This window comes from Alligator mississippiensis, chromosome 1, assembly GCF_030867095.1.
Source record: "Alligator mississippiensis isolate rAllMis1 chromosome 1, rAllMis1, whole genome shotgun sequence".
In the NCBI taxonomy this organism is placed as follows: Eukaryota; Metazoa; Chordata; order Crocodylia; family Alligatoridae; genus Alligator; species Alligator mississippiensis.
In genome coordinates this window covers 301,069,603-301,207,777 of record NC_081824.1, presented here as the reverse complement: position 1 = coordinate 301,207,777, position 138,175 = coordinate 301,069,603, and the positions used below count along the sequence as shown (strand labels likewise).

General features: G+C 43.5%; 2 protein-coding genes and 1 long non-coding RNA gene across 4 annotated transcripts; all 3 read right to left on the bottom strand.

The window, feature by feature from the left end:
- Window positions 1–10,248: 10,248 nt before the first annotated feature.
- LOC132250155 (uncharacterized) lies at window positions 10,249–11,843 on the bottom strand. Its single transcript, XR_009461759.1, has 2 exons — window positions 10,729–11,843; window positions 10,249–10,551 (listed from the first exon to the last, which is right to left on the bottom strand). It is a non-coding gene; the product is annotated as an uncharacterized LOC132250155 (long non-coding RNA).
- Window positions 11,844–20,045: 8,202 nt separating this feature from the next.
- On the bottom strand, window positions 20,046–51,231 carry PWP2 (PWP2 small subunit processome component). Its single transcript, XM_006258403.4, has 21 exons — window positions 51,128–51,231; window positions 48,843–48,955; window positions 46,073–46,167; window positions 45,611–45,710; window positions 43,602–43,745; window positions 42,901–43,036; window positions 41,795–42,021; window positions 40,483–40,626; window positions 39,081–39,151; window positions 37,186–37,322; window positions 34,632–34,780; window positions 31,077–31,224; window positions 30,158–30,308; window positions 29,514–29,694; window positions 26,382–26,529; window positions 25,025–25,133; window positions 24,641–24,706; window positions 23,811–24,029; window positions 22,037–22,187; window positions 20,923–20,997; window positions 20,046–20,732 (listed from the first exon to the last, which is right to left on the bottom strand). Exons 1-21 carry the CDS (start codon window positions 51,143–51,145, stop codon window positions 20,582–20,584), a joined length of 2,733 nt encoding a protein of 910 aa, XP_006258465.3. The 5' UTR covers window positions 51,146–51,231; the 3' UTR covers window positions 20,046–20,581.
- Window positions 51,232–53,048: 1,817 nt separating this feature from the next.
- Window positions 53,049–137,439, bottom strand: TRAPPC10 (trafficking protein particle complex subunit 10). 2 transcript variants are annotated; one of them, XM_014611183.3, is made up of 23 exons: window positions 137,251–137,439; window positions 106,037–106,118; window positions 105,542–105,677; window positions 101,923–102,119; window positions 99,500–99,695; window positions 96,326–96,437; window positions 94,725–94,972; window positions 90,934–91,080; window positions 82,743–82,857; window positions 80,926–81,002; window positions 79,747–79,838; window positions 77,323–77,463; window positions 74,725–74,837; window positions 72,698–73,212; window positions 67,148–67,289; window positions 65,684–65,842; window positions 63,655–63,884; window positions 62,002–62,102; window positions 61,337–61,463; window positions 60,246–60,416; window positions 58,447–58,624; window positions 57,513–57,707; window positions 53,049–56,320 (listed from the first exon to the last, which is right to left on the bottom strand). In XM_014611183.3, exons 1-23 carry the CDS (start codon window positions 137,342–137,344, stop codon window positions 56,082–56,084), a joined length of 3,807 nt encoding a protein of 1,268 aa, XP_014466669.2. In that variant the 5' UTR covers window positions 137,345–137,439; the 3' UTR covers window positions 53,049–56,081. The 2 variants fall into 2 exon arrangements, with proteins under 2 accessions (XP_014466669.2, XP_059576761.1); XM_059720778.1 differs by lacking the exons at window positions 90,934–91,080; window positions 94,725–94,972; window positions 96,326–96,437; ... (3 more) ...; window positions 106,037–106,118; window positions 137,251–137,439 and adding an exon at window positions 86,972–87,833.
- Window positions 137,440–138,175: the final 736 nt, after the last annotated feature.

Below are 138,175 nucleotides of genomic sequence, written 5' to 3'. Positions count from 1 at the left end.
CCCAGGTTAACACTTCCTGCCTGCTGGCTGGGGACAGACAGCATGGGAAGCCACAAATAAGATTGGGGGGGAGGGGGGCAGTGAGGAGGGATCTGGGGTGCTCAGGGCAGCAGGGGGGGGAGGGGGGATATACTAAGGTGTAGCCTAAAATGGCTACTACCCCTTAGCATAATGCAGGATGGGTAACACAGATCAGAGATAATCCTGCCCTTGTGTGGCATAACTTTAAACCACTTAATGAGTGCTTAAAACTAGTTTTAAGTGCTAATGTGAAAACAACTCAGGTGTTAAGGACAAGCCGCCCAAAATTATCAAGTAACGAGGCCTTCAGAAGAGGACTGAGGTCAAATGAAAAAAGACACTGAAACTAAAGCAAATATGTTTATTCACTAACCTGCAGGGGTCTAACTACATTACTGAATAACTCATAGTAAAATAGACCTTTTGTTAAACTAGGTGTAATTTTGTTTACAAAGAAGGCCAGATCCTGCAAAATGCATGCAAGGAGGTAATCTTTAATTACGCTGCCCACAGCCATAAAATTGAGCATGGATTGTTACAGATTAGGAGCCTTACATCTGGGCTGCCTACATTCAAAACTTCAGGGCCCTATTAGACATATATCACACAATTAACTGATGAATCACACAGTACATTTCAACCACAGATGGGCCATAGGTGCAAAGTACTTACCATACAATTAACTGGCCAACTGTACAATTAATTTAGATTAGTCACTAGGGCTGTGCGAGTGTTTGGATCCCACGCCAGATCCAGAGCCGCTTCAGATGCTTTAGCATCTCAAGCAGCATGCCCAGATAGAAGCGGAGTCTCAGCACTTACATCTGAAGCGGATTGGAGCATCCAAAGCACTTCAGATCTGCTTCAGACCCACTTGGGCCATCTTGAGTCACAATTAGAAGAGGGAGGGGGAGCAGGGGAAGGACAAAGAGTGGGAGTGGGAGAGGGAGCTGGAGGGAAGACTGACGTCTGTAGGTAGCCAGGGAGAAGGATTTCTCCCTGTCTACCTTTCCAATGGCAGCATCTGTGGGGGTGGGACTAGAAACAGCATAAAAGCCTCTCTGTTTCCAGCCCTTCTGTCCTTTTGCTGCTTTTTCCCTGTCCGTAAGTGAAAGGAATGCTCGGGCTGAGACCTGCCTGCTCCTTTTTCTTGTTACGAAGGAGTGGGTAGGATTTAGCTTCGCTTAGCTTGTCTTAGCTTAGCTGTTCTATTTAATTATTATTAGTATTACAATTCAGTTTATTGCTTTGAATTTATATTTGCTATTTCGGGGGGGAAACTGCAAAAAGAAAGGTGTGTTTTCCCAGCCACTGTTATCTATCACTGTGCAGGGAGGCATAGGTTGCTTGTGCGCACGCACACACACACACACACACACACACACACCCACCCCCTACAATATAGGGAAAAAATCACAGCAGAAGATGACATGCAGATATTCACAGCAGAAAAAGACAGACAGACAGCACACAATTTTTACATAACCCTTAACACAGAAGCAAACATTCAAAGAGGACAGTGCGCACACCCAACAGAGGGAATAAAACGTACAATACAAAAGGATTCACACAGACAGACCTTTAGCAGCATAGGAAAGATCAATATGAAGTGTGCTGGAAAGGCAGGTGCCAGGTCTTCTGGCAGGGGAGGGAGAGGGGGTAGGGGAATAACTAGAGCTGGAAGCCCTCCCCCTGACAACACAGATGTACTCTATTCCCGAGCAGCCATGACATCAGTGCTGCCAGTGGAAGCCAGGCGGTGGGAGCAGTATCTGCCCCTGACATCCCTATACCTGCACCACCTCCGCTTAGTCAAGAAGTGGGCACCAGCAGTGGAATCACTGTCTCCTCCACCCCAATTTCAGCTCTCAGCATGAGCCTCCCACTGCCAGGGGAGGAAGTGGAGCTGGAGCCAGGGATGCTGAGCGTGCTGGCCCAAGCAATTCTGGGACTGAAAATTTGGAGCATACCAATCAGGCTGAATAGCTGCGATCATCCCCCCCTTTGCTCACATGGGCCACTCTGTGGTACACGCAAGCAAAGTAGGGAAGTAAGACCTTGGGCGCAACCAAGCGGCCGTCCGGGGAGCACCAAAGGTGGTCAGGGTGTAATATGCACCCATGCAGTCTTCAGGTGTTTTTTTTTAGAATCTGTGGCCTGATCTTGAAGGAGTGCAACATCATGAAGAGTTGCAATAGGAGACTGTTCACAGGTATGAGAAAAGAACAATTGCTCAGCCTGAGGGGGTGAAAGGGCCACAGCTCTGGTTGCAGAGTCAGACAGAGTATTTCCATGTATAACTTCATCCTGGGAAGATTGGTGAGCAGCACATTTAATAATAGCAATAGCAACAGGTAAGTGAAGGGCATCTAATAAGGCGGTTACATAAGAACTGTTACGAATGGGTGTGCCATTTGAGGTAAGAAACCCACGTTGTTTCCATAATTGCCCATAATCATGGACAACACCAAAGGCATAACGCGAATCTGTATATATATTAACAGTTTTACCTTTAGCAAGGGTACAGGCACGAGCGAGGGCAACAGGTTCAGCAATTTGGGCAGAATAGACAGAAGGTAAAAAATTACTTTCGAGTGCCTCATGCTGGGAACATACAGCGTAACCTGCAACAAGAGAGCCTTTAGAGTTTCTTAGGCAGAACCCATCTACATACAAGACTAGATCAGCATTTGGAATGGGAATGTCCTTAAGATCAACCTGGGGTAAAGTTAAATGAGCAGTAACAGCGAGGCAGTCATGAGGCTCGCCATCAGAAGGTACAGGTAACAAGAAAGCAGGATTAAGTACAGGGCACCGAACTAAAGTAATGTGGGCCACAGAATATAGCAGAAATTCATATTTAGTTAAACAAGCATTTGAAAGGTGCTGGGTTTTGGTTTTTAAAAGAAGTGCTGTCACTGAGTGGGGTACGGCAACAGTTAAGGGCTAAGCTAGAACAATATTTTCAGATAATTCTACAAGAATGGCAGCAGCAGCAACTGCCCGAAGGCATGGTGGAAACCCGGTTGCTACAGGATCTAAGGCGATATAGTAGGCTATAGGACGATATTTATCTCCACGGGATTGAGTAAGTACCCCCAGAGCAAAGCCATCTTTTTCATGACAAAAGAGTGTAAAAGGCTTTGAATAATCAGGAAGTCCCAGTGCGGGTGCCTATGAAAGGGCAACTTTAATGACAGAAAAGGCGTTTTCGGCTTCTGGAGACCACTGCAAGGTTTCAGGGGTGTCCTTTAAGATAAGATTTTGCAAGTGTTTTACAATTGAGGCACAGCCCAAAATCCATTGGTGGCAATATCCAGCCATGCCTAAGAAGGCATGCATTTGAGAGACAGTTGTGGGCCGAGGGATTTAAAGAATTGTTTCAACTCGCGCAGTTGAAAGGCAATGTTCTCTGGTGGAAATATCATGGCCTAAATAATGAACCTTTGGTAAGCAGAGCTGAAGTTGTTCTTTAGAAGCTTTATGGCCTTTTAGAGCAAGACAGGTCAAAAGGTGCAGAGAATCGATTTTACAGGCTTCAAAGGAAGGTGAGGCAAGCAAAAGATAATCGAAATACTGGATAAGGACAGAATGTTTTTGTTTTGTTTTTAACTGAATGTCATCTAAATCTTTCTTCAAAATTTGTGAAAAGATAGAAGGAGACACTGTATACCCTTGTGGGAGTCTAGTCCAAGTATATTGTAAGCCTTTATAAGTAAATGCAAACAAAAACTGACTATCTGGATGAATAGGAATTGAAAAAAAAGCAGAGCACAAGTCTACAACAGTAAAGAAACAAGCTTTCAGTGAAATGCAAGAAAGAATGGTAGCTGGGTTAGGTACTACAGGAAAAAATAGGATCTCAGGTCTTGCACAAAGCGATAGGTAGTTTTGCCTGGTTTCTTAACTGGCAGAATTGGAGTATTACAAGGACTAGAAGTGGGGACCAAGATACCTTGTTGAAGGAGGGAAGAAATGACTGACGCGATTCCTTGCTCAGCTTCCTTGCTGAGAGGATATTGGGAAATGCGCGGAAGCTGCTTTTGTGGATCAAGACGAATTTTAACAGGTTCAGCAGTGTGTATCTGTCCAACTTCATTAGCATGCTGCAACTATAGGGCAGGGGGTACCTGTTTAAGGATTTCTTCTTTGAAATCAGGGTTTGTTGTAGAAATAGGTAGGAGTGCTGGTTCAAACACAGCAGCAAGAACTGCGTATTCGTTTTCTGCTGGTACTTCAAGGAAAACTCCATCCGCTGTACAATAAATAGTACAACCGAGTTTACAAAGTAGGTCGCGACCTAAAAGATTAATGGGGGTAAAAGGGCTTAAAAGTAAGGCATGGTGGTCAGAGATAGGACCAAGAGTAACGGACAAGGGTTGAGTTACAGGATGAGAAATTACTTGGTTAGAAATGCCGGCAGCATTAACAACAGCATTGGAAAAAGGTGGATCAGTTTATCAAGATCAAAAGTTCCTTCTGAAGCAAATTGTTTTGGAGGGTTATCCCTGGTATACCAATTCCATTTATCTAAAAACTTACACGATTTTTTTTTTACCATAATGCACATGCATATAACCTGCTGGGGTTCCTTTTGGTGGGGTTGGGACATCCTTTGACCCAGAGCCCCCCTATTCCTAAATTCACACAGGGCACTCACACAGGGAAGAGGGTAAGGGACTTGATGTGCCGATCCTGAACCGAGGACAGTGCACGAAGCGGCGTCCTAACAGTTATTTCGTCACATCAACCACCGGTTACCTGGACAGTTTCCGTGGATGGGGAAAGGATAAACCTGTCTGCTGGGTCACAAGGTTCCAGTTGGGCCCCCTTGCTTTCAAGTCTGCCTTTCTAGACAGCCTTGGGGTGGCTAGACCCAACCTTAGTCTCAGACCTGGTCAGCGGCTTATATTCTTTCACACAAGGGAACTTCTGCACTGAGGTTCGGGGTTCAAGAATATTTCTTTAGTCCCAGCCTTGGTCAGCGACACCGTGGAAAACACTCACGCTATTCCCCAGGTTTCTATATTCCTTAGTCTAGACTTTTCCTTTTACTCTTTTAATGGTAAACTGGTTTCATACAAACCCTTTAGAGTGCCTGACAAGTTCATATTTCAGAAGTTCGGATGGCGTAAGCTCGAACTGGTTTCCTGACCCGCACGGGCAGTCCTCCAATGATAACCCCTTTAGAGATTTCTCTTACCTTGATTTGGCGCCTGGGGTTTCAGAGGGGAACGGTTCGCAAGCCCGTTGGTACTCTCAGCTGTGCGTTGCCATCTGAGTCACGGCACCAAGAATTGCGGAAGAAATAAGCTTTACTTTATTGTTTGGTTTTGAAGTTGTCAGAGACTCTTTATTATACAGGCAGCTGCAGGGGAGGACACTGAGCCCCCCCACAGACAGTTAAAGCAAGCTTTTTATGTTTCAATTCAGGTCACATGACGCAAGATATAACAACTCAAACAGAAAACTGGTTTGAACCAGAAAGCTACAAGAGGGCATAGACTGTGGTTTGAACTATTGACCTCATAGACCTACTCAACATTATGGAAAATGTTACAATGCACTTCTTAAGCAGAAATTAAGGCCTGGGATTCTCTTCTTCCACAACCGCATGGTGCAGGGGTGGCTCGTTGGGCATGCCGAGCTCACCCACAGGTTCCTGGTCACTGACAAGGGGGCCAATATGGTGAAGACTGTCTGTGATGCCAACTTTGTTGGCATCTGCTGTGTGGCACACAGGCTGCACCTAATAGTGAGGGATGCCTTTAAGGGGGACAGGGCTGCCAGTGACAGCGCCACAACCAGTACTGCTACAAGCCAGCTGATTTCGAAATGCAGGAAGGTGGTGGGCTACTTCCACCGCAGCATCAAGCAGAACAAGATGCTGCAGGAGAAACAGGCAGAGCTGAGCATCCTGCAGCACAAAATCATGCAGGATGTGGAAACTCCGTGGAACTCCACATACTTGATGCTCAAGAGGGTGGTGGAGCAACAGAAGGCCATCCATGAGATGGCCTTGCTTGGGGAGATTGGGATCAGTGCCCCCCTGAACAGAGCTGAGTGGGGTACCATCTCCCAGATGTTGGTGGTCGAGACCCTTAGCTCTGGTGATACCCTCCTCAACCAGGTGACCCCCTAGTGAGGGAACTGGAGAACCAAATGGAGAAGTTCCAGGGGATCAATGTTCCTGGCTAGGGCAGGCCGCTATCACCAGACGTGTAGGCACTGGTGAGGTGGCTGAAGGGGGGCATCAGGAGACGGCTGGATCCCTTGCGATCCAGTACAATCCACATGATTGTGGGCATGTGCGTCTTGAGGGCAAAGGGGAGCATGTGCACTGGCAGCCCCAAAACCCTTGATCACTGAACGCAGGTGTTGGTGAACGAAGTCAGAGAGGCCAAAGTGCAGAGGCAAGGGGATGTGGAAGAGGGGGATCTACTTTCCCGTGCCAGCACTCCCAGCACCTGTGCCAGCCAGTCTCCTCCATGCCAGCCACTGCCAATGTGGGCCATGGGCATGGCTTCAATGCTGGGGTCCAAATGCACCAGACCCCAGCCTCGGGCAGGTAGTGCCGAGGCTTCGGTGGCTACCTATCTCGCTGAGGATGTGGAGCCACTGGACTGTGACCCCTTGGCCTACTGGGCAAGCCGCAGCCAGATGTGGCAGGATCTGGCCATGGTTGCCCAGCAACACCTGTCCTGTCCACCAACCAGTGTTCCAAGCAAGAGGGTGTTCAGCATTGCTGGGGATGTTGTGACACCCCACCGCACCTGCTTGGATCCTACGTTGGTAGAGCAGCTGGTGTTCCTAAAAGTGTAGTTCCCATTGCTGGGGTTCCCCAAGCTCCACCTGCAGATGGACTGAGTGCCACCCTCCTCACTCCGTCTGCACCAATTTCCTTTTCTGAGGTTTTGAAAAGCCGAGTAATGCCCCGCTCTCAGCCGGAGGGGGCACTAACTGCATTACCAGCCAACAGGGGAAGAACATGTCGCTACTGAGCTCATTGCCCTGCCAGGACGAACTTGGAGGTATGGGATTGGGGCTATGAGGAAGGAGGAGGCCCCAGGTCCTGGGCATGACCACTATAACTGCATCCTGCCAGGGTAGGGAGGCCTGGTGGGACTGCTGGTGGCGCAGCAGCCCCATAAATGCCAGGACCAACGTAAAGAGAAGGAACTGGGTAACGTGGGGCCTCTGCAAGACAAGCTAGGAAATCTGGTCGTCACACCAGACAACAAAGCTAACCTATTTAACAATTTCTTTGCTTCCATTTTCCTGAGCAGGGACCAGGTCACCCCTACCACCGGGACCTCCATAGGCCCCAGGGGAGGTGCACCCAGACCTAGGGTCAGAGAGGACCTAGTCAGGGAACTTCTGGAGGGACTGGACATGTTCAAATCAGCTGGTCCTGATGATCTCCATCCCAGAGTGCTGAGGGAATTAGCAGAAGTCATTGCAGGACCCCTGGCATGGCTTTACGAGCACTCGTGGTGCTCTGGCAAGGTGCCAGAGGACTGGAAAAGGGCCAGTGAGGTTCCCATTTTCAAAAAAGGGAGGAAGGAGGACCCAGGTAACCATAGGCCTGTTAGTCTTACCTCAATCCTGGGTAAGCTTTTTGAGAGCGTTATCTTAGCGCATGTCCATGAGGGGCCAGCAGGAGAGATTATGCTTAGGGGCAACCAACATGGGTTCAATAGAGGCAGGTCCTGTCATACCAACCTGGTGGCCGTGTATGACCAGGTCACAAAATCCTTAGACACAGGTGTCGCAGTGGACATAGTCTTTCTGGACTTCAGGAAGGCCTTCAACACTGTCTCTCACCCCATTCTCATTAAAAAACTAGGGGACTGTGGCGTCAACACCTACACAGTCAAATGGGTTGCTAACTGGCTGGAGGGCTGCACCCAGAGAGTGGTAGTGGATGGGTCTTATTCAGCCTGGAGGGATGTGGGCAGTGGGGTCCCCCAGGGCTCGGTCCTTGGACCCGCGCTGTTCAACATCTTCGTCAGCGACTTGGATGAGGGGGTAAAAAGCACCCTGTTCAAATTTGCTGACGACACTAAGATGTGGGGGAATGTGGGCACGCTAGAAGGGAGGAATAGGCCGCAATCGGACCTAGACAGGTTACAGGGGTGGGCGGATGAGAACGGGATGGGTTTCAACACTGTCAAGTACAAGGTATTGCACCAGGGGAGGAAGAACCAGCAGCATACCTACAGGCTGGGGAACTCCCTTCTTGTCAGCACAGAGGCAGAAAGGGATCTTGGAGTCATTACTGATGCCAAAATGAATATGGGCCGACAGTGTAGGGAAGTGGTCAGGAAAGCCAACCACACCTTGTCATGCATCTACAGATGTGACTCAAGCAGGTCCAAGGAGGTGATTCTCCCCCTCTGTGTGACACTGGTCAGGCCACAATTGGAGTACTCTGTCCAGTTCTGGGCGCCGCACTTCAGGAGGGATGTGGACAACATGGAGAGGGTCCAGAGGAGGGCCACCCGCATGATCAGGGGCCAGCAGGGCAGGCCCTATGAGGAGAGGATGAGGGACCTGAACCTGTTCAGCCTCCACAAGAGAAGGCTGAGGGGGGATCTAGTGGCCATTTACAAACTAGTCAGAGGGGACCAGAAGGCATTGGGGGAATCCCTGTTCCCCCGAGCACTACCAGGAGTGACTAGAAATAACGGTCACAAGCTGGCAGAGGATAGATTCAGACTAGACATCAGGAGGCGCTACTTCACAGTCAGGGCGGCTAGGATCTGGAACCAACTTCCAAGAGAAGTCGTGCTGGCTTCTACCCTGGGGGTCTTTAAGAGGAGGCTGGATGAACACCTTGCCAGGATCGTTTAAGCCCAGTACTCTTTCCTGCCATGGCAGGGGGTTGGACTTGATGATCTGCTCCGGTCCCTTCCGACCCTACCAACTATGAAACTATGAATTCAGTCAGTGAAAATGGAAATGGAGGCGTCAGGGAGTGAGGGACAGGCTGGGGTGGGGGGTAGGGGGGGAAAGCGGGATGTAGCAGTGCAGGTAGAAGTGCAGAGGTGCCTGGGGTGTCAGAAGTCCGGCAGGTGGCATTGTGCCAGTATGCCACTGTCAGTGTCTATATTGAGCCCATGAGTTTCTGTACCTACTACCTAGGCGGCTGATGAAGTGCAGTTCATAGCAGTTTCTCAGCACTCAGGCCTGCACTGGGACACACACAGCTGGCAGGCTTCATGGCCTGGCAGGGCCCAGCACTCAGGCCTGCACTAGATTTAATCCCCCTGTGCCCCAAGACAGACACAGCAGTCACCCAAGCAGCCACCCACATGACGAATTTTTCCTGTCAGCAGCTTGAGGTGCAGTTCCCCACAAACCCCTGCACCGATCTTCTTGAAACTTGGCAGGCTTTGTGGCCTCACCAAAGGATAGCAACCCTGCAGTTTTCAGCCCACTGTGGTGTAACACAGATGTAACAGGAGTTTTGCTTTCAGGAATAGGGTGTGCACATCCTCCCAAACCCCTGCACTGACCTTCTTGAAACTTGGCAGGCTTCGTGCTCTCAGCAGAGGCAACCAACCCTGCATGTTTCACCTAAATCATACCTAAATTAACAAAGTTATAGATATTTCATTCATCCTCCATTATAACCTATAACCATACCTCTGAGGCGGCTCCGAAGGTTCAGAGCCACTTCGGCCGGATCGAAGCAGCAAACCGATCTGGAGGTCCGCGTCGGATTGCAGCCATCCGAAGTGGCCAGATCCAAAGCCAGATCAGATCACTGTCGATTCGCACAGGCCTAATCCCTAGCTTCTCAGCCTTGTTATCAGCAGCGATGCCGTTGGCATTTTTGGCCCCAGGACGCCATAAATAAGGCAATAACAAGGATGTGGGATGCTCAGGTATCTAGCTCTTCAGCATCCTCTGGCAGAGAAATAGCTCTTCCCCCATCCAGTGCGTTGTGTTGCTCATGAGGTGTGCCTGCTCACTGTGAGCGAAGTGAGTGACCTGCACGTCTTACCCCATGGCTGTGGTTAGGTGACACACAAATGCAGTTACCTTCCTGCAGTTAAAGTAAGCACACCAGTTCCCACTCCTCCACCAGTGCATACCAATGTAGACACATAGGGAAACGACTGATCTCCCGACCCTCAGAACGTGCACACACTGGGGGTGTCCGGATAACGGTCAAAGGTTGCCACACAGACCCATTGGCATGGTTACACAGATAACCAAGTGTTTATGCATGACTTCATTTTTTATTTTCTATTTTGTTCCTCCATTCGTAGCAACCTGGGGTGCAGTGTTATAATGACATATGGTGGGGGGCAGACACTTCAGCACTCGATGGTTCAGCATGGAATAGGCGTGCGGCTGTCCTCTCTGGGAAAGGATGTCTTCCAAGGGAAGTCCTGATGCTGGTAGTGGAGGTGCCCCAGGCCAGGGAGCAGAGAGCCCAGCAAAAGTTTCACTGTGTAACCATGGTGTGGCTAGGTTACGTCCATGGTCCCCTGTAGGCTATGCAGGCTTTCATGACAAGCTCTAGGATAAATCAGGTGAAAGTTAACCATCACACTGCGAGAGCAGTGATGTCCCCTGGGCATAGAGAGTCTGAGCCCTTTGGGCCCTTGAGCCCTGACAGAGAGGGCCCCACCTGGCCCTCCCAGCCCCTAGACATGGCCCACTATAGCCCAGAGGTGGGGCCAGCTGGGGACCTACCTTTCCGCAGATGAACATATTTGGGGTCACTTTTGGGCCTGGCATATCAGGGATGAGACCCTGTTAGGGGCAAGGACATGGGAGTCAGAACAGGGGACACTGCCCCACATGCATGCACACACACAGCAGCCACAAGCATGTGTTCACAGGCACATGTACCCACGTACATGTACTGCTCTTTCCCACACACACACACACACAACACGCGCTGCCCCAGTACACCCTTTGGTGCCCAGGGGCCACCAAAAGGGTGTCATGGACTGGGGCAGCAAGTATTACATTGGGCGCAAGGGGCTACAGGCCAGAACGTGGCCAGTTCTTTGGTTTTCCCAGGCCCTGCTGGCGTGGGCAGGGTGCTGGGTCTTGCTGGCCCGCTGATTTCTTTCCTTTACCCTCCTGATAGCTCTGGGGGCTTCCACTGAGGCCCTAGGATAGAAGGAGAGGGGACAGTCACCATGCCAGCAGTGCCCTCCCATGGGCACCAAGGATCCCAGCCCCTCATGCCCCACAGCCCCGTAGGGCAAGTAGCCTGGTACAGACCCAACCTGGCAGCCCCAGCTTGCCCCGTAGGCAAGGAGCCTGGTACAGACCCAACCTGGCAGCCTGGCCCCAGGCACGGCCAGTGTAGGGACCTACCACTCCCAGCACAGGCAGCCTGGGCAGCTCATCCCGGTGCCTCAGTGGCTCAGGATGGATCTGTGTGGGAGGGAAGGAAAGTGGGGTCAAAATGAGGGGCAGCAAATGATGGTTGGGGACACAACCCCACACCTGTGCATGCACATGAAAGCCCCCAGCACAGGCTCACAGGCACACGTACACATGTATACACACTGCTGTCCCACACACGTACACACATGGCACATGCACTGGCCCAGTACATAGGCACACAGGCCACCAGAAGAATGTCAGAGGCTGGGGCGACAAGTATTACATGGAGCGCAAGGTGCTGCTGGTCAGGGCACAGCCAGTCCTTTGATCTTTTCAGGCTGCGCTGTTGTGGGCAGGGCGCTGGGTCCCTTTGGCCCACAGATCTGTTTTCTGCCACCTCAGTCTGGCCCCTGGTCTGGGGGCGTCTGCTGAGGCCCTGGGATGGAAAAAGAGTGGAGAGTCACCATGCCAGCAGTGCCCTGCCCTGGAAACCACGGGCCAAACTTCTCAAGCCCCTGGGTCCCATAGGGCAGGGAGCCGGGCAGGGGCCACACCTGGCAGCCCCGGCCCGTGGCCATGACCCACCCCTGCTGTGGGGGCATGGGTGGCCAGGGGACCTACCACTCCCTGCACACACATGCGTGGCAGCTCCTGCCTGTGCCTCAGCTATGTGGGCTGTAGCGGCTGTGAGACAGTGAGAGGAAAAGATGGGGAGTCGGTGTGGGGAGCAGGGATTGCCTGCTGGGCCAGGGAGCAGGCAGGGGCAGGGAGGGCTCCAGCAGCCCCTCGTCATCCTTGGCAAGCAGCTCATCCCTGCTATGTCCCAGGCACCAGGCTCGGCTCTGCCAATGCCTCACAGCCACTCACCTGGGTCTTGTCCCTGGGCATGTCACCTCTTCCCACATCTCCGTTTTCTGGGCGGCAAGGTGGGTGTAAACGGAGCGGGGCCCGCACCCAGACAGGTCTCTGGGGTGGCCCAGGGTGGCCGGGAGGAGACTGGAGAGCCGGCAGCACCCAAGGCCACTTCTGTGTGTGCAGCTGGGGGAACTGGAGAAGACATGAGGAGAACGAACTGAGCAGAAAGCCCCCTGGGACTCCTGCAGGCCACCCCATGCACCCACAGGGAAACCGTGGGCCCTTCTAACCCTGTGCTGACTCTGCGCCCAGCTCTTGGCGCGCTCAGCCCCGACCCAGAGGTAGGCGCTGGGGAAAGGGCCGCTGCGTCCGAGTGTTCCCCAGACAGCAGAGCTGAGAGCGCAGGGAGTGGGGAAAAACCATCCCCATCCCGTAGTGCTAGCATACGTCCCCTCATGCCACCAGAGCACCCTCTGCTACTCCTATGCCAGCCTTTCACCTCATTGCAAAACCCCAAGGTGTTGCTGGGTCCTTACCCACACCGGGCAGTGTCTTGGCCGTTCCTCCCTGCTGTCCAGGGAGAAGCTGGTCTGAAATGGAGAGAGAGAGGTGGAGTGAGCAGCCAGGCACTGGGACTGCAAGGCTCTGAGGACCCAAGCTCCAGTGTGAGCAACAGCATGCGTCATCTCCGCCACCAGGATGACGCTCCTTTTGGGGCTGGAGCTGGGACTCGTCCCTCCGATCACTCACCCTGCTGCTCAGCTGGGGCCACTGCCCTCGGTCCTCCTTACTTATCATTTGCTATAACCTATCACCTATTCTATCTTCTCGACTCTAAAAACCTATCTATACTATATTTACTCCTAGCTGCTCTATCTACTATCTACTCTATTATCTCTAATCTATCACCCCTTCTATGTCTAACTCTAGCCAAACAACTAATCCTCTGTATATGTTGGTTGAGTCTCAGGTTGCGCTGAGACTGGCCAGAGAGCACGGGTGGCTAGAATTTATTCCCTGCCCAACCCCAGTCTCTCTGGCGAACGAGTGACATGGGGCCTACATCACAAAGCAGCCTATTGGGCAGGGAGCATGGGCCAGACCCTGCTGTCCCACCCACAGGCCTCTGACTGGGCCCAAGGTGTGCAAGCACAAGCAGAGTCTGTCCCACAGTGTTAACGCCATGGGGGAGCCACGGGCATGGGGCTTCAGGGTGTGCAGCAGGCTGGGGCGGGACCCCCTGGATCTCAGAGTCCTGGCAGGGCCCTCAGGAGGGTTCATTTGGTCCAGACCTTGTTCGGGGCAGGATCAGCCCTGCCTGAACCCTCCAGACAAGGCCAGGGAGGGGCTGGTTAAAACATGCCCTGGAGCTCCGAGGCGAGAGAAGACCGAGCTTCCACAGCAAAGGAGGCCACCCACACCCCTCGCCGCAGCCTGTGCTAATCTGAGTGGGGGCCAAACCCCTTCCCTACCCCCAGTGCATCACTGGGCAGACCTGAGCAGAGTCCCAGCACAGCTGAGCATGTTCCTGAAGAGTTCAGTGATCTGTCAGGCTGACATGTCCTGCTTAACCGCAAAAGAGTAGCACCAAAAGCCAGCGGCTTCTGAAAGGTGCTCTCAAGATCTGTGACCTGCACTTCTTACCCCATGGCTGTGGTTAGGTGACACTCAAACGCACTTACCTTCCTTCAGTTAAAGTAAACACACCAGTTCCCACTCCTCCACCAGTGCATACCAATGTGGATATGTAGGGAAACGACTGATCTCCCGACCCGCGGAACGTGCACACACCGGGGGTGTCCGGATAAGGGTCACAAAGGTTGTCACACAGACCCATTGGCATGGTTACATAAATAACCAAGTGTTTATGTATGACTTCATTCTTTATTTTCTATTCTGTTCCTCCATTCGTAGCAGCCTGGGGTGCAGTGTTATAATGACATATGGGGGGGGGCAGACACTTCGGCACTTGATGGTTCAGCATGGAGTAGACGTGCAGCTGTCCTCTGTGGTAAAGGATGTCTGAAAACTGCAGGGATGGCAGTCACTGGTAAGGCCACAAAGCCTGCCAAGTTTCAAGAAGATTGGTGCAGGGGCTTGGGGGGAACTGCACCCCAACTGCTGACAGACAAAACTCTTCATGTGGGTGGGTGACATTGTGTGTTAAGGTGCGCCCTTCCTGGTGCTGGGGCCTCTGCACAACACGGCAGTGTGCCCCACTGAGGCCTTCTCCCCCCTTACAGCCTCACACCCAGTCCTCCGCTTTACGTGACAACAGGTACAATAACTTACCTGGCTCAACACCAGTAGCATCAGCATCTTCATCAAGGGTACCCACACAGAACTGTCACAGAGCCTGTCGTTTTATAAAGGAATTGACAGCAAGAAGTAAAGATGTTGTGTTGTGTTGGACATATGATGTTATTCACAGTGTGTGATGGCTTATCTTGTGTTTTTATGTCTATATGTATATTATGAAAAAAAAAAAGGAGTACTTAAAAAAAATGTATCTTTGGAAGCTTTAGGGTTGAAAACCCCTTTGTCAGGCTGAGGAAATACCTGCAGGTGGTCCTGGATGGAAGGAATAGTAAAGAAGCCAGAGGCTGGCCTGGCCCACAGTGCAGGCAAGAAGGCCAGTCAGTGAAAATGGAAATGGAGGCATCAGGGAATGAGGGACAGGCTGGGGTGGGGGGTAGGGGGGGAAAGGGGGATGTAGCAGTGCAGGTAGAAGTGCAGAGGTGCCTGGGGTGTCAGATGTCCAACAGGTGGCATTGTGCCAGTATACCACTGTCAGTGTCTATATTGAGTCCATGAGTTTCTGTACCTGCTACCTAGGAGGCTGATGAAGTGCAGTGCATATGCCCAGCTCTGAAAAGTGGTTTGTACACTCAAACAAGCACCTAACCTCATCACCAGAACTGAAGCCAACTTCCTACAACTCAAAACACAAAACCTGCCAACTATCTCCAGTACCCCCACAAACTGCACACCAGAATCTCTCAAAGACAACAAACCCCAACTACCTGTGGGGGCAGATTCCTCACCAAAAAAACACTCTGCCTCTAGTCTCCCAGGTTTGATCCTGAGAGGGAACAAATTAAAATGCAAACCAAAATGCAAGGGTCTCGGTGGCCTTGAGGAAGGGCTTGAGGACCACCAACATCTGGGAGATGGTACCCCACTCAGCTCTGTTAAGGGGGGGCGCCGATCCCAATCTCCCCAAGCAAGGCCATCTCATGGGTGGCCTTCTGTTGCTCCACCAGTTTCTTGAGCATCAGGTATGTGGAGTTCCACGGAGTTTCCACATCCTCCATGATTTTGTGCTGCAGGATGCTCAGCTCTGCCTGTTTCTCCTGCAGCATCTTGTTCCGCTTGATGCTGTGGTGGAAGTAGCCCGCCACCTTCCTGCATTTTAAAATCAGCTGGTTTGTAGCAGTACTGATGGCAGTGCCGTCACCAGCAGCCCTGTCCCCTTCCAAGGCATCCCTCACTATTAGGTGCAGCCTGTGTGCCACACAGCGGATGCCAACAAAGTTGGCATTACAGACAGTCTTCACCATATTGGCTCCCTTGTCGGTGACCATGAACCCTCAGCCTGCCCGATGAGCCACCCCTGCACCATGTGGTTCATGGCCCCCATGATCTCCCTTGCTGTGTGGGACTCACCCAGTACCTCGGCTTGCAGTAGAGCCCACCGACAGCCTGACTGAGTGCACCAATGCCCCATGAGGGAGAGGTAGGCATGAACGTTACCCCAGCTGCTCCAGATGTCAGAGGTGAAGTGCAAGGCTACCTGCTGCCCTGCCTTGCGTAGCTCCTCCCTCAAGTATTCCCTGCATGCCTCGTGCAGGGTGGGCACCACCGTTTTGCTAAAGGTGGTGTGTGAGGGCACTTCGTAAAACGGGGTTGGAAGTGCTACGAACTGCCTGAACCCTGGCCGCTCAACTAGGGAGAAGGGCTGGCTCTCCAGGGCAAGCATCTCCCCAATGCTCTGGGTGATCTCGTTCGCCTTGGGAACACACACCCCTTTCTGTCCTCCTTTCCCCCACTGGTCCAGGGTGGCCTGCCTCTGCTCTGTGGCTAAGGGGGCTTTGGAGCAAGCGGGGGACTTCCCTTTGGGCACGCTCACACTGGTGCCAGGCTGAGCAGGAAGAATGGCTAGGGGGTGGTGCCTCCTCAGATGCAGCAGCATGGCCCTGGTGAAATTTCTCATGTCCTTGCCACAGCTCATGTGCCTTCAGCAGTGCTGGCAGATGGCAAACCTGGGATCATCTGCCACCTCAAAATGATGCCACACTACAGTACTCCCCTGCTTCTGGGTTGAAGGCAAGGATCCTGCCTTTTCCCCCTTCTCAGCAGGCTGAGGCTGAACAGCAGGAGCTGCCTCAGCTGAACCACTTGCCTCCACAACCTCAGCCTCCTCCGAGGTGCTGCTTTCCGGAAGAGACCTCAGTCTAGGGGAAACTTGTGGAGCACAAACTCCAATTCCCCCCGTCCCCAGAATTGCTTGAGCCATCGCGCTCAGCAACCCTGGTTCCAGCTCCGGTTCCTCCTCTGGCAGTGGGAGGCTCATGCTGAGAGCTGAAATTGGGGTGGAAGAGACTGCAATTCCACTGCTGGTGCCCACTTCTTGACTAAGCCGAGGTGGTGCAGGTATAGGGACATCAGAGGCAGACACTGCTCCCACTGCCTGGCTTCCACTGGCAGCACTGATGTCATGGCTGCTTGGGAATAGAGTGCGTCTGTGTTTGGGATGGGGAGGGCTTCCAGCTCTAGCTCTCCCCCTACCTCCTTTCCCTCCCCTGCCAGAAGACCTGGCACCTGCCTTTCCAGCACGCTTCATATTGATCTTTCCTGTGCTGCAAAAGGTCTGTGTGTATGACTCCTTTTGTATATCTGTCTTGCTCTCCTGTGAATATCTGAGTCTTGTTCTGCTGTGAATAATATTGTGCGTCTTCACGTGTCTCAATATTTTATTTGTGTCTTGGTCTTCTGTAAATATGTCTTCTTGTGCTATCAATATATTATCTGTGTGTCTTGTTCTGTCTGTCTTCTTCCAATGTGTTTTTTTTCTATATTGTGTGTGTGCGCACACATGTGTGCATGCAAGCAATCTGTCCCTCCCTGTACAGTGATAGGTAACACTGGCTGGGAAAACATAACTTTCTTTTTGCAAAGTTTCCAAAAAAAGAGCAAATATAAATTAAAAGAAATAAATTGAACTGTAATACTAATAATAATTGAATAGAATAGCTAAGCTAAACTAAAATAAGCTAAGCGAAGCTAAATCCTAGCCACTCCTTCCTAACAAGAAAAAGGAGCAGGCAGGTCTCAGTCTCAGCATTCCTTTCTCACACAGTTGCTGACAGGAAACGAGCTGCAAAAGGCAAGAAGGGCTGGAAACAGAGGCTTTTATGCTTTTTTTAGTCCCACCTCAGATGCTGCCATTGGAAAGGTAGCCAAGGAGAAGTCCTTCTCACTGGCTGCCTTCAGATGTCAGTCTCCCCCCTCCCCCCCCGGCTCCCTCTCCGTCCCTCCCCCTCTCTCTTCTAATAGCCTCAAAATGGCCGAAGTGGGTCCGAATCACTTCAGATGCCCCCAACCTGCTCCAGATACCATTGCTGGGACCCTGCCTCGATCCAGAAGTGCCACTTCAGATTCCGAAGCGGGATCCGAAGACTCACACAGCCCTAATGCTCAGTGCCCAGCCTAGAACAGGGAAGAAGTCTCCCAGAGCCGCGGCTCGGGAGAAGGTGGAGGTAGAAGCAGCAGGCACAAGCAGGGGTTAAGCTGTTTGACCTCCTCACACCACCTGCCCCCACTGCCTGCCCTCCTGCAGCGGTGAGAGGGATAAATTCAAGATGACCCTACAATTATACATGGAAAATTATAACTATTACAAATTTTCCATGGATAGAACCTAGTTGTTGGGTGTGGTCTTAAATTCAGGGATGTCTTTAGATTTGACTAAATTCCAACATTATAAAAACCTAAGTCTCTGTCTGTCCGTAATGCTTTATTCGCACTCTGATTGGCTGATGGAAACAGCCAACCAGAATGCTCCAAGCGTGGGGGAACACCGCCGTTATTCTGAAGCTGCACCAAGGACCGGACAGAGGGCGAGGGAGCAGAGGCCAGCAGCTCTGGCCTCAGCTCCCACACTCCACTCCCTGCAAGTGGTGCTGAGGACCAGACAGGGGGTGGGGGAGTCAAGGCCAGCCCACTCCGCTTCCTGCAAGCTGCGCTGAGGACCGGACAGGGGGTGGAGGAGCCAAGGCCAGCAGCACTTGTCTCAGCTTCCCCCACCCATCCCTGCCAGAGGCAGAAGAGCGGCAGCACGGGGCATTAGGTGGTGACACTCCATCCCAGCCCCCTCACTTCCCCCCCCCATCATTCTTGACAGGCAATTGGCTAGTACAGTAAATAAAAGCAGGAGTGATGAAAAGGTTTTCAAATGTTGTACCATAACTAACTTAACCACACCATCAGGATCACCAAAGCATTCTGACAGTCAGTATATGACCAGAATCTCACTGTCTCAGATAAATAATGGAAGGGAACAGTAGTTTGTAAGTACAGAAAAGTGTTATACTCCTATATATTTTATTTACATTGACCACTAGGGTGTTTAATACATGTTCATTTTACACTTTTAGTCTGGGGTGTCAAACATATGGCCCACGAAGCCTCGCCACATGGCCGCATTGCTGCCCCTGGGTCTGATCAGACTCTCAAAAAGCAAAACACACACCCACAGCACATGGCTGGCCCCCAGGCTGGATTCGGTCTGGCCCCCTGCCCCTTCTCTAGCATACCTGATCTGGCAGCTGCTCCAGCCTGTCTAGGGCTCTCACTGCATGCAGCACAGACTCCAGAGTGACCAGAGCAGTATGGTCTGGTCAGAGCAGCAGATGCTGCAAGCAGTGACCATTCTGGCCAGACTATGGCACATGGCCCCTGCTCTAGCCAGTCCAGGACCCAAACACACAAACTGGCACCCTAAGGAACTATTAAAAAAAACAACCAAAAAACCAAACGCTAATATGTGTTGTTCTCTTACACAGTTACCTGTAATACAAGTTCTATTATTTAATAGGTGAACAATGTTAAAAAACATGTATAATGAACCCATGTTCATTAACCAGTTCAATTCTCTGCAGAAGCTGTATTCCACAGCTTTTACTCACACATTCTATTTATATAGAACCACAGGGGTTGTCAGCTGGAGGTACGTGTACCCCTGGGGATACTTGGTCTGGTCCTAGGGGGTACGTGCGAGCGGGTGGGTGGGGACAGAGTGCCACCGCCTCCCAGGAGCAGGGCTGGGTCAAGGCAAGGGCAGCGGCTCTCCTCTGTGGGGTGGGGTGGGGAACCTCACACGCAGTGGTGGCTGCTGCCGCACACCAGCCTGGTGAGCTTCCCTGCCCAGCAGAGAGGCACCAGTGCTCTCACCCTAGCCCCGTGAACTTCCCCGCTCTGCCTCTGCTCCTGGGAGGCAGTGGTGCTCCATCCCCACCCGCCCATATACTGTCCCCGCCTCCATGCTCTGTGTCCAGCTGCACACTACCCACACCCCGCTCCCACTAGCCAGCCCCCCCCCCCGGCATCCAGCTGCCAGGAGTACTTAGACTAAAAAAAGTTGAAAACCCCTGTAGTACAACATTTATCCTAATAATTGTCCTTAACTTTTAGTATTCAACTTAAGTTGGATAATTTTAGAATTGAGCAAAGTTTCTGTTTTTAAAACTACATTCCAATACTTGTTGCATTAAATTAGGTAACATAACGTTTCAAAATAAGGTGAAGTCAATACAGAACCTTTCAAATATTTATTTAAAAACGGGATATATAAATGAATAAAAAAGGAGTTTAATCCAGAGATGCAAACATTTTGGAAACAGGAGAGGCTAAAGAAGGGTGACTTACAATATCCAGTTTTCCTGTATATTAATATACATTTCTAAATATACATCTCCTATATATTTATATACATTTTATAAAAAAATGCAGAGAACTATTTTCCACCCATGGTTCTATCTTTATTGACAGATGAACACAAATGTCTTGTTTTGATTCAAAAGCAATAAAACCAAGCTGATCAGCTTGGGTCCCGTGACTTCAAGGAGACGACACACGAGGCTATATTTTAGGTAGGGTATGAACAGTACTTTTGCTGTCTTAAGTTTATATATTTTCTGTACCTTTGCAGGTATCTCACCCTAACTCACAACAAATAAAGCCACTATGAGGGCCACTCAGTCTCAGTGAATACCACTGCATTACTGATTCTTTCTGTAGGTCCCCTCCTGCACAAAATGAAATTATCAAATCAAGGTACAGTAAGTTGTCTTCATGAATCCACAGCTGAATGTTCCATTAGATAATCACTGTCAGACTCTTCCATTTCTTCCTCACCCACTGATGTTTCTGCTGAACGTTTCATGCCACGTTGTTGTGAAATAGCCAGAGCATATTTAATGTTATAGCGATTCCACTCACAGCTGTAACAAAACAAAAAGTAACAGAAGGACAATATTAAAAGCTAGGCTCCACGTTTTAAATATCATCAAGTATTCTATAAAGACTCCCTCAGCATTCAAAAGCTCGAGTTTTTGTAGGATTATGGTTTACATTTAAAAAAACAAACGCACAAAACAAGACAAAAAGCCCCTGAGAGACAACAATACATACAGCTTGGAAACATCCTCAAAGTGACGCTGGAGGCTCTTCTGAAGGTACTGAATCATGGGCAGCAGTTTCCCTGACCTTAAAAGGAGAAAATGTGCAATTTATTGTGCAACTTATAAGCTACACATGAAATTCTAGAACGCCTTTCCTGCATGATTCTTCAAATTTTAAAATATAACTATACTATTAACCCATTTTACATATATGAACTTTCTTAATGTTACTGAATAAAAGCAACTGACTTTGCAACTTTGTACCATATCCACAAATAATTGTGTATGCTTTTAAGTCAATACATCATATGCACACAGTTTATCACTCCTGTTCCTTCATCATGGCTAATCAATTGCTATTCCATCCCCATCACAAATGTAAATGTCAACCATAGAAGACACTCCATTGTAAAGTTAAATTCCAGCTTTATGAGCTGATTCTTCTTACTATAATTACAAAGACGACTCCAGATATAAGTACCTCTCTTTGGAAGCAGAGATAAGAACCTGACTTCACCTATGATCTGTCTCTATTTTAGCAGTTAGCTGAACAGAAAAATAAATGATTCTGACATTTGAGATTCATTCACACATACTATCACGCAATAAGGCGTTATTCTTCAAGCCACAGCAGGAAGGAAATGAACATATAATGGATTCTTCCTCTAATTTAAATGATTCAAATAGCAACTGGGAGTAGCTATCCCATTTCTAATTTGCCAAGTGTTCTAATTCCCTTAGATAAGCAGGACTGAATGCATCTTTTACATCTTATCTAACTGCTGTGTACTGAAATCACTGCAATGCATTCCAAACACACCAGCATTTAGCGCACTTCAGCAGGAAGCATTTTCAAGTCTTTTTTACAGCTTTTATTTACATATTACCTATAAGCTAACTGTTCACACAAAATTCTAGCTACAAATCTGGGAAAGACTCATCTGCAACTTAACTGCAAGAATCAGTCATGTCTCCCAAACCTCTGCATATATTAAGTCACTGAAAAGTCATAATTGAATAATTTTAAGTGTCCTGTAAGTTTCAATTCAGAATCCCAAGCCACTAAACTGTCATAGTGTTCTGAAATACCTAGTGTTCTGTCCTTAATGTTCAAGTTCACTCACCTTGTTTTTAATTTCTGTCCATATAGCATGAGCAACCTCCGAGTCCAAATAAGATAGAATTCTAAGTGACGAGATTTTTCAAAGGCAGAGGCTAGAAATTCCAGCACCTTTTCCACATACACCTCTGGCAGTGATGAGCAGACTACATCAACTGTGGGTTTGTTGGAGTTTTAAAAAAAAAAGGTAAAATTATCAACTGGAATAACGTGAAGTTGAAAGAGACGGGTACCCTTTCAAGGGCTCTCCCAGCAATAATTCTCTGCAACACCTGATAGAAAGCACCTATCGGTCACCATTGTGGCCACTACTTTCCAGCCTTCCAGGAAGTCTCTACTCTTGAGAACCTGAAAATGTTTACTACCTTTATAAGCAAGACCATCACATGTACCTCCAAAAAACAGGGTTTGCCATAATATTCTCTCTCTCAATAAACCCTTTCCCCCTTCCCATTTTCCCCATCACTTTCATTACACTTTTTTTTTCTGCATAGACTGGCAAAATCTTGCTGTTCCTTGCTTTAGAGAAAGTGGCATACTAGATCAGATTAGTCTTCTCCATCTGCCATATTGTACAGAACTCCGCTTCTCCTTCCCTGTATCATTTCCTCTCCTTCTTGACTTTGTACCTGATCCATACACTCAGCATGTTATCACTCCCCTTGTGAACCAACCTTCCTCTCCCCTACCCCAGTCAAATCTGCATTTCTGACCACTGTATTCTTTCTTGTCTTGCTTTCCTAACTAAAAATATCTGAATTTAAGATTCACTTTCTAGATAATGTTTTTATTCAAATACTCTTCCCAACTCTTTCATCTATCCCCATGTTCCTGTGTTTATCTAGATTTTAAACTCTCTGGGACAGGGAAATCATCTTTCTAAATAACTGTTTAGTAATACTAAAGCAGTACACACTTTGTTGTTTTTTTAGGCCAAGCTCATAGCACAGACTAGGGGCTACTTGCACTCTTCCCCAAGTCCCCAGTATGCCTCCCAACCATCCTCCCATTTCAGACATTCCCAGCAATTCATAAAATCATAGGCATATTTCAGGAGTATTTTACTGTTGCCTTTTATGCCTCATGTTAGTTGCAACTAATTTTGTCTTTTTTATTTTACCTCAGCATGCTTGTGCTCTTCCTTTCTAGTCCTCTTAAATTATATGACCTCCCTCACATTTTTTGTACGATTCCTTTGTGATGTTCAAGTCCTTAAAGAGCTCCTGTTGCCACCATGTTAACCTCTTACTTTGTTTCCTAGCTTTCTTCCAAATCAGCATGACCCAGCCCCAGCCCAACTCCCTCCCATACCACAGGGACCCCAATCTCCACCCCCCCATGCCCCTTCCATTCCCCCACAACAGACTTATCAGCCAGTCACTGGTCTTCAAGCTGCTGGGCTGCGTATTGCAAATCAGATTGGTATCAGCTGATAATGCTTCCTTAAATCTGGCTAACAGTACCAGTCCAAAAAAATCTCTATCAGCGCACCCCTACTGATATGGTATCTTTCAGTAACTGCCAGCTCTCCAGAACTCTTTTATCCTTTGGAATAGCTTCCTAAGATACGCTGCTACTCCCACTCTGTTCCTCCCTTAGAACAGTGAATGCCACTCACCAGATCCCTTTCACTCAAATTAGAATTTCCCTACCTCTCTCCTGTACAAGGGGTTTTATGCACTTGCCCTTCTCCATCCTGAATGAACACAGATTTCAACACGTAATAGTTTTGCTGTACTGCGAAACATTTGGTAAAACTTTAGGGAAGCTCTGCTTACCTTCATTATATGGCACGGTCTCCATAACCTCCTGAATTAATTTTTTCTCATTCAATCGGAAGGCCATAATGATGGCCTTGGCATACTCCTTCTGATGCAGCACTTTACGTATGCTGCTGGGTGTGATGTCAATGTCCAACTCGAAAGGATCAAAGACCAGTCCAGAATCTAGAGAGTAGATGAGAAGGCCTTCTGTGGTGGTTGCTGCCCAGCTCCGTCCTAAAAGAAAAGCAGAAGTTGCTATTTAAACACAACCCTTGGTACATCAGGGAAGGAGTCAGGGGGAAGAGGTGTTGTTAATTAACAGGAAGATTCCTTGTCACTATTGCTTGGCATGATTTGGGAAAGGTGAAAGCCCTCTTCTCTCTCTTCCCCTGCTCCCTCTCCATCCCTGGCCCTGCCAGAGCCCATGCTCCTGACTGTGGCAAGGCACAGGCAGAGCTCCCCCTCTTTGGAGCCCCAGGCAGCTGACTGTAATGCAGTGCAGTGTGAGCCCCTCACTGCTGAATGCTGCCAAAGCACGGGTACACAGGCTGTATTCAAAGGCTCCACAAACCAGATACAGCCTTCAGGCCACACGCTGCAACCCCCCTGCTCTATATGATTTTTTTTTAATTGGCTACTATGTCTGAGAGATTCCAGCTGGATACCAGAATATACACATAACATGGGAAACAAATCCACTAACACACCAGTATAACCATTTCTGCAGAGGTCAACTCTAGGGGGTAGTTGCATCTCCTCCACTGCTCAGTCTTTCCACATGTTGCATGTGGAAAGCCCCCCCCCCCCCCCGTTACTGATAAACAACATTCCCTGTCAATACCCACCAGTAGGAGAAAAGCGGACACTTGTCACTCTTATCTCTGGTTTAAAATGCCGAGAACTCATGTCACCTGAAACAAAAGTTTAAAAGTGATTCACGAATACATCCAACTAAATAGGCACACCATAGATTCCCAATCCTGACCCTGGAGTTACTGTTATCAAATCAGTGCCAAAAAAAATTGACAAAGAGAACATCAAACCATCAAATGACAGAATTCAACATGTTTTACTTTTTGAGTAAATAAATTTGAAAATTATCCTGGTATTCCCATCAATGGGAATCCTTTTTCAATGCATACAGACTCAGAGCAGAAATCTTCTATCCCACAAAGCCAGTTTAAAAAGCAATGACAAATTACTGACACTGGTTTTAAGAGCTGAATTACCTCTCTTTACCCCAGGAAGAGCAATGGCAACACCATCTTCATCCCCAGCTCCTTCATCAATCAGTGCCATGCTGCCAAACTCAGTCATTTTTCTACGATCCAGGTACTCCTGAAAAATATTGGTATTTGATTTGCTTCAGATCCAAAAATGGAGGTTGTGTTTGAGAGAAACAAATGAAGAACAGGATTACTCAATAATTCCTCAAACATTTAAGTGGACTAGTCCAGTTACTTAAGGAATTACTGCTTTGTAATTTCATCCAATAGGTGTCACTGAAACTTGCAATACTGTGGGATAATGCTCAGTCAGTGGTGACAGTGCGTGTGCCACACAATCTTACAGTACCTGCTAGTCCGTGGTGGCCAATCTGTGGTACACATGCCACAGGCAGCCTTTGTCTGTGACTCACAGCAGATTAGAGAAGGGGCAAGCAGCACAGTGGTAGATCAGGCAGGGAAGAGGGAGCAGAACAGGAAAGGGAAGGGGACCAGAACAGCATGTTGGGAGGGCACAGGGCTCAATCTGGCAGGTGTGCCTGCCAAAGGCTGGCCCCACTACAGTAGTCACTTTGTGGGCGATTACTATCAGGTTTCAAAGAAAGTCTCAACCAGGGGGCTGTGGCATCCTAGAGTGCCACAAGACCCTTTGAAAAGTGCTGCAAAGTGTGAGGAGATAACTAGTTAAGTGGAGGCTCATGCTTGTCCCTGCCTGGCCAATTCCCCACCCTCACTTCCTGGATCTTCTGCAAGGAGATAAACACCATAATATATAAATTAGTTTTTAAAATGAAGTGCCACTCAGTTCACAAAAGTTATGGAGGGGTGCCTTGAGTCCAAAAGGTTGAGAACCACGAGTCTAAGTTAACATTCTTGAAAACAGTCACTTCAATGCAACAGAAAAGAAAAGAGATTAAGAGTTTCTAGTGAGTTAGTACGAATTATAGAAGGTATTGTAAGAATGCCATTGTTCAAATCAACTCAACTTTTATAAATCTGACTTTTAATAAAAGACCCCTTAAAACTGCATCCCTTCTCAGACACAAACCAGTGAAGCACAAAGAAAACAGCTCAACACAAACTGTCAGCAGTTTTAAAGTTTCACATTCTTGCAATAATTAAACTTAATTGTAAATTATCTGAATTACTGGGGACTTTCAACACCAAAACATTTACAACCTGGCAGACTGGGTCTGATTTAAGAGACCCAGAGTAGAAGCGTTTTTTTCTTTTTTGGTGGTTTCACCTGGAATTGACTCCAACCAAATGAGCCCCCATGTAGGTAGGCTCACGAACATTTTATTAACTGACGCTGCAAAGAAGTCTTCAGTGAACAAAATCTACTGCAAGAGTCACTTGCCTCCATTGCATCCAAGGAAAGATTGCATGAGATTTCAAATTTTTTAATCAGAATTTGTTCCTCGATGTGGTAAATACAGACAAACTTTGACAATCCACCTGCCAAAACAGACTGGCCATCTGCTGAGTAACACAGAGTGGTAAAAGATCTGGGGGGAAAAAACAAAACAAATCAAAACAAAACCACATATTGTTAATTTTAACCTGGTGTCTCAATTTTAGAAGTGGACATAAACCCCAATGCAATGCAGAATGTAAACACAGTAAACTAATGCACTGTTAAAAGGTGGAAACAGCTTCTGGTTTAATATTCCAAAGGAGCTTTGTTTAATATATGGTTAACATACAAATTACTTTATTTCTGAACCCTTCAAGTATTTTACTATGAATCACAAATAGCTTAAGACAAATTACTTGGAGTAATTTACTACTTGACAGGATGGAGAGAGTTTATGTAAATCTATACAAGATTTTGAAGATGTAATGCTCTCGTTACATTTTTACTTACAAAACAGTCTTTTCAACTCAAAGGCAAAACAATAGGGGTGCACCGATAGAGATTTTGGGGGCCGATAGTGACAGCCGATTTTTAAGGAGGCATATCAGCTGATACTGATCTTATTTACGATACCAGCCTGGCAGCTTGAAGAGCAATGTCTAGCTGGTTGGTAAGTCTGTTGTGGTGGAAGGGGAGGGGGAAAGGAAGGGGCATGGGGGCAGGGGGGTCAGACCGTGCGGTGAGGGAGGGAGTGGGGCTGGAGCAGGTGCTGCCCAGCCGGGGAGTGGCAGAGTGCAGGACAGAGCCATAAGCGGCTCATCCAGGGGGCATGGAGAGGGAGGGGGGAGAAGTTCTCAGCACTGCACATGCCCCAGGAGGCCATAGGGAGGCATGTGTCCCTGTGGGCAGGGGCTAGGGCTGCACTGGGCTCTTCCTAATGGGCTGGGCCAGGCTGCACTTGGGGCAGGCAGCAGCGGCACGGGGGGGAAGAAGGGAAGGCTGCAGCCACCCCAGAATTTGCCATAGCCCCCAACCCATTTTAATGCCAAAATGAACATGGGCTGACAGTGTGGGGAAGTGGTCAGGAAGGCCAACTGCACCTTGTCATGCATCCACAGATGCATCTCAAGCAGGTCCAAGGAGGTGATCCTCCCCCTCTATGTGACACTGGTCAGGCCGCAGTTGGAGAACTGCATCCAGTTCTGGGTGCCGCACTCCAGGAGGAATGTGGACAGCATGGAGCGGGTCCAGAGGAGGGCCACCCACATGATCAGGGGTCAGAAGGGCAGGCCCTATGAGAAGAGGCTACAGGACCTGAACCTGCGAAGGCTGAGGGGGGATCTGGTGGCCATTTACAAACTAGTCGGGGGGACCAGCAGGTATTGGGGGAATCCCTGTTCCCCCAAGCATTACCAGGACTGACAAGAAATAACAGTCACAAGCTGGCAGACAGTAGATTCAGGCAAGACATCAGGAGGCGCTACTTCACAGTCAGGGTGGCTAGGATCTGGAACCAACTTCCAAGAGAAGTGGTGCTGGCTCCTACCCTGGGGGTCTCTAAGAGGAGGCTGGATGAACACCTTGCCGGGGTTGTTTGAGCCCAGTACTCTTTCCTGCCATGGCAGGTGGTCAGACTTGATGATCTGCTCCGGTCCCTTCTGACCCTACCAACTATGAAACCCACTGCCGCCACTGCCTGCCCTGAGCACAGCACAGCCCAGTCCCCACTGGGAAGAGCCCTGGGCAGCCCCAGCTGCAGCCTGCCCTACCCCATGCAGATCCAGCCCCAGCCTGCCCCGCCACTGCTTCCACCTGGACAAGCAGTCAAAGCAGTGACAGAAGCCACCGGATGAGTGAACGAGCAGTTTCCAGACAGGCAGCATACAGTGGCGGGAGCCGCCCCGCGCTGGACGAGCCATGGCTCCATCCTGCGCCTGCCCTGCCCTGGCTGGGCAGCAGTTGCCCTAACCCCTGCCCCAGCCCCACTCCCTCCCTCACTGTGAGGGCCTTGATCTGCCCCCCACCCCCTGCCACACCTCTTTCCTTCCCCCTTTCTCCTCCCACTGCATCAGACTTCCAAGCTGCCAGGCTGTGCTCCTCGCCACCTCGTTATGCGCATGCATGGGCCATTTATCAACCATATCAGGCCAATTTCCGATACAGACAATTTTCTTTATATCAGTGCCAATCCAACATCAGACCGATGTATCAGTGCACCTCTACAAAACAGTTCTCCCAGGCTTTCCTGAAGGTATAGCCTGCCTTCATTTCAGACAGGTAATTTCACAAGCCCTCCAGGCTTATACTTCCTTTAGGAAAAACCCCCACCTCTGCTTAACTTCCTATTGGTACCAGGGACTCCCACAAACAGACTCGCTGGATGGGTATGTATTAACATCTGTAAGCAACAAGACAAGAGGAGACTAATATCTACTGTAAAAGTTTCTTTCCTTCAGACTTGTCCTGTCTGAAATTCAGCCCGGCTCAGAATAGCCAGAAAAGAATGATTAAATGAAGAGTGAACAGCTAATTGGAGGTCACCACAGAAAGAGTGTTTTCAAAAATGCCTCTACCTTTTTTCTTGGGGGGAAGACGACGACGGACACGCGCGGCGGGGGAAGAGGGGAGAAGAAAAAGGATATGTGAAAACGGATTCTCAGCTCAGGTTTTCCAATAACCAGGTATGCTCACTGCCTTTTAAAAAACTGATTACCTCACAGATTATATATTCTAAAATAACAATTTTCTATTTATCAGTTGCTTACAGGACCATAACTGTAAAAAGGTGTTACTGTTGACCATGAAATGATGTACAGAATAGCATAAAAGCTTCAGTGTGATATAAATGAATCAAGGTTATCACCAATGAGAAAATATAGACACTCAGGATTTGTGTGTGAAAGTGAACTACTGTGAAGGTGCCAGGGAAAGAGAAAGGTTTGGAACTAAAGTACCACTTGCCAAGTCAGAAAATACCAAATTTCGTAATCAAAATATTTAAGTGACAGTTAAATTCTGAAACTATCATAAAAAACTCAAGTCAGGAAAACATCGTACAAAAGGAAAAAATGAGTATAATAAAAACAAGTGAGTATAGTCAATCTCTTGTCATTGTCACAAGACTATTTTACATACTTTCCCTTAGCAGCTTGCTTGGCTGTTATTTTATCCAACTCTTTTCTTCCCATTTGAAGGTCATGTCTTCCCTCAATTGAGCCAGTCTGCACTGCATTTTCAGGATCCCAGAAAGTTATTTGTCCATCCAGGGCTGCAACCGCAAGCTCCTTGCCATCAGGTCGGAAAGCAACAGCAAGCACTGTACAAAGTTTAGTCAATGAATAAAAAAGTAGCCACACCTTACTTTAAAACCACATTGTGTAATACTTTTGTCTAGATTCTCAGAAACAAGGTTTAAAAGGATGAGGTAAATACAATTTTTTTGGACAAAATGTAATGTTAAACCGACTATAACATTATATTTTGGGTAGTTAGTACCAAAAACTTATTGTGCTGCTGAACGTTTCCAGATTGTATGAAAGAGCAAGAATGAAAACTGCAGCTTGTAATAAGTAAATAAAATTCTGACTGACCAATGGCATCAAATACAAACATTTACAGAACATCTTTGAAGGAGCAGAACCAATTCTGCCTAGTGCAGGGGGAGGCTGGACCCAATGATCTTGCAAGGTCCCTTTCCAGCCCTTACAATCTATGAATCTATGAAATTCGTATCTGGCTGCCTCCAAATGATAAGTTACATAACATGAAATTAAGTTTACCATCTGAGTTCAGTGTTAGGGTCTCTTTGGTTCTCCAGCTGTCACACATATCCCATAATCTAACTGTTTTATCCCAAGAAGCACTAGCTAGGATACTCTTCATCGGGTTAAAACAAAGACTGCTGATGGGGCCTTCATGACCACAGATGACCTAATGGATGTAGAAAAGATAATAAGGAAATAATTATGTGAAACTGAGTTCAACATACAATTCTGTAGCAAAACTGTAAGTATGTCCACTGGCCCCATCCCTACTACATTTAGTTCTTCTCAACAGATGGAATGTAGATGTGCACCAAGATATCAGTTGCGTATTGGATTGGCACCAATTAAAGGAAAATTAACATCATCAGCTTTTTTTGGCCAGTGTAGCTGATAATGTTCACTGATAAATTATATGCTTTCTGACTCAGGCCCCTGAATGCTGTGTGCATGTGCGCAGCTGCATGCACACACGTAGCAAGGAATGCAGTTGAGCATCGTGGAGAGCAGCGCCCTGCAGGTAAGTCTATGGAGGGAAAGGGGTGCGGAGGATGGAGGGGGTGCGGATTGAGAGAGTGGAGCAGGGGGCGCTGCCCAGCCAGGGCAGTGAATGGGACCTGGGGCCAGGGCAGGATGGAGCCATGTGTGACTTGTCCAAGTGGTACAGGGAGGAGGTAGGGGTAGCTCCCCAACACTGCCTGAACCCCCCAGGGGAGGCATGTGCTACATCCCCAGATTTGTGTGTAGGGCAGATGCAGGCTGCTTGCCATAGGCTCAGGGCTCTCTGCACTGCTGCCTTTCTCTTAGGAGCCCCATGTCAGCTGTGTGCCCCCTGCTCACCCACCTTCAGGCACACACAATTTAACCTAGAAGATACTTAACAAGACATACTGTATGTTAACTGCAAAGATTCAGAAACCAAATCTCAGTCCCTTACATCTAAGAGTCTGCCACTCTGCATTGACCAGATGAAGATTTCAAAAGAGTCCTGGGAACCAGCTGAAACAATCTCACCGCTGGAGTCCACAGCTAAACAAGAGAACTGGGTCAGTCGTGGAGAAGTGAAGGTGCGGAAATTCCGGTATCTATCATAAACAATATTAAGAACAATTTTAGAAATGCGTAAGTAATTAAGTCTTCAAGAAAGTATTACAAAAATGAATGCGTTTCACATTTTAATAGTTCATTTAAAAAAATGATTTTAACCAAATGCAAGAATTTAAATCTAAAGTACATTTTGAATTGCTACAATATACAAATTAGCAATTAAAAACAGGTATGTAATTATATTTTTTTTTGTTCAGCCAGTAGAGTGTGCTGGTCATGACTTTGATACATGAGTCCTGGACTGACTCAGAGACATACACCCATGTTGCAGAAGCAAGAAATTTTTTGAGGATGCAACTTTCAACCAATAAAAAAAATTCCCATTAATGTTTGAGGATGTTTGTTCCATTACATGTACTATGTCACTATATGGATAATGGAGTAACTCCTGGGTGTGTGCATACAACTAATTGCCTTCTATGATGAGGTGACTGGCTCTGTGGATGCAGGCAAAGCAGTGGATATGCTATATCTTGACTTTAGCAAGGCTTTTGATATGGTCTCCCACACCATTCTCACAAGCAAGTTAAGGAAGTATGGACTGGATCAACAGATTGTAAGGTGGATAGAAAACGGGCTGGATTAATGGGCTCAGAGGATAGCAATCTATGGCCTGATGTCTAGTTGGTAGCCAGTATAAAGTGAAGTGCCCCAGGGGTTGGTTCTGAGGCCGGGCTTGTTCAATACCTTCATCAATGACCTGGAAGATGGGATGGAGTGAACCCTCAGCAAGTTTGCAGATGACATCAAGCTGGGGGGAGTAGTAGATACACTGAGGGAGTAGGGCTACATTCAGAAAGATGTAGACAAATTGGAGGATCGGACCAAAAGAAATCTCACGAGGCTCAACAAGGACAAGTGCAAAGTCCTGCACTTAGGACGGAACAGTCCCATGCACCAGCACAGGCTGGGGACTGACTGGCTGGGCAGCGGCTCTGCAAAAAAGGACCTGGGGGTTACAGTGGACAATAAGCTGAATATGAGGTAACAATATGTCCTTGTTGCCAAGACGGCTAACGGCATACTGGGCTGCATTGATAGAAGTGTTGCCAGCAGACCAAGGGAAGTGATTCTCCTCCTTTATTTGGCAGTGATGAGGCCACACCTGGGGCACTGTTCAGTTTTTGTGCCCCCTACAACAGAAAGGATGCAAGACAAAATGGAGAAAGTCCAGCGGAGGGCATCAAAAATGGTTAGGGGATTGGGCACATGACTTCTGAGGAAAGGCTAAGGGAACTGGGTTTCTTCAGTTTGGAGAGAAGACTGAGGGGGGATTTAATAGCAGTCTTCAACTACCTGAAGTGGGGTTCCAAAGAGGATGGAGCTAGACTGTTCTCAGTGGTGGCAGATAACAGAACAAGGAACAATGGTCTCCAGTTGCAGCAAGGGAAGTTTAGGTTAGATATCAGAAAATTCCCTCTCCAATAGGGTAGTAAAGCGCTGGAATGGGTTACCTAGAGAGGTTGTGGTCAGCCTTGGAGGTTTTTAAGACCTGGTTACACAAAGCCTTGGTTGGAATGATCTAGTTGGGGATGGTCCTGCTTTGAGCAGCGGGTTGGATTAGATGTCTCCCGAGGTCTCTTCCAAACCTAATTTTCTATGATTCTATGATCTTCTGCCTAATGGTCTGCACCAGAAATTTTCTTGTTTTGTTAGTTTCCTTTACTGAGCGAGTTAGAGCATATGCTCCTCTACCTAGATATCTTAAATCTCGCAAGCCTGTTTCTCTTACTGAATTTCTGGCCTACAGCAACAGGTATAGTGCACAATTCACTGCATACAGAAACCATTTCAGAAGGGGTCTGTGCATATAAAGTAATTTGAGGGACAAGGATGGAGAAAAGCAATCCATAATGGGTATTGGAAATTCTGTAAGAGGGTCTATTATGCATTATATGAATATGGAACCCTTATAAGGCACATATTCTTATTGCATTGGTCCCTTACATTTAGTGCCCACGCCATTCATTCCTTGATCCTGGAAACAATGCAAGGGATAGTTTGGTAACAACTAGGTAACTAGAAAATCCTTTTCTTTATATTCAGGTTTATGGAAATACAAACTATAGATCATCTAAGCATTAAAAAAACCCTAAGAATTATTTGATTCCAGATGCAGAACACAGATCTAAAAATACATAATGTTCTATATGAAGAAAAAAAAAGACCAAGGAGGAATTTGATAAGTGCTGAAATATCTGAAGGGTAGCCATACAGATGATGGTGACAGAATGTTTCTCTATGGCAGAAGGAGCAGGACAAGAAGTAACTGCCTTAAATTACAACAAGGAAAACTGACATTGGACATTAGGAAGAACGTTCTAACTATAAGGGTAGTTAAGAATTGGAACAGGTTATCTAGAGAGGTTGTGGAATTGCCATCTTTGGAAGTTTATACAGGGGCAGGTTTAGACAAGGATGGTCTTGGAAGAGGGTTGGATAGATGATTCTTGAGGACTCCTCAAGGACCTTGCATGCTGGCTGGGTGGCCTGTTCATATTCTCTAAGCCACAGGTGTTCAACCTCTGGCCTGTGGATGAAATGCAGCCCACAGAGCCATAGGGTATCTGGCCTGTAGGGTTCCCCAGAGACAAGGAAATTTGGCAGCAGGGGTGAGGTGGCAATAAATACAGCCACCCTCTACCACTGCCAAATTCTCAAAACCTAAGCCCTGTGCAACAAGTTGGAGCCAGGTCATACCCCATCCCCCCAGCACCATGGCTGGATGAAGCCAGGCCATGTCCTTTCCCCCATGGGGCCAGGCTGGGGCCAGCTAAAACTCTCAACCCACCCCACCCCTGCATGCAGGGCCAGGCCAGATCCCCTCCCCGTCCCTCCGCAGGGCCAAGCCATGCCCCCTACCACCACAATTGACTGGCCCATACCCCCTTCATCCCCCTAGGAGCTGGGTTGGGGTTGGGTCATGCCCCCTTCCCCCTGTGGGACTTAGCCACAATGCCTCCCTCCTCCCAATGAGGCTAGATTGGAGCTGGGATGCCTCCTGTCGCAATTGCCCCATGTCAGATCAGGATCACCAGCCGGATCTGACTTGTGGATGGCTTGGGCACTCCCCATCTGAACCCCCAGCCAAAAAAGCTGAGCACTATCCTAGATCACTGCTTCAGCAGTTTTGTCACTTAGTCATAAACTGATAAATTCACCATCAATCAGTAAAGCAGTGCTCAGACTTGAACAACTTGGTCTTATGATCTCTGAGCACTGCAGCAGGCAGCTGTTTAGAGTGTTGGGATGAAAACACAAGATATAAAAAAATGGAGCGTGGGGACAGACTGCTTGACATTTTGATAACTGTACCATGGCTGAAACCAATGTAATAACCTGCTAGACAAAAAAGGCAGTACAGAGAGTCTTAAAGGGGACATACCTATGAAGGTCAAAAGCTCGCACTGTTCCATCCAGCGAAGCGCTCAAAATAACATAACCAGTAGACGTAAAAGTTACAACAGAGACACTGCTGGTGTGTTCAGTAAATGTGACAAAACAGAAGCCACTACTGGTGTTCCATACTTTTACCTGCACAAGAAATGGGAAGAACTACTAAAAACCTCTGCGTCATATATCGGGGGAGAGAGAGAGAAGAGGGAGAGAGCATGTTGAAACCTTTCTTGTTCACAACAGATTTGTCAGGGTGGATAAAAATCAATGATTAAAAAAATTAAAATAAAATAAAATAAATTGATTTTTTATTTAAATCAGATTTTTTTTATTTAACTGTATTTTAAGCTTTTTAAAAAAATACACATATAAACATAATTTTAATTTAAGATATCTTAAAGCTCAAATATATCATCATGGAATGGGGATTATAACTTCTAATGATATACTATTTGAAACAATATATTCATGTAACATTTTTAGAAGTTATAAATACATCAGAGGCCATGGACTATATTAGGGGCCCAATCTTATGGGGTTTCCAGAGGCTCCTCTATAGATTAGCAAAGATTAAAGAAAACCACACTACCCAATGGGACTCAGTGCTCAGTGTAGAAGATCCCATTAAGCATCTCTGTGATGCTTAATTTCAGTTGTCAAACTCTGGATTTGTGTCTCCAGAGATCATAGGCAGACAAAGTTCTTTGGGTAGATGTGGTATCTTTTATTAGACCAAGTAAATAGTTAGAAAAAATGTTCTTTGCAAACTTTTGGGCACAAACACTGTTCTTCAGGCATAGGGAGAGTCTGCCGTCTCCAGAGATAACATCCTTGTTAACAGCAGTATATGAGATGAGAGATAACAGACCGGACTACCCACCCATCAGCCCTACTGTCTCTCTGCAAGTTTGTGTACACACAGTCAAGCCCTTACCTTTCTCTAGAAGTGCAAAGTTTCAAGAAGTTAAATGAATAAAGGACATCAAAAAACAAGAATGCATTTCTTGCAGAAAACAATGATTAAATCAAAGCTTTCTGTCTAGTGATTTAAATCAAACCAACCCTGAGATCTGTCATTTCTTTCAACCAAAAGCCTAGTTTTGCATGCCTTAATCTCAGCCAGAACTCCTAATTCTGTCAGTCAGCATTCCATTAACTGAGGAGTGCAAGACTGGGCCTTTCATTTCCAAAGTGAAAAATAAGTGGAGCTGGTCAAGAATTTTTTGCTCACATACCTTACCTTGCTAAGGAGCCAGAAGAGTTCTAGGTTCCCCAGAAAATCATTTTAGCAAAAAATTCCTGACCAGCTCTACTCTGCTTCAAATTTCTCATGGCAGGGGGTGCAGAAGAAAAATATTTAATTTTATTATATATATAAATTTCTGGACCATAACTGAAGAAAAAATAGGGTCCATGAAAATCCAGAAAGTGGTTGTACTCTATAGTTCTAATGTAGAAATCACCCATGACAGACACTTGTTTTTCTTTTAAAAAAGCAATGGTACAGTAAAGAAAATGTTGTTTGGAAATTAAATACTTTTGTAAAGTTGAGCTTGCAGAAAAGGACAATTTTCTTGACATTTTCCAGTTGGTCTAATAAAAGGTATCATTTTAGAACCAAGAGTTCCAGTTTTTTGTATGTCTTTTTGTCTCAGGCCAACACGGCTACCAAGTACACCCCTGAAACATGGAAGATGCCGAATTTCAGCCGATTTTGGATTTTAAACTTCACTGCAGAACTACAAGGAAGTTTTTTTACCTTCCTGCCCGCCATCTGACACCTCCAGGGAAGGAATTCTATCTGATCAACACATCAAAGAGCTACTCAACACAGCTCACAAAGACATTCTCATGGACCCAGAGGGACAGACTTCCATCTTCACCTCTCTCTGTGCAAAAATGAAGTTTATTTCCTACCTATGGGGACTTTTTACCATCTTGTACCATCTACACTTTTCCCAGAGCCTGACAAAGGGACTTTGATCCTGCAGAAAAGGACAATTTTCTTGCCATTTTCCAGTTGGTCTAATAAAAGGTATCATTTTGGAACCAAGAGTTCTAGTTTTTTGTATGTCTTTTTGTAAAGTTGATGTATTTTATTCTGAGGTAGGTACTTCCCAACTACTGCAAAGGCTTGGCACATCTTGCTAAGTTTGGGGTAATAATTGTACATCATTAGGCTCCCATAAACACTTATGCATTAATGTAGACAGATGTTAGGGGCATTAATACAACCCCCTCCAACATTTTTTATCCTGTACCTGCAGTTGTTCCAAATGCAAATTCCTAGCTGCTAAAACAGGTAGATTAAGGGAAACAATGGAGCCCTCAAAAACATCCCTACGATAACCACTCGAATGATGTACAATTTTGTAGAGAAAAATCACTTCCAAGGCATATTCAAGGGCTCTGAAGATAAAAAGAACTTGCGTAATTATACAAAATGTCATTTAGAGTAATGGAGCTTTCTACAATGCATTCAGACTTATACTGCTTACTGTGCTCTTGAGATTCATAAAATGAGATTTTAATGGCCCACTTACTTTCCCATCATCCCCTCCAGTAACTAAGTATTGTCCATCTGGAGAATATGCCAGCGAGACCATACTGTTGAAATGGCCCTGCTGCTTCAGTACATAAGACTCACTTTGCCATTCCCACACCAGCAGCTGACCCAGACCTGTAAATGCAATGGAGAAAGACTGATACAGAATTCTAATTAAGTGACAGGTTGCATCACATAAAACATACTAAATTCATATTTGAGTGCAACATCCTTCCCATTTACAAAAAATATAAGCATGCTCATACAGATGAGCTGTATTACATATATGTGCATCCTGATAAAACACATAGTGGCTTTTTCAAAAATCAAAGCAACAGAGACTTTCTGCAAATACTAGCAATCATTACTTGGCCTAGCATTCTTGCTTCTATCTCAGAACAGTATTGACTGGTCTTATTAGAAGAGTGAGAGGTGTTGATGGGCAGCTAAAAGCAGACAGAGGGGAAAAGTAAAACTAAAATACACTCAGCTTCAATTGTGCATTTTTATGTGAACAGATGGTTCTTTAAATCTCACCATTTTTGAATGAAGCAAGGTTATGCCTAAACAATAATGAAACAGAACTAATGTTTATCTATCTTATTTTTAAGTAACCAAAGCAGCCACTTCGCTTCTGGAATACCTAGGGGCATCCCGTGGTGTTCACCCATGAATCCAAAGATGTATTCTAAAGATATTATTATTTTTGAGGGAGGCAGGGTCCAGCTTACATGGCAACGAGTTATGAATCAGCCCTGCCAAACAGATTTGGAAGAGGGTTGTTGGTATATCCATTCACCTGCAACTTGTTTGAAAAATTGTACTACGTGGCAGAGAGAAACATTTTATCATCATGGAGAGGAAAGGAGAGACTGTCCAGAAAGAAACTAGAACACTAAGACTATTGCCACTGCAATACAAGCTTTTTTGCCAAACAGAACTGAGTCACAAGGATGGTTTTACAAGTAACAGGACTGGACTAAGACTGAAGCCTACATCTACATTGCACAATGCAGCACTATGTAGAGATACCAATGTCAGGTCCAAATAACCTGGTGGTATGAGATGAAAAGTAATGCAGTGCAGTCCAATATACTGGCTTGGATCCTGGAACCAATTAGACCAAGAAGAGCGCTGAGGCGACAGTTATACTGCTTCCAGCTCCAAACTTAACTCACCTCTCTCCAACATGGCTCTGCATTATGCTGTGTACACATACACTGAAAAATCTAGCTTCCGTTCCACGTTCTGCCACAGCCTTCACTTCTGACTTGAATCTAACGACTGTATTACTCTATATCAGGGGTGGCCAATCTGAGGCTCTGGAGGCACACGCAACTCTTCAGAAGTTAATATGCATCTCCTTGGATCTTTGCACAAGCACACGGTGACTAGCTTGCATTTGAAATCAACCCACATTTCTTGGAGTAGCAGGAATTAAAGTCACCATCACTGAAGCTGCAAGGTAGCATACATATTCCTTATGCCTGTAACTTAAAATTACTATTTTTTTTTTTTAGGAGATTTCATACCAACATAAAAAAAAAAAACATTCCTGATTTAGCCTATGGCAGATGAAGAGTGATATTTGGAAGCTGGTCACTGTGTGCTTGTACAAAGATCCAAAGTGACACACACTAACTTCTGAAGAGCCGCATGTGGCTCTGGAGCCGCAGGTTGGCCAACCCTTCTCTATATCATAAGACTTTTATACAAGCAAATTTGTTAATAGGCTCAAAAAGCTGAGAGACTATGATAAGTCAACAACAACAAAACTTAAGTACCAGGGCTAGCTGGGAAAAAAGGAGAACACACACCTGCATACATGCAACTTGTTTGTCTGAAAACAGTTCTAAGTCCTATCACTCACGTACTTCAACTCAGTTCACGCACCTGAACATCCAAAGGCAATCCAGTCACCAGTGCAGTTGATAGAAATAGATGCAATCCTCTGGTCTGAAATACTAAGAAGAAAATGTCAAGAAATATACAAAAGTGTTGAGAGAGGGCAGAATTAAGGAATAATTTAACATTCAAAAATTGTTTTAATTGCCTCTATTCAAATATATCCTTTAATCTGTATGCTTTCTAGAGTCCTTTAAAATCAAGGTTATGAACACATTTTGTTCTTTCATGACAATAAGGACATAAAAATGACCCTACCAGGAAAACAGTGATTTGCTTTGTTGTAAATGGAAATTCTGCATTTACTCTTTGTATATCACCTCTTACAGTTACAATACAATATGTAATGCAATTACCACAAAATTAGGCACAACTATCTATAATACCAATAAAGTATATATCATTTTTGAGGTTGTTGGTGTAAGGACATAGGACATAGGTCTAAAGACACAGGCAGACAAGGTTCTTTGGGTCAATGTGATATCTTTTATTAGACCAACTAAACAGTTGGAAAAATTGTTCTTTGCAAGCTTTTGGGTACAACCACCCTTCTTCAGGCACAGGGAGAGTTAGTTGTTGCTGTTTGTGCTCTCCTCAGTGGAATGTAAGCCATTATGCAAAATCCAGGTCTGTTAAAATGCAAATGCATAGCTGTGAGGATCAAAGGCCCTATGAGACAATAGGTGAGAGACATGTGAGGGGGGTGTTGAAGTGGTGATAGAATGTGGCTGGTAAAATGGAGACAGGTTACCTGGGCTTATCAGATGGCAGGCGAGGTACAGGTTTCACAGACATTAGGGCTAGAAGAGACCTTGGGAGATCATCAGGTCCAGCCCCCTGCCCAAGGGGCAGGAAGTCAGGCTGGGTCAGATCACCCCAGCAAGATAAGCATCCAAGTGTTTCTTAAAAGGTATCAAAGTCTGCAAAGAACAATTTTTCCAACTATTTAGTTGGTCTAATAAAAGGTATCACACTTACCCAAAGAACCTTGTCTGCCATTTTTGAAGCACTTTACAAATACTATTTATTCCTACTGTTTTGAGGTAAACACTTTTGTAACCTCATTTTACACAGAGAAACTAAAACAGGAGGTGAGCGACATGCTCAAAGCCATCAAGGGAGTTTGTCACAGCTGGGATCAGAAGTTGGGAGTTCCTTGCTAAGATCATGCCCCTCTTTAATAAGAACAATGTAATGGAGTTAAACAATATTATTAATTGGTCAGAGATCAAAGCTCCTCTTGAATCAGAATGCTTCTGCAACCCCAGCTCATGCCAAAAATGCACTTACAATATCCAGTAGATGCTCATGCTGAAGACTTTCATGCCTTGACATTCCTTCCTCAGCATTACACACAAGAACAGACTGAGGCTTACTCAATTAAACTAACCTTAAGGAGTGGATCAAGTTGAACTCTGGAAGGTCGTGGAGATGAAAAACTCCAGAAGCAAAACCAGTGACAAGGAGGTGTATTTTCTTGTGATAAGCCGCAGATGTTAATTTATTAAAATCTCCCTCTTTGTTGAAAAAATACCTATGTATCAAAGAAAACACAGAGAAGTTGAGAAGAGACACAACTGTGTTACTGAAGTGACAGTTTTGTCAGGCAAGTGTTTCAGAGGTAACAACGTAATAATTCAAGCTAAAACAGTGATTCTGCAGCCTATTTAACATTTGCATTTCTCCTTATTCCATTAGCTGAACTGCTAAGCCTTTTCTTCCTCCTGACACATATGCAGCTTCTAATAAATTAGGTTACCATGGCAGTTGTAAATTATGAGAGCACGCAGTAAAAGGCACTTACGGTTATCCTCAGAGGAATTATATTGTGGATTTCCCTCTGGTCACCTAATGCTAACAATTGTGGTTTCTATAAATTAAGTGGTTACCCTTGCATTTAGAATTGCCTTCCAGAATGAATAATTGAATCATTAAAGTTATATATACACCATGCTTCTGGAGTTGAGATTTCTCTTTGCAGCTATGGTGTTAATATATTTGACTCCATTCTCAGGATCTGTTAGATAAGCATTTGAACAATATCCAACAAATGCATATTTGAAGCAAAGTTCCCTTACATAAAAGGACTCTGCATTCCAGACTGCAGTACACACTACAAAAGGTCTCCTTTGAAAACAGAGAAATAAGAAAGGAGCTCCTTCAGGGAAAAAAAAATAAAAATCACCCAATATTCTGATGTCATCTTAAAGGATGCACATTTTCAACATACACTGTTATCACTTTTAAAGCCAAAATGTAATATTTTGAAATCAACCCACACTTCTTGGAGTAGCAGGAACTAAATAGCCACCATCAGTGAAGCTGCAAGGCGGCATACATATTTCTTATGCCTGTAACTGAAAATTACTATTTTTTAGGCGATTTTGTACCAACATAAAAAAATAGCATCCCTGATTTAATTCATGTCAGATGAAGAGTGGTGATTTAATACTTAGAATATCAGTCTCATCATTCTCAAGATGAAGTCATGACCAAAGGTGCTCTATTAAGGACAGTCAGAAGAGGGGTTTAATGGCTGGCATCCAGAACACCTGAAACGTGGGTAGGGTTGTACATTAGCTTCAGATAAGACTGGGTAAAATGTGAAAAATGAAGAATAAGGTGAAATAAACAAAGAACACTTTATAGTGAATGCCTGTTATACCCTTTTTACCTTTGGAAAAAAACCCAACAATACTCACTTAGCAACACGTGAATATTTCACTTTCTCTCTGTTCTCTTGTTTATTTGTACTGGCTTTTCCATGGATCTCCTCTCCCTTACACTGCTCAGCAAAATCATCACCCAAGTCTATTGTTGATTTGTTCTTGTCCTTGGCTGTATCTTTAGGAGGCCTAGACTTCAGACCATCCAGACCTGTATCACACTGCCACACGCAGAGAGCCCCATCTTGACTAACTGTGTATATCTGGAGTAAAAATACATGTGCACCTGTTATGAACATCATATTATACAAGTGATTCATAACCTGCTGAATTAAACGATATTGAACTGTTATAGAACTGTATTCACAAGTGCTACTGCATACTCCTTCATTAAGACTGCAGCTAGCTTCTACTACAAAAGCATGATTCGTATCTCTAACTTCCTCTTGGAAAACTCTTTTGGCTTGAAAATTACAAGCTTTACTTGGAAGAAAGAAAATTACTGCAAACCTTGAAATTTCGACATGAAATTTCCTTGGGTCCTTCTAGCTCAAAAACAGCTTGCTTTCTTATAAATATAGTTTCAAACGACATCCAGTGAAAACACATTATAATTAGGCAAAAATAGTAGTACCCTAAACCAGCCTCTGTGCCCACCACACAGTAGACTGGGCAAGTGACAGGCAACACAATGCAGAGAGGGTAGGGAGCAGAAAGCAAAGCATCAAATAAGGCAGGGAGCACAGGGCAGGGGGCAAAAAGAAGAGCAGCAGCTTGGTCAGGGAGCACAGGGCAGAGAGCAGAAAGCTAAAGAGCACCTTATTTATGGGAAAAGGATCCAAGTAGCTCTAGGGGAAGGTGAAAGACTAATTTGTGGGACACCTGCCAAAACAGTTGGACCCCCACTGTCCTGACCACTGTAACTTGTACTTTGCTTAAGCCATCTGATACTTTACAAAGCAACAGGAAATAAATGTGCATTAGCAACTAAACAGACAAGCAGGTTTTTCCACCTCTAATTTCCATGAACATATTATTTCAAATCCAGGATAAAAAAAAAAAGTCAGAGTGGTTATTTTGGAAAAAAAATGCTACTTCAATTTTAATAAGTATAATAAAAAGTTGTATTATGATTTACATACATTTAGACTATTCTCTTCAAAAAAACAGCCTACAATTGCATCCTTGTGCCCTCCCAGTGAGTAATAGATCAGGTTAGCCCATCGCTCAGCTCCAAACACCCATGTTGACATGTCTTTACTACCTACTGCAAAACACCTACAAAAGAAAGGAAAAGTGGTTCAGATTAAAACACAGGTTCTCAATATTTTCATTGCATAGACCACATTTTAACACCAATGGAGACAACTCAACATGTAATTCATACTAGACAGATGCCCACACTACAAATGGTAGGCTTGACAGAGATATGAAGGATCAAATAGGTATGAAGCAGCTCTGTCTGTACTCCTAGATGTTCTCTTCAGGGGCCAATGCACATATTTTAAGGAAGGTTTTAGTGTTTGCTGCCCAAGATGTATGTTACATAGATATATATTTGGGCAACTTAAAAAACAAAACAAAACATGTAATTTTGCTTAAAGAAGAAAAAAAAAAAGAAAAAAAAAGGAGAAATCAAAGAAGCTTTTCAAAGAACATAAAAGTGCTGAAGCCTAGAAACTGGACTAGAGCATGAATAGAAACAAATGAATTTTTTACTGGAACAAAAATCTCATGTTCCAGCATATACCCTTGATCACACCAAACACAAAATGAACCTTATAAAATGCACTGGGTATGACAGATAGGAACTCAAGTGTCATCAACCTCTATAACAGCTTACTTGGAATCATCGGTCCAGTCAATGCATGTTGTTTCATCATATGGACCATAGTACGTTTTGTCCAAAACAAAGGCATTAAATTCTCGCTTTCTCCCAGGAGCATGGTACATAAGAGCAACATTGTCTTTTGTGATGACAAATTTCCTATTATACAAAAAACAGAGTAAAATTACAAACAAAACTGCAGAATCAGCCAGTCCTTCACTGCCAGGAATAAGACAACGAAAAAAGAAATAAGTGTTTCTTGTGGTAAGATGACATTAACGTGTTAATGTTGCAATGGTAAAAAAAAAAAGTCCTGAATTTAAAATCACTTGCAAATATAGTGTCCTACGCTCCTACAAATACAAATAGTTTATGGCAGGGGTGTCAAACTTACGGCCCACAGAGCTGTGTCATATGGTCCACAAAGCTAGTAGAGGGGGCAGGAATTCAGGGGCAGAGCCTGCTGTCAAAATCAGGACAGCTTACCCAGATCTGGCCTGTGAGAAGCCCCACTGTCCAGATCCAGCCCAAGCAGTGGGTTCAGTTTGACATCCTTGGGTTACTGTATTACTCCCAGGAAGAAAAAATCTTTACTATAATCAATTATGGTTGCTCAAGGGAAACATCCATGCACCCACATGCTAAAAGGAAAGATAACTGATCTGGAAGATCAGATGGAGTGCAGCCTCAGCAAGTTTGTGGATAACACCAGCCTGGGTGGGAGTAGTAGATATGCTGGGCGGTAGGGCTAGGATACACAGAGAGACCTAGACAAATTGCAGGACTGGACAAAAAGAAATTTCATGAAGTTCAATAAGAACAAGTGCAAAGTCCTGCACTTAGGATGGAACAATCCCATACACCAACCAGTACAGGCATCCATAATTGGAGACATACAATCTAGGAACTGATTGGATAAGCAGGAGCTCTGCAGAAAAGGACCTGGGGGTTACCGTGGACAATAAGCTGAATATGATAAGCCAACAGTGCCCCCTGGTTGTGAAGAAGGCTAACAGCATACTGGGCTTCGGTAGTATGAGTGTTGCCAGCGGACTGAAGGAAGCGATTCTCCCCTTCTGTTCAGCACTAGTGAGGCCACATCTGGAGTACTGTGTCTAGTTTCGGGACCCCTGCTACAGAAGGATGTGGACAAATTGAAGAGAGTCCAGTATAGAGCAACAAAAATGGTAAGGGGGCTGGGGCAACTGGGTTTATTCAGTATGGAGTAGAGAAGACTGAGGGGGGATTTGATAGCAGCCTTCAACTACCTGAAGGCTGGTTACAAAGAAGATGGAGCTAGACTGTTTTTAGTGGTGGCAGATGACAGGAGAAACAATGGTTTCAAGTTGCAGCAAAGGAAGTTTAGGTTGGATATTTGGAAAAAAACTCTCACTAGGAGGGTAATAAAGCACTGAAACAGACTACCCAGAGAGACTGCATAATCTCCATCCTTAGAGGTTTTTAAGACTTGAATAGACAAAGGCTTGTCTGGGATGATCTAGTTGACGACGGTCTTGCTTTGAGCAGGGGGCTGGACTAGATGACCTGTTGAGGGTCCCTTCCAACCCTAATTTTTTTTATGATTCTATGATTTGAATTGTTAAGATACTCTTTTTCAAAGTACTTTTCAAAGGCTCCATCTGTCTAGCCATCATTCCACATACCTCCATCATCCATCCCAATCCTAGAATACTATACAATCATGACTCTTAATTTCTAAAGTAACAGTGTGTGCATGTCTGTTAGGCACCTGTGCATTATGGAATGGCATGAAACATGATAGGAAGTCAGGGTTAAGTTTCTAACACATAGCCGCACCAGACAAGTGTACTGGGAAAGAGAATGGTAAGAAACTGCAAAATGCTGCCTCATACACACTCAGGTCTACAGAAACTGGTCCTGATCCAGCTCATGCATTCACTGGGTACCCTTCACACAACAGATTGTCATCAATTCCTTTTGGGTCTGTTTACATTAATTAGAGCCCATTTCAGATTTTTCTTTTTAAACGTGGTCCTACTTACTTGCCATCAGGGGAGAAGCAGACGCTATGCACTGGCTTCTGAAAGTGGAACTGATGTATTACTGACCTCGTGATTAAGCTGACAAGCAGAGCAGCTCCCTCTGTAAGGAAGAAAGGAAGGGCTGAAAAATGACTTGCAGCAGAAGCCACAGACAACAGACAATTTTTTTTTTTTCCAAACCAAGGGCTTTGGTAATCCTTTTTGTAAAACAGCTGAAACTGCAACATCCCAACATGAAGATGAACAAGATGCAAGCAGCTATGGCCTGCTTCAGAAGCTCTGAAAAAGACCTTGGTGCTTGCAGAACTGAAATTTCATCCCACTGCCACTTGTTTGCATTGGGCCAAGCTTTTGTCTACCTAATAGTGCAGGTGTTCCCTACAGACTGTGTTGCCATTATACTCCTGAAGGAACAACACCCCTCCCCCCATACAATCCATCACCCCCCTACCCTGCAAATACCTTCGTCAACAAGTATGGCAAGGCTTCCATCTGGAGACAGCCCCACGCACATCACGTTGAGCCGTGTTGCCACAGGGAACGTTTCCGACTTGTTGCTGGAGGAAGGAGAAGGCGGACCAAACCATGTCAGGCACCTGATAGAACTGGGGGCACCATGATTTTGCCACACTCAGGCTGCTGACTTCCCATAGCCCAGGGGGGAGGATGAGGGGAAAAGGAGAAGGGCCGCAATCCCCTCACAGGGCCACAGCTAGGCACTTGGTTACTGAGGCAGAGGACAAGCTCGAGGCCAGATTCCAAAGCAGCCAGCCCACCTGCCTAGGGCAGTCTTCCCTATCCGGCCTGCCAAAACCTGGTTGCTAACTTGATTTATTAAGTGGGAGGCTGCCCATTCCTTGTCCCAACACCAGGGGCTCTACTGGTGGCTCCGAAACTTCCTTACACAGCAGCCCATGCCTTGCATAGTTTCATAGTTGTAGGGTCAGAAGGGACCTGAGCAGATCATCAAGTCCGACCTCCTGCCATGGGCAGGAAAGAATGCTGGGGTCAAATGACCCTGGCTAGGTGATTATCTAGCCTCCTTTTGAAGACCCCCAGGGTAGGAGCAAGCACCACTTCCTTTGGAAGTTAGTTCCAGATCCTAGCTGCCCTGACCGTGAAGTAGCGCCTCCTGATATCTAGCCTGAATCTAGTCTCAGTCAACTTATGGCCGTTGTTCCTTGTTACTCCCAGTAGTGCTCGGGGAAACAGGGTCTCTCCCATTGCCTGCTGGTCCCCCTTGGCCAGTTTATAGACAGCCACCAGATCCCCTCTGCCTTCTCTTGTGAAGGCTGAACAGGTTCAGGTCCTGTAGCCTGCCCTTGTAGGGCCTGCCTTGCTGCCCCCTGACCATGCAAGTGGCCCTTCTCTGGACCCTCTCAATGCTGACCACATCCCTCCTGAAGTGCGGCGCCCAGAACTGGACACAGTACTCCAACTGCGGCCTGACCAATGTTGCATGGGGGAGAGGGGGGAGGGATCACCTCATTCGACCTACTCGAGATGCATCTGTGGATGTATGACAAGGTGCGGTTAGCCTTCCTGACTGTGTCCTCACATTGGTGGCCCATGTTCATCTTGGAGTCTATAATGACTCCAAGATCCTTTTCTGCCTCTGTGCTGATGAGAAGAGAGTTCCCCAGCCTGTAGGTATGCTGCTGGTTCTTCCTCCCCAGGTGCAATACCTTGCACTTGTCAGTGTTGAAACCCATCCTGTTCTCATCCGCCCACCCCTGTAACCTGTCCAGATCTAGTTGCAGCCTGTCCCACTCCTCCAGCATGCCCACTTCTCCCCACATCTTAGTGCCATCCGTGAACTTGAACGAGGTACTTTTCACACCCTCGTCCAAGTCACTGATGAAGATGTTGAACAGTGCGGGCCCGAGGACCAAGCCCTGGGGAACTCCACTGCCCATATCCCTCCAAGTCGAAAATGACCTGTCTACCACCACTCTCTCCAGATAGCATGCAGATGATGATTACTTCCTCCCAGCCTGAGGCTGGGCAAATTCAGTCCATAATTGGGCTCCATTCACTCTCACACTCACTCCACACCCCCTCTCACAAGAGGCCTCTTGCATACCACCCATCCTGGGCCACACTCCACTGCCCTAGTTCCTCTTGAGCAACTTTGTGGGCTTTTGGGCTTAGCTACACTCTCACTGGTACCACCATGCAGCAACTTCAGTTCCCACAAGTTCCCCTACTCTATGCAGTGTAGCCTTAAACCAATGGTGGGCTGCATCTGCCCCAAGCCCCTCAGCAGGCAACTAATTTCACCAACATGCACTTGGGGTTGGCCCATGTACCACCCCTGAAGCCACTCTAGCAGCCCTATTCGGTACACCCCAAAATGACACCCTTCAGGCCACCCTCAGCAGCCCTACTCTGCACCCCTACACACTCAGTCCTTCAAGTGCGCCTTATTGCACCCTATTCTGAGCAGGCCCTCAATATAATTTTTCCCAATAACACTACCAACTCCTGCGCCTCCGGGACCTTTTGTCCCTGCTGAGCTCAGGTGCCTACTAATGGGTGCACCTGGCCCTGCTACTCCCACAGTTCTCACAATTACCCACCAGAAGGGCCAGGGTTAAGATGCCCCTATCTGCCTTTCACCAGGAAGGTTATCAGTCCTGGCATTTAGTTGAGACTGCCGAGCCAAAGGCAGTCCCACCAGGCTTCCCTACCCTGGTAGGGTGAAGTTTTAGGTCATGCCCAGGACCAGGAGCCTCCATGCCATCCACATAGCTCCTGCCCTTACCTCCAGGATGTTCCTGAGCCATAGCTCAGCCGGTTGATGTTTCTTTCACGGCCACTGGTAGCAAACTGCTGCCTCCCCCTATATAAGCTGGGTCCTAAAATGGCCACTCTAAATCAGGCACCTGCCAGCTGCCTGCCTCAGCCTTTAAAGTGGCAAGCACCCAAAGGTGCGCTGCCACAGTTACCCAGTCACAGCAGCACCCCCATCACTGATTTTAAGGTGCACAGGCGCCTGGGGGGGCACAGGCCTTTGCCTGGGTTTCACTGCTCAGACCCAGGGAGCACTCCAGAGGTGGCATGGAGGTGCTCTCCCTTCCCCAACACACAGTCCCTCTCCCCTTCCCCTCCCCCCTTAAGTAGGGATCCAATGCAAGCCTGCCTGGGCCAGGGGCCGTGCGGGGGCTGGTGGAGGGGACTTAAACCCCCACTGCCATCCCTGCAGCAGCCTGGGGGACAGGGCCACACTCACGCCTTGAGGTGGAAGAGGGTGATACGGTTGCCAACAGGGCTGAGAACAGCATCGCCATCGGGGGTGAAGCTCAGGTTCCCGCGGCGATAGACAGCACCTAGCAGGTTGGAGAACTGGGGGAAGGGGAGGAGAAAGAGAGCCATTAGCAAGCAGCACTTTTTAAAAATTAAAAGTACTCAAGATAAATATACATAAAACAAGAAAAACAAAACTACTACTCCATATATCATTACAACTGAATGTAACATCCCAAAATCCTAATCTCTTCACCTAATCCTAATCCCCTCTCCTAATCCTAATATAGTAAAAAAATACATATCACCTTACTTAAGAGATCACTTATAAAATACACAAAAATACCCTCATCTAACAAAAAGGACCATCATTACCAATCTTAAACAAGCAAAACATATCCCTCTTAACCCACAGATTTTTTCCTTTATCTCCCCCTACAGTCCATAAATAAAGCATCCAATTTCCAACCCGCCCCCCCGCGAAACCCTCACATTCACATTACCATTTCACATTCACATGGCTTTGTTCCGCCAATCTCCCTCTTGTATATATATATATGAAATAACCAAGTCTCAATGTACAAACAAACCCAAAGAACACCCAAATGCAAGATAAAGCCAAACAAAAGGGAAAACAACTCTTCTTTAATCAATACTGCACATTACCCCACCTTTCCTTCTCTCATCTTTTTAACCATCACCCACCTTCCCGCTTATATTAACAACTGTTTCCCATCTGCTTTTATATAAACAAAACCTGCCAGTCCACTTTCCCCCACAGCATTTCCATGTTCCTTCCTCCCTCCTCCTCCTCCTCTATCTTCACATAATGCTTCACTTCTCAATACTAGCTGTTGGCAGTCTTTAACAGGAAACACTTGCCCCTTCATCACCAGCAGGCTCTGCACTTTCCAGGTGGCAGATTTAACACATCACCCAAACCCTAATACTCAACTCTGGGATTCCCCCCATACACGACCATTTCATATGTTACCCCCGACACATCCCTGTGGTTTGAAAGAATCCCTGCACTTTTGCCCACACCTCGCTCGTAGAGAGGCACTCCTAGAGTGCAGGTACTCCTGTCTCTTCCCCATTAGTTTCCTCTCTGACACTCTGTAGTCCTCAGTAACACCCCCATATTGAACAGCTCTCACCAGTAGTACCCTTCTCACCACTTTCCATACCATCTCCCTATGTTCCCCCTTCAGTCATCTACCCAAAGTCCCTTTCCAAACCTTCCTCAACTGCTCAGTGCTCAAATCTCCCACCTCCGTTAGGTTGTCACTTTCATCACCCCAGGGCTGCATTTGTGCCTTGAGGAGGAGAGTGCGACACAGCTGCCCACAGGGCTGAAGATGGCATTGCCACTGGGGGGCGAAGCTCCCTTTCATCACCCATCACTTTGTCATTATCACTGTTTCTTTCCTTGAAGCCCATTAAACCCACCCCTTGCTTTCATCACTGCCATTTCCTTGAACCGCTCTAAACGCAACCCAACTGGTGTGCCCACAGAAACTCTCCCAATCACCTGTAACACAAGGATATTTCCCACGCCCACCCTTTTTTCCACCCATACAGAGCATCACAGAACTGCATGACAGGAGGGCTGAGAGGTCACATCTAGTTCAGCCTCCTGCTCAAAGCAGGACCAGCCCCAACAGTGTTGCCAACTCTCGCACTTTTTGATGTTCTTAAAGCCTGCGCTTCGCGAATGTGAAAAACGTAGCTCTTTATGTATAAACAGGAACATAGAGAAAAGAAAGAGCAAAGTTCTGATGCCTGGCTTAATTAATGGAACATGAAGAGGATGAAAGAACAGTGAGTTAACATCAGTGAAGGGCAACTAGGAAGATGATACCGAGCTGGGAATGCCAAAAATCACGAGAGTTGACAATACTACAAAACGACAACATCCCACCTGCCCAAAACCGACAACTCTCCTCCCACACTTCCTCCTCTAAGACCTCCCTTATCCTCCCCCTCATCCACTGCATAAATAAACCTTCCTTCTCCTGAGAGCGCCCTCACGCCACTGCCTCATGCAGCTCCTTCCTCGCTACTTGCTTCCCTCTTGCTCTTCCAAAACAAATAAACAAACCAAACCCGTGCGCGCTTGTCGTGGCACCTTCCTTGCCTGAACCGCGCCGCGCCCCCGCCACAACAAGACCTATTGGAGACCCCGAAAAGCGCCCCCCAGCATGTTCGCCACTCGGTTCCCCCAGGCCTCCCCCTTTAACTAGCAAGCGGCCGTTACGGCCCCTCCCTCACCCGGTAGGCGAACTTCATGCCGGCGGCAGGTCAGGTCCCGGCGCACGTGGAACGACAGCAATACACACCCCCTGCTCACACCAGCATCCACTTCCGGGTCACTTCCCGGAGGCGGCGGAAGTAAGCGGAGGTAGGGGAACCGTCGCTATCTCCCCCTAGGGTCTGGGAGGAGCAGAGGCAGCGGGGACTAGGGCTACGCATGCGCCCTGTCGCTGCCGGAGCAGAGCTGGCTCCTTCTGCTCCCCACGCAGGCGCGTGTGGGGGATGAAGGGGAGGGGGCACGCGGAGAAAGCAGCCCGTGCGAACATAAGGACCCCTTCATACATAATATATACACATTTTGCAGCTCCGCAAGCCGTCTTTAGTTTTAGCTTAAACACTACTCGGGTGTGGCAATTTTAACTCTCATGTACACTGACTCAGGTGTGCAAGTGACCTAGAACAAAGTGTTGGATGCACCGTCAAGGTGCTCCAGAACGCCGGATTGTGTATTAGGAATCAAGTAACTTGATTATGACTACATGACTCACAAGAACAGTATCTTGTAACTATTTTTGCTTAGCTTGTAGTGGCTTTTTAAATCTTAAAATATACTCTAGCACAGTGGTGCCCAACCTCTTTGCCCAATGGTCACTGCCAGTTCATCTACAGGCTGGATCCAACTGCTGATCCCAATCCAGCACCCAGGGCAGGAGGATCCCATCCAGCCATGCAGAGAGGAATGGGGTCCAGCCTGGCCCCAATTCAGCCATGCAAGGGAACAGGGTTTGGTCCAGTCCCTACCTGACTGAGCTGGGGGGAAGAGAAGAGAGGGTATGTGGTGGGAGAAACCTTCCTAAGGTCCGTTGTCTAGCTGTAATTTGATTGACAGACAACGCAGGTAAAGAAAGACAGCTGTTTATGTGCTCGAGCAAAGACCATAAAGCCAGCAAAAGGCAAAATGGCCCCCCCTCAAGGGTGAGGCAATCTTTTATACTTCTTACAACAAAGCAAGACTATACGGTTAACAAAAAGCAATACTTGGGGCGGTGCTCTACAAATCTTTGTAACAGCATATTTCTATTAAGCTGAACTAGCACTTTTTTAAAAGCTAAAAGTTAAGTAACAGTAACATTATGTTAGCAAAACCTTACACAGTAGAAGATACTTCTCAAGGACACAACCAGTAAGCTCAAACAATGGTTTCTCTGTCTTATCTTACTTCTAGCTGTAGCTGATTTTTTTTAGCACACAGACACAGATTCACTTTTTAACTCAGAAAATGCTTGTTGCAGTTAAAATGATTACTTGACACAAGCAAAAGCCTAGCTATCATTCTGCCTTGTGGTCAGCTGCATTACTAGGCCACAGGTCATGCCTTGTATTCAGCTGTAAAGCTAATATTTCTTAAAAATCCAAATTATTGTAAACCTAACAGTATGCTTTCAGAAAACTATTCTATTTCAGGGCAATGACAAACCTGCAGACTACAGGTACATGGCTCTTTTCCAACCCACCACAGGGGGTTTAGGAATTTGGAAGCAGGGGAGGGCAGCAGTATTGCCACTGTTCCCCCACCACCAAAATTTCCCCAACTTACAGGGAATTCTGCAGGTCAGATGTCATAGGCCCATAGGCTACACCCAACCTGCGAGCTGAAGGCTGAGCGCCTCTGCTTTAGCAAATTAGTGCACATTTGAATAAAGCTATACTCAGGACAAAGCTTTGCATTGATCTGAAACTGCATAATATAGTTCTGGGCACCTAGCATATTAATAAGTTTTTAATTTCTCCAAGTGGAGAAAAGTGTGCATTGTTCTAATGCACCACACTACCTGCAACCCCATTTTCAAAAGCCTAGATCTACTCTTGAACACATTAAACAATTTTGTTACCTAAACTGTAAAGGATGGGTGAGAAATCATAGCAACACAGAAACCGGTTTTCTTTTTAAAACATGTATATTTAGAATTATAATGCTTACATTTTCATTAAACAATCTTAATACAATTTGTGTTTAGTCTAACAATATATTACAGAACAATGTGAAAAATGATCTTTAATAATAAACCATGAAAATGGAATTAATCATAATACCCGCAGTGTCAAAGTCACTAACTTGTCACCTTTTCCAGTCAAAGAATCCTAGCAGCCATCCATACTAAATGATGCTTTGGGTTTTATCCAGAATAAAATGAATTTCACAGAGAAAGGGCATTCCTTCACAGAAAGAAGCAGCAATAAAGATACGGTTTTGTACTAGCAGATCTACTTATATTTTAGCAACCTTGACCTAAGTCAAATAGTTAGTGTGATACACCATCTTAATTCATTCTTCAATTTCTTTTCCATTCTCATTCAGAGAGAATGGTTCTCTCTTTGCTTACACTCTCAGAACCTGAATTTAAAAAAAAAAAAAAAAAAAAAAAAAAAGAGAAACTTTCTGGAAATCCTTTCCTCATTATTTCTCTTTTATATCTTCAATGACAAATATTTAATAATGGGACAGTTTTCCTCTGTGGAGCATCTTGACAATAGGACATTATAGAACTGCAGGTAAAAAAGTCAATCTTATGTTAAGTGAACAATTTCCATATCAGAAGCAGGAAATAACCAAGGAGAGTTATAATTTTTCCAGTCGCAGGTAAACCCATGACATTCACAAAAATTACACCTTGGATTTTTCTTTACATTTGCTATATTTACATGTTTGACAAATATCTATAAATATTTTAATTCTTTAAGTTACACATTTTAAATTTTGCTTCACAATTATTCTACATCCGCAAACTTTCCTAAACATAAAACCAACCTGTTTCCTCCATCTTATATGCAGAAGTCTTGCCTCTAAATAGTAATATCTAGACTGTCATAGCGATGAGGAGTTGATTGTTTAAATGGAAGAGGAAAAATGCAAACAAATCACTCAAATGCTAATAAAAAAAATCTCTCTCAACTGGGAACTCAAAAAAACAAGTAGCTTACATTAATGTTCCAGGCCTTTGCTTCAGTAGACATCAGAGCGAGAGGCTGATCCACAAATAAACCTTGTTTAGTAGTTTAGGTGATATGACAACCTAAGCTTTTCCCCCTCAGTAAGAAAAAGAAACAAACACAAACTTCATTTGGATGATTTATTCTCACATGTTGGTTGTGGTGACCCTTCTTCCACCAGTGTTAAATAAATGATAGACTGTAGTTACCAGAAGGCTGCAAGCAGAAGTTTTGTGATGCTAAAGCAACTGCTACCTTCCGGTTTTAAAAGAAATTGAACGCATTTATTAAAATTTATATTAAATGCAGTGTAGATCAATCACTTCTGGCAGATGTGGAAAAACCAATACTTACTTACTTCCTTCCTCTAAAGATAAAAAAATAACAACATACTGATGATTGCATTCTCCAAATCTGAGTGAATTCTAAAGCATAAAGAAAGAAGTGATGAACACACAAACTTACTGAAAGTTTGTACACAGAGAGACAAAAATACTTCAAGTGTCTGGAAATTCTGTTCTGTGCTCCCCCTTATTAAGATGCATTAAGAACCTATGGAAACAACTGCAGAGGATTTCTGTTATTCCTTTAAGGCTCACATTGTAGAGGTTTCTTTCATTAAGAGGCCACATCTGCTGGAATTATGCATCAGTTCACACTGACTTTTTTTCTCCCCACCCAAAGACTTCACCAGTGAATTTCAGAGAAATACATTATATATATATATACAAAAATACATAGCTTTTGAGAGCTGGAAAAGGTTTAAAACACTACACTTATTTACAAGCTGTGACTTTCACACCAATAAAAACACACATTTATTTTGTCCTTGATTTTTGGTGCAATTTATACACAGACATTACATCAGTTAGTTTGGACTTTTTAAATAATCAACCATATGTACAATAAAATTTACAACTGAAAAATAATCAGTTGGTATGGTTATGACTGCAGTTTGCTGGACCAGAAGAGGTTCAATACTAGGACTTTAATCCTTCCCCATATGTAGACTGGAAATAGTCAAGTAATCTTTATTTTAAATTACATTATTTTTTCAGAAAACTCTAGAATCAAGGTGCAAAAGCATATGGCTCTGTAAATACACAAAGTAAGCACTAATTAGGGCGAGGGAGAAATCAACTCTATTTAGAGAGTCAAGCAAGTTAGTGTTTAGTAATACATTACATATCCGATCCAACACTATTTCTCATTTTCTTAAATACCTGTTTGGAGGAAAAACCATGGTTGCATGAACGCTTATTCCTAGCTTAACCACTTATGTGCCATGCCTCTGGTCATATCAAGGGTCATGTTTTGTTTTGTTTTTTAAAAAGAGTATGAGAAATTAATGGGCTGCTATGTGGTATCCTTCTCAAAGGTCTATTTATGGGTAAATGTAATTCGTATGTCCCAAGGCACAAAAGAGATTAAGCAAGTCTTCAAGAGAAAAAAAATATATAAAATCTTCTAGTTGCTGTGGGATTCAGAATCACGCGCGCTGATCGACAGACGTTGAAAGCTATCCTGGTCCAGAAAACCAAACAGTCGTGTGACTGGAAAGGCACACACTTGAGTCATTAACAGCCACATTGCAAGGCTTACTGTATATGTCAACCTGAAAAAATTTTGAGAACAGAAATCTAACTACTTTAAAAAACAGCAAATCTGAAGGCTGCTCAAGTTACATAAATAAAGGACCAATTGCAGCAAGCATCTTTATCAGCAGGATGTGATCAAACGGGGAAAAAAAGAAAATCTTTGTACACAAACATACTGAAGTAGCAATATAAACTAGTGGACACAAGCTTCACTGTACATTTAAATTGTCTGAGGCTTCCATGGCCAGTAAGTGCTGAGATGCCATAGGTCTGGTTAGGGTTAGAATGTTACAATGAAGAGTAAGCAGGTCACAATCCTTTAAAGTGCATTCACAGCCAGTCTTCAATGGTCTTTGTTTTTGTAATTTGTTTACACTGAGCTGTCATGTGACGCTGACTTCCAGAACATGGTCATCCTTGCTGGGAATGACAAGTATTTGCATGCCAGTGCTGGAGTTGAAAACCTGACCAGATGAAAAGGATTGTAGACGGGGCATTGGCAGACCTTTGTGTTCCCCACTAGTTGTTGAATGTATGCTGCCTCTGCTCCTTATGCTGCTGCTGTCAGCTTGATCATCCACATTCTTGTCCACAGATAAGTTATCATTTTCAATCCAGCTATCTGTGGGTGGATAAAAAAAAAGATTTATTCTATATGAACAACATAATTTAGTTAAAGCATTACACCTATTTATCTCTATAGCTACTTGTAGTTATGATGATTTCCCCGCCAAATTACTGCTATTTATCACCCTCCTTGGTTATCCAATTGTGTGATTTTTTTTTTTTTAATATAATTTTCCAATGCTGCATTTTGGTACCACTCTCATCATTTTTCCCCCCTCCAATGTACGCCACCAGCACATTTTCATTTCAGTAGTGGTGGCATTCACTGGTAAAAAATATTGCAAGCACACAAGACTCCATGCGGCTGTGATTTTACATGTACACCTGATCAGAGCTTGTGTAAATGCCAATCTGCCAAGACCTTGTCTACTTTAGTGTTCCCACCATTGGGAAATGTTTATAAAAAAAAGGCTGAAGCAGACAAGAAAGTCAGTAGTTTGTTTGCAATCTAACAGCATAGGATTGTATCTTTTGAGGACCATAACTAATTTGCAAGCAAAGCTCATTTAATTCCATTATAACCGAAACCTAAAACAATCAATTAAAATAATTCTGCTCAACTTGACCCACCTCACAGGTTAAGCTAGTTTCAATTTAATATTTCAAAGCAAAATACAAATTTTTGTTAAAAGCAGCATCTTGATTTGTTAAGTTGCAAAAAGCTATAATTCAAAATTAAAACTAAAACTAACAAAAAGAGTATATTTAGAATAGAATTACAGTATTTTCTCATATGCAACCCACACTTTCCCCCAAAAAGTCAGCCTCCTAAAACTGGGCTGTGCCTTTTAAGCAGGAAAGATGTTTTCTTCACTGGAAAAGCAGCAAGCCTAGAGACTGTGCCTGCCATGCAGCTGCTAAGATGACAGCCTCCCATGATAACTAACCCTCTCACGGCCACAGCTGTTGGCTAAGCACTGTACTCTAAGCCAAGTCAGCTGTTGGTAGTATCTTGATGAGGATTGTGATGTAGACACAACACTTTAATTTACAAGAACTTTTATACAGAGAACTACTTACAGTAAAGAACTTGGTCTTACTACTACTGCCTTTGCATTGGTCTGCAGCCTAACCAACTACTACTGCTTTCCGGTGTAAACCCCCACGCAACAGGAAAGTGAGTAACACAGAATGCAATATCTATAAGTCACCAGGTTCTGTCTGCCACGCAGTTAAGACAACTTTACCAGCATCAAGTTGCATGGAGTGAGCAGAATGATGGGGGAGGTATTTATATAGTCGGACATCAGGAAATGGTAGGTATCCAGCAAAAAGTGGCATCACTTCCATGTGTACTTTGTGAGTTGCTCGAGCTGCTACAGGCATAGATATTACCCCAGAACTTTTCCCACAGACTGCCCAGTTACTGCTGTTGTCAACAACTGCAAAGGAGAGAGAAATCTGTCTTTGAAAAGAACACAGCTGTTTCTTTGTAAATATATGCATACACATTTTATACCACAATAGTGCCTAGGAGTACAGGGCCTTTTTGTGTCCTGAGCAATGCAGAGTAAGAGACAGCTTCTCTGAAGTAACTGCAACTATAACAGACAAGACAAAGGATGGGAGAAGAGATGGTCACAGACTGATAACATACCAGTGTCAATTTAAATTCCATTTTTCCCTTGTTTGGCATCTCTCCTCTCCAAAATAGGGTAGATTTTGCTTTGCTTTTATTTACTAAAGGGTAGAGCAGGAGAAAAGCTAGAGATAGTAGTAGTAAAGCTGTAAGGTAGGAGATACAGCCCATTTCCAGAATATTCAGATCAAACACCTGGGGAACATACTTGTGGCATTCATGTCCAAAGATACACTAAGGATATCTTCTACATCTCCTGTTGATGGACATCTTTAAAAAACAGGGCTCAAGAAAATATCTACTTATTTTGAAAACTGAAAGCAACTTGTGCTCAATTCTAAAACAAAGATCAATGTAAAAATGATGAGACATTTGCAAACAACCAAGTCAGAAAATGTTTGAATATTCACTCATGTATACAATTCACAATTAAGATTACAGGAAAAATTGGCAGATATCAATACATTCTAAGATGGAAACGAAAGTTATGAGAATTGCATCATCATTCTGAAAAATTATAGAAGAAAGTTGAACATCCCTACCTTCATACATAAGTTTTGTTGTGCAGTATCCATCTGATTCTGTTAATGCTTCATCTTTATCTACCTCTAAAAGGTCAGAAAGTCGGGTGATTGACACCTCCAAAGAGCAGAGTGAGCCTGTTTTACAATACTCTGCCCCCAACGGGGGGAAAATCTCAGCTTTCACATTATACAATGTCTGGCAGGAGGGAAAAAAAGTAATGATCTGTAAATACTATATGTTTTTTGTTTTTACACAAATTAAAGCTAACCAGTGGATTCAATGCAAGTCACACATTCATATTTAATGGCCATACCCTACTACAATCAAACAGGTGGAAATTTGTTACAATGAATGTAAAAAGTGTGCTGAAATTTCATTCTGTAGAAATCTTTTAAAAAACATGGTTTATTATCACAACAATGATGCTGAATCCTTCAGCCATGTTTGCTTTTTCTCCATCTGGAATCTCTTCTTTGCACTACTTCCTTTTCTTGCTACTCTAACTCTATTCCCCCTGGCCGCAACAAATTATTACTGCATTTTTTTAAATTTGTGTTTGCAAATATTTGATGTTAGATATTCTTTACTCATTGTAAGAAGACACTATTACAGGCACAAGAACCAAAAAAGCTTTTATCATACTAAATTTTTCATAGTAACAAATTCTCTTTGGTAGGAATCCATTTAGCAATGTGACTGTGGGCCATCAGCCAAAGCCTGGAAATATCCTCTTTGCGCTAACTTTTGTTGTGATGAGACTCCACCTGCATTACGAGACTAACGTAAGTAATGATCACTTTTTATAGTACTACTTTTAAACTCCAAACAGTACATGAAAAGAAAAAGGGTATTTCACTGTTTTTGCCATCAAGATCCTTTAACAAATGTGACCATATTTTGAGAGTTAATTCTAAAGTTACTTACTACAAAATGTAGGGGCTCCAGAAAGTTTTCTAAAAATGTACTATTGTGTTCATTATTCATTTTAGCTAAGAAGAGTAGGCTAAGTCAAGACATCAGTGAAGACTAGTTACATTTGAATGTGGGTAGACTACATAATGCACCTAAAACTACATTCCAAGCCGGTTTACCCAAGTAGGTAAAGAACACAACATAATATTCTGAGAGCAGACTATGCCTACTTCACCATTTAAATCCAGGAAAAGTTCATATATATATTAAAGTTATATATATTATATATATATAACTTGCCAGTTTATCTTCAATGAAAAGAGAGGCCCACATGTCTCAACATTTAGAATAAAGGTTAAAGAACTTATGCCTTGTAATTTAAATTACATCTGGCTAGTAAACTTGCTAAGTGATCAAGTGAACAATGAATTTAAAAATGAACAATGATTTTTTTCCCTGGAAGGGAAAAAGGAAGTATTTAAAATGAGAGCCAAAGAAAAAACTTAAACAGTTCATAAAAAGAACTAACAACCTCAGTCACTACAAGGGAAAGATTTTCAAACGCCCAATTTTTAAATAGCAAGCCAGAAAAAGAATTTAAAATTGGCATTTTAGTCAAGGCGGTGTCAAGCCAGTAGCTCAGTACCCTTCTTCAGTCCAAGAATAATAGTGGGGGTCAGTGTATAGGGCAGGAAGGAAAATGTGGACAATTAATTTTGTTATTAATGATAATTATATGATCTCTTCTTTGTTTTTATGGTTTTTACCACCTTGACAGTCTTCTAGTGCTGTGACATGAATACAGTATTTGCTAGTGGTTTATCACCAGAGGTATAGTTAACAGAAACCTCAGCTTCTCATTCATCCTAATGTGTACTATATATAGATTAAAAAATGTACTTACAAAAAAATTTTCCACTTGGAATTCATAAATGAATGGCTTCAGGGAGAAAGACTGCTCTTCGGAGGTAACCGGACAAAAGCTAAACAAGAACTGGCACTGCAAAGATGGCGGAAGCTCTTTCATCCACTTCAATTCCCATACAAAGAATACTGACTGCTTGCTGTATATGAGCTGAAAGAAAATTATTCATCCATACCATAAGAACAAGTCTTCCTACTGGAGGCCTTTTATACTGCTGACCTACTGAAGGCAAATTTTTACTGAACTCTTATTATACACTACTTTCAGAGTTTATGCTTGTTTAGAGTTTATAAAATGCATTATATACACAATATAAAATAAATCAATTCATGGAACTAAATCCACCATCTAAGTTTTAATTTCCTCTAAATCCCTCAGATAAGTATGCTATGGCTTAATCATGTTAGTATTAAAAAGGAAGATAATTTCACGGTCAACATTAGCATTTCAGAAATGGTACCTTTTTTAAGGAAAACTAAACATAAGTAACCTGTTTATCAACCGTTAGGATTAAACATGTTTTTCAAGTGCAAGTTTGTGCATCATTTTCCTGGATACCAGACAGAACTGTGTTCAAACCAAACAAAGGGAAGCTGAAACAAATTTCAGGCCTCTGCTTGGTCAATGTACCTTAATTTGTTTTCTACACCTCAGCTATTCTGGTTTTTAGCTATTCCTGAAAAGACTCCTGTAAAACTCTGCTAAACTACATAGCGGCTTTGAAAGTGGTGCAAGAAGGGATTAGAAAAAAACCTCAAACAAACCAAGCAAATCGGCTGTAATTCTCGTTAAGACAATTTTGGACCTGCAAAGGTAAGTTTATTATAGTAAGCAACCTAGCTTCTAAGGTACCCTTAATAGGTGACAGTTGTTCTGACACACTGTACAATAAATTACAAAATTCTGACTTTGTGGATCTGGGTGTGTCAGTCTCCAATTATCTCTTACACAATCCATATTCCTGGGTGATAACACTTTTAGCAATGCAAGCACCAAATTTGAAAGAGTCCAATTGTACTGTGGAGTGCTCATCTTATTCCTCAGACTTAAGAATTAATAAACCACTTTACCTGTTGAGATTCAGAATTCAGAGGTACCAGCTGCAGATCTGTGTAATTACCAGAATTTTTTAGATTGTTCTCTGAAAGCTCGAAGCAAAGCTCTGACATATTCTGTACACACACTTGTACATATTTCCTAAAAATAAGCAAATTAAAAATAAGATGAAAATTGTATACCAACTTTGGCTTTGACATGAATTCCAATATTTAAACCATTTAATCAACACTACCAAGTTTTTTTCCCTAACTGCATACCTCAAGCAAGATTAGAAACAATAGCCAGTATATATTGCATTTCTTTCCTTGTCTACTCAGTAGTTGTAATCTACAAGTTTGCAAAAGCAGGGCTACAGTACACTTAATTTTCTACACGGATTTGTTTTTACTGTGTCTCAATTGAAATAAGAGCAAAAGGTGGACCAGGTTAGCCTATGTCTGCATGACTACACTATACTGCCGACCTGCATTTGTTCTTTTGCTGATGGTGTGGGAGGGGAAAAGGCACAAATCTTTAGGTGGGTATTTTATAAAAGATGGCAACAAAAAAAAAAATCACCATCTTACAAAAACAACCCCACACACACCTTGATGATTACACACAGAATATCAGTGGAATGTTAACTTCTACAGTTTGCAGGAGGAAAGAGACCATAAATATTTTACAAGCACATTACCGTTTGCCAGCTGACAGTAAGGAATGTTTGGCATTAAAAGGTATACTGAATGTTAATGCAATAATGGTGGAGTAGATTGACCAAGGACAATCGATGGTTACCTGAAGAAACAGAAACAAAAGATCTCATTTGTGCTGTTCAATTGCAGATTTAAGTTTGCAATTTTCCAAACATCCAAAGACTTATTGGAAAACTTTGGTCTTGATCAGTGAAACTGAATGCATCCAAAAAAAAGAAAAAAAAACCCTTTTATTTCAAACAAAAATCCAAAGAGAACTGGAGGTCTGAGGTGTATTGTTGCTGTTTTGGCATGAAAAGCAGACATACAGCTTTGTTTCTCTCCAGTTCCAACTCTTAAGCTAATGTATCTGGGGAACCTATGACTTCACACGAGTTTGAAGGCTGGAAAATATCAACAGCATCTTACTGCAGTAATTGGAAACTTTTTTCCAATATCATAATAAATTATAATGGTAACATAACCAATAACCATAAGCATGCTGTAACAGGTGACAGACTTGTACTTTAAATAAGCACAGAGGTCCAAGACAAGTGCTTTTCCCGAACTGACTGCCGATTTTGCCTGAACGTATAAACAAACCGTATGCCAATTAAGTGAAATAATATTCTTTATATAAGCAGGAAAGTCCATTCTTCGTCACACCTACTGTTTATGAAATCCAAAACAACCCCTGCCTTCCACCACCCTGCTCTCCAAACACTACAATTTGTGAAGAAGCTCACCAATCCACAATTTATTTAACAGACTGTCATCCTTCACATGGCCATCATAGCCTACTGTGCTGATTTTTAGTTACAAAAATAGAGTGAAAAGTGAGAAACATGGAACAGAACCATTCTATTAACTCTGTGCCATTTCAGGAAATGGTGTTAATGATTCAGCAAGGGCACATTCTCTCTTAGCTAATAGGGAAGCAATATCCCAGTAGGGTGCAGGCATGCAGTGCTGGCAGACAGAGCATCTATCTAATGAAATCAGGAGAAACTATAATTACTGGTGTTACTAGTGACCAAATTGTTACTTGACTTGTGGACACAATATCTGGATAAGACAGTGTCCCAAACTAGCAAGTATTTGGTGATGGAGAACCATTCATGTGTTCAGCACAGTGTACATTTCTGCACATACTTCTGATGATCTGTACATCTCTGTTTATTTTCTATAGTTTGACTTGCTTTTACAACCCTTAAGCTGCCAGATGCTTATACTGAAGGCAGGGTAGATATGCACCTTACAGACCAAGATATATAAAGAGCATAAGCTTTCGTGAACTCAAGCTCACTCAGTGGAAGCTTATGCTCTCGGTATACACCATGTTTACTCAACTCCAAGACAAGGTTTCTCCCCCTCCATTCAACATGGGGATGGGGAGGAGCTCTTCATCTTGGATTAGAGTATAAAGAGTGGGGAGATAGGGGGTGGGGGCAGGCAGCCCCTGCAGCTATAGCTCCAACCCTGACTTAAAGCCACTGCCCCCTCACTCCCCTCCTGCCTGACTTCTCTTAACATTCAAATGTTAGTTTGAGGTAGCAAACTAGCTACCCCTCTTTGCTCATAGATGCTTACATTTTAATCTATATAAGACCTTGGTCATTCATTTACTTATTAATAAAAGAAACATGTCACCTTACTTTTTGGTCAACTGTTGCCATACAGTTGTCTGCTTTCTGCTTCTCTTTGCTTTTTCTGTGCAGGTCTTTATTTATCAGATTTTCTCTTTCCATTGCAACTACTGGAGCTGATGGCAAATACATAACTTCTAGTTCAAATTCAATCACGTGATATGCAGGAGCCATTGGCAATGCAATGCTTGTGATCTTTTCAGAAGATTGGATCGTTAGTGTTGACTGCGAAACTCTCTCTACAAGAGTGTGGGTAACAAGAGAAAAGTAGTTTTAGACTCAAATCTTTCCTCTGCTGTCACCATTTTTATTCTCCAATTATTAAATTATAAAACCAGACACTGAAAAATTAGAAATACCTTCTCAGATTTAACTGGAACCCTCAACTTAAAGGTATCTGTAGTATCTAAGAGCTATATCTGTGTAGATGATGGTTATAAGGCTACCCTGTAGAGCTCAACAGTGACTTCCCGTGATAAAGCCTGATCTCATACTATGGAGGACAGTCTGAAACCTGCCTTGGTACTCCAACTCCAGTGTTCAAGAAAACACTGATATTAGTCATAAGGGGTTATATAAAGAGAACTCCTTCAGTATGTCCACCTGCCAAATTTAGCATTCCCAGAGTCACTGCTTGTCTCACACCACTTTTTACATCATTCTTTTCATTTCAGAAAAACTTACATTACTAAAAATATGTGGCTGTGTACAGACATTAGTAAGAATTAGTACGTTAGTAACATACTGCAATACAGCATTACACTCAATGAGACTATACACCCTACTTGTAATCTCTCCCCTATTTGGACTATTAAATCCATTTTATGCTTATACATATAAGTTTCAGTAGCTTTGGAAGAGGACTGAGAAGACACTACCAGAGATCTGGGACAAGCTGGGATATCACCTACTTAAACAAAACTATGGCTAGTAAAAAGCAAATATTTTCATTTTCTTGGGCACTAACATTATTTGTAGCATGTAACCATTCTTTTAAAGTGAAATTATAAATCTAAATTTGTTACAGTACAGCCTGGGTATTGGTAATGCCTCACCCAGGCAATGCAAAAAAGTAATCACAACTCACTTGAATATCCCTCACTATTCCTTAGCTATGCCCAAGAACACACACTGGCCTCTACTCAGAGGGTGTGTTTACATGTGCCGCTGACTGCATTTGGTACTGCAGTCATTTAGTACTTGCTTCGCAGTCCCGACAGCAGAGTTATTTTTAGATGCTACGGTGACATAGCTTGTCGCTAAGGCAATGTAGCACTGACATCATGGTTTGTGCCTGCCCATGCTCATTATTACAGCGAGATAGCATCTCATGTAGGTGCACCCAGAGAGCCAAGACAAATAACAGATGGAATAAGGTTTCAGTTCATCTTAAAGGAGAACAACTGCCTCAAGAACTCAACCACTCGCTATGAAAACTCAATTCACAGGTGATGGAGGCTTGAAAGAAAACTCAAAGTATGCTAAGTCAGAGCTAGATAGAATGAGGCAAACCCTGTAACTTGAATGAACTACCATTTCTGGTAAAAGATGATCTAATGAACATTTTGAAAGATCACCGGACTTGCTACCAACCAGACTTCCTTTGTTGTGCAGCCCCACGTAGGAACACACTACTAGAAGTCATCTGTTAAGCAAATTACATTTTCCAGTGATTAGCCAACAGTGTGTAAAATAACCCCTCTCAGAGTATATTTAGTCTTTACTACAGCGATAAAAACAAACAAACAAAAAACCACACCTGAAAAATCTAAAACAAACTGATCACATCTACAAGCTATTTCCAAAAACAGAGATGGTAGGGATGGACTGAGACTTCCAAGAAGTTTACGTGCACAGAAATACGAGTTGCAATCCAAAGCATATCTAATTGATGGTGGTCACTGAATATTAGGGCAGTCCTGTTCTTAAGTTTCAAATACTACTTTGCTGATATGCACTGCTACACACACAATATTTTAGAGGATTCTTGCATTTTCAGATTGGTTACAGATCATTAAATGCTGGCTTTGTTGCTCACCCCTAGTATTGGAATAGATCACTGCCTTGCTCTCTGGATGGTACAAAATAGGCATGGCATCAGCATTACTAAGTTGTAGAGTATCGCCATTCTTCATGGTATAATGGCCAGTAGTCACGGTGAATTTCACCTTCTGAGGAATACCAGCCAAAAGGCTGTCTAAATAAAATCAAAACAAACATTGTTAGTTTATCCCAGGACTCATTAAAATGACTAAAGTTGTCTGTTAAAAGTTTATCTGTAGATATCTATAAGTAATTTTTTTTTTTTTTTTTTTTTTTTTTTTTTTTTTACACTTGGGCATGTTCATTGTAGAAGTCATCCAAAAACATAAGGAGTCTCAGCCACTAAATTTGGGGCAATCTGCTCTTTCATCTAAATTTTTGCTGCCGCTCTTCATCTGGGGACAAAGTCTACCACTGCAGTGAGTCTGGCTCATGTAGACATATACCCAAGCATAAACTATCTAGTTTGTGTTCTACAAGTAGTAGAGCTGTCAGAACAATTTGGTGTAATGGTAAGCCACCCCAAAATTTTCCCAACTTCTTGGACAGGCTAGATAGTGCACACTATGCTCCATCCAGCCTAACTATGCTGCTACCAGTACCTGAGCTACCTAGTTCCGACGTGTCTACATTAACTGCAGTGACAATATCCCCAAAGTGTTTTCAATCAAGGAAGTTCAGTTGAGAATATGCTCTCAGAAACAGGCAAATTAAGCCTTTAAGATGCATTTTAAGATACTCCTCTGAGAAAGTTTTCCCACGATAATACAAATGGGGGGGGGGGGGTGGCAGGGAGAGCTGTGGGAAGAAAGGGAAAACTAACGTCTTATAAAAGAGTAGAACCTAAGAACAGTCTCTTATACAAGAGAAGATAATTAAGCAGAAAACTTCACAAACCCTTCTAGGGACCTCACCAGTAAAATCTCTCATACCTGGAAAGTTTTCAAACACTGTGATGGCAAGACCTGTATTAGATAATAATTAATCTCTCTCTAAATTCAATAGAAAGATTCTGTATTGATTTTAAGAACATTAGATCAGGGCCTCTCTATTGATTTCTCTAAATGCCAAAAGATAAGCAGTGACACAAAACAATCAGTAAAAGAATCAGAGTCAACGATGCCCTTAGATCAATATTCAAGTCTCCTAATCAACAGCCTCCAGCGATGCAGGATCATACTCCAGTTAATCATTTGAAGCCGCACAAATATTCCTCATGACTAATCCAGACTCTGAAATGAACCAATACTCGCTTGTCATTTAATTTAAAGAATGTAACTGATAATTTGAGGAACACTCACAGATATAAATTTCATTCTCACTAGAAGTTTAAAAAAAAAGTGAGGGCTGTAAGAGAGCAAGGTAACTCATTCTAAATTAAATGAAAAATGAAAACACATCATGCAATGAGAAGGCAAAACTGACATCAACACAGCCTCAGCATTCCAAGTCTACCTACCTGTCAATGGCTCCACTTTTAATTGAGGCTCCTGAGAATACACATCATACTGCACGATTGGGTAAATATGAGGAAGGACAAACTGCACTTTTCCCACTGACATGCACAGCTGCCTGAGTGTGTATGTCCCAGGTTCTTTGGCCTTTGAAGAGAAAATATTTTTTAAAATGGAGGTTTTTCAAAGCTAGCAATTATGACTTTACATTCCTAGAGTAAAACCTCTCTTTCCAATGAACTTATAACAGTTGGGGGGAAAAAATTCTAAAACCATTAAGTCCATCCTTGTAGAGATTAATAGAAATTAGAAGTGAAAGAAATCCACGAAATGGTTCTTAAAAGATCCCTTAAGATCCCTTTTTTTTCCCCTCAAACAAATATCTATTGAAATGTTTTCCATGAAAGGCTCCACTTACTAAGGTACAGCTGTAGGAATGTTATCCATTTGATTCAGGAACAAATGTACAGAAATATCAAGCATTGCTGATTCAAATAGACTAAGAGTTATTTGAAGGACCTATCAGAGCAGTCAGAGTCTACAGTGTTTTATATCTATGTTTTAGATGCATTAACATGTAAATTATACCCATTATTATGGTTTTTACTAGGCAGTGGTAAGAGTGTTTGTTTCCCTGGCATGAATAAAAACCCACGAAGTCTGAGTTAGGCACAGCCTTTAATCAAGGTAGGCATACACTGGTTTCTCTCACTTTTCCCCCTCCTTCATAGAGGCATCAATGTCTGAGTAATACATTTATCTCAAAGTATCCCAAATCTTCAACAAAATTGTGGGATACTTTATATTTATAATGGGGGTGGGGGGGAGCAGATGGGATGAGATGGGACAGGATGGGATGGGACACTATAAAGAAAGCCATACATTAGTACATGTACTTTCAGATGATATCTGTTCAATTCTTGATGTGGTCTGTCTTAGCAACCTTTTTGAAAATCTGGGAACGGGAAGGTTATTTCCTTTTCTGCCCCCCACTTCCCTCACCACTTTTCCTATGAGGAGGCTTCTTACTGAATAGCAAAGAGAGTGCATAGATATTTGTTAGTATTATTCTGCCCTCATGGCAGAATTGAAATTTTGGGAAAAGTGGAAAGAAAAACTTAAAAAGCTGAAATGATCCACCTATTTATCCCTCAAAAAAGAACTGGAGCACTTGAACATCCAAATGGTGTCACGCTAACAGAAGAAAAATGTTAGCCTCTTGGAGATCCACAGTATTTTGAACACATGTTTTCCAAATAACTTTGTATAATGTTTAAGAACATTTGGCAAAGATATATTATCTGTTTCATATCACACTCTATCAGTTGTGAAAGCAACAAATACACAGTTGTATCTGTAACTCAAAGCACTAAAATACACAGTCACAGTGAACATGTCACAGACAGTGAAAATTCAACTTTTCAACTAGAAGTCAGTGGTACTGTACTTGCTTTACATTACCAGTCCCAAAGCCTTATCAGTTTATTAACTTTTTTGGCTTGTAAATATGCATTAATGCCTATTATCTTTTGCCTATTATCTACTAAGATAATAAGAGATTTCCTATAATTTAAATCCCAAGCAATTTTTAGCAGCCAAAGGAGAAATAATCTGCATAACACTTGGACAAGTACATTTAAGGAGGTTCGTTCTGTAAGCTGGCTAAAAGAATCACTACAAAGTTGGCTTGATATGTTAATGGCCAGCTAAAGATCCCTCCCTTCCCCCCCCCCGGGCGAATTCCCTCTACATCCCATACGAAGGTAGACATTTCCTGTCCTTCATTAGTGCAACTGAATGCTGTATCCACAAACATAAGAGAACTATTCTGTAATCCCTTATTTCTTTCACCTCTTATATAACCTAGCAAAAGAGATGTCAACATCTCAAAATACTGTGTTATTTTGAAGTCCAATATATCTAATGTATTTTTAAAGAAGCTATGACTGTTATCCAAGTAATATGACATTGCTGAGGAAGTTCTAGAAACTGAAGTTCTCTCAAGAGAGAGTAGCGTTTGCTTTGTGCAACTCTAAAGGAAGCTGGGATTTCTTCATGCTAATGGAGCATAATTTCCTTTTAATGTTCCCTTACTAGGGAGAGAGACTGCAAAATTAAAGAAGAGAAAATAGGCTGTCCTTCCTACAATAATGACCACAAGAAATGTATGCCTGTACCATGAAGATCTAGCTAAACAATTTAAAATCGTAAAATTATATGTTCATTTATATTACATCTTGAAGCAATCTTCTGAACTGTAGAAGCAGCCCTACTGACAATGCCAGAGAGATTGTGTACATTAAGCCCCTAAAAGCCTTCTCCTCATCAGATTCCTTAGCCTTGGATCCAATTATATTTGCAGCGGTCAGTCTTCTAAAACCCTATTCTGTAGCCTCCATCCACATGACCCATATTCTGTGGGAACAGTCTTCTGCTCCCTCCTAGGAGGTATTAAAAAAAACCAAAAACCCTAATGATTAGGTCCACAGGCAGTGCAAGGATCACACAGATGCCAGGGGTCAGGTAAAGCCCCTGCTGTACCAACATGAACTCCCATCTTCAGTAGGTTGAGCTCTACCCATACAAGCTGACAGTGGCAGCCTGCTCCACAGTGAGCATCTCTAATACTTCATGCTGCAGGAACGTGAAAAGGGAAGGCAGAGAGCAGAATAACCTTGCATTCACTAACAGGCTTTACAGAAAATGTCACAGTTTGAGATAGAGACAGACAATAAGAAAAAAGGAACAGAAATATGAAAGATTTGAGTTGCAGGAGAAATGGAGCAACTGAAATATGCAATGAGAACACTGGAAGAAATTTCATGACCAGCATTGCTAATCTTCTGGTTCTTAGGTATCACCCACATACCTAAACTTGATGCTCCTTCTCAGGCATCTCTATATAAAGTTTGCAAAGTTAAGTACCAACAAGTTAGGAAATGCCAAAACTAAAGTGTGAGGTTTATAATGACAAAAAACAGTTTTTCTTCACAGTACCCTTTCCCCCTTCACTTTGCATCTTTTCCTTGTACTTTCTTTCCTCATTCTTTGTTCACTGCATACCATCCAGATGCTGTGCTGAATATAGCTCTCTTGCTCTCTAGCACTGTTCTTCCTATAGCAACACCCTTCAGTTTGGAAGTTACTCTAACCAACATTAACAAGGACACCTCTCTAAGCAGGTATGGAGTACTTTGAGGGTTTTTGTTTGTACTGAAGCACACAAGGGGCAGGGGTATGCACACAAAAAGCAGCAGCACAAATTTGTGCCACTACTTTGTGCCCCAGTGTAGCCTGTTCCCGTCTTGTCTGTGCTGAGGCACACAGAGAGAGGAGCAGCCAGCCCAGGGCTGCCTACTTCCCCTCTTGAGGCACCCCGTACCCCAGCCAGCCAGAGAGCAGCTGGCTGGGGCACAGAGTAACTCCACGTGGGGGCTCCACAGTACAGGGAGATGGGAGAGCAGGCAGCCCAGGGCTGCCTGCTCTCCCATTTGTCCCAGTGCTTGCCACTTTGGTGGGGGTTGCGCCGCTTTTTTCCCCCAGGGCTTTTTTTTTGCCATCAGAAAATCCTAGTAGCAAACTTTGGCTTTATGCTGCAAGTTAGTGGTGCATTAATTAACATGCAACTTGGGCGGTTTGTGGTGTTACAAAGAGGTTTGCCTGCATGTCTGGATCCAGCCAAAGTGATTAAAGCTAAACATTTGTAAGAGTCCATGCACTGGGTGCCCAAAACGGAGAAGCCTATTTTTCAGAATACCTAGCATTTTGTACAAGTATTTTAAAATGTTTAAAACACTGTGCAATTACTTCTCCCAATTCACATCCCCTCAGAAGCGTGTATAATTTACCACACCCGCTTTATGAACAGATTTTTAGACGAATGGGCAGCACTTTCGGTCCTCATATGATTATCCCATGGGTCCACAGTGCCTTACCGCTACAAGGCACGTTTCCACTACAAAGGCACTTATAACTGCACATAGAATTGGAGGTCAAGTGCTTTGACTGTCTGAAAGTCAGGCCCAATTAGTCAAGTGGGGCACCTCAAAATAAAGCACACGTAATAAGCAACCTCATATAATCATTCTGGCGTAAACAACTTCCCACCATCAAAACCACAAGCACATAAAACAGCAGCAGAGTCAGAAATACAACCCCATTCTCCTAGGTAGGCACCCATTTGTCTTAACAGCATTATTTCTCTTCTTGCAGGTCCCTGCCTAATTTACTACACACCTTGCATCTTCTGCAGTGAATAAGCCAGGGTCCTGTGAGAAAAAAAAAAAATACAATACAGGCAACCCCCACTTAACGCTCTTAATTGGTTCCGGGAAAACCGAGCGTTAAGCGGAACCGTGTTAAGTGAAACTCTTTTCCCCATAGGCATTCATGTAAATAAAAATAACTGGTGACTACTGCTTCTTACTATTGTCGCTGCCTCTCCCCACCCCTCTGCCTGCCTGCTGGCTGCTCCATGTGGCAGCCCACGGCCCACGTTCCTGCCAGCTCCGGCACCACAGAGACCCTCACTCACTGCTTCTCCCTGCTGCCACCACTTCTCTGGCCCCATGTGCTAGCCCATGGCCCACACTCCTGCTGGCTCCGGCATTCTGGCAGGGGCCCTGCACTCATGCCTGCCCCCCTCCCCCCCCCCCCCAACTTGCTGCTTCTTGCCACCCCCGCTTCTCCCCACACCCCCTGCCCCTGCTGGAGACCACCCACTCACTGTCACTCACCGTTTCTTGCTGCCACTGCTGCTTTGCTGAGCGCTATAGCAAAACTGACTCAGCGCTAAGTGAAATTAGGTATTAATTTTAAATGAGCACTATAGCGAAATAGCGCTAAGTGAAACCACGCTAAGCAGGGGTTGCCTGTAATGTAATTAAAGGCTATTGTAATGACCAACGTTGCAAAGACAATTCCAGTTCTGGCATTTTCCAGTGTCAAATGCTTAACTTTGCAAAGGTATTTATTTATGTTTTTTAGTTTGTTATGCAATAGGTTTGCTATAGCTACTAAATCAACAAAATCTCATCAAACTCTGGAATGAAGCAACCAATAACAAAAATTTATTTGCTCCAGTTAAGTCTAGCAGATGCTACAGAGATTACCCGCAGGAGGATTACATTACAAAAAATGTCCCCCTCTCCCAAAACTTTCCAGGAAAGCTAACTATGAAACCAGATGACCTTACTTTTAAGGATTATGCTTGACAATGAACACTGCAGTTGGGAGAGAGATGCAATATTCGTCTGAATGCTAGTTGCTGGTTTTATTTTCATGGAAGCAATAACCAGATAAACAATAACATGAATTTGACGGGCTCACTTTTAGCTCCCATGTGCACTCCTTCAAGTTACCCATTTTTGGTAATTATCTTCTCTTCAGTCTAGAAAAACAGGAATGAAGGCTGGAAGATGATGTTGAGCTGCATCAGTAAAGCTGCAGCAGAGATGCAATACTGATACTACTTGTCCAATACTATGCCCTTTTCTAGACAGTACTTTTATTTCTTCTTTCATGAGTGTTATATTCACTCAACTGTAAAAACATACCTGAGTTCTGAATGTTATTCTATTGATCCCTGGTTCCAGTATTAAATTGCTACATTTTAACATGTGAGCCCCATCCTCCAGGGTCACTCCTGAGGACATTTCCAGAGATGAGCTGCTCTCTTGCCTTCTTAGTAGCATGTGCACATTTTTGCAGATGATTCCCGTTGTGTTCAAAGAGTTATCTGAGGGGCTCCTTTCATACATTTCATATAATTCCAATGCTGGTAAGTTATTTCTTGACAAAGGAAAGCCTACAACCTCATTTGAGAAGCTGATAATACCATTGGACGTTTTGTGCTTGGTGAGCCATTCAGCCGTTTTCCGGTAGCTATTTTTCTCAATGCTGAAGTGAACATTGATAGCAATCTGATCCACTTGGACTGGGATGGGCATTTGGCTCAACAAAGTCAGCTCAACAGATAATGTTCCGCCCACATGGACCACAGCATTTGGCGGGTCAAAGTGTAGAGTTTTCAACTGTGCAAAGGAATGCATAGACAATATAACCTTTTCACCTGGAAATACAGAAAAACAGGTATTTTATTCTACTCTGCTATTGATGATGTTCCATTTACTTTTTTTAAATTTAGAAATTTAAAAAATGCCCCTGTGCCAAAATTGATACAAATGCTTATAATTTCCCTCCACTAAGTGGGACAAGATCTATTGGGATCTTTTCCCCCATGGGAAAAGGGGGAACTGTATGTGGAGCTGCAGCCAGTGGGATGAAAAGTTAGACAGGCAAATCAAGCAGTGCAAACAAGTCAGGAAAGAATGAACAACTGTTGCCCTAACAGAGGCAGTAGATGGTAGAAGACAGCAGACACTTTCTTGTATTCAGACAGGTTAGTTAGCTTATTATCCTCCAGTATTGTTAAAAATAGTATTTATTAGACTCACGAGTCTATTTCTGGTGGGCAAACCAGAACCTACAGAGAAAGATTAGAAAGCTAAAACAGAAAACCTAAGAAAATTCACTAAATTCTTTAATAACAGTTTACAAAACATCAAAAGCTAGGAATAGAATACAGTATTATAGTATAAAAGAGTTATTTATCACTGTCCCTCTCTCAGAAATATGCTTATTACCACAGAAGCTCATGTTGAGGACCCAAAAAATTAGTCTACTTTAAAAGTTGCAAAACCCCACAGAACTGGGAGTATACTCATTTATTTCTATGCCATATACAAGTAGCACTTCAACAACTCCAGGAGCAAAATGATGAAGATCCAAGAACCTTTGGGTCTGCCTGCAATTACAACATGGTTCCAACTGGTAACACTATTCATATTCAGAACTATTTCATAACCAAAGATAAAAGTAGCCAGCTTTAAAGCAACTGGAACTAATGTCATCAGAAAGTTAAACCTTACTCTCTACCTTTTTCTTGGGATGAGGGTATACTTTTGCAAAAATATGACTATACTGAGACGAGCTGAAAACTATAGGACTACATAAAAGAGTGAGAAACTATCAATATAACAAGCCATAGACAAGAACAGAGATGCTGCATAGACACCAAGAGGCAAAAAAATATGGGGAAAAAGGGAGTTCTTAAATTACCAGCAACCTCCAGTCAGCCAATACTTCAATATCGGCAAAGTTGCCATTAAAAATAGCCATGATGCGGGTTGTAGCAAAGACTCTGTCCCACCTACCCAGCAAGGTTCTGCCACAGCTACCATTCCCAGAACTGCTCCCCCACTGTAAATCAGTTACCAGATACGACAGGGCAGATATAGGTACAGGACAGTATGGGGGAAGCACTGCAGCCAGACACCCCAACCACCCTTGAAATCTTTTCTGGATCCCATGGAAGAAATGGAACAAGGTTCTCTGGTGAGCCAAAGTAAATTAAATAATACTTGATTACTGTAGTAAGAAATGCTGTAATGTTAGTCCAGAAGCTACATATGGAGCAAGAAATAAGCTATGATCACAAAGACCCTTTCTTTTGAGGGGTGGAAGAAAAAAGACACATACTGGAGCTGAAGTTTTATGGTCAAGTATTTAAAACCAGTCTCACCTTGACCCTCTGTCTGTTGATTGGCAAAATTTAGTATTTCTTGGCAGAAGTGTGTACGTTCATCTTCTGTTAAGTGATTATCAGCAGCTAAAAGGCTACTTGTTTGAAGATAGCTGACACGTCAAGTTAAGGAAATGTGAGGAAACATCAGTATATTTAACAAATATTTTAGTGGAAAGAGAGATCTGCAATTGCTTTTCTAAACTGTAGAGCTGTTTCACTATTAACCAAAAGTCCTGCTAGAAATGAAAACAGTAAAAGGTTTACTATCACTGAAGCCTATTACAGAAACATCTTTTAATTTGACTGAAGATCATTTAATAAAAGTGTTCTTTTCATTATCCTTCATATTTAATCTGCATTTTGCTACATAAAAAATGCCAGCCTGTCATATAAAAACCTATTACTAAGTAGAAAAAAATCTTTTTAAACTAACCACAGAAAAAAAAACCCTGAATGACCAAAACAGTGATATATTACATTGCCCACTATTTAAAATAAAACTCTAGCATTTTATTACAATCTAATTTATTGGTATGCACTACACATTTGGTGCACAGAACTCCAGCCTTCACAGTTCTGGTTATCTGCCAGCTCTAACAGCAGCATTTACCATACCTAAATTATGTATGTCTGTATCTATATACAACTAGTTACAGATATAGATATATTTCTCCTGGGCTTCTATGGATATAAACTTTCTCCACTGTTTACCAAGACTGCATTGTTACTGGTTAAGAACCATTTTTCATAAAATTATGCTTTGAAACAGAGTAGAGTTTTTCAAAAGCACTAACATGATTTGGAGGCTTATTCACTTTAGCACTAAGTCTAACTGAAAAAATAACCTGAGCCTTAACATCAGCTTCTAGGTCTTATTTTCAGAAGCAACTTCAGTAACTAAGTACTTAAAAAAAAACATTATCCAGAGGTGACTTAAAAATGCTGCACTCATTTCTGCAGGTTGTATGAGGATAGCCTTGCATAAAATGTTCATGTACCAGCACTACCAAACTCCTCAATATCTACAAGATGACTGCATTTTTCGTTCACAGGTACTGTTAAAGAGATTAAGTTGCACCCCATTTCAGTAAGTGACTATAGATAGCTAACTGAATTAACCTATTCAGTTGTGATTGTAAATGCTGATACAATATGATCATAAACCATAGTTGAAATCTAAAATATATGTGTATTATTTTAGATCAAAATAATTTAAGCCATGGATTATGATATACATATCAAATTAAAGTGACATTACTCTCAGGTCTACTCATTAGGCTACACAGGAACATACTGTGTTAGCACAACAAAAGCCATTTAAAATCTACTTGTTCTGTTAATAACCTGATCTGTAACCTTAGTTATCATAGATGGGGAAGTACTTCATGGCACTGTGAAGCCAGAGAGTTTAAAGAAGAAACCATCCTGCTCTCGAAAGGAACTTGTTTTTGCTCACAACTATGAAACATTAACAAAACATGAACTAGAATAAGATTTGGCTACCTGAGGTTTAATTGTAGGAAAGGAATTAAAAAATAAATAAATAAATAAATGAAGTATGATAAGATAAAAAAAAAAAACTTTGTCCAAACTTCAGAGATCGCTCTGCTTTCTCTACCAGACATCACAGTACCTTGCAATAAATTCATTGCATTTATATAGCACCTTTTATCTGAGGATCTTGGTCAAATTAGAAATCTGAGGCAAAGAGCTTTTATACCATTTGTCAAACAGCACACAAAGGCAAAGCTAGGAATAAAGTAAAGGTCTTAAATTCTCATGTTCAGGTTTAAACACAAGACAACATGCTATATACTGCATCTTAGCAAAACATATGGTAGATTAGATGCAGGAAGGGGCCACGGTAGGAGGACAACCCACTAAACCCAGACTGTGTACATTTATATGCAGTAAGCATATCTAACGCAACGTTTACTGGCTCAAAAAAGTGTACAAATGCCCTATGTTGCTTACGTTTGTGCCACACCACCAGGTGCTTTTAAAAGTGTCCAGTACTGCAGCACATACAGTTGTATAAGTGGCGAAATGTGTATCAGTGCCAAGAAAATGGCGGTGGCACACTTTTGAACTAAAACACATTGGAAGTGCTTTAGATCAAAAGTGCACCGCTGTCATTTTCTGCATGCTGATGCGCATTTCACCACTTATACAACTACACACTGCGGCACAATGTACACAGCTTACATGTGGAGCAGACTTGATTAATTGATTCTGAACTCTGGTGCATCACAGGACAAAATGGTATGTGTATAAGTGCCCATAGGGCTAGAATATCCTTTCCACAGGTATAAACAGAAAAGACCATTACATTTTTACAGTTTTTACACTAATAAAATGCTTCATATTATCTCTGCTTTGTCAGTTCTTTCTCAAAGACTCAGGCATTTAAGTGGAGAACAGGTCAACTAAAACCCATAAAAGAGGTTTTAAAGAAAGAATGGATTGTAGAAATCTCTAATGGTTGCATCTCACTGCCTATGGTCTCCATCCTAAAACTGAACTGAAAATTAACCTAGAAAATAGGTTATCAATCTCGCTCCAATGAGTTTTTCAGGTTTGGCTGACAGAGGATACTTTTCAATTTGCCCAAGGTGTTTCTGACATTCTGCCAACTGCTTTCTTGTATGCGTTATAAGCAATGCCCAGCCCTCAGCAAGGTAAGTTTTCAAAGCTCCTTGAAGATAGACTTCTGCCTTCTGTGGGCCTTTCTTCCTCCTTAGAAAATACAGGGGAAAAAAAAAAAAATGGTTTACAAATGATCTAGTGCAACTAATTGACCATACCCACAAAACCTAACACATGCTTTTTAAAAAGCAAATGCTAGCAAATTAACAAAAGTAGCCATTTTTCTCTAACTAAGTACTGCCACATGCACTTCACAGATCATACTGCTAGGAATAATCAGGTCATTAGTTTTGTGGATAATATACCATTATTGGTGGGGGGCTGTATATATACACACATACATATATGACTCAGGTTTTTGTCTAAAGGCAATAGGGGAAATAAAGAGAATACAGAAATATTTTGCAATTAAATAATATTTTCTCTCCAGTACTTTAGTTTTGGTGTTCTTAAAACTTGAACGAGCACATTTAATAAAACAAGAAATTGAGACAAAGTTACATCGCACAACATTAGAAAGAGGAGAACCTTGTCTTGTAATGTTACGTTGAAAGCAGATTTGAGTATAGGGCCTTCTGTAGGCATAGTATCAGTAGTATAATACACACACACACTTATTATTGCAAAGTGTATGTACACTCCCCCCAAATAACCAATATTTATCTATCGATGGACATATCTATTACACACACACAGTAGTCATTTATACAATTCACCCAAGCGAAGAGAGCTGTAGTTAGCAATATTAGACAATGCAGAGGTGTCATTTGCAACTTTTGTGCCATGGACAAAATGCTACGTGGAAAGAGGAGATGGGGGGGGGGGGGGGGAGGGGGGAGAGGGAGGGAAGGCAGCCCTCAAAGTTAATGGATACAACTGGCATGGAGGAGTCTGCCCACTCTTGCCTGTTTTGCTGCTACAGCAGTGGCATGAAGTCCCCACACCTGGCAGCTGCTGCTACAGTTGCTTTATGGAGCTGCTGCAGCACCATGAGACACCCCAGGAGCTGCTCTTCTGCCACCCCCTTTAAATGGGTACCTAGGACTGGTGCCCATTTCACCCACCCTTTGTTACGCTACTGATACTATGCCTACAAAAGGCCCTATACTCAAATCTGCCTTCAGCATAACAAGACAAAACAAGGTTCCCCTCTCCCCAATGTCATGCGATGAAGCCTTGTTTCAAATTTCTTGCATTTTATTAAAAATGTGCTCATTCAACAAACTTTAAGAACACCAAAACTGAAATACTTGAGAGAGAATATCAATTATAATTGCAAAATAGTTCCATATTATCCCTTAGTTTCCCCTATTACCTTTAGGCAAAAACCTGGAGTGACTTGCTCAGCCTCACTTTATAGCTAGGTCAGATTGGCTCTTGTGGATTTCCATGGAGAAAAAGTTCCAGCTTACAAGAACCCAAATGGGGGGAAAAAAACCCAAACCCCCCACTACCCGCTTCAGTCTCCTGAAATATAAACCTGGGAACCATTAATGAAATCTCTTCAGCTGAACTCAGCTGTATTGCCATGTCTGCTTTAAAAAGGTAGTTTCCAAGGTAGGCAGGACCCAAACCAAAAATTGTTATATAGATCAAAAGATGTATCTTAAATTGCATCTGCAAACAGAAATCCAATGCAACCACTGGCTAACAGCTCACAGATGTTCTAAGTTGAATTCGAAGCAAGGAAACAGCTGTCTATTGCATTTCCTTTACCTTCAATATAAAGTTTACTCAAGGCATTGGTTTATCTGCATACTGCAATTTGTATTAATAGCTAAAATAAATAAATGTTATATGCTTGAGATTACGTTAGAAAACAAACTAGCTTAGGTTCAAGAGATACAAAGGTTATCAGCCCCATTTAAAAAAAAAGGCGGCCAATTACTTATTAAACACAGAGTACTTATCCAAATAAGGAAATGTCACCTATCCAGTGTTCTAGTAACCCCTGATATGGACTCCAAAAGCATTATGTTTTTTACAACCTAAATAAGTAGCTATAAAGAAAGCTCTGAATTTATTTACTTTGCAGGGTCCTGAACTAGCTCCCCTCTGTTTCCTAATGGACCATGAGAGGATTTTTCACCCTAGGCTACTGGCAAAGTAAAAGGGTGAAGACAAGGTAGGTTGGGTGATTTAATTACTCTTGGAGTATATTGTGGCTTGGAATAAATAAGTAATTAGTGTATCATTAATTGTATTTTTTTATTTATTGCTGAAAGGAGAACCCGAGACTTAAAAACACTTAGCACAAATTATGTATTTTTTAAAATTATTTTCAGAATTCTTCTCTCTCTCACAACCCAAGCTTTTCAGTATTAAAAAGGCTTGATTTGTTTTATAGAAAAGACATTTTAGAGATTTACTTACATATAAAATTCTGCCAAGTCCTTTCCAACAAGTTTAGCTGAACGAATCCTTCCAATATTTGTATACATTTCAATGGTGGCATGAGACAGATCCTGTTTAAAAGGTAAAAGAAAGAGTAAGTGCAAAATAAGAAGTATTTCTGAGAATCCTAATACACAGTTTAAAGTTTAACAAAATCACTAAATTTTGTGCAATTTTTTGTAGTTGCAAAGTATATCATGGTATACAGAGGAAATGCCACAAAAACTTATAATCATGCTATTTGATTTGAGATTACATCAGATTAAAATGCAAGTTTCCTGGAAAAACTTACTTAACTTATGAAACCAGAAATACCTCTATTCTTTCATTTTTTTAAACATCTGACAACACTTTGCATGTAGCCAGTTTCACTAGCTACATTTCTACTGTAGTCAATGGCCTTCAGATTGGAAGCTTTTCATACAAAATTATCTTACACAAATATAAGTTACCGTGGCTTCACAATAAAAGAACGGCAAGGATCTTTTGTGGCATCTTTTATTGAATACCTTATAATGAATAATAAATAAATAAAAACCCTTCCCTCATACATTTCCTAGACCATCGTGGCTACAACAACACTACAACCCTACTAATAAAAGCAGAGATGCTATGGCATGAACCAACAAGTTATGGTTATCTGATATACAAATCTTTATCTTTCAATCAGAAACACTGGCTACAAACAACATGTCACTGAGTCATCAGCTCAACTAGGATTTTACCTTGAACTATCCACTCATGGAAATAATTTCACTGAAGAATCTAGGACTAAAAGTGCCCTAATGAGCTGTATGCATTTCCTGAAAAAATTCAGCTCCCAGACTCTTAAATGTATGGTTTCTGAAAAGAACAGTTACATAGACATGTGCATCTTTAGCGTTTATGCATATCTCGCCCTACGGTAACAGGCATGCAAATTAAGCTTGTGCACCTAATTTTATATGGGGCGTCATCAAATAAGGGTGCTCATATTTGAAAGTCAGATTACTTACTTAACATGACAAAATTAAAGATTACCACTATGTACCTGGGATTCAAAATATTAGCTTCAAACACTCTGAAAATACATAATATATTCTTTTTCTACACATTATTTGTTGATTATATGATACTCTTCTTGATCTACAACGTAAACAACCAGAGCACCATACTTACTAAATAGTGTTTTTCAAAAGTTTCTACAGATGATAAGGCCTCCTTGAGTTTCTTATAAGGGCTCTGGGCTGTGTTAGCTTGAAAGAAACAAAACAAGACAAATATTTACTTACCCGCACTAAAATCTGCAGTGGAGAGAACAATTTAAAAATGATTTGATGTGCTACATTTAAAAAGTTCAAATGTGGTCATGTAATTTTATTTAAAATTCTAAGTCAAGATGAAGAAAGGCCCAATTAACATGGTGTAGGATCATAGGAAAGGAGGTTGAAGGGGTCATCTAATCTGGCCTCATGGCACAATCATCCCTGACTAGAGGAACCTAGTCAAGTGTCTTTTCTAATCTGTTCCTAAAATTTCAAGGAATGGAGATTCCCCAACCTCTCTAGATAGCCTGCTCCAGTTAACCATCTTCACACTCCAAATTCTTCCTAACTGCCAAGCTAAATTTCTTCTGCTGCAGTCAAGCCATTGCTCCTAGTCCTCTCCCCTATAGCTACAAGGAAAAGTCAATCTCCATCCTGTAAATTGTGCTTCAGATATTTGAAACTGTTCTTAAGGGATTTTATAACAATCTGCTTTACTGAATGCTATGCGTGATCCTTTATAAATTCAAATGGCTTACAGCAGCTATGCAGGCTTTCCAATATAACACTATTTTTTAAACATGCACTATTGCAATCAGCGGGCACAACCATGATTGTATTTAGCATTCCCAGAGCTCTTGGCAAAGTTGCTATTTGTCAAGCTTCCCCACTACGGGATTTATACGGTGTCAAGGAAATGTATTGTACTCTACTAAGGTCATCTGAATACACTGTGTGAAGTATCGCACTATATTGGAAAGAAGCTTGCAATTTTGCAACTTTTTTTTGAAGACGCTCCTTCATATCAGCGCAAGTATGTGCTAAAATGAGCAAACGAAAAATAACGGAGGGGGAAAAAAACCTGCTTTGAAATGAACATGCAAGTAGATGTCCCATCTGTGGATTCCTTTCCATATACAATCATAACTGAAAAGTAGAATCAAGTCTCAGCCTACCCTTAACCATTCAAATACACAAATTGTTCTAGAATAGGGGTCGGCAACCCCCGGCAGAGTGTGGCACATGAACGCATTTTGCTTGGCATGTGCCTCTTGAGGTGGATAGCAGGGAAGAGGCCATGTCTACGCTGCCACAACAAGGATCAGGTCCCTTGCAACTCCCCTGCCATCCACCCCCAGCACACCAACATCTTCCAATTTAAGGTTGGGATTTCTGGCATTCTGCTCAAAAACGTTGCTCACCCCTATTCTGGAATATTCAACCTATGGTATTCTCTCTTTTCTTTTTTTTTTTAAATGAATAAACACCTCTGACACAGAAAAAGTCTTGGCCTGCCTGTACTGACTAATTATGTCACTATATAGACCTTGTAACATGTCATATATATTTTTTCAGATGAGACGGTTTCATTCTCAGCTTGTCTTAGGAACCATGAACAACTATTACTCAAAAACTTAGAGGGTGATTGCTGGGTACCTCATAGTACTGATGGAGTGCATGCTGAAAAATCTATACTTGGCATCAAGGGGATATTGCTTTTTTTTTTGTTTACCGTTTTAAGTACTTAAAATACTTATTATGCCACTGAATGATGATCCTACATTTTTTCCTCTTCTCAGTATCCACTGCATGTATATGAACAGAGACAGACAAATACATACACTCTCTCCTTGCTGAACACTTTCCCCACCTAATGATCAAAACACAGAAGCCACTGTATATATAATCATGGCAAGCTATTACATAAAATATGTAAAACGTTAATAGTACCTGTTTCAGGGCGTTCTGCTCCCAACCCTGCTAACAGATCAACTGTTCTGTTAAGGTCCTCTGAATTGGGTCCCTTTTCTGATACAAGTCCACATAAGTAACCCAGGGACTTCAGCTACGGAAATAAACACAAGCCAGTAATGTGCTTTTCAGCAAGTTATAAAAATCAATATTAAAAGCCTTGCTAACTACTTTATTCCATCACATGATTCACAAAAGATCAATACAAGACATTTAACTTGAAAAGCACTTGTTGTCATAGCACAGTGCTTGTAAAATTCGCATTAAAACTGCCTCCAGGGACAGACAAGAGAAATTGCTAAAAGAAATGGAATAACTTCCTTGAAAAATTAAAAGTGTGACAGCTGCAAGAATGCTTATGTGACAGCATCTCAAGTTACATTAATATACAAGCTATTTTTTAAAAACAAAAAATGTCTACTAACATATTCATATAAAAATTCTGAGTTTTAAAGAACACCATTTTTAAAAAAACGCTTTTGTACAAAGAGCACCTATAAAGAACGCTTCGTAGCTAAAACACTGCTCTACCAGCTGAAAACTCTGAAACGCTGACATGATCAGGAGGGCTGTCTTTAACATCATGCATTCATTACTAGACTGGATTTGGGATATTTGCTGCATTTTGGATCTCAGATGCTGTTTGACTGCAGCTCAGTCAAGCCACACATTATTTCAGAATAACTATGATGTTATCAATTATCACCAAGTTAACCAACATTTTTTATAACAGGATCTCATCACTGGTCTTAATCCACCCCACATTATGATCTAGCCATCTTTAGTCACATCTAGTTTGCTGTTTTATTATTACTGCTATTTCCCCTTGACCTCCTCCCTCCCCTCTCTTTCTTATGCCCACTAGGCTTCTTATCACTCTATCCTCCCTGCTATACATCTTTGTCAAATTTGAGAGGGCAAGTTCTAAAAACAGGCAACAGGAATGGCATGATATTTTGTCATCAACAACCTGATCACATTGTTTAGGTTCTTCCCTTTACCTGATCATATTTGGTGGTGGCAGCTGTAGGTCCTTTAGAACAAACTCTTCCTATGTTTGAGCATCATTTAGAATAGTTATGACCTAATTTTGATTAAAAGTACTTAGGACTGCTAGCATAGAAGCAAACCAAAAGCAAAATAAATAAGAAAGAAAAGTGAAAATGTATTATACAAAAATATAAGCAGAACTAAATATTTTCAAGGCCTTTCAAAAATCTTCCATACTTTCAGCAAAACTGTTGTAGCTTCTTTCCATTGCATCTGAAACTTCTTATCTATGGGCTGTTTTTCAGGCAGGCACATTCCCAACTAGAGAACTACACAGCATTAATGACAGCTCACAATCTTGTGTTTCATGTATTCAGTAGATGGGAAATACCTACAATCACTGATTCTAACAAGGGAAGCAGTTTTGTAGGAAATTTTGTAGTTTTGCAGATGACACCAAGCTGGGGGGAATAGTAGATATGCTGGAGGGTAGGGCTAGAATTCAGAGTGACCTAGACAAACTGAAGGATTGGACCAAAAGAAACCTCATGAGGCCCAACAAGGACAAGTGCAAAGTCCTGCACTTAGGATGGAACAATCCCATGCACCAGTACAGGCTGGGGACTGACTGGCTGGGCAGTAGCTCTGCAGAAAAGGACCTGGGGGTTACAGTGCACAATAAGCTAAGTATGAGACAACAGTGTGCCCTTGTTGCCAAGAAGGCTAATGGCATACTGGGCTGCATGGGTAGACATGTAGCCAGTAGGTCAAGGAAAGTGATTATTTCCCTCTATTCAGCACTAGTGAGGCCACATCTGGAGTAGTGTGTTCAGTTTTGGGCCCCCCACTACAGAAAGGATGTGGAGAAATTGAGAGAGTGCAGCAGAGGGCAACAAAAATGGTGAGGGGGCTGGGGCACATGACTTATGAGGACCAGCTGAAGGAACTGGCCTTATTTAGTCTAGAGAAGAGGAGACTGAGGAGGGATTTAACAGCAGCCTTCGTTTCCCTGAAGGGAGGTGTTAAAGAGGATGGAGCTAGACTGTTCTCAGTGGTGGCAGATGACAGAACAAGAAGCAATGGTCTCAAGTTGCAACAAGGGAAGTTTAGGTTAGATATTAAGATAAAGTTCATCACTAGGAGAGTAGTAAAACAATCGACCAGGTTACTCAGAGAGGTGGTGGTGGTGGAAGCTTCATCCTTGAAGATTTTCAAGACCCAGCTAGACAAAGCTTTGGCTGGGATGATCTAGTTGGGGATGATACTGCTCTGAGCAGGGCGTTGGACTAGATGAACTCCTGAGGTCCCTTCCAACCCTAACTTTCTATGATGCTATGAAATGTGGTTAGGGAAATATGAAAGGTGCTGGGAAGTAATCAAAGGCTTCACACTGTCTACCACCCTCAAGCCTCAGACCAAGCAGAAAGGATGAAACAAACCCCAAAAAGCCAGAGCTGAAAAAGGTTGTGAACTTCACAAGAAACCAACAGGAATGATCTCTTGGCCTCAGTAACCAACTCTGTGCCATGAAATGTCTGGCCCGCTGAGGCATAGTTCAAACATTGCAGGCCAAGCTCTATGAGGAGAGACTGGGGCACCTGGACCTCTTCAGCCTCCGCAAGAGAAGGTTGAGAAGCGACCTTGTGGCTGCCTATAAGTTCATCACGGGGGCAAAGAAGGGAATTGGTGAGGTTTTATTCACCAAGGCGCCCCCAGGGGTTGCAAGAAATAATGGCCACAAGCTAGCAGACAGCAGATTTAGACTAGACATCAGGAAGAACTTCTTCACAGTTCGAGTGGCCAGGGTCTGGAACGGGCTCCCAAGGGAGGTGGTGCTCTCCCCTACCCTGGGGGTCTTCAAGAGGAGGTTAGATAAGCATCTAGCTGGGGTCATCTAGACCCAGCACTCTTTCCTGCCTATGCAGGGGGTCGGACTCGATGATCTATTGAGGTCCCTTCTGACCCTAGCATCTATGAAAAAAAAACACCTCCCACAAGTCCTGAAGGCAAAAGTGACCCACTATTAAGAAAAATAATATCAAACAATATGAAAGTAAAGGGGATGTTAGAAAGTACCAGAACAAATAATAATGCAAAACGCAGCCCCTTAACATGCTTTCCCCAGAGCCACATGGCATGGCCAACATGTAGCCATGAATAAATTAGATCCTGCTATATACTGACTAGACTTGAAAGGACAACAGTAAGTTCATACCAGTAAAATTAAAGCTCATAAAGTAAATAAGAGAAGCAATTGTTTTTCTTCCCCTTGTTTTGCAGGAAATGGAATGTTTCTGGAAGTGGCACATAACCCTAAAGCTAGTATTTGTATCCATTCTTTCAAATGAAGTAGTAAATTTACTTGATGGAGTTTACTAGGCAAATTCTAAACATGGGCTCCATTACCATATTTGATCTAAACTGAACAACAAAAATCACAGCAGTCACAAACCAGACCAGGGCCGTCCCTGGGGGGAGGGGGAGGCGCGAATCAGGGCGACTGCCCTGGGCCCTGTGCTTTGGGGAGCCCTGTGAAGCTGGGCAGAGCAGCCGTGGTGGCTCTGCACTGCCGCCACCAGCTTTGCATCCAGGTGCTTGCTACCCCCTCTCCCCCTGCCACTGCAACAGGTGGTGGTGGTGGCAGCTTGTTTGGGTTCAGGACACATGGGATCGGAGTGGGGGCAGGGCCCCACATGGGCTGATTTGCCCTGGGCCCCACACCCTGCTCGGGTCAGCTCTGGTTGTTGGCAAGTGAACTTGCTTTCAGACAGAGGCTGTGCTGAAGGCACTCGATTAAAACTCCTACACACCAATAAAGTGTCATTAGCAAGCCCTGGGGAGACTGAGGAAAACAAGGGAACAAGAATGTCGTGAACAGATCTAGAGACAGCCCCAAACAGCCTAGAAGTAGTATATGGATTGGTGAGTGAACAAATAACATTATGTATAGCCAGTATAATTTTGATACAAGCATAATAACATTTTTAATGCAATATTTCCTTGATGCATTAGCATTATCATCTGGTTGGAGCATCTAATTGACTTCCTTATCTATATATAGATATATATATGGTTTTTAGATATTTACATATGTTACACCCCCCCCTACCCCCACCCAGATAAGCAAGTCAATTGGATGCACCAACCAAATGATTATGCTAATACATCAAGGAAAAGCAGTCGGGAACAACATAAACCTCTCTACATGGTTTTCTGACCTCACAAAAGCCTTCGACTGTCAACTGAGAAGCGCTGTGGAGGATCCTTCTGAAGTATGGATGCCCACTAAAATTAGTCACCATTCTTTGCTTGTTCCATAATGGTATATGAGCGGTGGTTCTCAACCTCAAAGGGATCTGTGGTAGATCTATTATTAAGATAGGAGTTAAACAAGGCTGTGTCATCACTCCAACACTCTTCTTGATATTCCTTATTGTGATGCTACATATGATCACCAACAAAGTTCCAGTCGGGGTGGAGCTAAACTATGGAATGGATGGTAAACTGTTTAGTCTCAGCCAACTCCAAGCCAAAACCAAGACCATCCTAAACTCAATCATCAAGCTCCAGCAAGCTGATGATGCTGTAATGTGCACTCATTCAGAAGCAGACCTTCAGGCAGCTGATGTCTTTACTGAGGCATCCAAGAAAATGAAAGCGACACTTAACATTTAGAAGACTAAGGTCCTCCATCAACAAGCTCTTAATAAGTAGACTCCAATTCCAGTAATTCAGGTTCATGGTGAGACTCTAGAGAATGCTGAGCATTTCCCATGGTTCAGAAGCCATCTCTTGCAGAAGGGCAAAGATCAATGAAGAAATCCACTATCGTCTCAAATGTGCAAGTGCAGTCGATTGCAACATTAAATCCAAAACCAAGCTCATGGTTTATCAAGCAGTCGTTATCCACGTTACTGTACAGAATTGAGAGATGGACAATGTACAGGAGACATCTCAAGCCACTGGAAAAGTACCATCAACACTGCCTGCAGAAGATCCTTCAAATCCAGCGGGAAGACAGTCACACCAATGTTAGCATCCTCTCACAAGCAAACACCACAAGCATTGAGACGATCGTTCATCTGACATCAACTTCACTGGGTCAGCAATGTCCTCTGCATGTCTGACTCCAGACTCCCAAAGCAAGTTTTATTCTCCCAGCTCAGTCGAGAAGGGCAGAGAAAGCACTTCAAGGATGTCCTCAAGGCCAACTTGAAAAAAAATGCAACATCGACATCAACTTGTGGGAGAATATCACCCAGGATCACTCCAAATGGAGGAAATATGCTGCAAGGATCTCAGTAATTTCAAACCTTACTATGACAACAGGAGACAAAAGCAGGAGTGGCAGAAACAACATGCTGCAGGCCAGTTCAAGAACCTAGAGCCACCTACCCTGCACTGAAACACATGCCCAAGCTACAACAGAGTCTGTCAATCCAGGATAGGCCTTGTCAGCCGTCTTTGGACCACAGATAAGACAATTTTGGAATCCTTGACTGTCAAGGATTGCTGATGATGATGACACCAAAGACCACGGTAGGTCTGTAGTGGAAAATGCAAATAACTTATGGACAGTAGTAATCCTTGGAATGCCTTACTAAAATCTGCAGTTTAACCTCAGAAGACCAACCTAGCTGTGTGGGAACCACAGAAGGAAAACCTAGGGCAGGAATGTTATTATTTCCTAAAAGATATAAGATCAGTTACTAAGCCCTGCCCCTGCAGCTACTCAAACAACTAAATTTCACCTCTTCAATTTATAAGTGTTCAAGAAAAGATTGAAAGTCCCTGACCCAACTTAGAACTATGGCTCAATAGTGGGATCTTCCTGTGCCTAATGAAAATGTTGGACAGATGTATATTCCATTAGCTATGGATTTTACTGAGTACGAGTTATCCAAACAGAGCCCTTTGCTATATCAAGAGCACTATAAAGAAAATTAAAATGGATGTTTATGCATGGCATAATTGGGCAAAATCCTTTAAACTGTTCAGAATTAAGAAAGAGACATTTTAGACACACACTAATGGGAAGAACAGGACTGGGAATGTCTGTATGGAACTCTCCAGATATTGAAGGTCTAGACTTAAGGGTTAATAAACTAGCAACTGGACTGGATGAGGCCATCAAAACACAAGGAAAAATGAACAAGTATATTAAGTCAAATCACCACTATTATTTGAAATACATATTTAAATTGCCAGTAATTTAAAATGGATCATTGTTACTGTTAATAGTATTATACACTGTATAGAAGACAATGATGTATATTTAGCTATTGCTGGTGTGATTTATGGTAATCAATCACTTAATCATCTAAATAATGGAATCAGATTCAGAAATAGGATGACTATCATGCTTAATCAACAGTGCTTGGGTTTCTAAGCAAGTTCAAAGAAAAAGGAGTGGAGGGAAAGCATCTTCCTTTTCTGGAGGGAAAGCATCTACAATTGGCTAAGCTGGAAAGTATACCTGATAGCCAGCCTGATGAGGCCACAACTGCTGTAATGTTGGGAACTCCCCAATAGGAAGGAAAACCCCAAAAGGTATTTTATGCAAAGTGTGGGGATAATAGCCAATAACACACATGTTCAACATTACTCAAGTGTTAAGCTGGTCACTGAAGATAGCCTCAAAATTAAATTAGGCATTTTACAAAAGGAGAAAAAAAAAAAAGGAAAAAAGAGCTCATCATTACTGGCTTTGTGAATGTTATGCAGAAGTGCCAGATAAAAGTAATGCCAAAAGATTGGGCTCAACTAGAATAAATACATCTGGTCAAAGAGTTGGTACAGCTCAAAGACACTATGTTCTTTGGAATCCCACAACTTCACCATAGGGAGAGAAACATGCCTACGAACCATGTAACTAATGTGATTTATATCAGGACTAATTTTCTGGCCTAGTGGCAACATCAGCACCCTGTAAGAGTAGCTGGCCAAGCCAACAAATTCATCTAGACCAAGACCTTGTGATGGGGCAGAGTCAGAGATGCATGTAGATATAACCTCTTTGATAAATTACAGAAGTAGGAGACACTGTTGCCAAAAGCTAAATGTCATCCAGATGCAAAAAAGAACAAGCAGAATGTGTGCAAAATGATGCTACCATACCCTGGTAGAATATTTTTGAAAATGTAAGCCTCCACCCAGTTGTTAGGACACTAGGTTTGGTTTTCATGGAAACTGAAATCATACTCACGACTAGTATAATACACTGTTGGTTACGGTGACTCAAGACAACAGACGCAGAATAGATTTCAAACAAAGCATGCTTGAACCAACAAATGAAAATTTTAAATAAATCGATATATGGGCTGTAAAACAGGCCAAAAGCTGTAAGAGTTAAAACCTCCAAGTCTTTAATTCTGCGGAAAGAAGGGTGCATCAGAAGATTTGTAGTCTGGTCAAGAATATCCTGGAATGGACAGAATCAGTATAACCTGGCATAGTAGATAAGAAAAATGTGTAGAACAATACAACTAAAACCTGGTACATACGTGGGAAGATATGTAGGAACCTTGTAATTAAAAAAGTACACTAATCAGCAAATTGTAAAGGTGCCTGGCACCAAACATGATCAATCATGTACGGGTAACAATGTAGCCTTGATGTAAATGCTTCTAAATGCATAAAACAAGTTGAACAGAAATGCACCTGGCAATCTATGGGGCACACTTCTGGAAGCAAGGGAAGTCAGGGTTCTCTGCTTTGAGACAGCAGAGATTCTGGGTGCATGTCTCTGGAGGCAAGGAACCCCAACTCTCTCTACTCTGAGATGCAAGCACTTCAGAGAACCTGAGGGCACATGTCTGGAAGTAGGAAAAGCTGAAACACATATGCCGTCTTGGGGCCCCAGTCAGCTGGTTAGCAGCCTGAGCCTTGGCATGGCAGAGTTTTGAACTTGCTCCAATGTCATCTCGGGACTGAGATCGACAGACATTCTTCACTTCCAGAGATGCGCCCCCAGGTTCCCAGAGATTGCCAGGGAAGCATCTCTGGAAGTGGGGAACACATCACCCATTATTCCAGAAGGTCAATGGGGAGGAGAGAGGTAGCAAACAGGCAATGTGCTCTTCACCCAATGAAGCGGATCACCTGTGCCAGGACATTACTGCACAAGCTACAGCACATTGCAATTGAGGCCCTCACCTGAAACACATTATAGCCTGGTTACCTTTTCAGTGGCATAGCTCCATAAGCCAACTGTGTGGGACACATTGGCATCGATCTGAGCCCGATCACAGCAGCCTTCTATTCTCTGCAGGACTTCCAAACAGCTCAAAAATACCCAGCAATCCAAAGCTCCAGGAGGAACAGAGACCTAAAAATGAATAAGAGTCTCATGAAGAAATGAACAACTGTTTGATCTGATCAGAGCAGAGTTTGGCAAAAAAAATTTCAAGACTACACACTGGAGCTTCTTAGAACAACTTGTTCCAAGCACACACAATGACAGACCAACTCTTGACACCTTCCTGAATAATACATAGAAATTAGTTCAGGAAGCAAATGAGAATGAGCCACTAAGAAAATATGGCCCACTCTAATTAGAAGGGATAGACTCACCAGAATGAGATGGGGAGTGCTAGTAATGAACTTCAAAAAGATTGTTTTTCCAAACAAAGTTAGAGATTTTATGAGGGAAGCAAAATTAAGAAAAAGTCTGAAATCAATACAATCTTCTTAAAGGATATATCAGGCCTAACTAGCTAAAGAAATGTATAAGTACACTAACCATTATGAGACGGGGTGGTGGGGGGAGAATTGGTCTTTCAAAAAGTCTACTGATAACTGTCACAAACACACAAACCACAACTTAATCTGCCAGTACAGTCAGGTCATAGACAACTAGTTAGAACAGCAAGGTCTAAGAAAGAAAGGCCATTTATGAGAAAGCAGTTAGGGTACTCTAAGAAGCAAAGTATTTAACAAAGATCAGGAACACAGCAAGAAGGATCTATCAAGACTTGCTGATAACACGAAATTATTCTTATAGTGGAAAATTGTGACTCAAAAAAGACTTAACAAAACTATTACCATATTTACCCGAATACAAGACGACCCTGAATTTAGGATAACCCCCCCAAAATTAGATTGTATACATGGAAAAATTATAAATTTATTATAAATTTGCCATGTATGGAATCTAATTACTGGAGGATCATCTTAAATTTGCCCCCTCCACTACTACAGGTAATGAGGCAGCAGTAATGGGGCAGGCAGTGGGCAGAAGTAGTAAGGGGGACATATGGGAGGACAGGCAGTGGGGGGGGACAGGTGGTAGGGAGCAAGCAGTAGAGAAGCAGTGTGGGCAGGCAGTGTAGAGGCAGAGAGAGAGGCAGGCAACTTGCCCTCTGCTACTTGGTTCCCACCCCTCAACAACTTACTCCCCATTGTGCCTACCCTCCACAGGCTCAGGTCCCTGCCTCGCCCCCTCCCCCCACCTCAAGTCTATATCCACCCACCCCCAACCTGGCCCCCCTCAACTTTACTGCATGGTGGCAAGTTCCATCCCTGCTGCAGCCTGGGGCACTGGGGACAGCTCCAACTTGCCCCACAGTAGCAGCGCAGAGCCAGCACTGCTGTTACAGGCCAGGCTGAAGCAAGCACTCTGGGCTCCAGACTGCAGTGAGAACACAGCCTGCTGTGGGTACATTAAAAAGGTAAAGAGGAGTGCAGCAGAGGGGAAGGAGCAGCAATGCTGTAGGGAGGAGGGCTGAGGATAGGGAGGGCTTGAGGCTGTGGTGGAAGAGTGGCAGGGGGTGCAGAGGTAGTGGGGGCCAGCAGCAGCTGCAATTCCAGCCCCAATGCTAGGTTGGAGACAGAGCTGGAGCCACTGCCTGCCCCCCACCGCCTCACACTCAACTTGTAAGGCAAGGGGCTTGTTCCCTTCCTGCAGTGTTAAATGGGGAAATACCTCATTTAATCAAGTAAATACAGTATTAAGAAGTGACAGGCAAGTACACAATATTGGAAAAATATTAAGACTCAAATTCAGAATGAACTTTTAGCCAGAAGACAAGGAACACTGCGCGTTACTCAGTTTAGATATCTGCTACATGTGCAGTGGCTGTTAAACACACAGGTGGATACACTATATTAAAAGGACCAAACAGGAGAAATAGTATGGCATGTCCTTCAATGTTACTGCCTCACCTTGAACATTCGCACTGAGTTTTGATCACCTCATCTCAAAACGAATACAGATGCACTAGAAAAGTTCCAGAGAAGGGCAATAAAAATTAGGAGGGGAAGAGTGGCATGGGGTGGGATTTGAGATGTACAGTGTAGGAAGTAGCTCCAGTTTACAGAGGTTTAGAAAAATAGATATCTACACTTTGGAAACAAGAAAGAAAATGTGAAAGTATAAAAAAACCCAAAATGGTATACATGTACTGGGAGTCCCTGAATATTGTGCATTAAAATACACAAATGACATGACTCAAAATTGAAAGGCAAAACACTTAAGCCAGAAAAAGAATATTTATAATGCACTTTACAACTTAGTCATGGAACTTACTGCCACAGTAATCTAAAAGACAGTTAAAAGGATTCTTCTTGGTAACCGTCGATCCTCTGGATCACAACGTATGCAACTATCACACCAAGACCTTCAGCACATACTCCTAAGCAATTGTGTATGGAGGAGTAAAGGCTACCCTAGACCTACCATCCCCGCTTTATACCATTCAAGACAGAATCCAAAGGCCAGAACAAGTTCAACCGTGCAGTGCCTCAATGGTTGGAGCTTCTGCCAGAGAGCAACAGATTACATTTGCTACCAGCTGCCTAACACCTCAGCAAGGGCGTGTTTTTGTCAGGGTGATGTTAACCCTTAGGCTTTCTCCAACCAAAGAGTATCTACAAGGGGGGGGGGGAAGCGGGGGGGGCAGGGGCGGTGGCGCTAGGGTTTTGGGGCACCCTATACTTGCCTTACTCTAGAGATTGCAACATTTTGGTATTATAGGACCTACGCCACCATAAGTAGCCCCACCACATTGCTACTAAACCCTCCAGTTTCTGGTCATACCCAGACTAAAATGAGTATCTGCAGTGAACGCATGTAAAACTAATAAAGAACAAGAAATTCACAGCATTCAGTACCTACACAAATCATCATCTGGAGTCAAGAAGATGTTTTCCCAGCATAATATAAATTGCTGTTTCTAAAAACTCTGAGTTTGACAATTTACTAATAACGGAATTTGGTCATTTGTTATACACCCAGGTACAAGATGACCATACTGCAATGGAGAGATTTATGCACAAAGAAAAACCTGCTCTAAAAAAAACTGCAATAGGAGAACACCTGTATACGCAGTCGCTTGCTTCAACATGCACTTGTTGACACAAGTTAATAGAGACAGCCAAAGAAAGGAGGTTAATATAAAGATCATGTTTGGCACCAAATGGAAAGAGAATAAGAACAACAACAGATGGTCAAAAAGAATGCAACTAAAGTTGGCAATAACAGAGCACAAGAGCAGAAACTGTTTACCATGCAGAACTACATTTTGTAGCAAATTGCTCTATACAAAAATGTTGGCTTCCCTACCTTAATGCCTAGAGACCTCTATATTGGTTATTGCATACAAAGCTAATGTTTTGGCAACACATCAAGCCATTTGCAATAAACTCAAAAAAGTAGTAGATTAATTACTTCACCTATTTCATGGTAATCTTCATTTTTCAGATAAAAGCCCAAACATTTTAAATACAATATGATCAACATACTACATCCAAAAAACTAAGCCCTTCATGAACTCCAAGTTATCTTCCAAAGGGCAATACTCATGTTTATTTTTAATCACAGTTATCTGAACTGTAGCATATTATAAATTTAAAGCGCATCTATCTATAGCATAATTTAGGTACTATACCATCAATGTTTAATAGCAATGCTGTCTGTGACCACTTCTTGGTCGTTAATTAAGAAATACTAGATAAGGGATTACACCAACTCACTTCAAGTAGCTTGAGCTCCTGCACACAGTTGTGAAGAAGCTCCAACGCTCGCTGTGACACCTCCCATGGTCTCTGCAAGAAGATTAGCAGCGTACATTGTCGAGAAAACAGGTAACTACGTAAGTCCAACAGAGTGGCTTCTTGATTCTGAATGAGCTCCCGTTTCTCCATGTCTATTGGTTTACGTAGAATCAATCCATTCCAGCTCCGAACTGGCTGGCAGAAAAATGTCAACCAATTTGCTCCATCTAAATAAAAAAAAATATAGAGACAACATTTTGCAAACTAAATAATTTCACTTAGCTAAAGCCTCTTTACCCACTACCACATTGGGGCCAAACTTTTTGAACTTGTATCACATCACCAGATTTAGGCATAGGAATAAACTGGCCTAAATTTTAGAAGTGCTGAGCTTCTACAGCTTTCACATAGTTATTTGCTGTAGGTGCTTAACATTTAGACATCTGAATTTTAAAAATGTTGACATAATTACATATTTGATCTTTATATTGTGGCCATGGGTGACTGGTGCCACTTTAGTTGGGGGGGGAGGGGGGCACATGCCCCCCCAGGGGCCAGTCGGGGGGGGGGGGGTGTCCCCCCCTGTGGCTGATCCTACCAACCGCTGCTTCCTCTCCACTTCCTGGCTGGTGCACTTGCAGGGGGGGCACCAGCACTCCCACCTCACCCCCCTGCCCACGCCTAAGCAGCAAGCATGGCCAGTCAGGGGGTGCACGTGCACTCCCTATGTATCACCACTGATTGTGGCCAGCTAAATAAGAAAACTGGTTTGCAGTGTATTTCTGAGTGATAGAACTATTACTGTACATGTAAATAGAGAAAGGAATTTGAACTTGAGGATAATTTAAATATTAAGAAAAAATGGAGACATATTAAACTAGGCTCTGGGAACAGTTAAAGGTCTAGAAGCAGATGAAGACACAATATTATATAGCAAGAAGAAGGGAGAGACCAGTACTGAACTCACCCTGAGAACAAAATTTCATTTTTTCCTATGAAAAGCTAGTTTTAGGCTCCTCTTATGTAGGGGACTTCCAAATTCACAATTTCAATGCCTAAGAAATTGGGGGGGGGGGGGGGGGGGGGGGGGGGGGGGGGGGGGGGGGGTGGGGGGGGGGGGGGGGGGGGGGGGGGGGAGGGAGGAGAAGGCTGCAGCAGTGGAAGCTTATGGAAAAATATCAGATGGAGCCAGCACCCCTCAGTGTGCTGCAGCAGCTTGGCAGGGCAGCAAAAAGCTTAGGGGGTGCTGTCCACTTGAAGGGCTGTGGGCAAGATGACTGCTGCTCTGCTACTCCCACACTTTGCCACTGATTGGCTGCAAGAGCTGCCTGTCATGTGGTCCTGCCCCTCTCCATCAACCAGCAGGAGAGCAGGGGTGCATGATGGACAACCCTTGCAGCCAACCAGTAGCTAAGCCACATGACATGCAGCCAAGGGGTGGGGCCACTGGGACCCCTCAGCCAGGGGGAGGAGAGGGAAGATCATATTTAGGGCTCTGGCATATCTTAATCTGAGTAGGGCAGGAAATGTAATGAACTACCCTAGGGCACACATTCCCTTCCTGATTTAAACGTGCTTACCACCAGCACCAAAGTTGACAACATATTGAGAGAACAAGGCATCCAGTTCGTCATATTGCACCAGGGCATCCTCAAACTGCTGCAACATCTCAAAGACAAAGGCCAGTTCTTCCTTTTAACATGCAACCAAAAAAGGCACAGGTTATCAAGAGTGTTGTAGTCACATTCATATTTTAAAAACAAAACACAAATAAACAAAAGCAACTCTGAAAAGGACTTTCCCCCATACTTGACCCTGAATATCTGAGCAAATGTACAGCATATTTTTGCTGTAGTTATATCACCAAGTCCCTCTGTGGATACAGTTTTTCCAAAAATACTGCTCTTTCCACAGGGAGTTACACTGGTGTAATTATACTAGCAAGTTTCCTGTCTATTCAAACCCTAAATTCAGTACAGGACAGAATTCATAAGATCTCGAAAACAAGCTAGGAATTCTCAATTGCAAGAAAGCTCCTGAAAACTAAAAAAGGTTATGAGAAAATACTGGCTACTTCCATATATCAAATTCACCCTAATCCAAGATTACTTCAAAATTAGATTCTATATATTAAAAATTATGGAAGGTGCTATAATTTCCCATATAAGAAATTAACTAGTGGAAAGCTGTCTTAAATTCATCCCCCTACTGCTGTGGTTGGGCAAGTAATAGTGGAGGTTGAAGGGCTAGACCTGGAGTGGTCAAAGTCTGTCCCACAACCCAGTTCAGGCCCAAGGCAAACTCCATTTTCCACCAGGTCATGCCTACATTGCTGCAGCTGGTTTCCATGCAGACCCCAGGAGCAGTGGGGCCGTGACACTGGGGCCAGGGTTTCAATGGAGACCAGCCCGAGCAGCACTGGCAGGGTGCATGGCTGGGTGGGGAGCTGATCTATGGCTGGGGCCAGGATTTTTGCAGTGGTGACAGTGTGGTCTGGAGCCAGGGCAGAGTCACACTCTGCTGCCTCCACACCCCTGCCCAGAGCACATGAGCAGCAGATCACAGCTCTGCCCCAGCTGTCACTGCCGCAAAATCCTGGCCCTGGCCTTGGAGCACCTCCTTGCCCAGCCTCTGCGCCCTGCCAGCGCTGCTTGTGCCAGTCTCCATGGAAACCCTGGTCCCACAGTGTCAAGGCCCAGCTGCTCCTGGGGTCTCCACGGAAACCAGCTGGAGTGACACAGACAAGGGCTGCTGGGAAATGGAATCCAGCCACTGGCCAGACTAGCCATTTTGCCCAGCCCTGAGCTAGACCCCACTCCTTTGCCCTCCCTGACTATCACCCCTGCCACTTGCCCCTCCTGGTACCTACCACCACTAAGCACCCCCTGCCACATGCCCCCCTTCAGGCTGCCCTGAACCTCTGCCACCCCCTTTGCCTCCATGCCTGTCCTCCAACTCCCTACCTCCCTCCACCTTGCTCCCCCATGCTGCCTCCTCTCCCCTCCAGCTTACCTTCTGCTGCCCCAGAGCCAGAGCAGAATTGTAGTCAGTGGCAGAAGCAGCCCTAGCCCAGTCCAGCCCAGCCTAGCCCGATCAGGTCAGGTTGGGGCTGGAGGACCCCAGAAGGTAAGGGGAAGAAGGGGCAGCTCAGGGAGGAAGGGGGGGGGGAAGAAGCTGCATGGTTTCCCCTGTATTCCTCCCCCCCAAGCCGCGCACGCTAGTTTCCCCTCTTCTGCCATCACCCCACAGTCTTCCACACCAAAGCCGTGCTCCCCCACCAAATGAGCCATTCTAGCCTGGGGTAGGCAGCAGCTCAGCTCCAGCTTCAGCCCCAAAGCCAGAGCTTAGCCCTTGCCTGCCCCAGGCTGGTCCTCAAATACAAGATGAAATTTTCTTTCCCCCATGTTGGGGGGGAGGGCAGGGGGGGTGGAAGAGGGACATGCAACAACTTCACCTTGTATTTGAGTAAATATGGTTGTTTATTCATCTATTTACAGAGGCACCAATTGCCACTCCACAGTTCAGATTCCATTCTGCACTTAGAGGATGACTTCAGCCTCTTATGAAATATTCATATCCTTTTCCAAAATTCTAGCACTTACTTGTAAATGCTCAGAGAATTTATAGGGTAAGTCTGTTAATAATGTTTAAGGGGGTAAAATTAGGTAAAAAATTAGCAGCTGATGTCACCTTTTGAAGACAATTTGAAAGGGAAATTAAGACTCTCTGGTAAGTTATGAAAATGTTTATGATAAAGTTAAATCTAATCTAGAACTGCAAAAACAAAATTAAGACATTTGACTCCCTATTGTTCCCCCTAATGTTGTTATAAGGCATAGATAAGGACATGTCATGTCTGATTTATATGATTTGCCTTAACAGAGAATTTCCCATGCTTAACACATTTAGTTTGAGGGAAAACACCACCATTCCTACACTTTAAATTACCAGTACAGGTTTCCCAATTTTAAGGCACGTTTCTGGAGAGCTAATCTGACCAAATCAGTTTTGCATAATAAGCAGAACCTCGGGGGAGGGTGTGTGCAAACAGTTAGAGGCTTAATACAGACCGCAAGAGATGTAGAGATGAATCTTGCAAATCACAAAAATCCAACAATAGACTCAGACGGAGACAGAACCATCTATTCCATTTTAAAAGTGACTACTCCAACCAAAACTAGCTTTTGTTAAAATTGTTAAAGTTCACAGTATTTCTTTAAATAAATAGTTAAAGAAAATAGATACTTAGGATCATCCAGACCCAGAATTTTAAGACATCTGAAAAGTTACATTACTTAAATTTACTCTTAAAATCATTTATATTCTGATAATAATAATTTAAGCAAATGAAAAAATTTAGAAATATATACAGCATATTAAAAGAATAATTTAACTTTGAGGATTTATTTGAATAATGATAACAATACATTTAAATTTAAGAACAACTCTCACCCAAAGCCCTGGAGGAACTAATAAAAGACTTTCTAAAGGACTTTGTACTCGCAACTAAAATTTACAACAGCATATTCATTGAGGCTCTTAAGGCACATAGAGAAGTCTGAGCAGATCTTGCAGGTTAGCAGAATACCACACACACAACTCCAACCAAAATGGAACCATTTCCTTAACATAAATCTTCATAACTTTTTAGGGAGATAAACGATCGGAGGACATACAGGCAACAAGAATACTTTCGAAGGACTAAAACAAAGCTAAAATCTTTTAATACTCTTTCTTTAAAAAAGGGTCCATACCTGGACCATGAAATACTCGCAAAAGCTCCACCCTGGTTCAGTCCTTTTTTCTCTCAAAGTTCTCATATCATCTTCAAACTTGCCTAAGTTTTTGGTAAAAGACATAAGAAGTAATGTCCTGAGTTTTGTCAGGAAGGCGTTCCAGGATTCCTGAGAACGGGAAGAGTCTTTCAAGGGATCAGATAGTACCACACATCTGTAAAGAGATTGATAAAAAACTGTTTTTGGAAGATAAAATGCAACATGCGGACACAAATATGTTTATATGTCCTTCAGATAAATATACTGTGAACACTGTCAACAAAAGGTAAGAATTATAGACAACATCTACTCCTAACTCTCTATGATTCTAGAAGGGACCCCAGGAGATCATCAATACCAACCCCACACTTACAGCATTATCCCTAACTACACTATCATATATAACTATTTGTCAAATCTATTCTTAAATCTACATAAACAACCCTGTGTCACAATTACCAGACAATGTCCATAACTGCCAAGAACGCTTAATCTGCCACAAGTAAATCAGGAGGACAAGAGCACTATAAATGTTCTGCTACAAAAAAAGGACAAAGACAGGAAGTGTTTGTTAAAATACACTTGAGAAAACCAGGGAAGAGGACCAGGCCCCCTGCTATAGAGGAAACACTTGCCTCGCTTTCCCCCATCCAGTACATGCTGATCTGATCATGGGCAAGATTCCTTCCACTGCAAATCAGTTTAACTCTGGGACACAACCCTCTAACCAGGAACCTCTGGGTTCTTCAAGCAGGAGCACAGGCAAATCCTGGTTAAAATCCCTAGCCTCGGCTACAGCCAATACCCAACGCCTCTGAGGAAGGTGGAAAAATATCAACTTCTGTAGCAACAGGGGAAAGAGATTCTTTCCTGGTTCCATGAGGCAACCAGCAAAGCCCAGAAGCCTTGGAAACGCCGAACACTGTCCATCCAATTTGGGAACTGCAAACACGACTCCACACACGCTAACTGGAGAGCCAGAACTCCTTTTTCTGTCATCCTATCCTCTCCATACATTTATCCCAGCTCCTTTAATCTTCTTTCATAACTAAACTGGTTGCAGAGCTCTGCTTCTCATTCTCCTGCTGCTGAGCATGGCCATCTCTGATTCCCATTTGCTCTGGGCTGCAAAACTCTTCCTGTGATTTCCCAGTGAGCCTGGTGCAAGAGGGAAGGGGTGGCAGGCTGCCTGCCTGCCTCCTGGGCTTCCAATTGCTGCTCTTCACTGCCCACTCCAGACATTACTACTTCTAGATCATGCCTGATAAATGCTTATCCAAAATCTTAGGTCCATCCCTTGCAGAATTATTCCCCATAATAGATTTGCACTAGGCTCCAACTTATTTCAAGCATCCAGTATAGAGGGACTTCTTATGCTTCTTTAAAAATTACTACACAGATGGGAAATATTCACCAGAATGACATGCAGTCTTTTCTGTCACCACAAATTCTCTCTGCAATTTAGCACTATTCCCAAATAACTACTCTGCCAACAACATGGAAATCCCTTGCTCAAACCAAACACCATCCTCAATTAAAAAATAAAATAAAATAAAATAAAATAAACCAATGTTATTCTGATGTAACATTTTTAAAGAAAAAACTTATTGAACAATACTGGTTACATTTGATTCCAACTGCTTGCTGAAATCACCCTGTACTATACTGATGCTATCCAAACACAAAACCTTTTGTGCACTAACAGCATACAGCATGCTGTAATACACCAGCTTGCCAGTTACTGTCAGTTTAGATTTATGATCTGGGATTCCCTGGATTTACCCCTAGAGCTTCAAATATTATAAACGCTGACAGCTCTTCCACTTAACCTCTCAAAATAATGGAAAACATTAAAAAGGCACAGTATTAATAACAGGTCCAATGAAATATTCTGGAAGGAGGGGAAAAAGGAAGTTAACTCATCTTATTAAAAGCTGGCTTGAAACTGTGATTAGGCTATATCCTTGACTTCTACTTTCCCAGCCACTGCAGGAAAAAAAGTCAGGAAAAATTCACACTTTTCAACTCTATCTTTCTTGAAATAAAAACAGCTGTAGAACTGGGCTTTAATGCAGTGCAACACTGGGAGAAGTAAGTCATATTCTTGCATAAAAACAGTGGTAAAAATTAAGCCTTTCATCTTATAAACTGATTTTATTATTTTGGTGGGCAGTATAAGCAAGTTCTTAGTTTTTCCAGATGAAGTTTTGATAACTGTTTTTGGTCACTTCATTCATCCTGACTCAGTGTCCCTAAGATTACTTCAGTTTGCTTTAAAGCTTTTTACCTTCCTTCAAGATACCTTTTTCCTGGATTAGTGGTAGCTTTGGGAGTAAGTCAAGCTCTTTTCTTTATTGATTATACCAGAAAATAGTTTAAAATATTATTTTAAAAATTCTTACCTGTCACTCTGCTTGTTACAGAAGTCATTTCTTATTTTATCTACAATTGACGTCCGGGGGAGTATGTTGGTTTTGTTCTTTTTCTTGGCATCACTCTCAACTACCACAATTAGCCAGTCCACAGAACTGTGCACTTTTAGAACATTCTGCCACTTGGTGATGTCATCCTTTACGGTAGCTTTGTATACTTCTGTGTCCTGAGATTATAAAATCATGAATCACCAAATCAAAAGTCAAAGTCTGGACAGGACTGAAAGACACATTTTGTTATAACAGTGAAAAAAAAGAAATCAATTATACCAAATGAAATTAGTAACAGTAAGATTTTAATTACCAATAGAAGTTGGACAGGATATTAAAATAAGTCTTTGTTCTTGCTAACAGCAATATTTTAAAGTAATGAAATGAAAGCGTCTCTTAAAACAGTTTTGGGTTTTGTTTTTTGTATGTGCCATTTTGCTTCAACTTAGACAACGAACCTTGAAAAGTTAATTAGCTGGTTCTCATACACCACTAACTGTGACATATACATTTCCCAGTGCTGCCTGAAATTATGGTTTTTAGGTATAAAAATCATTAGAGTTTGGGGGGGTGGAGAGAGAAAGAGAGAGAGAGAAGAGAACTTAAAAAAAAAAACCAAAGACAGCTCTCATTCAGCAAGAGATAGCAGATAAAGTGCATTAGGGAATTTTAAATCTTTCCCTTTTTGACATGCTGACCTTTACTAAAACAGGAGACTTAAAAAGGCCAAATTTTTCTAAGATTTATTGGTTAAGTGGAGTGAAACTGTCATTGTATTACATCTGCATAATATAATAGCGTGCACATGCACTGTGCTTTTGCCAAAGAAGCCATGAGATCCCTGTACACTTTAGCTTCCCACGTGCTAGTTCTCTGGAATGAGGTTTAGAAAAAGCCCTGTCCTAATGGGTCAAATAACTTCATTATAAAAGCATAGCAGGGCAAATAAGCAGACAAATTTCAAATTTATTTTTCATGCAAGCAAAAACTTGATTGCTTATATGTTCATGAAAATCAAATAAGATCAGTGTAGCAGTAATGCCAGAATAATGTAATATTTAATTAACTGAAATACTTTTTAAAAAAATTGGTGCCATTCACACAACTTTAAATTTTTATTGAGTCAATCAATGCCATTGAATCTCTCACCAAATCAGCTTTCCACCTCCAAATCATCAAACTAAGACTGCTTCCAGTAATGACATACTAGATATCCAGCATTCCGCATATTCAGTTTTTACCGAATTTTACTGATAAAATTGTAGTCATTCGGTTATTACCAATTTACACCCATTTTTCAGTTCAAATCCCTGTTAACGGGCATGAGTGGGGAATGGCCCATTGTTAGTCTAATAAAAGATATCAAATTCACCCAAGGAACCTTGTCTGAATGGCCCATTCCACACTCGTGTTGGTTAACACGGATTTGAACTGAAAAATGGGTGGAGCTGGCAAACTAAAAGTGCCCATTACTTGAGCCACAGGTTTCCGACCCCTGGGGGCAGGGGGGGAGGTGGGGGAAGTGGTGGTGGCGGCGGCGGGGGGCCAGGGGGGTGGCTGGAGCTGCTGCCTTGGGGTGCATATCCCCTGGCTCTGGTGCAGCTTGGACCCACCCACCCTGGGAGCGATTCCTGTGGCCCCGCCTGAGGCCAGATCCGAGAGCCCTGCACCCCCAGGCAGCGACTCCAGGCAGGACTCCAAGAATCACTCCAAGGGTGGATGGGTCTGAGCTGCACTGGGGTCAGAGCCGGGAGCCGGTTGCTGGGAACTGCAAGCCCCACAGCAGGTGGGAAAAAGAGGCAGGTGGGAGAGCCTGGCCCCGCTTCCGGCTGTGACCCTGGTACAGCTCGGACCCGCCCGCTGTAGGAGCAATTTCAGTGGCCCTACCACCTGGAGGCACGGGGATCCCGACTCTAAGCCTGGGCAGGGTGGGAGGTGCTAGTGCTGGTGCCAGGGTCAGGTCCCCCCAGACTCGCCTGTGTCTGGCCATGCGCCACTTCCTCCTCCCCCCAAATGCCAGGGCAGCCCAGCAGCAGGCTGCTGCAGCAGGGGGAGGGGCACAGCACAGCACATAAGCCACTCTAGGGGCTTCAGCAGGTAGCAAAGTGGAGGCAGCTGTCAATGGCTGCAGGGGTGGGGGGGGCGTGTCCTTGGATCTGCGCATAGGACAAAAGCAGCCTGCTGCTGCCAGTCAGAGCCAGTGGAGGCACTGGGTTCTTCCCAGCGCTTGGCAGCCTGTTCTCGCTGCAGCCTGCTGCTACTGCTGGCTGGGAATGGCAGTGGCACCGGGCATTTCCTGGTGCTTGGGGCAGGCAGCAGCCTGATCTCATCCCACACGCAGATCTGGAGCATGCATTGCTCAGGAGGGCTGGGGTTGGGGGGCTGTACAGGGCTCTTTCCGAGGGGTGCGTGCCCAGCCTTACTCCCTCTCTCACTGCCAATTTTTCCCCCTATTTAAACCAATTTTTTTCCCCTTTTCTTCCTTTTATCCTAATTTCATCTCAGTTTTTATGTTTTGAATGAAAGAGACATACAGGCTGTGGAGCTCCCCAAGGTTCAGTCCTTGGACCAGTGCTGTTCAATGTCTTCATTAGTGACTTCAATGAGGACGTGGAGAACACTCTGTCCAAATTCGTGGATGACACAGAATTATAAATTCCCGGATGTTTTTAAAATAAAAACCGAGAACACGGAACACTATAGATACCTCATTATTAAATTCTAGTTGTGAGTGTAACCATTCATTATTAATTTTTAATTGAGAACTTTTGAACATTAAACCATGTTATGTTAAAATATAATGCTAATGAAATCTATCTAAAGTTTTAAATAAAAGTGTAGTTAACACATTTTTACCCTTCAAGAACTCTAAATGCTTAGTAATGTGTTAACCTTTTTATCTTGACGATGTATAATTAACAACTTGCATTTTGTTTTTGTGCTTCTTCAGTTCTTCTATCAGGTCTAAATTTTCAGATTTTCTGTCACTTCTTTAAATTTAAAAATACTCACAATGTCATTAATTTACTAATCTGCTCGGTATGCTGCATATCATTTCACTTTGTTCCTTCCCAAAAAGTGCAATAAAATATCATAAGGTCCTGGTGATTGAGAATATCAGGAAGGCCTAAAGCTGCATCCTTTCCAGTGTCATTTAACTTGCCTATTATAGTGAAGCAAGTTAACCCCTCAGTCTCCAGTGACCCTTGTAGTAAGAAACAAAGCAAATATGAACATAAAAAGGAGAGCATGTGGGAGAAACCCACCCCAAATATCAAAACTATTAACAGAAGGAGTGCCATAATGGGTCAGACCAATTGTCCATCTAGTCTGACATCCTGTCTCCAACAGTGGTAGGAGTGGATGCTTTAGAGGTAGAGCATTACACTGAATATATCTAGAGCAACTTATCCCCTGTTCATTATCCTCCCTGGCATCCAGCAGCATTGGTTTAGAGATGCCATAGGAAACATCTCCAAATATTCTGTGCTATTTAATTGGGATATGTCAGAATAAATGGTAACTCTCTTAGTTTGCCTCCAATCCCAGACATGCCCACTACCCATTTTTCATACTTAAATGTTTTCCTAATACTTACACAACATTCTGTCCAGTAAATATGAAGAAAGGGAAAGGTCAAAAGAGCCTTATTCCCTTCTTTGGGTAGCAGCTCTTCTTTAAATTGAACAAAATTAGATTCTAAATGAATCATCTTAGGAGCACGGCCGTAAGACCTGTAGAGTTTTAAAATAATTGAAATTAGTGACTAAGAAATAAGTAGAAAAATTATAAGAAAAAGTGACAGGATGAAAATGTATGTTGGCAAAGAAAGACAAATTTAGTTGTTATTTTTTGGAAACTTAAAAATCTTGACTAAGCTTGCTACAGTCTGATATGCCAAAAGTCAGCTCAAGAACTCATCAAGAAAAGGAACTGGAAACACTTCAGCTGACATCTCTTTGCCACTCAGCTTCCACACCCAATTCAATTCACAGCAAGAACCTGTTATGACATGCAATTACATCAATATCACACTTTAAATCCAATGACAATCAAAATATGTTGCTATATAAAAAAAAAAAAAATACTCTACCTCCTCCATTCCATGGGATCTCTTGGCAGCTGCTGAGAAAGCATGGGGTATACAGATGTAAATAAGTTCTGATCTCCAGCACCTAAAAGTTAAAGATACCCACTTTTAAAAACAAATCCCCATTCAAAAGTAGAACAAGATTTAAGAACTAAACATTTATCATTGGTTTAACACGTAGCTATTTTGAAAGCTCTGCTGAAACTGAAGTCCAGGGTAGATTTTTTGCATTCAAAATTATGAGTGCACTGTAGCACAGCAGAACATAGGTTTTGTGAAGATTCAGCTGAAAATCCTTATATGTGGCAATATAACTATGCATCCAACATAAAAAAAACCCCAAACCAACAACAAACATGCAATGGTTACCACCCACACAAATACCAACATGGCTAACCCAATTTCAAAGAAGCTACAAGCAAGCAACGTCTCAACCACAGCCAGAGGTCCAACCCAGGGCTGGGGGGAAATTGGGAATGAAGGGAACAGCCTTCAAAAATTGACTGCCACAAGCTAAAGAATAGGTTTAATATTATTTACTTGCCGTATGTAGCAAGACAAAACAAAATGTACAACCTACTACACAATTAAATAACTAATTGTCAGCAATGAAATAGTAACCATTTGATATTTACAACTTTGGCAACAAAAGAGGAAACAGGACCCTGGTTTTTCCATTGACAGTGTCTTTTTAAAAAATTTTTTTTTTAAATCTTCATTTTAGAATAGCAATTCTCAATCAGGGTGCTGCAGTACCCTGGGATACCTTGAGATCCTTTCAGGGGCACCACGGTGTCCCATACAATGTTAGCAATGCTAGATGTGCAAACGCGATTCATAAGATAAACCCAGAGAGTCCCAATACGAACCTATAGCATTAAAATCATTCTGATTTGTTGTGGGCTGAGTTCTTTGAAACAGAAGAAATGCTCTATTATTTTTCTGTATTCACTTTATTTTTGACATCTGAGCTGGCATTTCTAAAGGGGTGCCTCAAGTTTATGAATGGGTGTCCTGAGTCTAAAATGGTGAAAACCACTATTTTAAGAAAATGGTTGTCTTGTGCTAGACTCTCATCAACTATTTCAATAGCGATAACAAATTACATATTTAAAAAATGAATTTTTTATAATATAATCTTAGTACAACAGTCCTCCATACCTTAGATCATGAGCCCACAGAAATTCAAGTATAGCATTTGGGCTTGTAACACTTACGGGGCACCCAAATGAAAGGCTGGGAACCACTGTTGTAGAACCTCAATAATGAAAAGTAATATTCCCTTAGGATTTTGTCATATTCTACTTAGTAAGCTTCTATCTTCTCCTTTTAAAAGCAAAGCATTAGTCACTCATGGATGTTTTTCAATCAATTGTTCATCCTCTTTTCCCTTAAGCATTCTCTTTCCACTTCCCAAACCAAAAAGTAGGAATGACTAGTGTTCTGAGTTTCAAGAATAGTATTCAAACTATATGTTTTACAGGAAAACTTAGATTTTTACTTAAAATAATAATAATCAGAGAACAGAACAAACCAGATAATAGTTCCAAGTGGGTTCAATTTTAGAACTAAAGAATAATATTATCCAAAACTCAAGGTAAATATAGAATATTTAAAATAAGCATGAACATCTTTTGATTATAGTTATCTTTTGGGGACATGACACATTCCCCTATTCCAAAGCATTATTAGGTTAATTAGGAAGACCAAAAAGAAAGAAAATGTCTATGTTTACAAATAAATGCCTTCCTTAACTTGTCTTCATCTCTACAGATAGGAGAACAGTTCCATTTTTAAATGTTTTAAAAGCAATTTTTCGATTGGAACTGTAGCTCCACACATTTTGAACAAATTTTGCTCAGTTTATTTTTTAGTAAAATGTATAAGAAAGCATCAGCCACCATCATCTACTACAGAAGTAATCCCAGTAATAACTATCCAAATAGGTGATATTTGAGTCACTGGGGGGGGAGGGGGGGAAGTACAGGAGTTAAAGATGCAGGAGAAGAGGGTGCTTCTTCAAAAGGGAAAGAGCAAAATCATACTAGAGAGATGTGAGAGAGAGAGAGTGTGCGCGAGTGCGTGAGTCTGTACGTACATGCGCACACGCATGAACTTTATTTAAACTTTTAATTGTTACTTTATGCGATGATCTCAAGTGACATCAACATACAGGCAATGTGTCTTTATATCTGGGGCCACAGCACAGTGGATGTAAACCAAAGATGGCTAAATAGTTCATTTAAATGAAATCTGGAAAAAAAGTACTTATTACCTTGATTCCAAATCCCAGTGCCTTTAATATGGGATTTATCTGACTGTTTTATATTCTGGCTCTGGTCCGTTGGCACTTTTATACGATGTTGATTCAGTATCAGTATAAAAGCTAAGCAAGCCACGTAACTGCAGAAAGTGATACGCTTTGCTCTTTTAGTCCATTTTCCTTCCAGCAATCTTTGCAGCAAACTAAAATGCGAGTAACAGCAGCCATGTTTGGAGGGAAGGCATGTTGCACAATAAGGTCACTTTTCACCCTTTCAAATTTCATTTAGGCTACAGTATTCCAGAGTGTTTTGTTTTGAAAATTCACAACAGCAAGTCAAGATTTTGATCAAGTAACAAGGACCTCACACTTTCCTCAGACAGGATTTTCAAGCATGATTGTCAAGATTGGAAACTGTACAGGTAATGACAGTAGCCAACATGACCCTGGCAAAGTTTTTAACAACTGTCTAAATAAGCTGGCTACTTAGGGGACTTCCAGCTCTTTAACACAGCTATTTTTGTGTTCCAATAGATTTTAAGTTCTCTTTGGGGAGGGGAGTGAGGTGACAAACAGAAAAAAAGCACTGAATTCCTTTGGCCATAACTATACAAACAGGGCCCTACTTTAAGCCAACCACAAATCTCTGCAGAGGCTTCTAAGACTACAGAAAAGGATGCAGGCCAACTGAACTGAACTGAAAGAAGCTTGAACCGAGAGAAACCTCCTCCTTGGAAGGTTTTAAGGCCTGGCTCAACAAAGCCCTGGCTCATATAATCGAGTTGGGGATGGTTCTGCTTTGAGCAGGTGGTTGGGCTAGATCAGGGGTGGGCAAAATGCGGCCCACCAGGCCATTCTATCCGGCCCACAGGGCCCCTAAATATTAATTTTCTCAATTTTTTATCTGCCCCTGGCTGCCTGTCATGCGGCCCTCAATGGCTTGTCAAAACTCAGTAAGTGGCCCTCTGCCCGAAATAGTTGCCCGCCCCTGGACTAGGGGCAAATCAGGGCAACCGCCCTGGGCCCCACGGAGCTGGGCAGAACAGCAGCGGCTCCGCATCCTGCCGCTTGTTACCCCCCACCCACGCTGACACCTCCACAGCAGCTTCTTTGGGTCCAGGATTGGAGCGGGGGCAGGGCCCCGCATGGGCTGATTTGCCCCAGGCCCCACACCCTGCTCAGGTCACCTCTGTCAGTGGTTCTCAACTTTTCTGTACCAGGACATTTGTAAACATCCATGGCCAGTCCCAACCCAGTGTCCCTCATTCCTAACCTGCTGTCCCCTGCCCCCAGTGGGTGGGGTGGGGGGTGGCAAGCACCCCCTTACAGGCTGGAACTCTGGCAGCCTGCAAGGGAAAAGCTGTGGTTTTCCATGTTTTTCTGCTTTAAAGGAAAATCCATTTTTAAAGTTTGTTCACAACCCTTTCACATATTCTTGCAACCCACAGGTTGAGAAATGCTGCACTAGATGACTTCCTGAAGTACCTTCCAACCCTCATTTTCTATGAATCTGTGCCTCAACTGATCAGAACCCAGAGATTCACTCAAACTGTTGCTCAAACCAAAGGATCATCACCCTGTCACAGCTGATAATGGCTGAAGCAAAAACAACCCTCTCTTTAATCTTCTGAAGAGAGGTAGAAGTCAGGGTTCCCAAAGCACCTGCACTGCTAGAGCAGTGATTCTCAAACCAAGGTACCTGCTTTGGAGTAGCTGAGATGTGTTTAAGGGTACTGTGGGGTACAGACACTTGCACATGATTTACAAGATAAACCCAGGGATTTCAAATAAGAACACATGGTATCTATCAAAAGCATTCTGACCTTCTGTGGTCTAAGCTCTTTGCAAAAGAAGAACTGACTTTTTATTTTTCTGTAGTCAAAAACAAACAAACAAAAAACAAGAAACAACCACCCCCCCACCCCTGCAAAAAAAACCCAAGTGAAAGCTAAAAGCTGGTATTTTCCAAGGGGTGCCTAGGGTCTCAAATACTGAGAACTACTGTGCTAGAGCATGATAGCAAAGAGAAAAATCTTTTTCTTTACATCTTTCAGTTTGGGTAAAATCTTTCCGTTTGTGATTCCTGTTGCACAGAAGCAGACAGAAAAACCCATTTGAGTGGCAGCCAGTTCCAATACAGAGGAAAAGTGTGGCAAGAATTGCAACACTTATCGCTCTAGCACTGAACAGCAATATTAGAGGGGAGGGAAGAAGAACACTATGTGCAGGCAGAGGCAATTTAAGTGCTGGTGTGGCATTCTAACAAGGTCTGAGAGGTGCAACTGCAACCAAAATAACAGTGAACAAAGTTTTTGAAAAATTCACCATATTAACTAGAGAACCTGATGAAGAGAACAGGATTTCTAGAAATCCAGGGTTGCACGCAGGGGCCAGGGCAGCGCAGAGCTCGCAGCAGCAGGCAGCTTTCCTGCGCAACTCTGCTGTTCTTTGCAGTGCTGGGTCGCACATGTTGGGCTGAGGATCAATTCAAAATATTATTTGAAGCTTCATTTAAGGTCATCCTTTGTGCAGGCTGTGCACATTGCATACATTTGAACTGTTTTGCAATATGACTGGCAAATATAGCATAAATTAAACAAAGGTGGGAGAAAAAGAGGCATTACTACAAGGCCATAAGTCTCCAAAAATAAAGGAACTCTAAACCATGGGGAAAATATTGACAACATCCACTTTTCTGAAGTAGTTTAAATGCATCTATTCTTGAAACATTGTGGTGATTTATTAATAAGAGGAAAGTTTTAGAGATTTCTTAGACATTTCTCAATGCTCATCTGAAGGTTCATGTGCAACTGAGGCCAAATTTTATTGCTTCAGTGAGATCATGCTCTGAGTGTTAGATATAATTTCCAGATTACTGTAGTGGAAATAAAGAAAAGTATTCCAGGGCTGATTGCTTACTTCAACTACACCAGAAAAACAGGAACCAAAGATAAAAATTAGTGTGTGGGCATAGGTGGGTACACACTGTCCCAAGCAATATATTAAAAGGTTAATGAGAGAAAAAAAAATCATCTTTGGATTTGAATTTATTTCACTTATTTTTGAGATCTGAACATTTTGGTCAATCCTGCATGTTTTATGTCGTCTTAAACCTCTTTTCACTTGGCCATAGTAGAAGACAGAACTTCACCTATGTATTTAAACCAAATCTTGTATTATAGGAAGCACTACTATTCCATATGTACCATTTCACAAAATTGGTTATCACTGATTAGCTTTTTAGTGTCCAGGAAAAAACATGGGTCATAGTTTCATAGTAGCTAGGGTCAGGAGGGACCTGAACAGATCACCTAGCCTGACCCCCTGCCACAGGCAGGAATGAATGCTGGCTGGGTTCACAAAACCCCAGACAGGTGATCATCTAACCTCTTTTTGAATTTACCCAAGGTAGGGGCAAGGACCACTTCCCTAGGAAGTTGGTTCCGGATTTTGGCCACCGTAACCATAAAATATTGCCTCCTGATCTCTAACCTAAACCTATTCTCCATCAGCTTATTACCATTGTTCCTCGTCACCCCAGGTGGTGCTGGGGAGAAAAGAGCTCTGCCTATTTGCTGTTGATCCCCCCGATGAGCTTGTAGGCAGCCACCAGGTCCCCCCCTCAGCCTCTTCCTGCCGAGGCTGAACAGGTTCAGGTCCCTCAGTCTCTCCTCATAGGGCCTGTCCTGCTGCCCTCTCACCAAGTGGGTGGCCCTCCTCTGAACTCTCTCCAGGCTGGCCACATTCCTCTTGAAGCGCGGCGCCCAGTACTAGACGCAGTACTCCAATTGCAGCTTGACCAAAGTCGCATAGAGGGGGAGTATCACCTCTCTGAACCGGCTTGAGATGCACCTTTGGATGCATGACAAGGTATGGCTGGCCTTGCTGGCTGCGGTCTGGCATTGGCGGCTCATGTTCATCTCGGAGTCAATAATGACTCCAAGATCCCTTTCCGCCTCTGTGCTTTCAAGAGGGGAACTCCCCAGCCTGTATGTATGCTGTGGATTCCTTCTCCCAAGGTGCAGCACCCTGCATTTATCTACACTGAACCCCATCCTATTCTCATCTGCCCACTTTTGTAGTCTGTCTAAATCTAGTTGCAGCCTCTCTCTCCCTTCAAGTGTGCCCACCTCACCCCACATCTTAGGGTCATCAGCAAACTTGGCCAATGTGTTTTGAACACCCTTGTCCAAGTTGCTGATGAAGATGTTAAACAGTGTGGGCCCGAGGACTGAGCCCTGGGGAACCCCACTGCTCACATCTCGCCAGGGTGAGTACGACCTGTCCACCACTACTCTCTGGATATGCCCCACCAGCCAGTTTTTTACCTATCCAACTGTGTAGGCATCAATGCCATTGTTGCTTAATTTATTAAAGAGAATGGGGTGAGAGACCGTGTCAAAGGCCTTCTTAAAGTCTAGGAAGACTATATCCACGGTGACACCATCATCCAAGGATTTAGTTACCTGGTCATAAAAGGCAATCAGGTTGGTCAGGCAAGACCTGCCTTCGATGAACCCATGCTAATTGCCTCTGAGTACGATCTCCCCTGCAGGCCCCCCACAGATGTGCTCCTTGATGATTTTCTCTAAGATCGTCCCGAGGACCAAGGTGAGGCTTACAGGCCTATAGTTACTTGGGTCCTCCTTCCTCCCTTTCTTAAAAATGGGGACCACATTAGCTAGTTTCCAATCCCCCAGCACCTGGCCAAATGACCACGAATGCTCATACAGCTGGGCCAAGGGCTCCGCGATGACCCCTGCCAGCTCCCTCAACACCCTTGGGTGGAGGGCATCTGGATCTGCAGATTTAAAAATGTCCAGCCCTTCCAGAAGATCCTTAAGTACATCTGCACTGACTCAAGGCCTTACAGAGCTATCCCCAAGATTGTCCCTACCTCTGGTAGGAGGGATATCCCAGTCCCTGTTCAAGAAAACAGAGGCAAAGAAACTGTTAAAAATATTGGTAGCCACAAGGTTACCATCTGAGTCTTGCAGGGGGCCTACATTGCCTGGTGCCCTCTTCTTGCTCCCAGTGTACTTGAAAAAGGACTTTTTCCCTCCTCAACCTATGGCATAAACACCATCTGGTAAGGAATGGAGCTGAAAGCATTATATACATACTAATACTTTGCAGCCTTAGTTCTTGTGACACAACTAAGCTGAGAGAGGTGGGTTAACCTTGTTAGTCTCTAACTGGTGCTACTCTGCCCTACCATCTGCTTGACTTCAGACAAACCGCTTCCTAGAAGCATAACCTTTCATAGGCAACAACCTACTTTGTCAGAAACAGTGTTTTATATAGAAAGGAGGGAGGGTGGGGGGAAGAATAGGAAACAGTAATATTGCTAACCTTGGAGTAGCTGAACCTAAAAGAATTTTAAAAATCAACTAGAATCCTATTGCATGGATTAGCTGCTAACTCCATGTTCCTCAAGGTGTTAACTGCCTTGTTCAATCTCAATTGATCCAATCAACCCACTTTTTCCCCTCTCTTACCAGTGCCCTGCTGTCCTTCTCTGTTCTGTATAAACCCCTTTCTTTCTAGCAGTCCATTCAGAGCATCTGACAAAGCACACTGTTCCCTATGAAAGCTCATGCCTCTCTCTCTCAACCAGTTGGTCTCCAAACGTCCCACCCAACCCTACCTTCCACTAGGGTAAATTACCTTGAATTGACACATTTAAAACTTCTCATCTCTCAGGAAGTATGATTAATTTTTTTTATTTATTTATTTATTTTTTTTAACTTCAATAACACTCCTGGGGGACAGTCTGGGGCTAGTTTCAGTACCTACTAGGGTCTCCAGAACTTTTTCAAAAGGGCAACATCAAATTTACTAAACCAGACAATCAAGTGCACTAACAGAGCATGTAAATCATGGTCACAGACCACGCTGTGGTATTTAGTAACCTTGTATGATAAGGAAGATTGCATTCACAGTTTAATAACTAAAAATATTAAGGGTTTCAATATAAAATAGGGACCTACTTAAACTGCAGCAAGAAAAGGCTTTTCACAACCCACTTGCAGAGCTGATTTCATGGGCATTTGGCAGTGGCCCTGCCCCTCCATACTGATTAGCAGAGAGGCCCTAGGGGACAGGATCGATAAGGGGGCGGCCACCAACTTGATTGCTGGCTGCCCTTTGTGCTGACCCCCCCCTCCCCCCCGGGGTGCTGATTGGGAGAGAGGCCCCCGGTTTGGGGGGGGGGGGGCCACCATCTTGTCTGCTGCCCACCAGCTGGCACCTTTTCCCAGCAGTGAGCTAGCATTTTACTTTTATTAAGATTTTGTTGTTGTTTTGTTTTGGCATTTTTTTGCTGCCATGGTCAATCCCAGATTCTACAGATTCCACAAAACCCACAAAACTGAATTAAGTAGGTCCCTAAACACAAAATCCGTGTTGGAAAGCCCTCCAAACTTCTTTCAGGTAGTGATATAAAAACCCTGAATATATTACACATTGCTCCCTACCACAAACACCTGAAAGTTTCAGTATTGAGCACAAAAATCATTAAGTCTGGTCGCTTACTCTTGCGGGCAACCATAACATATTGTCCATTTCCTAAAACAATCAAGACCTATCCTGGAACTTATTAGGGGGTTTTCTCCCAGTACTTTTATTGCAAGTCTGTTCCAGAACCTCACTCTGAATGAGGCTTTGTACCTTTTAATAAATTTATGAATGGTTCGTACATACTCATTTGTTCTTATGCCAATTGTTTTTTATCCTAAAGAGGATCTTCTCCTTCCCTAGCATTCAGTTTCCAGATGTATTTATAGATGGCAATCATATCCCCTTCTCAATTTTCACTTTGCTAAACTAAAGTGTGAGTCCATTTTCCCTGAGCAAGTGACCAGAATTATGCAGTACTCCAGGTGAGGACTTACCAGTGCATTGTACAACTGTTTTAATATATACATTTCTCTACTGAAAATACCTCACCTAATAAATCACAAGACTGCATTTGCCCTTTTCACAGCTACACCACATTGCTAGCTCAGTAATCTGACAAAACAACTAGAACACCCAGATCTTTCTCTTCTTTTATTCCTAACTGATAAATCGTTCAGCTTATACTAGAGTTTCTTGTTATTGGTGCCTTGCACTTTTTACAATTAAATTTCCCCCCATTTCTATTATGCCAGGCCCAAAGACAACTAACTCTGCCTGTACAACATTCTAGTTCTCCTCTGTATTGATTCCTGTATCCAAACAATTATCAGAAAATTCCATTACCAAACCTTCATTACCAAACTTATCCAAGATATTCATGAAAATATTAAGTGAGATGAGACCCACTGCTGTTCTTAAGGAATCTCTACCAGAAACTTCTCTTCCTCCCGATAAGACTATATTCAGCACAGTGATATATTTCCATGCCATTTATGGCACATGCCGTGCGTTGGCCACTGCTATACTAGAACATCAGAAACATTAATTTGTTCCCTTCTGCCAACCATAAAGCCTCATCACAAAAACACCTCTTAAGAGTCAGACTTCTCATTTGACTTCCAAAAAAGGATCTTTACAAAGAGGAAGGGATGGCAGTATGTACTTCTCTCCCAAGGGGAAGAAGCAGAAAAGTATCTCAGGTAGAGAAGCAAATCCCAGTGTTATAATTCAACCTTTCATTTGCAAGAATTTTTGGGGGGATGAACAGAAATCATTTGTGCCTTTCACTTTCTTGATCCATCAATTGCATCCGGTGTTTAGGAAGTTCAAAAGGACCTTATATCAAAGTTATAAATAGATTTGGCACTGTTATTGTACCATCTGTACGAGGAGCTTAAAAAAAAAAAAAAAAAAAACTCTTTGCATAAAGAGGGCCTGCACCAATACCTGTAATCTGTACTCTTCCCAAGGAAATTTACTGGATGTCAAGTCAGATATGAAACAAACATAATGCCTTCATTAGAATTAATTTTGCAGGTTGGAAGCCAGGTGCATATTTTCAAGAGTAGCCTATAATTTTGAGTAACTTGATATACTTTGAGATGGCAGGGAATGTTTTTCTGCTAAAGGCACTGAAGACTGGAACTCATAAAATTAGACTTTAACTCTTGATAACCAGCACAAACTTCTAGCTATGAATGGCAGCATTTTGCACCACTTTTCCCCTGACAGTCAATGTTCAAACAAGGTACAGCTCTACAGTGCCTTTACCTTATTCGTCTTCGATTTAAATCCTACCCAAGTTGGTGGGTTAAGTAAAAGTCATTCCAAAATGTACAGGTATCTGGTGGTTTACCAACCTAAACTGGATTTTAGTCAGAGACCAAGATACCAAGATATCATTTTTCACTTGGGCTACCTGACATATATAAAAAGGTTTATTCTTATCCCTTTAATAAGAGTAATAACAGCTTAAGGAGTTTAATGGTATACACCACTTACAGCAATTCAAGTTGCTTAAAATGATATCAGCAGACTTAAGTTACCTAAAATCTAAAAACCTTTCATATGGAGTGCCACTGAAACACAATAGCTACAATTTTAGAAAACCTTAGCAAAACTGAAGGATTGACTGCAGGGAAGAAAAAAAAAAAAAGGACCTAAACTCAACTTTATAAAGACAAATGCTGTAAGTGGTGATACTACTTCCACAGTAAAATTAGAGTGAATAAATGAAAAAGAAATAGTAAGACAGCTGTTTTATGACCAGGGCAAAAACAGTAAGGATGACAGGAAAGAAAATCATTGACCACAAGATGAACACGAGCCACCAATGCAATGTTGCAGCTGGTAAAGCAAACTAAACTCTGGCTTGCATCCATAGATGCTTCTCAAGTAAATCTCAGGATGTTATCCTCCCACTGTACTTGGTCTTGGGGAGGCCACAACTGGAGTACTGCATCCAATTCTGACCTCCACAACTCAAAAAGGATGTGGAGAAGCTTGAGAGAGTCCAGAAGAGAGCCATGCACATGATCTGAGGACAAAAGAATAGGCCTTATGAAGAGAAGCTGAGAGCCATGGGACTCTTCAGTCTGGAAAAGCACAGGCTCAGGGGGGACCTGGTGTCAGCCTATAAGTATATCAGGGGTGTGTGCAGGGGGGACCTGGTGTCAGCCTATAAGTATATCAGGGGTGTGTGCATCAGGATCTGGGGGAACACCTCTTCACCAGAGCACTCCAAAGGTACAATGGTCACAAACTCCTCCAAGACCATTTTAGGCTGGACATAAGGAAAAACTTATTTACTGTCTGAGTACTCAAGGCCTGGAACAGACTCCCTCCAGAAGTGGTACAAGCACTTACTCTGGACTCTTAAGAAGCATGTGGATGCTTATCTTGCTGGGATCTTTTGACCCTAGCTAACTTCCTGCCCTTGGGGCAGGGGGCTGGACTTGATCTTCCGAGGTCCCTTCCAGCCCTAATGTCTATGAAATCTATGAAAAAAGCATCTTTTTTTCTGTGAAACATCTATTTCCTCTTTGGGGAAAAAAAATGCAGCTACCATGCAATATAATTACCCAAGGGAGTATAAACAGTCCAGAGTGCCTTTGATGTGGCCAGAGGCTCCTGTTAGTCAGCTACTTATGTCCAACTCCCATTAAACACCATTGAAGGTTACTTTATGGAAACAGCACCTGCAGAATACTTGCCTAGTGGGTCAGAGACCCTGTTGGTAAACCAAACAAATACCCAGGACAGTTAGGAGTAAATTTACAAAGATAGAAAGCATAAAGACAGACATGCTGCAGGGGTGTAGGATGTAGCCATGTTGGTCTAAGGACACAGGCAAACAAGGTTCCTTGTGTGAATTTGATATCAAGACAGACATGGCATTTTTCCACATGCTGTGGGACAATGAAGCCAGGTGTTTCAATTAGCAAGCCACATTAATTAAAAACACTTGTGTCATGTGCATCAGCGGTGCACTGCACCCCGTGCTGAAAAATATGGTGGTAGGGCACTCTGAACTAGAGCTAATTGAATGCGTTTTACTTCAAAGCACCCAGCTGCCATTTTTGCAGTGAGGTGGTATTCTCTTCCATCCTACCAGTGAACGGATGCGGAAGACGGCATGAGAACTGCATCCGAGAGACCAACTGGCAGCTTCGGCAGTGGTGTCTCAAGGCAGGCTTCGGCTTCCTGGACAACGACCCGCACATCACGACGAGGGACACTCTCAGCTGGGATGGGCTTCACCTGTCCCCCAAAGGTAAGCATGTGTTTTCTTCTAGGTTGGCAGATCTCCTCCGGCGGGCTTTAAACTAGGCTCTTTGGGGGGGAGGGGAAGATGAGGGCAGGGAAAGCTGTGGACCACCAAACCATGTGGCACCCACAAGGACAGCCCAGCCTGAAGAAAGAGAACACTGGGAACCTGAAAGCCATGGGGAGGCCAGCACTACGGCACAGGTAAGAAACGAGAAGGTAAGAAACAATGGGCCTCTTGGGACTCGGAGCGGGGGGGCAGCAAAGGCACCAGTCGCAGGGCTCAAGTGCCTATACACTAATGCTAGGAGCATGGGAAACAAGCAGGATGAACTAGCGCTCCTGCTTGCACTAAACACCTATAACTTAGTGGGGCTAACAGAAACCTGGTGGGATTCATCCCATGACTGGGCGGTACATATTGAGGGCTATAGATTGTACAGAAAGGACAGGGTGGGGAAGAAAGGGGGAGGGGTTGTGCTCTATGTCAGTGAGCAATATACATCAACCCTCATCAAGACGGAATCCAAGGATGAGGAAGTAGAAGGATTGTGGGCTAGGCTACATGGGGGGCAAGGAGAAAGGGATTTGGTGGTAGGGGTCTGCTACAGACCCCCACATCAAGGGGAAGAAAGAGATTCGGGGCTCCTGAGGCAAATCTCGGAGACCATAAAAGCTAAAGAGGCGGTAGTCATGGGGGACCTAAACTACCCGGACATCTGCTGGGAGTCACAGAAAGCAAAGTCCCACCGCTCACGCAGGTTTCTAACCTGCGTACAGGACCTCCACCTGACTCAGGAGGTACACGGTCCCACTAGGGGGAATGCCATACTGGACCTGGTATTGGCAACGGGAGATGACATGATAGCGAACCTCCAGATCAGTAGCCATCTGGGGGACAGTGATCACCTAATAATAGAATTCACCATAAGACGGCGAGTGGGTAAGGTAACTAGTAGGGTGAAAGTGCTAGACTTTAGGAAAGCTGATTTCAATGAACTCAGGTGATTAGTCAAGGACGCACTGCAGAGTAGGAGATTTGAAGAGATGGAAGCCCAAGAAGGGTGGCTGTGCCTTAAGGAAACGATCCTTCGGGCACAAAGCAAGACGATCCCCGAGCGAGGCAAAAGAGGGAAAGGGGCCAGGAGGCTTCCCTGGCTGACCACAGAAATCCAGAGCAGCCTAAGGGACAAAAGGGGAGCACATAAAAAGTGGAAACAGGGAGAGATCACCAAAGATGAATACACCTCCTCTGCTCGTGCTTGCAGGGAGGCAGTTAGACGGGCCAAAGCTACCATGGAGCTGAGGATGGCAACCCAAGTAAAAGACAACAAGAAATTGTTTTTTAGATATATAGGGAGTAAAAGGCAGGCCCAGGGAGGAATAGGACCCCTGCTAAATGGGCAGAATCAATTGGTGACAGACAGGGGGGACAAGGCTGAACTCCTCAATGAGTCCTTTCCCTCAGTGTTCCTAAGTGAGGGGCACGACAAGTCTCTCACTGGGGTTGTAGAGAGGCAGCAGCAAGGCACCAGACTGCCATGCGTAGACCCTGAGATGGTGCAGAGTCACTTCGAAGAACTGGATGCCTTTAAGTTGGCAGGCCCGGATGAGCTCCATCCGAGGGTGCTGAAGGCACTGGCCGACATCATTGCAGAGCCACTGGCGGGAATATTTGAAAGCTCGTGGTGCACAGGCCAAGTCCCGGAGGACTGGAAAAGGGCCAATGTGGTCCCCATTTTCAAAAAGGGGAGGAAGGAGGACCCGGGCAACTATAGACCTGTCAGTCTCACCTCCATCCTTGGCAAAGTCTTTGAAAAAATTATCAAGGCTCACATTTGTGAGAGCCCGGCAGGACAAATTATGCTGAGGGGAAATCAGCACGGGTTTGTGGCGGGCAGATCGTGCCTGACCAATCTAGTCTCTTTTTATGACCAGGTTACAAAACGCCTGGACACAGGAGGAGGGGTGGATGTCGTATACTTAGACTTCAGGAAGGCCTTCGATACGGTATCCCACCCCATACTGGTGAACAAGTTGAGAGGCTGTGACTTGGATGACTACACAGTCCGGTGGGTGGCGAACTGGCTAGAGGGTCGCACCCAGAGAGTCGTGGTGGATGAGTAGGTTTCGACCTGGAAGGGTGTGGGCAGTGGGGTCCTGCAGGGCTCGGTCCTTGGACCGATACTCTTTAATGTCTTCATCAGTGGCTTGAACGAGGGAGTGAAATGTACTCTGTCCAAGTTTGCAGATGACACAAAGCTATGGGGAGAAGTGGACACGCCGGAGGGCAGGGAACAGCTGCAAGCAGATCTGGACAGGTTGGACAAGTGGGCAGAAAACAACAGAATGCAGTTCAACAAGGAGAAATGCAAAGTGCTGCACCTAGGGAGGAAGAATGCCCAGCACACCTACAGCCTAGGGAATAACCTGCTGGGTGGCACGGAAGTGGAAAGGGATCTTGGAGTCCTAGTGGACTCCAAGATGAACATGAGTCGGCAGTGTGACGAAGCCATCAGAAAAGCCAATGGCACTTTATCGTGCATCAGCAGATGCATGACGAATAGGTCCAAGGAGGTGATACTTCCCCTCTATCGAGCGCTGGTCAGACCACAGTTGGAATACTGCGTGCAATTCTGGGTGCCGCAATTCAAGAGGGATGCGGATAACCTGGAGAGGGTCCAGAGAAGGGCCACTCGTATGGTCAAGGGCCTGCAGACCAAGCCCTACGAGGAGAGACTAGAGAAACTGGAGCTTTTCAGCCTCCACAAGAGAAGGTTGGAGGCGACCTTGTGGCTGCCTATAAGTTCATCATGGGGGCACAGAAGGGAATTGGTGAGTATTTATTCACCAAGGCGCCCCCGGGGGTTACAAGAAATAATGGCCACAAGCTAGCAGAGAGCAGATTTAGATTGGACATTAGGAAGAACTTCTTCACAGTTCGAGTGGCCAGGGTCTGGAACGGGCTCCCAAGGGAGGTGGTGCTCTCCCCTACCCTGGGGGTCTTCAAGAGGAGGTTAGATGAGTATCTAGCTGGGGTCATCTAGACCCAGCACTCTTTCCTGCTTATGCATCGGACTCGATGATCTATTGAGGTCCCTTCCAACCCGAACATCTATGAATCTATGAGACACGCCGCGCCGCTCATACACACGATGCAGAAAACTGCCAGAGTGTGTCAATTTCCATGCTCCAGCAGACTCAATTAATCGAGTCTGCTGGTGCATGGAAACCGACAATTAACTGAGTCTGCTCTGACATGCTGGATTTCTAGCATGCCAGAACAGGCTCCATGCACGTGTATAGGAGCCCTGTACAAAGGCCAGATGTAACAGGTAAAGAACTATCTACCCTGTAGTACTACAGTAAAAAAGTTGTCCCAAAATTTAAAACAAAGCTGAAAGAGTAATCCTGAAAAGCAAAATGGAGAAATCCCTAATTTTACTTCTCTCAAGCATATCGCATAGAATACCCAGTCTCAGGTCTTAGCACAAGCCATCACAGAAGTTTTCTCTAGCTCTGAAGTCAGTAAGCTGTGGAAGAGGAAAGTAAAGGAGGACTGTGAACATGGGAGTCATTATGGACCCCTCCTCAGGACTGAAGGAACACCCACTGGCTGCCTCCTGGCAGGAGAAGTTCTTTTTCTTTCTGAGAGTCTTTACTCAGTTCCAGAAGAACAAAGGAGAACCAAAATGAAGACTCTGTTCTGTTTCAGAACTTAAAGCAGCACTAGATGAAAGTATATTTTTGCTTTATCCCTTAACCTTGACTAAACAGAAACTAAGATCATAACTGGAAGGTTTCTTCCCCACTTGGTTGGACTTTATAATGGTAGAACTGATAACCCACTAGCCCTGGATTAGTGGATAAAAACTCTTTCCCAGGTCCCTGGAGCATTTAGTATATACTAACTCATCTATACTCTCTCTCTCCAAAAACCTCTCTCTAGACAGCACTTTATTTTAGAAAATATAAGCTAGTCTCTCACTTGGCATAGCATCTGTTCACCATAAGTCCTGCAAGCAGTAGCAAAACTAGGAAGTGTTCATTCAAAGAAAATAATGACCAACCAGGGACACAACCAGAACACACAAACTTCAAGGAATGTAAAGTTTTGCAAATTTCTTCTCACCAACTGGTTTAAGAGTTCAATAGCCCTCTGGCGCTCATCAAAAGGTAATGCAGATGTGCATCAAGACAAACCAGTTTACAAATGAAACACACAATCAAGACATATCAAGGCCTCATAATGGAGACCATGGCCTAAACCAGGTCACCAATACAGTTCACTTGAAATAAGAATCTAGCAGGCTCACACACAGGATTGCAGAGTTGGCTGCAAGACTCATTACAGAAGAGTGGAAAGGCTCAACTGCAGGACTTATCTTTATAGTGGAGCGCCTAACTGTAAACCTAACCCCATGATGATGCTCCAACTTCAGTCTCAGAAAAATAATCCAATGTGCAGCACACACCTATTATTCTTGCCTTATGTATGTTGTTCCAATGTATGCTTGGGGAACAAGGACAGACAAAGGAACAAGGATGAATTAACACAAGGTTGGCAATCCAGCCCACAGTTGTCTTCCATCTACAGCTTGGAGGTGATGCAATGATCAGTAGCTATCCTTCCGGCCCCAGGGATCTTGTGGCCTTTTAGCACTACCTGCAAATCCGAGGTCAGGGGTGGGCAAAGTCTGGCCCACAGGCCTAGCAAACTAGTTTCCCAACAGCCTCTGCAGCCCCTTCTGGCTGCCACTGCCAGACCTAGCCCCAGTGCTCAGGCACCCTGACCCATCCATCCTACACCCACTTCTGGGGGGCAGTACCTACACAGGTAGGGTATGCCACCAGGTGGCTGGGATGGAGCCACAGCTGGCAGTGAGATGGGTGGGTGGTGCAAGGGAGACCCCAGGATATTGGGGGTGGTGACGGCATGGGGTTGGGGCCAGGGACGAGCTGCAATCTGCTACTCACACATTCCTGCAACAAGTGCAGGTTCTGTAGGCAGGGGCATGCAGGGAGCAGATCACAGCTCTGCCACAGCCCCATGCCATCATGACTCCTAGATCCAGGTCCCAGAGTAGCTTCCCCACCAGCTGCATGCCCTGTCCACACAGCTCCCGGATGGTCTCCATAGAGACCCTGGGAGTGCAGGGCTGCAACAGCATGGGGCCAAGGCAGAGCCGTGGTTCTGCCGCCCTGCACCATCATGGCCCTGCTGCTCCCAGAGTCACCATGGAGACCAGCCGGGAGCCACATGTGCAGGGGCTACTGGGAAATGGAGTCCAGCCACTGGTCAGATCTGCCATTTTGCCCACCCCACCTCTAGGTCAACCTGAAGCAGTCTACAGCTGCACCCAAGTTGTTCCTGCTCTGTGCAGAGAGGCTGTGTGATACCCACTCCTCCCCAGCCTCATCTGTGGTAAGACAAGTTAAAGTCAATAAACTAAGGCTCCAGTGTGGTGGGGAGAAAGCAGCCCTCTGCACAGGGCTAGATCATGAATTGCAGAGCCCTTATCAGGAATCAGCAGAAAGGGATTAGCCAGCCATTAGTAAACTGCAGAACAAGTAATATAGCCCAGCTACAAAAGGGGATCAGGGTACTATTTGTATCCGAGCCTGCAATCCAGTCTGCATTTTACTGTCTCCTTAGGGGCTGGATGTGGCCTGTGGACCGTAGGTTGCTGCTGAGCACTGAATACTTGATACCCTTTAGCTCCAATTGCCTCCTCCCGCCTATGCTGTTCTGGCAAACTGGGATAGTCAATCCCTAGCTATGCTAATCTCACACAAGCACACCATTTCTGCTGGAGACCAGCAAAGGGGCAATTCAGGAGTTGCTCTGGGAACTCTACACCACAGCACTCCCTAGCACAGGGGAATTTAAGTGACTGACTAAACCAACTTTCCAACTACCTTTACTGACAAAGCTCACCACCAAAGGCTGACACTTGACTAAAGAACCATTTTGAAGGACCTCTGCCTTAGACTATTTTTTTTTTTTTAGAAACAAAGTAGTCTTGAATAGTTCAACCTTAGGATGTGAATGCTCCTGAGTCTAACATTTACTCTTACAGCTCTCCTGAGGCAGGGAGGTACTATCACCATTTTATGCTTGGGAACTAAGACAGAGAAAGGGTAAATGACTTTCCTAAGGTTATATAGGGAGTCTTTGGTACAGCAGGAAACTATCTTGATTGTCCTCCAAGTCCTATCTTAGTGTCTCAAATCACTAGATTAGCCTACCTCTCCAGAAAACTTTTCTCCTGAGTGACTGTCACAGCTTTAGAGTGGTGTCAAATCTTCCTTGGGAAACAAGTCCGCCTTTCACATGTAAAGAACTGGGATGAAAAAAAACCTAAATTCAGTCAGCCCATGCTTATCCTACTCTGAGGGTGGGAGTCTCATGATCATGAACTTTCACACTCAAAAGCTGGATCTCTCTTTATTCTCAGTAAAATAAATAAAATGTATGAATAAACAAAGCTAGTCATCATCTCATTGGGAAAGGACAGGAAACCATATATCAACAAACTGCTATTTTGTAAGGAACTCTGACATCAATAAGAATTGTGGCAACTGAAGAAAAAACCCTACACCAAACTAAGCTAATGCATGTTTTCCCTTCCTAAAATGATTTTTTTTTTTCTGACCTCAGATTTTCATTTATATGGAAAAAAAAAACCCCATCAGGAGCTGCTTTTTGGAAGGACGCTAGATTGCTATAAATATAATCAATGATTCGTCTCAGTATTTTTTGGTCATTTTCAAACTTTAGGCTTAAAACTGATGCAGTGAAGTCAGTGAATCCACACATAAGGCTTAGCTGATTTACAAGTTTGCAGAAGGAAGGTCTCTATGACAAGTCAACTTTTTATCCTTTCAAGTTGTGTGACAAAACCCCTATGATCACTTTTAATACTTTAACACCCAGTGCCTTTTTATCTTTGTATTTTCAAAGCAGTATGCAAACAAGTAAGACTTAGAATAATTTAAGAGTATTAAACCCTAAAATAGAAAATAAAAATCCATCTTTAAAAGAGGGACTTTTCTCCCCTTTTAAGAAAGTTTTGAAATATTTTGGGCCTCTTAAAAAAAAATAAATAAAAAAAAAGTCATGCCTTAGAAGTGTATGCCTAACAGAAACTGCCCAGCAAGGTAAAACATACCAACTACAGACTAGAGGAGCTTTTTTTTTTTTTTAAGAAAAATCACAGAACCCTTTCAAATCACTTCTTCTGCCAGGAACCCTTAGCCCTGTCCTGAAGATTGATGCAGACAGAGCCAGGTGACCCAACCCAGCAATGGCAGCACACCTCCTAGCCTAGCCCGCCCCCCATTCAATTACCCCCAATCTCTTTGTGGAACGCCTGATGACCTATCACATAACCCAACATGAAAACCACTGAATTAGACCAGCCAGTCTTAACTAGGGTGCCATCTGCTCTTTGGAAGGGCACCCCAAGGTATGAGAAGATATGTAGATACACTAGGCAGGTAAGTGTAGGCTCAAACTCATCCCTGCCTGGAGGACCCCACACCCTTAGTGACTGGAGCCTCTGCAAGAAAGAAGGCACTGTAATATGCAATAATTTCTTAAAATTGGGTGCCACAATTCATAAAAGTTATGGAGGGGTGCCTCAAGCCACTGGACTAGACTTTAGATTCTACAGTTTGAAATAGTGTTTAACACCATTTATATTGCAATAGCAATGTGTTTAACCAATCAGTACTATAGAAAACTAAGAGTATTCTCAGAAAGATCCCTTGTTATTAATTCAGCTGCAACAATAAATATAGGTGAATGGCAAAATAGTGCTTTTACTGCAAATTATTTTTGTTATAGCCATGCTAGATAATTAATAATAACTAGCACGTGTCAAACTAAGTCACTAAAGATGCACATATTCAGACATGGTGAGGAGCACTACAAAACTATCCTATAAACAACACTAATGACAAAAGAGAAGAGAGAAGGAGAGAGAAGAGAAATGGAATAAGATATCAATTTGTTTCCTATTAACAATTCACAGGATAATGCTTGTTTGAAATATATGTAAATTGTAAAGTACGCATAATATGAGGGACTAGATCCTTCTTCTAAAGGCTTCTATATCCACAAAGTACCTTTTCTATTTAGGAGAGGAGGAAACATTGTCTAAGAGCAGGATACTGGAAGCCAGAAACCCTGACTTTAAACCCTCATCTGGCATGTACAATGCAATTTCCTTACCTGGAAGAACCGGATATTCATCTACTTCTCATAAATTGCTTTGTGATCTTAACGAGATTACACTACATGAAAGGCACCTCATATAAGGCAAAGTATATCTTACAAGATTTTAATCTGAAGGTAAGAAGACACATATGACTCTCTCACAAGATGCTTGTAAATTATTAATTCTGTAATAAAACTGTTAAAACACCTTCCAAAGCACATAGAAACTGAAATTTGAAGTTTCTGCAAGCTACCTTATTTACTTGACTACAACTCCCCAATAATCAAATTATAGATTTGATAAATTTTCCAGGTATAGAATCTAATTATTGGAGGTTTGCCTCAAATTTGTCCTTCTCCTACTACTATAGCAGGAAAAATAAATCTGAGGGGTCAGGTAGCCCCCTTGGCCCCTGGCTTCTTCCCCCAAAACCCTTCCCCCCCCCCTTTACTAACAGACCCTGCTCTCCCTGAACACATGCAAGTCAAGCCCAAATTTGAAAACATACCTGTAGTCATCTGAATATAGGCAAATTTGTATATAGGCAAATTACTACAGGTACCCAGAGACTTAGTTCAGCCAGAATTTATGTATTTTACCTTTTTTGAAACTGCTGCACATTTTAGCACAGGTACTTCATAAACATACTTTTAAGCAACACTTCTGTACCTACTTATACATAGGTACAAATGAGTCAAATCAGTTCCAAATTCCACCCACTGAACAGAGCACTCAGTCATTCAGGTGCAAGTATCTTACCTCCCAGACTCTTCACCAAATCTATGGCAGGCATCTTACATGCAAGCCTCAAGCCTGGAGATCTTGGGGTTCAGATGCCCCTCAAGTCTCACTTGCCCTTAGCCAAAAGGCCAAAGGAGCAAGTTATGGAGAAAACCTCCATCTCCAGGAAAAAAGTGTGCAGCCAATATCCTCCCATTGGAAAGCTATAGTAGACTCTCATAGGGGTGCCTGCCTGCAGTGCAATGAACAAGTCTCCACCCTCAACTATACAAAGCCATTACAGGCCAGGAGGAAAAGGATTTCCCTTTCCAGGCATAGCAAAACCACCTGGACCAATACTACCATATACTGTGGTGATCATGGCATCTCCTCTGCTCGGTTGGTACAAGCTATGCACATTAGTCCAAAGCCAAAAGCTTATGATTGACTACATAGTTCACTGGGCTGGGCACCACTAAAATCAAAAGTATATCAAGCCATGGTGACCCCACAGCTCAGCATGTGTGTTGTGTATATTCCAGATCTAGATACTTCAGATATATGCAGATTAAGTGCTAGGCTACCTTGTCCGGTTCCACCTCATGGAAAGCAGGGTCACACTAATCATACATGACAGGCAGAGAAACGGGAAGCGACAGAGGGATTCTGGGAGAACTGTTTGGGGCCCAATTTGGGGATGTCTGCCAGACAAAGCTGGTGAAAAAATAGGAATCACTAAAAACGGGAAAAAAAAGGTACAGCTCAGCTGTGGGAGTGAAGAGGAAGTCCAAATATATTCAGTGTAGTGGCTGACCACGTCTTGAAAAGAGACAGTGCTGAGGGGGACTGCAGGCAATGGACACTACCATATATATTACTCAGATGGGTTGCATTAACCTATCCTTGTAGTGGATTCCCATGCAGAATCTTGGCCTTTTGGGATAGGATTAAATGTCAATTTTAACTCTGTGTGCTTTAGGAACCATTTCCCTACTCAAATGCAGTGTTGTTGTGCAGAGTATTCTGTCGGTTCTTCACTGTGTAAGCATCGTGTCCCCTTTCTCCCCTTCTCGCTCCCAGGCTTAGTTGGCTACATGTTTTACATAACACCCCTACTCCTACCCTCTACTACAGAGGCGGGCAATTATTTTTGGCAGAGGGCCACTTACTGAGTTTTGGCAAACCATTGAGGGCTGCATGACAAGCAGCCCAGGGCAGATAAATATTAAATTTTCTAAATTTTTTAGGGGCCCCACAGGCTACATTTTGCCCACCCCTGCTCGGATTTCCTGTATTTCTTTGTGCCTCGAACTTTGTCATCTTGAGCGTTAACATTTTCTGGCACCAAAGAGAGGGTGTCAGGGCTGGCTCTGGCCCTCTGGATTCCAGTTCCCCAATGAGGGAATATCCACATTTGGTTTTTGGGGGTTTTTTGCTTTGTTTTTTTTGGGGGGGGGGGTGCTGTTGTTGTTTTGGTTCGTTCGTTCGTTCGTTCCTTTGTTGGGGGGGGGGGGGGGGGTGGAGTTGTTAGGTTTTTTTAGTTCTCTTTTTTTTAAAGAGCCAAACAGAAAAAAAGAAAAAAAAAAAAAGAGGTTCCTATCAGCATTTTTCTACAATATGGGCCATGTTTTTTAATAGTTATGCTCAATGTTGGCTACATTTAATCAGCTTCAGAGTTGGTTTCCATTACTGAGGACAGAATGCTTTTGGCAGCAGTTTAGTGATAGACAGTGTATTTAATGAGGTCTCTTTATATGCAAGTGTAAGATAAGAGACTTTTACCCCCATGCTGATTGGGGGGGAAAACTGCGTCTTGTATTAGAGTAAATAAGGTAGGGAAAGAAAGTTAATGTGTAAAAATATACAAACATTTGTTGCAAGTGAAAACAATCAAGTGTATGAAATACCAACTCATTCACAATATATTCACCTTAACCAATATAAGCCATACATTCTGAAGCAAAATTTAGTTAATATTTGTAAATTACACTGAAGAATACAAGTGCCTCCCTACTAGTATGCAAACAAATAGGTTAGGCAGAGGACAAACTGATAATCCTTTATCATTTATAATGCTCTGTTATCATAAGAATACACCAGGAAAACTAGAAGTCATTGAGGTTAGAAGTTATTTTTTCTGAAAATGCTTTAACCAGTCAGCATTAACTTTCTACTGGCATCACAGTAGTTAACCCTCTTCACCAAAGCAGTTAGCTAGTATTTGAGGTCTTATGGGTTGTTTTTTTTATAAAGAGAAAAAAAAAAAACAAAAACTGATGATACAGTCTGGTCTCAATTGCAATTCCATGTATTTACAAAGAATGTGCATAAGAGTCCTGTTTCCGTGAACACAGTAGGAATCAAACAGGAGCAGCTCCTTGTTCAGAACACCAAGTCTCTTTTCAGCCAGTCCTTCACCCAAAGGCTCTATCAATTTTCCCCACACTTCCACTACGAGCCAGTCTCTGGGGCCTCTGCAGCCTTCCATACTCCAGTCCCTTCTCTCATGCACACAGCTTCAAGCAGTGTATAGGAGCTACATGAATTTGCATTCATGCTTCAGGGAAAACCCTTCAAAGACCAGATAGCTCAACTTCTGCACAAGCCTTGTATGTAGCCTCCATTTAGGACAATGATCTGTACTGTTTCAGTTGCCTGTTCTAGTAACTGCTTATTAAAGTTATCTTGAATGAAGTGAGGTTGTTGAACTCACCAGCTTCAACAAGGTTTCACCCAACCACAATCAAAATACTATGGACCAGCATAACTTTAAAAAAAAAGCTATCACTCAATGGTAGTTTAAAAAAATACGATGAAAAAGGGAAATATAGTAGAGTAATAGTACTTCTGTTTACATTAACCTTGTCAATCTGTTTATACCAAAGTAATATTTAAATGTTTTGTATAAAGCTTTATAACCCTAGCATAACAGTGTACTTAATTCAAGTGTGGGAATCCCTTTTCAAGCAACCACTGGACAATCTGAAAGCCTTTTTCCTGATCTCAGGCAGTTTTCAGATTGTAAACAGATACATTTTGAGCCAGCAGGTGTGCTAAAAACATGTGCTAACATGAACCAAAGCAAATATTTTACAACTGTCACAGGAAAGAGTAATAAAATGTAAAAGTACAAAATGGCAATGTGCTGGCTAGACAGTAGTAATCAGCTAACACACAGATATAGTTGCATTTAGGGAGAGGAGACCCAAATTTATACTGCATTTTACTGCAGAAGTCTTGTTACAACGAAAATCATTTTAAACTACCGAAGAACCTAGCACTATAATCCACCAAAAAGTAATCAGACTCTTTCTCCTGAACACTTTTGTAACTGGGGTTGCACACCCTTTTTCTGTACATCTTGCCATTCTCTCTAACACTAATTGGTATTATAACTATAATAATGGTGGGATATGCACCAGACGCCTCCTGTCCCAATACAGTGCTTGACTACAAGAGCATATTTCATCCTAGATATGCAGACCAACAGCTCTCATTCATTTTTCTGTCTCCTCCTTGGTCTGCTCATATTTCTTCTACCAGCTACTTCTGAATTCTTTCATCAGACATCTTTTCCCCTTCCTCTCCCTTAACTTAGTTTCTCTTAATCTTTCTCCCATCTTCTGCATATACTACTTCCATCCTCTGCCCTGCACTTGCAGTGATGGTGCTAATACTCCTTACACCAGGGGCGGGCAATTATTTTGGGCAGAAAGCCGCTTACTGATTTTTGGCAATCCATAGAGGGCCGCATGACAGGCTGCTGGGGGCAGATAAATATTAATTTTCTAAAATTTTTAGGGGCCCCACGGGCCAGATAGAATGGCCTGGCAGGCTGCATCCAGCCCACAGGCTGCATTTTGCCCACCCCTCCCTTACACTATAGTGCTTCCTCGGTAGGCACAAGGATAGAAGGAAGCTGGCATAAGCCTGTTTCTTCTGCTGAGAGGAGACTTGTGCAGTTACTATGTCTATTGGGATCAAGTGATGTCAATGAAAATACCACAAACTTAATGGGCTAACTTACGACAGGAAAAGTTAAAATGCCTCATGATAAGAGCAATTACTGGAGAACAAGCTACCAAGGAATTTGCCAACACACCATTAATGGAGGTATTCCTTTCATAGGGATGGTTTCCCAAAAGTGTAGGCAAGTCCCAAGGATATAAAAGATGAACTAGAAGATTCACTGAAAGGACACTGTCAAACAAAGCACTTTTATGAATAACACGGATAACAGCAGTAACTTCACTGCAAGTCAACTACAGAGCTAAGCCATATCAGAGCTTATCATAAAAAAAAAAACTATCAGACACGCTAGGTACATGAACACCCTGGGAATCACTATTCAGACAAGCTGGTCAAACTAACCAGAAATTACAGTGACAGGTCATGAAATTATAATCAAGTTATTATTTCTGCTTTAAAACAGGAGCCACTTATCAAAGACAAGCCTCAAATTTCCAGTAATTACATCATGAGGCACCAAATTCTCGTTTAAAATTTTGAGACATGTTGTCAGAAGTAAGTGCGAGAAAAGCAAGCTTCACGTAGAAAAGGGATGGTCCTCCAGCACTTATTAAATCATTAACTGCTCAATACATTTTTTTCAGTGCAGAAAAAATATTTCCAAAGGGAGGGGGAGCTATTTCATGCTAAGTGTTTACTAACTCAAGTGAGGCAGAACACAGGAGGAAAGTGTCCAAAAGAGAGCCTACTGTTCAACAGGGAAAAATCTTAATTCCAGTCATGAAAACTTCTCAAGATAATTTTCATGTTTTAGAACAAAACAGGAGTATACAAAGCTGAGGCGTATATGCTGAATGTGTTCTAATATAACAATCCTGCTCCTAATAAAGTCTTGAAATTAAAAAAAAATAAATAAAAAAGTGTAATTCAGTCTCTTTCCCAGCCACAAGAATATTCCTTCATGGCATGTAATATTTAGTGCAAACCAGTTCATAGGAAACAGACAAGCTATACAAAACATGGGTAGTGTGACAAGGTCACAAACCATTCAGGCATTATTGTCATGGTTACCATGACCTCATCAGATCAGAGATATTTATGTATGTAATGCTATGGCTCAAATACAAGTATCTTTATGAAGTTGTACACAGAGTTCCTGAAAAATCCTTTTACCCCAAATTAAGTTTTTGACACTGTACTTTTAAAGACTCGGTGTGACTGGATAACAGTACCAGAGAAAACAGGTAAAGAGAAACTACCTAACCTCTGCTAATGAAAGCGCTGGATTTGATTTAGTAACGGATCTCATTTCTTGTCAGTACTGAAATCAGTGGTCATAGAGGTTAACATTTTAGACATATTAAAAAGGCCCCTGATGAGTTAGGGTCACAAAAAGCATTTTCCAAACTCATCTGGTCATAGATTTTGCAGGATTCTTTCTAGAGTCCCACTAGCTACCACTAGTCTTACAGCTAAGACCCCTCAATTATACATACCCACAATGTACACTCTAACTCCTAAGCTCCTTTCACCTGTTTGAAAGACTCTGGTCTCTAGAGACTTTCTACTTGGACTGAGAAGTCAGTAGAGATGCACCAATACATCGGTCCGATATTGGATCAGTACTGATATAACGAAAATTGGCTGCATCAGAAATCAGCCCAACGGAGCCGATAATTTGGCCAATAAATGCCCGTGCATGTGTGCAGCCACAGCGCAGCACGCAGGCAGCAAGGAACACAGCCCAGAAGCATGGAGAGCTGCTTCCCGCTGGTAAGTCTACTGTGGTGGAAGGGGAGGGGGGAGGGAAAGGACATGGGGTTGGGGGGCAGATCAATCCCCTCCACCCCAGCTGGGCAGCACCTGCTCCCTCCCTCATCGCAGGGGGAGGGGGAGGGTTGATTTGCCACCTGCATGCCCCTTCCCTCCCCCTTCCACCACAATGGACTTACCAGCTGGAGGCAGTTCTCCACACTGTTTTGGAAATCGGATCGGTATTGGCTGATATGCCTCCTTAAAAATTGGATATAGGTATTGGCCCCAAAAATCTCTATCGGTGCACCCCTAGAAGTCAGGATTCAGAATCAAAGTATATCCCACTATTTAAGAAAATAAAATAAAATGGGAGTGGGGCAAGTTGGGAAAAGCATCTTTGCCAACTCAGGGCAGTAATGACCAAAAGTCATTGCCAGCCAAAGCTGTCTGGTAATCAGTATAGAATGAGTTACTGTCTCAGTCCAACTCACACTGGTCCAACTCACAAAAAGCACTACAATAATCACACATTTTGATAGTCTCAAAAGCAGCTGCACCTGTTTTGAGTTGAGGCATGTACAAGATGTGGCAAGGTAACCTGGCTGTGGTTCATGTCACATCTAGATAGGTGAGACTATAGAGCTATCACTCAAAACACTTTTTACAAGCATGATGTTCACTTTTGCTTTGTAAAAAGAGTGCATTGTTCATACTAAATGACTGATCCCAAATGAAATCTGACAGAATGCCAAGTTTGGCATTTTGAAGACCAGAAAGTTTTAACTGCAAAATGTACACAAAAAATATTTTTAAATTATTCTTTCAACTAAAAATGGTTGAAACAATTTCATCGAACTTGACAGACAAGCAAAGATATTTTGGAATGGGGATCAAGCTCAAAATATTTCAGCTAGAAACACACACACACACTTTTCACTATTACCAAACCTTGGCAAGAAGTAGAAAGTCTGTAAGCCCTGCTTTCCCAGCCTTAATGCATGCGTGCGTGCATACGTACAATGAAGGAGTGAGGGACAGAGTGGTTTTTGGTTGTTTGTTTTTTTTTTTAACTTTCAAGACATGCAGGTATTTCCTAACCTAAATTTGGAGTGAAACTGACTTTAAAAGGGACGTGACGTAGGTAGAAACTGATGATCCCACGTTCCACTGATTTCAGCTCGACTTATGTCAAACACCACAAAACTACAAGAGAGAGATAAATGAACAAGCACAGCCCACAGTGTAAATGTTCTGAAAAAAATCTATCCAACTCCAGGAATACCTGGGTAACCCTTTTCAGAATTATAGATCAGAGTCTTCTCTAGGTACCAGATGGGCCTGTGAAGACGGACACACTTTATGAAACAGAGTGAAATGTGGCTGTCACAAAGATGTAAAAGTCTTGCTTTGTTAAGAAAAGCCAGCGTGTGCTCCATGGACTTGGGGTTGGGGGTGGGGGGGGTGTTTGCATTTGCAGATGACTCACAAAGCATGGACAATTAAAGTATTTGAAGTGCTAGAGCTGACAGACTTTTATGAAAGTGAATGGGCCACTCTCATGCCAATACCAACTTGGGCCTGGCAGAGGCTGTAAGCAAACCTGCTTGCCCTGGACTTGACGGACCCATCTAATAACAGACAAAGAGGCTCTATGAAACAGTCTAGCCACCCCCCCTTCCCTCCCCAAACACCCGGGCATCGACTGGGAAAGTATTAGAGGCCTTCTTGGGGTGCTTTATGTGTCAGGGTAACTCAGTTGAAAGGTTTGTATCAATTTTGTTCAAGTGGGAGAGAAGGCAGCTAAATAAAAGTAGTTGCTTAAACATTAGGGTCAGTTTAAAAATAATACACCCAAGAAGCTGAGCAGGAGCCTTCAGACCTTTCAGGCCCCTGTTACAGATTATTGACAGTACACAATTCACTGGTGAATTGCATGCTGGATTCAGACCATCCATATGTGCAAAGTATCAAGAATTACAGAGAAGCAGGGCTAGAAAGGACCTCCAGAGGTCATTGAGTCCAACCCACTGCCTGAGGTAGAATCAGCCCTAGCTAAACCATTCTATACAATCCATCATCTAAACTCAACATAAAACTACCATCAACCCTGATGCAAAACAGACTTAACATCCCAACCTGCCACAGGTAAAGCAAGGGAACTACTGCAGCCAACATCCTGCTTCTATTAAATATTGTCAATATATGCTCGAGATCCCAGGTATCCTGGATTATCTCAATTCATCATTGAATCGCACAAGAAATGTAGACCAGTCATATATGCAAAAGGACTTATCACACAGTTTGTAGAATCTTATGAAAGTTAGGGTTGGAAGGGACCTCAAGAGGTCAGAGTCCAACTGCCTGCTCAAACCAGGGCCAGCCCCAATTAGATCATCCCAGTTAAAGCTTTGTCTAGTCGGGTCTTAAAAGCCACCAAAGAGAGAGATTCCACCACCTCTCTGGGTAACTTGTTCCAGTGTGTTACTACCCTCCTAGTGAGAAAATGCTTCCTAATTTCTAACTTCCCTTGCTAATTTCTAACTTCCTTGCCACAACTTGAGACCATTGCTCCTTGTTCTGTCATTTGCCACCACTGAGAACAGTCCGGCTCCATTCTCCTTGTAAACCCTCTTCAAGAAGTTGAAGGCTACTATTAAATCCCCTCTCAGTCTTCTTTTCTGCAGACTAAATAAGACCAGTTCCCTCATAAATCATGTGCCCCAGCCCCTGAGCCACTTTCATTGCCCTCTGCTGGACTCTCTTGAACTTGTCCATATTCTTTCTGTCATTGAGAGCCCAAACCTGGACACAGTACTCTAGAAGTGGCCTCACCAGCGCAGAATAGAGCAGGATAATCACTTCCCTCACTCTGCTGGCAACAGCCGAGCTCTCTTGTCTTGGGCACCAGCCTCACGCAATAAAAAAAAATATTAAGAGAATTTTTCGTGTTCCGATCCAAATCGGCCATATCAATTCCAAATATGTGAGTCAGTCAAGAACCGTAAGTGGCCCTACTACCAGCAAACATCCTCCACCCCACCTGGGGCTTCAGATGTTTCCAAATCCTTTGGCAGGCATCCTATGTGCAGGCCCAAGCCCCAAGGCATGGAGTTCAGATACATTACTTCCACGGTTACTACCCCATGCCAGAAAAGCGGTTATCCCTGGGTGTAACTAGGAAAACCACCTTAGTGGTCCAGCCTCATGCAATAAACTTAAGAGCAGCCACATGGGCTAAGCATTTACCCTACATCTCACTCCTCAAATCGCACAATCTTCATGGAGACCGGCATTGGGGGGGGGGGGGGGCATGCAACTTCTCTCAACTCACTCATTGTCAAATGTGCCATCACCTGAGGTCCCCTGAGTGAAGGACCTCCCTTTCCACTCACCCTCAATCCCACAATATGCGGAGTGGCCGCACAGCCAAAGCACTTGCCCCACAACTCCCTTGTCAAACGCAGGACAAACTTAACAGCACTAGGCACCATCCACCAGCAAAATCATGCCATGAATGCCAACACTGGCCAACTCAACACACAATTTATTGCCCGACAGCCTAAAAGCAGCCGCACATGCGGGCAGCTATCACAGGATAAAAGTACCTCTCTCCCCCACCACAAAGTCAGCGGCACTGGGCAGCACGGCCAGATATATGATAATCGTGGTAGTCGTAGAATAGTTTCAACCCTTGCACAATAAATAATAATCTGAGAAGCGTTCAAAACGTATGACTGCTCGAGGCAGCACATCGATGCAGCCTACGCAAAACCCAAGCTAGTCGCTCTCGGGGAGCCTTAACCAATGCTGGGGCTGGGGATCGGCGCCTGCCCTGAAATAAAAGAAACGCTGCCACTTTGAGGGCCCAGCTCTCACTCACTCCCTGGCTGCAAACTTAATGCGAGTGATATGAAGTCAGAAAGATGCAGACTTATTTGCAGAATTATTCCCATGCTTATTTGCACCATTAACTGCCTATTTTTTCAGCGTCTGACAGCTTTTCAGCAAAAAAAAAAACATTCTGAGCTTCCAATGCAATCATTTCATATTGCAGACCTGGCCACGCAGCCCCCCCACCCGCACCAACGCTTGCCCTGCGAGGGAGGAAGGGCACAGCGACTCACAGGTGACGATGGGCTTGTTCTCCATGGTGTATATCACCGGCGGCTTCTCGGAGCCCTCCTCCTCCTCGGCGGCCACCGCCGCGGCGGGGTCCATGGGCGGGCGGGGTCCTCAGCCCCGGCTCCCCCCCCCGCGCCGCGCCATGGAACCGTCCCGGCCGCCCGGTCCCGACTAACCGCCCGCCCGCTCTTCTCTTCACCTCACCTCCCCCCGCCCCCGCGCGCGCTGGAATGGGCCGTTCCACTCCGGGGTTCCGCCCCGCCCAGCCAGCTCCTCGCTCGCTGCCCCTCTCCCCACCCCCCGCCCGCTCTGCGTCCACAGCCCCGCGCCGGAGCGAGGAGTGAGGCTCCGCGCGTTCATCCGCTTCCTGGATCACTGGCCCTGCATTACCGCTTCCGGGAGGAGGAGGAGCGGGGAATTAAGGGGGAAGGCAAAGAAGCTGCCGACAGAAATTATATTAAAGGGGAGGACGAAATGGGAAGAAGAAGAGGGGAAAGTAAAGGCGGAAGGAGTACAAGAGTCAGGCAGCTCTTGCGCATGTGCGAATGGGACCCAGTTCACGTTCCTCGCTGGGTGGGGAGAGGGTATGGTTGGGCGCAGGTGTAGGCGCAGGCGCGCGCTGAGTGCTGCCTGGAGCTGAGGACCGCAGGGCTCAAGAAAATAAAGCTTGCTGCTTTGTTTGCCACAGCTCTTCCCACGCAGGGGCTGCCCCGGGGGTACCTGGGGAGCCTAGCCAGGGGGCCAAGATGCACCCCCCAGGTTTGCCCCTAAGAATTCCCGGGGTCCAGCCCATGTGCAGCATTTGGAGCCCCCCTCCCTCCTAGTCGTGGGATCCTAAGGCAGGCTACCTAGTCCAGGCTTTGCCCATGGCAGGACCCCCCTGACTGAAGCATCCCAGCCACGTGAAATGATTTGTGTTCTAGCGAT

What these genes read in the sequence shown, in the direction of transcription:
- PWP2 (XM_006258403.4), bottom strand. An exon ending in TGCTTCTCCCCTGATGGCAA is followed by an intron (nt 43,746 to 45,610) that starts GTAAGTAGGACC and finishes TTTGTATAATAG; the next exon opens with GAAATTTGTCATCACAAAAG. An exon ending in CCTAACACTGAACTCAGATG is followed by an intron (nt 29,695 to 30,157) that starts GTAAACTTAATT and finishes AACTTTGTACAG; the next exon opens with TGCTTGCTGTTGCTTTCCGA.
- TRAPPC10 (XM_014611183.3), bottom strand. Translation starts at nt 137,344, where the DNA reads ATGGACCCCGCCGCGGCGGTGGCCGCCGAGGAGGAGGAGGGCTCCGAG. An exon ending in GAACAAGCCCATCGTCACCT is followed by an intron (nt 106,119 to 137,250) that starts GTGAGTCGCTGT and finishes TTTAACTTTTAG; the next exon opens with GTGCTGGAGATCAGAACTTA. An exon ending in TTTACTGGACAGAATGTTGT is followed by an intron (nt 102,120 to 105,541) that starts GTAAGTATTAGG and finishes TTATAATCTCAG; the next exon opens with GACACAGAAGTATACAAAGC.